Source organism: Heptranchias perlo, chromosome 4 (genome assembly GCF_035084215.1).
Source record: "Heptranchias perlo isolate sHepPer1 chromosome 4, sHepPer1.hap1, whole genome shotgun sequence".
NCBI classification, from domain to species: Eukaryota; Metazoa; Chordata; class Chondrichthyes; order Hexanchiformes; family Hexanchidae; genus Heptranchias; species Heptranchias perlo.
This window is the reverse complement of record NC_090328.1, coordinates 115,247,273-115,391,451: the sequence shown is the minus strand read 5'-3', so window position 1 is coordinate 115,391,451 and position 144,179 is coordinate 115,247,273. Positions and strand designations below refer to the sequence as shown.

Below are 144,179 nucleotides of genomic sequence, written 5' to 3'. Positions count from 1 at the left end.
ATTTATATAGCACCTTTCATGACCACAGTATTTTACAACCAATGAAGTACTTCTTCTAAAGTGTAGTTATTGTTGCAATGTAGGAAACACGGCAGCCTATTTGCACACAGCAAGCTCCCACAAACAACAATGATATAATGATCAAATAATCTGTTTTTTTTAAGTGATGTTGGTTGAGGGATAAATATTGACCAGTACATCAGGGAGAACTCCCCTGCTCTTCCTCAAAATAGTGCTATGGGATCTCTTACATCCACCCGAAAGGCTAGACAGGGCCTTAGTTTAACATCTCATCTGAAAGACAGCATCATCTGACAGTGCAGCACTCTCTTAGTATTTTAACTGAAGTCTCAGCCTGGATTAAGTGCTACGAGAGTAGGACTTGAACCCACAAACTTCTAACTCAGAGACATGAGCACTATCCACTGAACCACAGCTGATAATTAGAAGTCACATAGTATTACATGACATGAGCCAGCAGTTATCTGACAATAATCAAGGAATACATCTAAAATGTATTGTTGTACGAACATTCGAATTAAGAGCAGGATGAGGCCATTCGGCCCGTCGAGCCTGCTCTGCCATTTGATAAGATCGTGGCTGATCTGATTGTGACCTTAACCCTACTTTCCCGTCTACCGACTATAACCTTTGACTCCCTTGTTAATCAGGAATCTGTCCACAGATACACGACCCTCTGGGAGAAAACATTCTCCTCATCTCCGTCTTAAATGAGAGACCCCTTATTTTTAAAACTGTGTTCCCTAATTCTAGTCTCTCCCCCAAGGGCAAACATCCTCTCAAGTCCGCTCAGCATCTTATATGTTTCAATAAGATCACCTCTCATTCTTCTGAACTCCAATATATACAGGCCCAACTTGTCCAACCTTTCCTCATAAGATAATCCCCTCATTCCAGGAATCATTCGAGTGAACCTTCTTTGAACTGCCTCTAAAGCAATTATATCCTTTCTTAAATAAGGAGACCAAAACTACACACAATATTCTAGATGTGGTCTCACCAATGCCCTGTACAACTGTAGCAAAACATCTCTACTTTTATATTCCATTCCCCTTGCAATAAATTACAACATTCCATTTGCCTTCCTAATCACTTGCTGTACCTGCATACTAACCTTTTGTGATTCATGTACTAGGACACTCAGATCCCTCTGTACCTCAGAGTTCTGCAATCTTTCTCCATTTAAATAATATACTGCTTTTCTATTCCTCCTGCCAAAGTGGACAAGTTCATATTTTCCCACATTATACTCCATCTGTCAAATTTTTGCCCACTCACTTAAGCTATCTATATCCCTTTGCAGACTCCTTATGTCCTCTTCACAACTTACTTTCCTACCTACCTTTGTGTCATCAGCAAGTTTAGCATCCATACATTCGGTCCCTTCATCCAAGAGATCCTTTACTCTTTCTGTGTCATTCTTGCTGATGGTTTCTGTAAGACCCTTCCAAAGAGAGAACTTGCATTTCTATAGTGTCCTTCACAAATTCAGGATGTCCCAAAGCGCTTCTCAGCCAATGAAATACTTTTGAAATGCACTCCCTGGTGTATTGTTGGAAAATGTAAAGCAACGTTTCCTTGTATAGCTTACAAATTCATCAACTTTTTGCTTTCTTATAAAATATTGACCAAGATGTAGCTGAAAAAACAATACAGTTCTTATTTTTCAACAGCTGCATCTTGCGGGTCAGTCAGAAATGTCTAGAGAAAGAAAAGTTAAAATTCACCCACAAAATAAAGAAAATGCTTTCACCACCAAGCTAAACCTTTCTGCTTCTCAACAAGAAGATTTAAATAATTCATCTGGCGGGGGGTAATCATGACTTTGAGCGATAGTGTAAACCAGCCTGTTTTACATCTCTCCTGACTATTATTTAATTTATTCCATTGATTTAATTGCCTGTAATGAGCAATATTTGCCCACAAATATGGGATAATGTGGGATAGTCTACACTTACTGATGGGGTGCTGACAGCATTGTGAATGGTATAAAAAAAGCAGTTGATGTTAGCTCAATTAATCATTTTAAATCTGAGATCGATAGATTTTTGTTAGCCAAGGTTATCAAGGGATATGGAGCCAAGGCGGGTAGATGGAGTTAGGATACAGATCAGCCATGATCTCATTGAATTGGGGAACAGGCTCGAGGGGCTGAATGGCCTTCTCCTGTTCCTGTGTTCCTGTGTATGATGCTGGAAATTGCGATGTGTTTGGAATTTGCGCAAAAGAAATAAAAGCTGCCTGTGGACATGCTCGTATGAAGAAGTATGTATGAACATACGGACAATGACGGACATGAAAAATCCCTTTGCTCCATCCAGCCTGTCCCACACAATTGTGATACCTTGAGTACCACAGTATATACACTCCCCATCCCACCCAAGACCATGTGACCTCCCGGGAGAGGCAAAAAAATCCAGATAAAAACCCTTGGGCCAATTTGGGTGAAAAATTCTGGGACATTCCTCTCTGACCACCACCCCCCCCACCCCCACCCCCACCTTTGGTGATCGAAACTAGTCCAGGAGATCACTCTGCCCCTGATAATGCTCTGCAGTTTTGTACCTTTGGTAAGATGTGATCTCCGCCCCAGCCAGAAACAGGTCCAGCTCGCGCAGGTAGTCCAATGTGGCTTCTCCTTTCTTAACAGTTTTCTCTACCACCCCCCTCCTGACCATCTGACTTCCCCTAGGCTTCCTGACCACACATGTCCAAACCTGCTCCCAAGCCTCGACCAACGAAAGACTGTTGCCAGCTGTTACTCCCCCACATATCCTGCTGAACTACTCCACTTTGCTAAAATTGTGATCCATATGCAGCTCCCCTTTCTGAATCAAAATACCTCTGCCGGATTTTAAGGCACATGGAAGTGTTGACTTATAATCAGAACTACAGTACTTGTAGTGCATAAGTGTGATGAAGGCTGTAGTGCTGGATGTTCCAATATACTGAGTCACATAACAATAGGACATTATAATGATAGTGGATAGACTGGAAAAGCTGGGGTTGTTCTCCTTAGGGCAGAGAAGGTTAAGGGAAGATTTAATAGAGGCGTTCAAACTTACGAAGGGTTTTGACAGAATAAATAAGGAGAAACTGTTTCCACTGGCAGGTGGGTCGGTAACCAGGGGACACAGATTTAAGGTAATTGGCAAAAGAACCAGAGGGGAGAAACTTTTTTATGCAGCGAGTTGTTATGATCTGGAATGCGCTGCCTGAAAGGGTGTTGGAAGCAGATTCAATAATAACTTTTAAAAGGGAATTGGATAAATACTTGAAAAGGAAAAATTTGCAAGGCCATGGGGAAAGAGCAGGGGGAATGGGACTAATTGGATAGCTCTTTCAAAGAGCTGGCACAAGCACGATGGGCCGACTGGCCTCCTTCAGTGCTGTATGATTCTATGAGTAACCCAGATACTATTGTACAACTCCTGGAAGCAGCTGAAAAGCTTGGAAATGGGACCAAATTAATCACTAGCTATCTTTGTCCTCTCACCAGCGCACCAATATACAGCACTGGGCACCTTAAAAAGAAGGGTCGAAAATAAAAATGAGGGATGGAAATTGTTTTCCTTAAATGTGACACAAGACGCAAGTTCACCACTTTGAGAATGTAAACCTACTCACAGTGATCACGCAAAACAGGTCAACGCCATTTTACAAACCAAGCCTTTATCCAAGCTCAGGTGACCCTCTTACCCACAAACTACTGGTTCAAGTACATGAATGACCCAATTTAGTCAGTTATGCCTGGAAGTCCAAGTTTTGTGCCTTCTGTTACAGAAACTTGAGTTATGTATTCTAATGTCTCTAATAGACACACTATCATAGGATAATATTTGGCAGAAAACTCATCGGATGAATATAAATTATGCATTTCAAGGTACTACTTCCCCAAGTGTGATTATGAGCACAATAATTAAGTTTCACGGTAGTTATGTAAATGCCTACAGATGCCTGCAAACAGTACTTTCAGTTGGTTCCAGCAGCTCAGTGGGTAGCACTTTTTGCCTCTGAGTCAGGAGTACTGAGAGAGTGCTGCACTGTCAGAGCTGCCGTCTTTCAGATGAGACGTTAAACCAAGGCCCCGTCTGCCCTCGCAGATGAACGGTAAAGATCCCAGGGCACTATTTTGAAGAAGAGCAGGGGAGTTCTCCCCAGTGTTTTGGCCAACATTTATCCCTCAACCAACACCTAAAACAGATTATCTGGTTATTATCACATTGCTATTTGTGGGAACTTGCTGTGCACAATTTGGCCACTGCGTTTCCTACATTACAACAGTGACTACATTTCAAAAAGTACTTAATTGGCTGTAAAGCACTTTGGGAGGTCCTGAAGTTGTGAAAGTTCCAAAGAAATGCAAGTCTTTATTTCCTTCATATATGCCGTGGCCAAGATGAGCTATAATAAGAATACAATAAAAGGTATACACTAGAGATGTCTACAAATCCCAATCTAAATTTGAGATGGTAGATGACCCAATTAATAATCCTATGTCTCTATCAGGCAATGTCTCTAAGTATCCTAACTCTTCTATCTGGGAAATTGCTCTTTCACTGGCTGTAAGACACTCCATATTTGGGTGGTTTAGTTATTACAATATGATACGTTTCCTTAGAAACTATGCTTTACATCATGATACAAGCATTGAAGGTATTTGACACCCATTATGGTAAACTATTGCCCTAAGGGCTGTAGACAAGAGATAGAATGTATCATGTGGCACTATTCATTAATGCACACTAGTGATCAATTCTCAAATCCCTAGTACAATAATTTTAGCAATTACATCAAATTAAAGATTACCAACAACACTTGGTTTATTATTCCCTTGGGTTAAATTAAATAAAAACCACAGAAAGCTTTACTTAGTTTTGGTAAGTACTTAAGTATTCCACAGTATCTGCTGTATAGCGGCAAGAGGTAATCAGATTTTGTTCAATTTCCTGCTCATGTTATTGACCCATCCGTTTCCTATTCGGATCAGTTAGAAAGCAATAGTGGAAATTATTTTCCAATACTGATCTGTTTTCAGCTAATTGTATTTAATGTTTCTACCTTTAGATTGCCACTCTGCTAACTGTTGCAGCATCTGCGGGGTGACATTAGTCATGGTATTCCCTGGCCCTCTTCTCTTCATCAGTGGGCACAAAGAAAGAAAGAAAGAATTTGCTCACTAAACCTCTCTACCTCTCTCTCCTCCTTTAAGACGCACCTTAAAACCTACCTCTTTGACCATGCTTTTGGTCCCCTGTCCTAATATCTGCTTATATGGCTCACTGTCAAATTTTGTCTTATGACACTTCTGTAAATACCTTGGGACATTTTACTACAATAAAGGTGCTATATAAATGCAAGTTGTCGTTGTTCTAACTTCCCCAAACTACCTTCCCTTCCTTTGAATATCATGGCCCATCTTTTGTACTGGCCTCCGAATATATCCCGTGATTTATTCCCTATTCATCCAATTAGTGGCCTGAAATAACACCACCTAACCCACAGTACCCAATAAAATCCACCCACAAGATCCCATGAGTCAGCCCCCCTCCCTCGCCCTATAAAGACCCCCATTTTATAAAACCCTTTCCCTGTACAGATTAAGTAGGATTGTATGTATTTTTAAATCATAGATAATTAGCGGTAATCAGACAAGTAGAAAATGACGAGGGTGTCCCTTCATGAGGTATTGCGAGGACACGGATTAAAGTAAATAAAGCAGTGCAACATGGGAAAGGAGCTATCTGTTTGTGCGAAGAATGGGGTTCAAGATGGAGTCAGCCACAGATTAGAGAAACAGTGATTGTTATACTCAAGAGGACAGTCACACAGCGACTCTAAAACTGACCCATCGGACAGTGATGACCCATGACACTAACAGACCAGCTACACAATGACCTCTTCCCAACAGGCAAAATAATACGGGCCATAAAATCAAAAATAAAAACAGAAAATGCTGGAAAACACTCCGCAGGTCAGGCAGCATCTGTGGAGAGTTAACGTTTCAGGTCATTGACCTTTCATCTGAACTGGAAGATGTTTGAGATTTCATAGTTTTTAAGCAAGTACAGAGCCAGGGAAAATTGGAAGGAGGAAAGATAGAAGGGAAAGGTCTGTGATAGGGTGGAGAGCAGGAGTGATTAAATGACAAAAGGGATGATGATGCAAAAGGGGGTGGTAATGGGACAAGTAAAGAAACAAAAGATGGGTCCGGAGGAGGTGTAAATGGTTCCAGTAGAATAGCAGAGGTGGAGGGAAGTATGAAAAATCAGACAATGAGGAGAAGGCTCCTGTGGCCCGGGAATGTGGTGGAGAAAGGTGGGTAGATCCCAGGGGTGTAGTCCACTCCTATCATGTACCGATAGGGGATCCATACCCCAAGCATCAGCCCACATCTCCCCCACTCTCACCGGCCGTGTACCAAAAATCAAATACTGCAACAGACCTTTTAAGACTCCTTAAGGACAAAACCCATAAACCCCCGCCCCACATAGATTCCATCCATCTATTGTGTTTTGCCTTAGAGCAGGTCCTAACTCACATCTCACACATGAGATTCTTGAGTTACTTACTGGAGAAGAGGAGCTGAGGTTGTTTCCCATCACCTTCCTCAAGGTTTTTATCTTTGGAGGACCTCAGACCAGGAAGCCCCACCTACCCTTTACGATGGGGACCACACACCCATCGGACACAATAACCTCCGCTCTGGACCTCAGTATTCAGAGCCAGTGCTCTGATCTCCGCTCACTAGGCTGTTTGCAGTGGGGCCCAACCCCAATCCTTCTAACTCAGATAGTGGGAATACTACCACTGAGCCAGTGGTCACTCTGTGCAGACACAAGCATCCCACTGGATGTCAACCCAGTATTCAGAGACCAGATTCGAGTCTCCACTCCCTGGGATTGTCTGGAGTGGGACTATGAACCCTTCACCTTCTGACTCAGAGGCAGGAATACTACCACTGAGCCAAAGGCTCGCTCCCAGAGATTCCACTGTTGTGGAATTTTAATTAAAGTGCAATTAGTGAAGGAATGGAGATACAGATGAAAATATTGGAATCTGGATCATGTAAGGTCAGCTGGTCTTTTATAATTATACAGCTTGTACCACTACAGGAAGAAAAAATGTTAAATATCAATGTGCTGGATGCATGAAAATCATATAAGGAGAAAAAGCCATTTGGCTCATCGAGCCCATTCTTTCTCACAAACCAGATACGTTTGGCACTGCCACGAATGTTCTCTCGCTTAATTTCCTGAATCAAAAGTGAAATTCTTTTCTAAAATCCAACGGCCATCAAGCAAGAAGATCAGTCCAACAATACAATCCACATTATTCAGTCCCAGCTAGTTACTTTCCATAGAGGGCATCTCCACATTCCCAACACGATCACAGCTTTAGTCTATTGTAGAATATTTGATCACTGTGACAGAGTGAGGTCCATCCTGTTTTGAAGATTGTAGCATTATATACTTCTTACTTTATTATTTAGTTATGTAATATATATCATTCTGTAATTATGCCTTCAAGAGGAAGCTGGACCAGTTCCTGACTGGGGCAGAGATCGCATCATATAGAAGGTAAGTTTTCTTTACTGATGATATGTGGTCCATGTGATCTCCAGGACCAGTTTTGATCGCCTGAGGTGGGGGGGGGGGGGGGGGGGGCGGGGGTTGGGGGTTGGAGAGGAATTTTTCAGCGTATTTTTCCCTTTTGTCCCTGGGTTTTTTCTCTGTTTTTTTTGCCTCTCCCAAAAGTTTTCCTGGCTGGGGGGTGGGGGTGAGGAGTGGTGGGGTAATGGGGGGGTGGGGGGAGGAAGGCATGAAGTGTCTAGACTTGGTGCTCCAGCCACCATGGTTGTGGGGCAGCCTTGATGGACCAGCTGGTCTTTCCCTGTCCGTCAATTTTATATATTCAAATATATATCTATACAAAGGTATCTGTAGGTATAAAGAATTACTTTGCAGAACTGTGTGAAAATGATCGCTACTCTTTCTCCCAAGATCACCAGGGTCAGACTGCCTGCAAGAAAGCAGCCCAGGCTATCTGATCTGGTTAACTGATCAGATGAAGAGCTACCAGGAGTTTCTCGAGGCTCTGTCCCAGCAAGGAGCCACAACAGCTGAAGCACAGATTGGAGACAGGGCTATAATAGTATTCAGCTGATCCTACAACCTAGCAAAGCTCCATACGTGGCACCACTTGAGTCCCCCCGCTCCTGATTTTTGGCCGCCTGGTGCAGAGGGGATGGGCAAGTCGAAGGGTCTTCTCGTGGGTCTGCTTCTGGGCCTGGCCAAGGTGGCCATCCACAGGTCCAGGCTGGTTGTGGCCCATAGGGATGATCGCTTTGCCTGCCTCACTCCCGCGGCATTCCCCGCGCCCAGTGGGCTCTGGAGAAGGAGCACGCGGTGTCTGCTGGTAAGCTTGAGGCTTTCTGCTTCCGGTGGGCAGTGTAGGGACTGGAGTGTATACTGGACAATGATAATAATATTAGTATTTAATTTTATAAGTATGCTTTGTTTCATTATGGTTTAGGATCATAGGAACGTAGGAACAGGAGGAGGCCATTCAGCCCCGCGAGCCTGTTCCGCCATTCAATTAGACCATGGCTGATCTGTATCTTAACTCCATCTACCCACCTTGGTTCCGTAACCCTTAATACCCTTACCGAACAAAAATCTATCAATCTCAGTTTTGAAATTTTCAATTGACCCCCAGCCTCAGCAGCTTTTTGGGGGAGAGAGTTCCAGATTTCCACTCCCCTTTGTTTAGTTTTCAATTAGTTGTGCCCCTCTAAAAAGGGAGCCCTTTTGTTTGACTTTTGTTGGTTGACACGGCAATCCAGTGTCTCCTTTATTGGTTTATTTAGAAAAGGCACACCAGGAACAGAGCCAAGCAAAATGACCCTTGCTGTTTTTTGTAGGTATGGCAGGTGCACATTGTGTGAGCATTAACAGTTCCTGGTATTGCAGGCACTGGGTGTTATTGCTCATTAATATGGATGGTACCATAGAGTCTTTGTTCTGCTTTTGATTGATTCAAGGCCCAAAGTTGCTGACCCCAGAATAAATATGACAACCATTCTCTGGTTCTTCACTTCACTTGGAAACTGCACTTCTGAGTCAGTGTGGTGAGAAAGGACTCGGTGACACCTAAAAGCAATGTTTTGTTTCATCAAATCTCAGTTTAATGCATGCTGAAAAGGACTAAGAATCTTAAAACAAGCTGATAGGTTAATCTCAGCAAGCAGTTTAATGTACTGGTGTAAATTAAGTATTTAAGTGGCATTAGAGCAGGATGTCCATAATTCAACATTAACTGGTACTAAATTCGCAATCTCAGTCAGAGAGGCCCGAAGGATACTCTGACTGCAGTGGTGATACTGTGACTGCAATGGTGATACTGTGACTGCAGTGGTGATACCATTACTGCAGTGGTGACCCCTGTGTCTTTCTTTCACATTGTGAAATGTTGTGGAACATGTGATTGACTATTACAAGAATAACAAGACTTGATTTATATAGCACCTTAACGCTGTCTCTGGCATTTCACAAATGGATTACTAAGAGGTTCAGTGACATTTGTTATTAGGCAATTGTTATTAATGTTCTGAATTTTTTTCTTTCTTACACTGTAAAGTCTTTTACAGCATCTTTTGACATCAGCAACACTATATAAATGCAAATCATTGAATCTTGAATCTGAGTTCTTTATTTCATACCTGTTCAGGTTGTCTGGACCCGTCAGGCATCATATAGAAGGTAAGTGTCTTTATAGATAATACTTGGTCCATATAATCTCCTGGACTGGTATCAACCGCTTAAGGGGGTCAGAGAGGAATTTTCCAGAGTATTTTTTCCCTTATTGGCCCTGGGTTTTTTCTGGGTTTTTTGCCTCTCCCAGAAGATTACATGGCTGGAGGAAGGAGGAGGGGGGGGGGGAGGGGAGAAGGGAGGAGGGGTGAGGGGAGAAGCATTAAGTCATGATGCTCTGGCCATCATGGTTGGTGTGTGGGGCAGGCGTAATGGACCAGCTGGTCTTTTCCTGCCCCTCAATTTTGTATGTTTCTATGTTCTGACCTTATGCTCATGGAAGGGTAGAATGCAGTTTTTACTCTAGTGATGTCATAATTTGGTGATGTCCCTATAAAAGAAAATTCATGTAACGTAATCATAGTTGACTACATTAATATATTTGGAAGTAATGTACAAAAATCACTTATGCTTGCATTCCTATAACTATAAGACATTCTGCATTAATGTAAACAGCGCATGACATTTAAGATACATCAGTCAAGGTATCGGATTAACACACTGATTAGTATTAAACTCAGCTGGAATTGAACTAATGGTTCTGGTGAAGTAAGTGGCTTTAAATGTGAAAACGGAAGATTAGTTCATTTAGATGAGATTCCCTCTCTAATAATTAGTTTAATTGATATTTTAGGTTTAATAGTGGCAATCCACACAACTCTAAGTCCTCAGTAGAATCTGCAGTGTGCCAATATGACCACCAGTCAACAAAATACATATGCCTGCATATAGCATTTTTCGCATCACCAGAACAGCCCAGAGTGCTTCACAGCCAATGAATTAGTTTATGAAGTGTAGTTACTGTTGTTTTGTAGGCAAACGTGAAAGACAAATTGTGCACAGCAAGATCCCATAAACAATAAATAAGATAAATGTCTCAATGCTCTGCTTTTGTGGTGTTGGTTAAGGGATGAATGTTGGCCAAGACACTTATCGTCAAAATCCAAAGGACAAATACTCCTTTTCATTTGGTGCAAAGTTTGTTGTAACACATATTTTAGCCTGGCATCTGTCATTGCTGCATATTATGCACATCAAAGCTTCTCCTACAACAACAACACCTTGCATTTATATAACGCCTCTAATGTAGTAAAACGCCCCAAGGCACTTCACAGGAGCGTTAGCAGCCAATATTTGACACCGAGCCACATAAGGAGATATTAGGACAGGTGACCAAAAGCTTGGTCAAAGAGGTAGGTTTTAAGGAGGGTCTTAAAGAAGGAGAGAGAGGCGGAAAGGCTTAGAGAGGGAATTCCTGTCTTGGGGCCTAGGCAGCTGAAGACACGGCTGCCAATGGTGGGGCAAAGGAAACTAGGGATGCGCAAGAGGCCAGAATTGGAGGAGCGCAGATATCTCGGGGGGGTGGGGGGGTGGTTGTAGGTCTGGAGAAGGTTACAGAGACAGGGTGGGGCGAAACCATGGAGGGATTTGAACACCAGGGTGAGAATTTTAAATACAAGATTTTTTATACCAAGATATTTACCACTTGCTCATCTGAGGTTTCTGGACCATGCATTAAGCAATGAAAAATCTGTCACTTAGCTGTTAGTGCCTCAGTAGAATTCTCCAATAGGTTAAAATTCCACTGTGTAAATATGGTAATAAACGCACTTATTCATTTGTACGGAATTCTGGTATCTGTTTTTGTAAATCAAACTATTAACTTTAAATGGTTTAGCATCTTTGTCAGCTGAGGCATTCCATACAAATGTGTTTGTTACTAATATCGCACAGTGATTTTCAACCCACATGCCTTTCTATGCTCTCAAGGACCATCAGAGCCAAGTCTGTGGGACATCTGACCTTGTCTTAATTGACTTTGGTTGCATCCTGTTATATCATCTAATATTAACAAAGGGAAAACTGCCATCTGCTCATACATCTGTCACCTGGACCCATATGAAGTTGTAAAGGGTTCACTGAGAAGATTCCAAGACATTTTGTAGCTGTGTTGAAGCTGATTGCGTTTTTTTTAATGTGAATTGAACTGCTCCTCAGTGACTGAAACCGAGATGCAGGGTCTCTTCATCCTCTCAACACTGGGATTATTACCCCTTTGGTAGGAATGGAGAGACTTCAAATGTCCAAGACAGCCACCAAAGCTGTTCGAAAGAAGATTTCGATTGGTAGGTCCTAGTCACCAAGACATTTTTCTTGCTCCTCTCTTAAGGAATTGGCTTCCTCTTTAGAGTGACACTGATCTCCTCAACCCATCACAACAATCAGGAGTTCATCTAAGAGGAAAGGTTAGAGACGTGTTTCACCACAGAGAAGTTGGGATTGCTAGTAGCTTCTGCATTCATGGTGCTCTGCACCCATCTCTTCTTCTGAGACAACCAAATCTATTTAATATCTAGGTGGTCTCCCCATTGGTCAACCTGGGAGCAAAATGTCTCAGTCAAACAGGACTATTGCAGTTATTTATCATGATGGACTAACCTAACTAACATTTGGAAGAGTTCCTTCTCACTGTCAATCACCCCCAAGGTGCTCAACTAGAGAACCACAACAACAACAACAACTTGCATTTATATAGCGCCTTTAAGGTAGTAAAAAATCCAAGGTGCTTCACAGGAGCGATTATCAAACAAAATTTGACACTGAGCCACATAGGGAGATATTAGGACAGGTGACCAAAAACTTGGTCAGAGGTAGGTTTTAAGGAGCATCTTAAAATAGGTGAGAGAGATAGAGAGGAGAGAAAGATTTAGGGAGGGAATTTCAGAGCTTAGGGCCTAGACAGATGAAGGCACGGCTGCCAATGGTGGAGCGATGGAAATTAGTGATGCACAAGAGACCAGAATTGGAGGAGCACAGAGATCTCAGAGCGATGTGGGGCTGTAGGAGGCTACAGAGATAGGGAGGGGCGAGGCCATGGAGGGATTTGAAAATAAGGATGAGGATATTAAAATTGAGGTGTTCCCAGACCGGGAGCCAATGTAGGTCAGCGAGCACAGGGGTGATGGGTGAACAGGACTTGGTGTGAGTTAGGATACTGGCAGCAGAGTTTTGGTTAAGCTCATAAGAACATATTCACTATAGCAACTCATTGGAACGCCTCACTATCCTGAACCATTTGGGCCTCTCAGACATTCCTGGCACAGAAGGTTGGAAAACACTTACAGTATATTATCTCAACAGCATATTATCTCAACAAACAGAGAGGCTTGACACCATATTCCTTTTAGTAATGGATATTTCCAAGATCTCCATTCGTCTGTTACTATCTCTAGAAAGTTTGATCACCCTTTCATGGATCTCTGGAGAATGTGAAAATCCACAGATTTTGTTTTAAGTTCCCTTATCCAGACTTTTATGCAAGAGATGCTCTCCATAATGAGGGGGGGGGGAATGGTTATGCCTTATCTTCTTTCCATTCTGTTTGATAGCTCAAGTAGTTGTAAAGATTGAAAAGGAGAAAGCAAAATCAACTTCTTTACACTAAAGTGGCCTGAGCAACACTGGTTGCTTTTCAGCTGGATATCCAGCTTTCTCATCATCTTTCCTGATGACGTGGGTTGTGTCCTGAAGTGGAGACAAGACTGAGACCCTGACTCTTGAGAGGTACAGATTCTTAAACCTGTATTTTTATATGAGATCAGAGACACTCTCCTCTTCTCATTATTCTTCAACAGAACAAACATATGGAATCTTAGAATCTTACAGCACAGGAGGAGGCCATTTGGTCCATTGTGCCTGTGCTGGCTCTTTGAAAGAGCTATCCAATTAGTCCCACTCCCCTGCTCTTTCCCCAGAGCTTCACAATTTTTTCACTTTCAAGTATTTATCCAATTCCCTTTTGAAAGTTACTATTGAATCTGCTTCCATCGCCCTTTCAGGCAGAGCATTATTCGCTGCGTAAAAACATTGTCCTCATCTCCCACTTTGGTTCTTTTGCCAATTACCTTAAATCTGTGTCCTCTGGTTACCGACCCTTCTGCCAGTGGAAACACTTTCTCCCTATTTACTCTATCAAAACCCCTTATAATTTTGAACACTATTAATTTTGAATAAGTTATTAAATCTCCCCTTAACCTTCTCTGCTCTAAGGAGAACAATCCCAGCTTCTCTAGTCTCTCCACATAACTGAAGTTCCTCATCAGAATACAAAAGCAAGGAAGTTATGCTAAATCATTTTTAAATCATTGTTTAGATTTCAGCTGGAGTATTGTGTCTAATTCTGGGCACCACACTTTAGGAAGGATGTCAAGGCCTTGGAAAGGTGAGCTATGAGACTTCAGAGGAGATTTACTAGAATAGGAACATAGGAACAGAAGGAGGTCATTCAGCCCCTCGAGCCTGTTCCGCCATTCAATTAGATCATGGCTGATCTGTATCTTAACTCCATTTACTCACCTTGGTTCTGTAACCCTTAATGCTCTTACCTAATAAGATCTATCAATCTCAGTTTATTATCTAGTTTTCGTTGTGTGTTAAATCATTTTGTAGCCCCCCCCCTCACCCCAATGGCTGAATATGCTCAGGCAATGAATAGCCAAGCCACACAGACCAAGAATATGCCTTTGTCATAATCCCCACTGTGTGCTGAGTTGGCTGCCCTGGGACTAGATGGTCATATGAACACCATAATTGGTGTCCAGTTCATTAAGTAAGGGAGAAGTAAATAGGTTAGGGTTCAAGCTGTTGATTGCAATATTCTGCTGCAATGAGGATGTTCTTTAAAAATTAATTCTTGGGATGTGGGCGACGCTGGCATTTATTGCCCAACCTTAGTTGCCCCTTGAGAAGGTGGTGGTGGGCCTTCTTCTTGAACCTCTGCAGTCCGTGTGGTGAAGGTTCTCCCACAGTGCTGTTAGGTCAGGAGTTCCAGGATTTTTTTTTATTTGTTCATGGGATGTGGGCGTCGCTGGCGAGGCCGGCATTTATTGCCCATCCCTAATTGCCCTCGAGAAGGTGGTGGTGAGCCGCCTTCTTGAACCGCTGCAGTCCGTGTGGTGACGGTTCTCCCACAGTGCTGTTAGGAAGGGAGTTCCAGGATTTTGACCCAGCGACGATGAAGGAACGGCGATATATTTCCAAGTCGGGATGGTGTGTGACTTGGAGGGGAACGTGCAGATGGTGTTGTTCCGATGTGCCTGCTGCTCTTGTCCATCTAGGTGGTAGAGGTCGCGGGTTTGGGAGGTGCTGTCGAAGAAGCCTTGGCGAGTTGCTGCAGTGCATCCTGTGGATGGTACACACTGCAGCCACAGTGTGCCGGTGGTGAAGGGAGTGAATGTTTAGGGTGGTGGATGGGGTGCCAATCAAGCAGGCTGCTTTGTCCTGGATGGTATCGAGCTTCTTGAGTGTTGTTGCAGTTGCACTCATCCAGGCAAGTGGAGAGTATTCCATCACACTCCTGACTTGTGCCTTGTAGATGGTGGAAAGGCTTTGGGGAGTCAGGAGGTGAGTCACTCGCCACAGAATACCCAGCCTCTGACCTGCTCTCGTAGCCACAGTATTTATATGGCTGGTCCAGTTAAGTTTCTGGTCAATGGTGACCCCCAGGATGTTGATGGTGGGGGATTTGGCAATGGTAATGCCGTTGAATGTCAAGGGGAGGTGGTTAGACCCTCTCTTGTTGGAAATGGTCATTGCGTGGCACTTGTCTGGTGCGAATGTTACTTGCCACTTATGAGCCCAAGCCTGGATGTTGTCCAGGTCTTGCTGTATGCGGGCTCGGACTACTTCATTATCAGAGGGGTTGTGAATGGAACTGAACACTGTGCAATCATCAGCGAACATCCCCATTTCTGACCTTATGATGGAGGGAAGGTCATTGATGAAGCAGCTGAAGATGGTTGGGCCTAGGACACTGCCCTGAGGAACTCCTGCAGCAATGCCCTGGGGCTGAGATGATTGGCCTCCAACAACCACCACCATCTTCCTTAATGCTTGGTATGACTCCAATCACTGGAGAGTTTTCCCCCTGATTCCCATTGACTTCAATTTTGCTAGGGCTCCTTGGTGCCACACTCGGTCAAATGCTGCCTTGATGTCAAGGGCAGTCACTCTCACCTCACCTCTGGAATTCAGCTCTTTTGTCCATGTTTGGACCAAGGCTGTAATGAGGTCTGGAGCCGAGTGGTCCTGGCGGAACCCAAACTGGGCATCGGTGAGCAGGTTATTGGTGAGTAAGTGCTGCTTGATAGCACTGTCGACGACACCTTCCATCACTTTGCTGATGATTGAGAGTAGACAGATGGGGCGGTAATTGGCCGGATTGGATTTGTCCTGCTTTTTGACCCAACAACGATGAAGGAACAGCAATATATGTACAGGTTGGGATAGTGTGCGACTTGGAGGTGAACTTGGAGGTGATGGTGTTCCCATGCACCTGCTGCCTTTGTCCTTCTAGCTGGTAAATGTCCCGGGTTTGGGAGGTGCTGTCGAAGAGGATAGAGATTGACTCTGAGGCCTTTCCCATGGTCAATTGTTAATTGTATCCGTATGATTTATATCAATTATTGTTAATTGGGGACTCTCTTGTATCCATTATAAGAGAGCTTATCTAGGGTGTGGAGTGGATAATGTGGAGCTCTGTGAATAAAGGCTCGGAAGCAACTGAAGACCAGGCTCTGGTATTCTATCCTTCACCACCTGACTATCCAATTTATTACATCAGATACCCTGTGAAACCCATTGTCCAGCGAGGTACCACAGGGCACCTGTGGAATTGAACCCCAGCAATGCCTTCATAAGAAGAGGCAAGAAAATTGGTGGGGAAAAGGGCAGGAGGTGGTTTAATTATTATTTAATCATCAATACTGGAAATTTGATTGAAAAAACTGATGCTTACCATTTGCTGTCAATAAATCATGAAAATTTGTCGCTAAAGCAATCATCAGATTTTATTTGTGGCATATTTGTTAGATTTGTCAACACATCTGCATTCAGTTCAGGGCACCACACCTCAGGAAGGATATATTGGTCTTGGAGTAGGTGCAGCACAGATTCACCAGAATGACATCGGGGCTAAAGAGGTTAAATTATAAGGACAGGTTGCATAGACTAGGCTTGTATTCCCTTGAATATAGAAGATTAAGGGGTGATCTAATTGAGGTGTTTAAGACGATTTTAAGGATTTGACAGGGTAGATAGAGAGAAACTATTTCCTCTGGTGGGGGGAGTCCAGAACAAGGGGGCATAACCTTAAAATTAGATTTAGGTCATTCAGGGGTGATGTCAGGAAGCACTTCTTCAAAAAAAGGGTAGTGGAAATCTGGAACTTTTTCCCCCAAAATGCTGTTGAGGCCGGGGGTCAAGTGATCATTTCAAAACTGAGATTGATAGATTTTTGTTAGGTAAGGGTATTAATGGTTACAGAACCAAGGTGGGTAGATGGAGTTAAGGTACAGATCAGCCATGATTTAATTGACTGGCTCGCAGCTTGCAGGTTCTATGGGGATGAGGCCCAGTGCTGAATTTGGCACAGGCTTCCCGCCGGCACAAACCAGCGCAGGGAGCGAGCGTTTTGCCGACAGGCCACTTGTTTTGGACGTAAGTCCAATTTCTCACCTTATGTGTTTAAAGTGGACTCAAATAAGTCTTTTTGCCAACTGATCACAAGTGCCATAGACAACTTTCATGGGACATTCCATTGCTCCATGGTCTTACTGTCCCAGCTGGAGGGGGATGTGTTTTACATAGAATTACATAGAACGTACAGCCCAGAAGCAGGCCATTCAGCCCAACTGGTCCATGCTGGTGTTTATGCTCCACACGAGCGTCCTCCCACCCCTCTTCATCTAACCCTATCAGCATACCCTTCTATTCCTTTCTTCCTCATGTATTTATCTAGCTTCCCCTTAAATGCATAGAAGCACAGAATGATTCAGCACAGAAGGAGGCCATTCGGTCCATGTGCCGAAAGAGCTATCCAATTAGTCCTATTCCCCTGCCCTTTCCCCATAGCCCTGCAAATTTTGCATCTAAGCTATTCGCTTCAACTACACCTTGTGGTAGCGAGTTCCACATTCTCACCACTCTGTGGGTAAAGAAGTTTCTCCTAAATTCCCTATTGGATTTATTAGTGACTATCTTATATTTATGGCCCCTAGTTTTGGACTTCCCGACAAGTGGAGACATTTTCTCTACGTCCACCCTATCAAACCCTTTCATAAACTTAAAGACCTCTATCAGGTCACCCCTCAGCCTTCTCCTTTCTAGAGAAAAGAGCCCCAGCCTGTTCAGTCTTTCCTGATAGTTATAATCTCTCAGTTTTGGTATCATGCTTCTTTTTTAAGGGGAGAAAACTAACCAACAGAAAAATAAATCTGGAACAAAAAGAATCCTTTGTAACTGAGAACACCAATTATTCTTGATTTGAATGAATATTCTTTGAATGAGGAGAACCATTCCAATTAAAGACTTTGACAAACCAAATATTGGTTGACTATTGTCAAAACTCAAGCATCCAAATAGATATGATAATACTAGGGCAATTTGGTGGGTAAGATAAAATTGTTTTTGGTTGCATTTAAGCCCTGGTTTGAGACCAGCCCAGAGGAATGTGGTATGTTTTTCATTCACAGCTCTATATGGTAAATATTGAGTTGAATTGCATCAATCATAATGAAATGTGCCATTTACATGGGCCAGAACAACCTTAAATTTAGCACCAAACTAGGCAAACTATTCTGAAAGCCTTATCTTCATGCAACCGATGGCATTCTTGTGATTCAGGTGTATAGTTAGGATTAATTGAAGGGAGATAACTATTAGTTGAAGATAAGGATGATTAAATGTTTTAGATATAATTGGGTTTTAACACAGATACAACCAACCATTTAGCAGAAACAATCGTATCGTCAGATCCTTATTTCTGTTGGAAGACTAGAGTATAAAAGCTTCACAATTAACAGCAGTAGGAGACAACAACAACAATTTGCATTTATATAGCGCCTTTAATGTGGTAAAACATCCCAAGGTGCTTCACAGGAGTGTTATCAGACAAAAATTGACACCGAGCCACATAAGGAGATATAGGACAGGTGACCAAAAGCTGGGTCAAAGAGGTAGGTTTTCAGGAGCTTCTTAAAGGAGGTAGAGAGGTTTAGGGAGGAAATTCCAAAGCTTAGGGCCTAGGCAGCCGAAGGCACGGCCACCAATGGTGGAATGATTAAAACCGGGGATGCGCAAGAGACCAGAATTGGAGGAGCACAGAGATCTCGGAGGGTTGCAGGGCTGGAGGAGGTTACAGAGATGGGGAGGGGGGGAAGCCATGGAGGGATATGAAAACAAGGATAAGAATTTTAAAATTTTAAAATTGCCGGACCGGGAGCCAATGTAGGTAAGCGAGGGGATGATGGGTTAATGGGACTTGGTGCGAGTTAGGAATGATATATTGGCCTTGGAGGGGGTGCAGCGCAGATTCACCAGAATGATACCGGGGCTAAAAGGGTTAAATTATGAGGACAGGTTGCATAGACTAGGCTTGCATTCCCTTGAATATAGAAGATTAAGAGGTGATCTAATTGAGGTGTTTAAAATGATTAAAGGATTTGATTAGGTAGATAGAGAGGAACTATTTCCTCTGGTGGGGAAGTCCTGAACAAGGGGGCATAACCTTAAAATTAGAGCTAGGCCGTTCAGGGGTGATGTCAGGAAGCACTTCTTCACACGAAGGGTAGTGAAAATCTGGAACTCTCTCCCTCAAAAATGCTGTTGAGGCTGGGGTGCCAATTGAAAATTTTAAACTGAGATTGATAGATTTTTGTTTAGGCAAGGGTATTAAGGGATATGGAAACAAGGCGAGTAGATTGAATTAAGATACAGATCAGCCATGGTGGAATTGAACGGCGGAACAGGCTCGAGGGGCTGAATGGCCTCCTCCTGTTCCTATGTTCCTGTGTAACCTCCCCTCTCCCAACAGACCCTCTCCTGCCCATTATGGGGTGGGGTTTAATATTGACCCTAATGCTTCAGGTCAGTGACCTTTCTTCAGAACTGGAAGATGCTGGAGATGAACAGCTTTTAAGCAAATTCAGATCCAGAGAAAAGGGAAGCAGAAAAGAACAAAGGAGGCTAGTAACAGACTTCAGGAGGACATAGACAGACTGGTGAAATGGGCAGACACATGGCAGGTGAAATTTAATGCAGAGAAATATTAAGTGATGCATTTTGGTAGGAAGAATGAGGAGAGGCAATATAAACTAAATGGTATAATTTTAAAGGGGGTGCAGGAACAGAGAGACCTGGGGGTTCACATACACAAATTTTGGAAGGTGGCAGGACAAGTTGATAAAGCTGTTACAAAAGCATATGGAATCATTGGCTTTATAAATAGAGGCAGAGAGTACAAAAGCAAGGAAGTTATGCTAAATCTTTATAAATCACTGGTTGGGCCCTAGCTGGAGTATTGTGTCCAATTCTGGGAACTAGACCTTAGAAAGGATGTCAAGGTCTTGGAGAAGGTGCAAAGGAGATTTACAAGAATGATACCAGGGATGAGGGACTTCAGTTGTGTGGAGAGACTGGAGAAGCTGGGATTTTTCCCCTTACAGAAGGTTGAGGGGAGATTTAAAAGAGGTGCTCAAAATTATGAGAGGTTTCAATAGAGTAGATAGGGAGAAGCTGTTTCCGCTGGCAGGAGGGTCGGTAACCAGAGGACACAGATTTAAAACCATTGGCAAAAAAGCCAGGGGGAAATGAGGAGCATTTTTTTTACGCAGTGAGTTGTTATGATCTGGAATGCACTGCCTGAAAGGGTGGTGGAAGCGGTTTCAATAGTAACATTCAAAAGGGAATTGGATATATACTTGAAAAGGAAAATTTGCAGGGCTATGGGGAAAGAGCAAGGGAACGGGACTAATTGGATAGCTCTTTCAAAGAGCTGGTACAGGTACGATGGACCGAATGGCCTCCTTCCATGCTGTATGGTTCTATGAAAAGGGAAAAGTCTGTGATAGGGTGAAGTTTTGAGTTGGGTTTTCCCTGCCTAGCCCTGCTAGTTCTAATGAAAGGTTGCATCTGACCATTGACCCGTGGTGACTGACCCATGGTGGCTGGATGATGTGTTTTCCAATATTTTCTGCTCTTATTTCAGATTTCCAGCATCTATGGTTTTTCTTTGCTTTGGGCTTGTCCAAGGTTGATTAAAAACAAATGAGATTTTGTAAGTGGTAAAGCAAACCTGTCATTCATCTTTTTCATAACTCAATGAACGTCAAGTGCATCTCTGTAGCAGAAATGAATAGCATACATAAAGATTCTCACCACTTAATAAAAAGTTTTGAATGAAGTGAAAGATAATGGAGGAAAATATTATTAATGCAAAAAAGAAAGAAAATTAGTTATTGGTCCACAGTACATAGGAACAGGAGTAGGCCATTTAACTCCTCAAGCCTGTTCCCCCAGTCAATGAGATCATGGCTGATATGTGGCCTAACTCCATACACCCGCCTTAGCCCCATATCCATTAATCCCTTTGGTTAACATAAAAGTAGATCACTAGAGTTTTAAAATTTTCATCCTTGTTTTCAAATCCCTCCATGGCCTCGCTGCTTCCTATCTCTGAAACCATCTCCAGACCTACAACCCTCTGAGATCTCTGCGTTCCTCCAATTCTGGCCTCTTCTGCATCCCGGATTTCCATCGCCCCACCATTGGCGGCCGTATCTTCAGCTGCTTAGGCCCTAGGCTCTGGAATTCCCTCCCCAAACCTCTCCACTTCTCTACCTCTCTCTCCTCCTTTAAGATGCTCCTTAAAACCTACCTCTTTGACCAAGCTTTTGGTCACCTGTCCTAATATCTCCTTACGTGGCTCAGTGTCAAATTTTGTTTGATAATCGCTCCCGTGAAGCGCCTTGGAACGTTTTACTACGTTAAAGGCGCTATATAAATGCAAGTTGTTATTGTTGTTGTCAAGTTGATACATTCCAATGCTTGAATAAAATTAAAACAAGGACTATATTTCCATAATAACCCTGCTCTAATAGCCTTCAGAAAAGATTAGTTCAAAATGGCAAAGCATATAGGAACATAGGAACAGGAGTAGGTCATTCAGCCCCTCGAGCCTGTTCCACTATTCAATTAGATCATGGCTGATCTGTATCTTAACTCCATCTACTCGCCTTGTGTCTGTAACCATTAATACACTTATTCAACAAAAATCTATTGATCTCAATCTTGAAAATTTCAATTGACCCCCAGCATCCACAGGCTTTTAGAATCATAGAATGATACAGCACTGTAGGAGGCCATTCGGCCCATCGTGCTTGTGTCAGCTGTTTGAAAGAGCTTTCCAATTAGTCCTACCCCTTTGGGGGGCTGAGTTCCAATTTTCCACCATTTTTTGCATGGAAAAATGCTTCCTGATTTTACTCCTAAATAGCCTGGCTCTAATTTTAAGATTATGCCCTCTTCCTTTGGATTCCCCCACCAGAGGAAAAGGTTTATCTGTATCTACCCTATCGAATCCCTTTATCATTTTAAACACCTCAATCAGATCACCCCTCAAGCTTCTAAACTCAAAGGAATACAAACCAAGTATACCCCACCTGTCCTCATAATTTAACCCTTTTAGCCCCGGTATCGTTCTGGTGAATCTGCGCTGCACCCCCTCCAAGGCCAATGTATCCTTCCTGAGGTGCGGTGCCCAGAACTGAACACAGTTTCTCCAGATGGGGCCTGACCAGAGCTTTATACAACTGAAGCATCACTTTTGAATTCCAACCCCCTTGAGGTAAAGTCCAATATTCCATTAGGGTATTTGATTACTTTTTTAATCGGGTGCTGGTAACTAGTATTTTATATTTTTGTGTGTGTTTTGGGGGGAGGGAATCGTCTCGATTTTTTTCATTTTTGATGGAAAATAATTTACAGATTATTTTGTGCACATTAATGTTTCTTGCCTCAGGCACATCAAATCTAAATTTGAAAAATAAAGACTTAACACATTTCTTAGGCATGGAAGGCAAGATGAAAGAAAAAGATGAAACACAACGGAAGACAGAGTGAAATTGTCTGGCAGAAGCTCCGGCTATGAAGAATTGTCATTGTTGTCCGCTGGAGTTGTGATACACCATTTGAAGATTTATTTTTCTGTTGCCTTCTGTGTGTTTCTCCTGCAGTAATCTCAGATCTGCATAGCTTCAAAGCTTCGAAAGCTTTATGCTCCCCCCCCCCCCCCCTAGTATTTAGATCAGAGGCTGTCTTAAGATCTGTAGTCTTTGCAACTAACTACCGGCAGCAGATTGATACCAGCAACGTCAAGCCCGATTGCTGCTGCTGCTACGTACAATACAACTATTTCCCCTTGTTTATTACTAGTTATGATTAATACTCTCAAGCTTCTTCCCTGTGCATTCAGCATTTTACCGCGGGATCCAGATTGGGAGGGGGGGGGGGGGGTGCAACTAACTTGTCCAAGACACTTTTAGCTGGAAAATACCAAAGTCACACACTTGGGCAGGACCTCCTCAATTTATCTCTTTGGGCAGCGACTTACGTCACCGACTAGTTCACTTCCACCGGCAGGGAAGGGAAAAAAAAGTGTGTCTCAGCAGAAGTTTCTTTTTTTCTAAAAAAAAAGTCACATATAGACATGCAAGGAACTTCTCAAATTGCCCAGGTATTATTTTTTTTATTAATCATTTAAAAAAAAATACTGACATAGAGGATCTCCCAAACATCGCTGGAAGATTCAACAATTCCTCAGCTTGCTACTTACTGGAATGAAGCAATTATCAGTGGAGATCAAAACTTTTTTCTCTCTCCAGTGATTAGTTATATATGTCATGCTTTTTTTTTCTCTCTCCCTCCCAAATTGGGTTAAAATGATTGTCCCTGGCACCTGTTAGATTGGCACATTGCCTGAGGAAGCCTTGTCCTCCTTCTCCCCCTGTGGCTGGTGTACTCAACTCTTTAACCAAGACACCCCCCCACCTACCACCACCACCACTAGCGCTTTGTCATCAACTTTTTTTTCTCTCTCTCTCTCCTTTCTCCTTCTTCTTCTAGTGCCCGTCACAGATCAGGTCATCTGCAGTTTAGCGGCAAGCAAGGAGCGGAAAGATGGCGATCCTGTAAGATCCTGCACACACAACACACATGAGGAGAACTTTCAACTGAAAGCCGGGGAGGAAGAGAAAGAAAGAAAGAGAAGCGTTGAGCTCGCAACGGGGGAAGAAAGGGGGAGAGAGAGAGAGAGAGAGCGAGTAGGACATCCTCCTTGTGTGTAAGTGAATCCCGTCGGGGATAATATTGCTCCTCAAAGTTCTTCGTTGATTCATTAGTTTAGAGCCGGGCTCGCATTTCGTTTTTTTTTGTTCTCTCCCTTTCTTCCCTTCTTTGGTGGTGTGGGGGTGGCTTGTGTGTGTGTGTGTGTGGAGAGAGAGAGAGAGAGAGAAAGGAGGGAGGTCTGAAGGACTAGGGAGGACTAGGAGCGTTGATGGCAGGCACGTAGCCATAGCCAGATCTCTCCAACTACCTACATTGTCATGATTTCCTCTTCTTGTTGCATTGGATCACTAGGTTTCGAGGAAGGGGGAGGAACTCTCAAGACATTGTGCTTGTGGAAGAGGTGATTATTCTCTTTGTTTTTCTGTTTTTTTGAGGTGTTTCTTGTGTGGCTTTTTCTCTCCCTGAGTTGAGAAAGGAAAGTGCTTCTCTCTCTCTCTCTTTCTTTCTCTCTCTTTAAGCTGGCGGAGAAGCCATTGCAACGGGGGAGAGGCTTTGGTTTTGTTGAGGGGGGACAGGAGGAGCAGTTCCGTTTCTCTCTCCATTAAAGCTCTCGAGTTGCTCCTCAGTTGCTGTGCAGCTGGTCCAAGTCTAGACACAAAGGCAGCGGCAACAACGGCCAGGGCTGGAAACCATTGCACTTCCTCATAGGCCACCTTCCCCCCTCTCTGAGTTTCTTTCCTCTCCTAAACCTGCCCCAGACCCGCGTGGCTTCCCTCCCCCCTTGAAGGTCTATCTCTCTCTTCCCTTTGACTTGAAACGCAAGGTTTTTTGATGTGGAGGACCCCCTCCCTCCCTCCTCTCCATGAGGGTCCATAGGAATGACTCTTCCTTTAGCCTGATGTGAAGCCATTTTTTATTTAAACACCGCTCTAGGGAGTGAGTTGTGTGAAGGAAGAACGGTTGCTTGGTCTTTAGATGTTGCTACCACTGGAAGCGCCAGAGATCCCTCTTGTGAGCTCTTACATTCAGGTAGGCCCATGGCATTGTCCTTCAAAAAAAAACAGAAAATGGTGGAGAAAGAAACAGCTTCAGCACAGCATTCTGGAGGAGAATGAGATACCTTGGTAAGGGAGAGATTTTTTTAAAACTCCTTTCCAATTTGATTTAGTTGTGACCTTAGGTTCTGGTGATCTGTTTCTGTGGTCAGGGAAAATCTTTTAAGCATTGTGTTGGATGATTTGAAAAGCATTTGACATTTGTTGGAAATGTGAAATTCTTTCTTCTCTGAAGGTAGATCCTGTCAATGATATGGAAAGATGGACTAAAAGGGATAATTCAGAATGTGGTAGTTTTTTGATGTTTCTTGTGAAACCTTCAAGGACAGAGAAGCCTTTAGTTTTGAAGGATCTCTATGATCAAAAAATACAGCATTCTGAGAACCTTATTGTTGAGCTTAATTATTTTTTAGATTAGTTTCTGCTGTAGTTCAGTTACAATTAAGCCCAGGCCTGCAGTAATTTGAGAACATTGTGGTATTTCTTCCATGGGTTGCTAGAATTTATAGTGAACCTTTTTTAAAGTAATCGGTATTGACTGAGATTTTTATTCTATCTATGTATCCACCAGACATTATTGTTATACTGGCAGCAATATGTGAATGTCAGTAATTAAAATGAGCTGGATCATGACTATTAGATGACCATTAAATATAAAATCACATTGAATCAGCAAAAAAAATCAAGTGTTATGATAGTATTTCAAAATGTGCTGAGGAGAAAATGAACTTCATATATGAAGATTATTTATGACTTGAACAAAAAGGTACCAAGGAACAGTGAAGAGGATGTTTAAACAAGAATATTGCCTATGTTGAGACTACCAAGTTCTGGTGTCCTTTTTTGCATAAATGTAGAGAAGTTGCTTCTGAACTGGAAGTTTGTTTGTAAATAGCTTGTAGAGTTCCTCCTGGGGTAGAGGGGAAGAGCTGTTGGTCATAGAATTGGGAGATGTGCTCTGGTCTTGTATCTACTCAGTTCCTTTTGCTGTACAACATGGTTGCATAGATCTTGAAACTGCAGTGTTCTCACCAGAATAGTTGTAAACTTCTGGCATTTCCTACTCTGTTTGTTGGAGATCATGTGGGCAATTTCCCTGAGCAAATTGGGTTTAATTACTCATAATACCTTCCTGTTTGAAATTAAAATGCCATAGTGCCTTATGAATCAATGTTGGTTTTTCTCAATGGATTCTCCTAAAAGGTAGACATTTTGGAGAGATTTCTCCTATTTTAATGTGATGACCAGGACTTATTGAATGTCATATTAGAGAATCACCAGTTCTTCAATGGAAGTGTGAAACGTTTTTGTGTTGGTGCACATTCAAAAGGGAAGGCCTGGTTTATTTGAAGAGAACGCAAAATTTTGCAGGATCATGCAAATTATCTTAAGAATCTGGTTAGCTACTTGGTAACAGTTTTATTTATAAGAGTAACTGCCTCATGTGGATGTGCTGGTTCTGTAGGAGTTTCTCAACTTCTGATAATGGAGTGGAAACAGAAGGCTAGTTTAGAGATGAAATAAAAACTGTTGGCTTTTTATGACCTAATGGTCCTTTTGTACCCAAAAGCAGAACAGTTTTTGTAAAATAATTGGCTTCAGATACAATAGGGCAAGGTAATTATCATTTTCACCGTGGGCCTTTCCTACATTCTGGAACTCTTGTGATTCCTGGACCAATGTTGACTTTACTGGGTATAAATAAATGTGTGTTCATAGTTTTTTTAAAAAAATGTGTTAATGTAAGTTTAACCTTTATAACCTAAACAAAGTATAGAAAAACTAAGATAGTAAATTATGTACCTGATTTCTGGGGGAAAATACTGTGATAGATTTTTGAATATATGTTCTAGAGGAATAGGGATTGTTTTGGAAAATGGATAGTTCTTAGGATGTGCTGTTCTAGAATGAACCTAGATCTTTGGGAATCTCTGGTTTAGAAGCTTGAATTATTTTTCAAAACTTCAGAAGACACAAATGCAGTGTTTCATTTAAAGAGGGTGGCAATGCATGGAAACTTCCAGAACTTTGAAGAACATTACAGGGGCTTTTGATTTTTTGTGTTCTATATCCTCTCAATTTTAAAAATACGCAAGTAATATTGGTAACTGAAGATTTCTGATTTACTTTTGCAACATCTACGGAACTTTAGTGTCCGCACATGGCAGCTTGAGATCTGAAAGCACCTTGTGACTGGAAGTAAAACTAAGGTAGGTCACAGGATGGACTTAATTTTGAGAGAAGGTTAGAGCACGCAGTTCATCTGTTTGTAGCAAGAAACTAACTTGTAAAAATGTTGGACAAATTTGCAAATACTGTATGAGATAGTTGAGTCAAATATTTTGGGCTTCAATTTTGCAACTGTTGTACCATGTTCTTTTAAACCTCTTTTATCTGAAACTATGCTTTGTCTTGTGAACAAAGACAGTTGCTAGATCTTTCTGCAGTAGAATGTTGCTGGCTAGTTTATGAAGTACAGTAGTAATTTCCTCTTGAGAGCTATTAGGATTTTCCACATCTTGCGCTTTAACTGATTGTGGTCATTGCATTGTTTCCAGATTGTGAACATGGGTACATGGGTTGAAATTGCTGTTTAAAAGTAATTGCTCTTAAGTGGGCTTCTTGTAACCGTCAAGCGAGGTAACTTAGACCTTAAAAAATCCTCCCAAATAAACCAAAAGGAAAGTGATCATTGACCATGTTATCAATGATGCCAACTTGTATTGATAAACTATGTTAATTTTTTAATGCAAGTGGGAAACTGCATTATTCATAGCCTTTTTGCATTGTTTGCATTCTTCTGGGTTATTTTATTTTCTGTTCACAATGCTTGCTCTGCACCAACTTGAGATGCTCAGTGCATTGTGCAAAAATGTATAATTTTCAAGTCAGAATTAGATTAAACTTAAGACAACATTTTTTATTGTATATAATAAGCTATCTTTCTGCAATTTCTCAAGCATTTCTCAACAGACATGGATATTAGTCTTGAAGAGCTGAGCTTTCAGACTTTATTCTGTGCCCAACTTCAATGGGCTCTCACTTGATTGAGAATTCTAACAATGCAGTGGAAAGACTTAATCTCAGGAGAGCAAGAAAAATGTAAAAATTTATTTTCTGAATATGAGGTATTGCAGAAGGAGAAAGGTTGTAGCTCGAGAATCTGGTGAAACAGGGATGCAATATGTAGGTCCCCAGTGGGCACTTGAGTCATATGATTGATTGTTTTGTCCATGACTTGGACTGCTTAAAGATGAGTTTCTCTCAGTTCCATGAATTATTTTTTGGGTGCTTTCCAATGAGCTTAGCACAAGATGGTGGTTCAGACTATCCAAGACTGCAGCCTGTTGAGATCTGTAATGGTTGTAACCTAATTGTTCAGAAGGCATGTTTCCTGAGTTTCAATACATGTATAGACAGTGGTCTCATCCTGCCTGCTGGAACTGTTTCAGTTGTTATAAAGTCTCTCATTATAGACTAATGAAATCCCTAAGAATGGCAGATTAAATCAAAGTAAATAATGATGAAACATCTTCAGGTTGTGTGCAAGCTAGTTGAAAACGTTCCTCCAAGATTTTTGTTGTCAAATAATGGAAATGCGATCTTTTCATGGACAGAAAGATTTTATATTTCTTTTTTAGGTTTGTAGGGCATCACTTTTAGTTTCTAGTTGGGAGATGAGATGAAGACTGTTTGTTAGCCAACATCATAGATGCTAATGAATGGTGAATCGCCCAATGTGGTCAAAAGTTTTGGGACTGATAGTTAATGGCTGAAAGTTTGTTTGTTGTGGGAGTCACAGAATGTCATGTGTATCAAAAATATTTGTGCAGTCACAATATGGACAGATCCTTTGTGTCTTAATTTAACAGCTTCATGTAAATTGTATTTCATTGCTATTTTTTTTGGTGTTGCACTTTGAGAAGAGTTATCTTCTTGCTGTATGACTTCAAAAGTATTTACTATTTTTTGTTTTTATCCCAATCTTGAGAAAGGTTGCTTTGTTTCATTCATACTTTTTGAGGTTCTTTCCTTCCTAATTTAAACCAGAACCAAACAGAGCAATTTGTAGAGTGGAGCTAGCAGTTATTCTGTACTGGAATGGTGCGCAGAAATTTAAATTGCATCATTTTTCTACTATCATCCCTCCACTGCCCAAAATAATCCACTCAAAAAAAATTGTGAAACCATGTATTTAATCTGCCTGGGCTCTGTTAGAAAGAATTTCCAGGTGACCATATGTTTTTTTTTGCATATGCCTGGTTTTATTTAAGTTTTTAAGATTGTAATCTGAAGACCAGGAATGAATTCCTCTTGGCACTTAACCCTTTTCCCACATTTGATCTACATTTTTCATTGATAACAAGCAACACAACAGTTACACAAAGGATAGTGATGGGAAAGGGTTAAAAGGAAGGAGGTGGAAAGTGAAAAGAGTCGTGATTAGGGAAATCCATTATTGTGTATGGCTGCTTTTCCACATTATACATTGGAACTAATCTGAGAGGGTACTGTTCTTCAGATAAAGACTGTTGATTAGAGAGACTTTCAGCAGAAGACTAAATAATGTGTAGCACAAGTTTATAAAGACTTGCACAGTAGAGATGAATTCCAGGTAAACATGACATTTGCTTAAAAAAAATTGCCTCCATGTTGTCTGGATGTTCAAAGAATGTTCTAGTAAATGGAAGCTGGTAACCTTCTAAAATAAAGGATTGGAATCCTACAGTAACAACATCCATGGGTTAAATTATCTTGATCTGGGAAAGCATGTTTATCCATAGTAAACATCTCAAATATCAAAGAACGTGATTGAATCTTGCATTAGAACTTCTCTTCAGGAATCTGGTTAGAGCTGGTGCAAACGTGGAGTTAAAATTTCTGATCAATTGCATAAAGGGTGTGCAGACTAGCTTGATGCATAAAAAGGAACAAAAAAAATGAGGAGCCACCAAATCTTGTCAAACTGGATTCCAAGCATCTGGACAATTGCCAATAGAAATCTGTTTTGTTTCATACAAAACGGAAAATGGGGATTGAGATATGACTCTAAAACTGCACTCTTAATGGAAGGATTGAGTCTCCTAAATATGAAAATGATTGTATTTTAGATCTCCAATTGTCCATATTTGTTCAGCAGAAGATAGGAAGTGTTAAGCAATCTGCTGTACTTCTCATCATTTGGATTAAACTGATCCTGCAAGTCCACGCATAGTGAGCTGCCCCTTTAAAGGAAATAATGGAATTGGTGATTGATGTCACTGGCTGGGAAAGCACCCAGTGATTATTGTCACAGAAATAAGATACAGTGTTTGGGTAATCTACACTGTCCTACATTTTATCCAAGGTTGCAAAAAAAAATTTTACTTTTTGACTTTCTAAGATGGGTAGCGTACCGAGATTTTGACAAAGAGCTCGTGGGGATCTAACAAGAGAAGTGTGGTCGTGTTCTCTGCTTTTTAAAAAAAAAGATCTGCATCTGGAGAGTTGCAAAATGGGGCCTCTGATCTGCAGTGCAAGCAAGCCTGCTGCCAGGGTTGTGACGCAGGAGATAAAACTGTTGGGCAGTAGCAGCTGGGGGGTGGTTCCACATAGAACGGTGTAGTGTCTACATGAAGAACTTGACTTGGCAGAAAGCAGGCAGCCATTTCATCTCAGCAGATTATAGTTTGGTTGCAGGGGGTTTGAAACCAGCACAAAAAAAAACTGTAGGGTATTTCATTGCATTGCTGAACTTAATGTTAGGAATAATTTCTTTTAAACGCATTGCAAAACTGTTCAAATTTTATTTTCAATGAAGGAAAGAAAAATCAGTTCATGAAAGGACCACTTCATGTAGTTACCCTTTTCCCCCCTGCTCTCTAAACCATTTCCTTTTGTTTGCATTGACTTAAGATTTGCAAAACTACTGCACGGTTTTAATAAAAATTCAGTGCTGGGAGTCACAGTAGCAATCGTGTATTTTTTTTTTGAAACCTGCTTGTACATTATTGTCCAGTAACTCTCCTAGTCCATTTCCCCACCTTCCTAAACACAAATAAAAATCTAGTCAACGAAGTAGATTCCTGGTGGTATGCTTCTATAGCATTGAGCCAGATATGGGCAGCATTCCTTGGGCTAATAAAACAAAAATGAATTGGAATGAAAAAATGATGGTAAGCGGTTTGCATGAGATGGGGTTTTATTGCTAATTTGAGGAAGAATTTTCCTAAAGCAATAGGGAGTGGGACAGAATTAGCAAGCAGTTGGGGAAGAATAATTAAAGTTCTTATCTTCAGATCCCATATTTTATCTCAAGTGTGCTGGTGGAATTGTTCAAAGTTCAGAAGCTGGTGGGTAATTTACATGCAGCATAGTAATGTGCCCAGCTTCACAAACCTGTTTGAAATGTGTAGTGCATGCGGATTAGATATTGAGTCGCACTGCTCGGCGTTAGTGGATGGGGCGGACAGGATATTTTATCTGTTCTGTGAAAAGGAACGGTATGATATTGTTAAATCAACACTAATCCACCTGATAGAAGCGAAAGCCTTTGTTTACCAATATACAGCAGAAATTGCATTTGCTTTAACTGTCATTATTGGGAACTTAAATGCTCTGGGATGAGTATCTAACTTAGAGAGTATGGGTGATTTCTATCATTTAGGTTTTCATGTTATTTTACTGTCGGATCATAACCCACGTTGTCAAAGGTGTCAGTTTAGTGATCCAGAGGTACAAGATCTGACTCAACCATTAATTCAATTAGCATTTACTGGTGGAATACTAAATACTTGTGAGAAATGTTGCCAAAGTAAACACTGGACCATTTGAGAATAAGCTGGGATTGTTCTCCTTGGAGCAGAGAAGGATAAGGGGAGATTTAATAGAGGCGTTCAAAATCATTAAGGGTTTTGATAAAAGTAGATAGGGAGAAACTGTTTCCACTGGCAGGCAGGTCGGTAACCAGAGGACACAGATTTAAGGTAATTGGCAACAGAACCAGGAGGAAATGAGAATTTTTTTTTAACGCGGTGAGTTGTTATGATCTGGAATGCACTGCCTGAAAGGGCGGTGGAAGCAGATTCAATAGTAACTTTCAAAAGAGAATTGGATAAATATTTGAAAAGAAGAAATTTGCAGATCTACGGGGAAAGAGCAGGGAAATGGGACTAATTGGATAGCTCTTTGAAAGAACCGGCACATGCAAGATGGGCCGAATGGCCTCCTCCTGTGCTATATGATTCTATGTGGGTCTTTGTGCAGGGACTGGACCTGCATTGTCAGGACAAGTTGTTACCACAGCAAATCCTGTATCTTGCTCCAACTCCCACACCGTTCCCAGTTTTATTCATTAACCTCCGATAGACCAGTACAAGACCTGTACCTGTGGATGCTCATACATCAGACTGGACTAAACTGATGGACATTGGGAATAGTCGTTTCCTCCCATAGAGTTAAAACAACTGCCACAAATCACGTACAAAATCCTGCAATTGCTGCAAAGAGGAACGAATTTCCTGAGAAGTTGCAATCAACTAAACGAGAGAGGCCAAAACTTTTATATTAAAAAAAAATCTTTGATACAAGCACTCCATTTTCTGAACTGCGGATGCATTATGCTTAGTTACTGTATGTTTGGAAGATTCTGTACCTAAATAACAGGGCAGGTTTCTCTGACAACAATTGCAGGATTCAGGAGTTGAAAATTCCACATGCCTGAAATCTTGGAAACCCAACTCTTGCCTAGGGACCTTTGTTTTATGGTATGTCTGACAGGCCAAGCAGTCATTATTCTTTCTCCTCCCCTGGCCATTTTCAAATTGGCCACTGCTACCTCAGGAAATCTTCCAGAATCAAAGAATCATACAGCACAGAAGGAGGCCATTCGTCCCATCGTGCCTGTGCTGGCTCTTTGAAAGAGCTATCCAATTAGTCCCACTCACCTGCCCTTTCCCCATAGCCCTGCAAAACTTTCCCCCTCAAGTATTTGTAGTAAGAACGATTTTTAAAAATATATAGGATGAATTTGCTCAAAGTTTTAAAAAAACTTAAAAAAAAAAATTTTTTTTGGAAAACACAGCTTGAAGTTGAAAGCAATTTTCATACAATGCCATCTGCCAAAGCTTCCAGAAGAAAATACAGTTGAGAAACATGGTTGTGAAACTGCTCTCATTTGGTGATGAGGTTTGGGGTTTAGGTATGAGATTAGGTATGGGGTTTTCTGTGCAAGTTTTGGTTGTTGTAAAGATCCTTGGGAGTAAAGGCAATTCTATATTCCACACCTCCCTGTTGAATATTCTGTTGATATAGCATCTGTAGTGCACAATAGAACATTAAATGTTGAATAAATTAAACAAATCGTGGGACTGTGTTATCAAAAACTTACTCCCGTCTGTGTGTCACGCTGCATAAAATGGAATTGTGTAAAATAGTCCTGCTTGGAGTGCATTGTAAAGCTGTAGTTTAAAGTATATACTGTACATCAGCCCAAAAGTAAAAATACAATTAAAATCCTATCCAGAGCAAAAAGCACTGATTTGACCGAGTTGTTATGATCTGGAATTCACCGCCTGAAAGGTTGGTGGAAGCAGATTCAGTCATAACTTTCAAAAGGGAATTGCATAAATACTTGAAAAGGAAAGATTTACAGGGCTACGGGGAAAGGGCAGGAGAGTGGGACTAATTGGATAGCTCTTCCAAAGAGCAGGCACAGGCACGATGGGCCAAATGGCCTCCTTCTGTGCTGTATCATTCAATGATTGAATTGGCTTCTTGTCTGTGCCACTTCTAAAGAGGCATGCCTCGATAGTGAAGTCCTTTTCTCTTTTTTGTTGTATTACTCACACTTGTCTTCAACTAATTATTTTGAATTTCTCATTTATTTCAAATTTCTCTGCTCACCATATTCCATGCGCACCTTTTTATAACATGAGAGTTGTTATAGCTTCATTTAAAAACATTGAATTTGAGTGTTGATGAATGTGTTATTAATCTAAATTATTATGTTTGCTCCTACTGAGATCCATGGTAAAATGCCCAATAGCTCTTGGGCTTATTAACTTGTCGGTATGACGTATGCATGAGCAGTATTATTGTTGTTACTTGTAATGTGAAACACAGGTACAAATGCATCTCAAATGGTGGACAAAGTGAGAATATTGTGAATTGCCAATAGGTTTTTAAAAAAAATTGTCACATGGTCATGTTGAAGGGTTCAAATAGTGGGGTACATGGTTTAAAATGATGGGCAATAGTAAAAAGGGAAGTGAACTGGAAGTTTTGCACCTATAGGACAATCATTGCTGAGTGAATTACCATGGAAGATCGTTGAAAGAGACAAAATGGTTTTGCATATGTTTCTGGAGAAGGAGATTGAGGGATATAGTGAGAAGGTGGGTATGTAGGGGATTGAGGGATATGGTGAGAAGGTGGGGATTGAGGGATATGGTGAGAAGGTGGGGATTGAGGGATATGGTGAGAAGGTGGGGATGATGGGTTGAAATGGTTTCTTTCTGCTTCTATCCTCATAGGTACTTTGAAGACAAAAAGCTTGTTGCAGATTAAAGAGCCACTTTTTTTTTTGTTTAATTTATTTTTATGGAGGGGGATACGGGAGGGAGATGTATGGGACTTGCTACCCTTTCAAATGGGGCTGCTCCAAGACGAATTAAGGCTTTCTGATTGTATTTCAAATGTATATGTCTGCTTTTGTACTCAAAGTCTGGCATCATTTCTGAATTATATTGTGTCAGAACCTGCCTCGTAAGAGTTCTCATTCTAAGCCTGAAGGTAATATTGAGCTTGATAAATGGACACTTGGCCTGCCAAGTACGTTAGCTACATGTAAGTTTCAGATAGGTTTGGTTAACACAAGGTATATAAATGGTTTGAAGAGACCTTTTGTTCTATTAAATGGATCAAATCAAATTTAATTTAAAAAAAAATCTTTTTACATTTTGCCGTCAATATGCACAGACATTGGGATTATTCTCCTTAGAGCAGAGACGGTTGAGGGGAGATATAGTAGAGGTGTTCAACATTGAGTGGTTTTGATAGAGTAAATAGGGAGAAACTATTCCCACTGGCAGGAGGGTCAGTAACCAGAGGACACAGATTTAAGGTAATTGGCAAAAAATCCAGAGGGGAGATGAGGAGAAATTGTTTTTTTTACACAGTGAGTTGTTATGATCTGGAATGCACGGCCTGAAAGCACGGTGGAAGCAGATTCAATAGTAACTTTCAAAAGGGAATTGGATATATACTCGAAAATGAGAAATTTGCAGTGTTATGAGGAAAGAGCGGGGAATGGGACTAATTGGTTGGCTCTTTCAAAGAGCCGGCACAGGCACGATGGGCCAAATGACCTCATTCTGTGCTGTAAGATTCTATGGATTCGGAGAATGTGTAAAGAAGTTGTGCGACTGTAAAATGCTTGACATTTGTCAATGGATAGTGCCCCATGTATAATCCTCACTTAATGTACTGTAGGTGTTTGTGGCCCTGGTTTCTAGAGAAATCTTTGCCACTGTTTTGCGCTGCGATTAGCGTCACCGTGTGGGAACTTTTAGTTTTTTGGGCGATTATTTTTCTGGGGTTGAAGGCAATCCTCATTCCATGTTTTGCAATTTCCAAATTGCCTCATCTTCACTTCTAATATAACTTGATCAGCAAAGTTTCTAAAAAAAATAGTGCATGAGTCTCCTGCATAAACTTGGGTAGCAATCCTGCCTCTGAGCCAGTAGGTCGTGGGTTCAAGTCCCGCTCCAGGGACTTGAACACCAATTCTAAGCTGACACTCCTGGTGCCAGTTCTGAGGTAGTGCTTTAGATGAGACTAAACTGAGGCCCCGTCTGCCCTCTCAGGTGGATGTAAAAGATCCTATGATACCACTGGAAGAAGTTCTCCCTGGTGTCCTGGCCATTATTAATCCCTCAAACAACATCACTAAAACAGATTATCTGGTCATTATCACATTGTTGTTTGTGGGACCTTGCTGTGCGCAAATTGGCTGCCGCATTTCTTACATTACAACAGTGACTACATTTCAAAAGTACTTCGTTGGCTGTAAAGCTCTTTGGGATGTCCTGAGGTTGTGAAAGGCGTGACATAAATGCAAGCCTTTCTCTTAGATTTTGACCATTTGTAGTGAAACTATCTCACTAGCAATAAAGTCATCTTTCCCACTTTACTATGGTCAGAAGTTTGATTTGGTTTTGTGGCTTGGCACTAATAACTGACCCCTCCCTGAGTGAGATCTTTTTGCAAATGTTGATTTATTTGGTGCAGATAAGGACATCTCACCTCAGTGAAGAAAAATTGGCATTAAGGTTCAAATTGCCTCAAACAAAATGGCCCTTTTTCATTGTCCTACAGATTTAGAAGTCTGCACCAGTGCAGCCTGTACGCTGAGCTCTCTCAGCTATTTGAGGGAGGCACTATATATGGTAAGAATGAGAGCACTTGGGAAAGGAAATGCATCATAATACAATGTCTTTGTTTCCAGGAGCACTCCCAAGTAATGGTAGTTATTTGCATTCTACATAGTGCAGTGTCTCACTGCCACTCATCTGTATGCTGCTCCTGTCGTACAACATCTCAGGCTTGTGCACACAGACAATGCACCATCTCTTTGTGCCATTAGAAGCTCTGTAAACCCCTGAATGCATGTGAAGGTCCATTGTCATGCTGTGCCAGCTGACTCCGCACCTCGCTAACAGCATTGATGCTTTGTACCATCAGTTTCTATGGCGAGGGATCTTTGCATGATGTGCCTCTGGCAATCATCGTGTCCTCCAGAGTATGAAGTACACTGTGACAAAATAGTGGCTCTTTTCACTGCACATGCCAGGCCTGCACTGCCACTGAGGTATTTAGTGTAAAGTTGCCAGATCGGCACCAATACGATCGCTTGGCTTTCTCCATAATTTACTGCGCTGTATGTTAAGACTTTTTCCAAAGATTGTTATTTGTATTCCCCAAGCTGCGCAGTGCAGTTTTATCGCAACCTCCGGTTTGAAATGTAAAACTGCAGATATATCAGAGATGTCTTCATTGGTAACTGGGAGCAAGAAACTTAAGGAAATTACTAGTAAAATCTGACAATTGAGCAGTTGAAAATAGGATATCATCAAATTGAAAACATTTACCAGGCTAGGACAGTCTATATAGTTGTTGTCGTGCCAAAGAACAGTAAACATTTAACATATGAGCAATAATTCCTTCCTCAACTGATTAGCAGAAATGGACTTTTCAAACATTCCAGTTTCTGAGAGAATTAACAGCTTGAGAAAGTGGGAATTCAAAAACTGAAAAACTTACCATAATTTTACATGCAGCACCAGTTCAAATGTTGAGGTCTATAGAAAGTAAATTGATGCACTTACTGTGACCTCATCCCCCAAAGCACTTTTGAGTTATAAGCATACGTTTTATAATCTGCACTTTGGAGGGAATTCTGTTGTCAGGTCTGGGGAGTAAAAAAAAATCATCGTTTTTTTCAGTGGATGCTTTTCGCTTAGGAACATAGGAACAGGAGTAGGCCATTCAGCCCCTCGTGCCTGCTCCGCCATTTGATAAGATCATGGCTGATCTGTGATCTAACTCCATATACCTGCCTTTGGCCCATATCCCTTAATACCTTTGGTTGCCAAAAAGCTATCTATCTCATATTTAAATTTAGCAATTGAGCTAGTATCAATTGCCGTTTGCGGAAGAGAGTTCCAAACTCCTACCACCCTTTGTGTGTAGAAATGTTTTCTAATCTCACTCCTGAAAGGTCTGGCTCTAATTTTTAGACTGTGCCCCCTACTCCTAGAATCCCCAACCAGCGGAAATAGTTTCTCTCTATCCACCCTATCTGTTCCCCTTAATATCTTATATACTTCGATCAGATCACCCCTTAACCTTCTAAACTCTAGAGAATACAACCCCAATTTGTGTGATCTCTCCTCGTAACTTAACCCTTGAAGTCTGGGTATCATTCTAGTAAACCGATGCTGCACTCCCTCCAAGGCCAATATGTCCTTCTGAAGGTGCGGTGCCCAGAACTGCTCAGTACTCCAGGTGCGGTCTAACCAGGGTTTTGTATAGCTGCAGCATAACTTCTGCCCCCTTGTGCTCCAGTCCTCTAGATATAAAGGCCAGCATTCCATTAGCCTTATTGATTATTTTCTGCACCTGTTCATGACACTTCAATGATCTATGTATCTGTACCCCTAAGTCCCTTTGGACTTTCACTGTTTTTAACTTTTTAACATTTAGAAAGTACCCTGTTCCATCCTTTTTTGATCCAAAGTGGATGACCTCACATTGGTCTACATTGAATTCCATTTGCCACAGTTTTGCCCATTCACCTAATCTATCAATATCGCTTTGTAATTTTATGTTTTCATCTACACTGCTTACAATGCCACAAATCTTTGTGTCATCAGCAAGCCTTTCTATGCCTTCATCTAAGTCATTAATAAATATTGTGAATAATTGAGGCCCCAAGACAGATCCCTGCGGGACTCCACTATTCACATCCTGCCAATGTGAGTATCTACCCACTTTCCCTACTCTCTGTCGCCTTTCGCTCAGCCAACTTCCTAACCAAGTCTGTACTTTTCCCTCGATTCCATGGGCTTCTATCTTAGCTAACAGTCTCTTATGTGGGACCTTATCAAATGCCTTCTGGAAGTCCATATAAATAACATCCATTGACATTCCCCTGTCCACTACTTTAGTCACCTCTTCAAAAAAATTCAATCAGGTTTGTCAGGCACGACCTACCTTTCACAAATCCATGCTGGCTCTCTCTGATTAACTAAAAATTCTCGAGGTGTTCAGTCACCCTATCCTTAATTATAGACTCCAGCATTTTCCCTACAACAGATGTTAGGCCAACTGGTCTATAATTCCCCGGTTTCCCTCTCTCTCCTTTCTTAAAAAGCGGAGTGACATGTGCAATTTTCCAATCTAGAGGGACAGTTCCTGAATCTAGAGAACTTTGAAAGATTATAGTTAGGGCATCTGCAATGTGCTCACCTACTTCCTTTAAAACCCTGGGATGGAAACCATCTGGTCCTGGGAATTTGTCACTCTTTAGTGCTATTATTTTCTTCATTACTGTTGCTTTACTTATGTTAATTTTATCGAGTCCCTGTCCCCGATTCAATATTAGTTTTCTTGGGATTTCCGGCATGCTATCTTCATTTTCTACTGTAAATACTGACGCAAAGTAATTGTTCAACATGTCTGCCATTTCCCCATTGTCAATGACAATATCACCACTTTCAGTTTTTAAGGGGCCAACGCTGCTCCTGACCACCCTCTTTTTCCTAATATAACTATAAAAGTTCTTCGTATTGGTTTTGATATCCCTTGCAAATTTCTTTTCATACTTTTTTTTGTAGCTCTTTCTATCTGTTTTGTGACCCTTTGTTGATCTTTGTATCTTTCCCATTCACCAGGATGTGTGCCATTTTTTGCCTTTTTGTGTGCCCTTTCCTTATGTCTTATACTGTCCCGTACCTCTTTAGTTATCCATGGCTGTTTTTTTTGGCAAGTAGAGTTCTTGCCCCTCAGAGGTATAAACCGATTCTGTATCACGTTAAATGTTTCTTTAAACATTTCAGTCATGTTACCCATTAACAGATTTGCCCAGTTTACTGTGGACAGTCTCTGTCTCATCCCATTGAAGTCGGCCTTACACAAGTCTAGAATCTTAGCAGCTGATTCACTTTTTTCCCTTTCAAATACTACATTGAACCCGATCATGTTATGATCGCTATTGGATAGATGTTCGCGCACAGTTAAGCCGTTAACTAAATCTGGTTCATTGCTCATTACTAAATCTAGTATGGCCTGCCCCCTTGTTGCCTCCTGGACATACTGCTGTAGCAAACTATCCCAGACACACTCAAGAAATTCACTACCTTTCTGACAGTTGCTAGTCTGCTTTTCCCGATCTATGTGAAGGTTAAAGTCCCCCATTAAGACCACTATGCCTTTGTTACACGCTTGTCTAATCTCTGCATTTATACAATCTAGCACTTCAGAGCTGCTGCCAGGGGTCCAATATACAACTCCCACTATAGTCTTAGATCCTTTCCTATTTCTCAATTCAACCCATAAGGTCTCTGTTGGCTGCTTACCTCTCGTTATATCTTCCTTTATCATTGAAGTGATTACATCTCTAATCACTAAGGCTGCTCCTCCCCCTCTTCCATTTTCCCTTTCTCTCCTATAGACCTTATAACCCGGTATATTTAGTTCCCAATCCTGACCATCCTGCAGCCATGTCTCAGTAATAGCTATCATGTCATACCCTCCAATTTGAATTTGAACCTGTAGTTCATTTAATTTATTCCTTGTACTCCGTGCATTTGTATATAGAACTCTTAGTTGGGCCACACGCCCTAGCCTAACCTTCAGCTTTGATGCTGGGTTAATCGCTTTACGCCTTCTAGTTTGAAATGTGTTTTGCGATGGTGCTTTCAAAAGATTCGTAGTCTGTTCTTGAAACATCCAAGTAAATACTGTTCGAGAAAACTGGGTCAGTCCTCAAAGCAAAAGTTTGTAGAAGAATATAGCTGTTAGATGATAGGCCCAAGCTACCATCTGCAATATACAAATGGTAATTGAGGGGAAGAAAATGCTGGGAGAAAATTGGTTTACACAAAACTTGTTAATATCTAGGTTTGTAGAAGAAACCGTGATTGTCTAGATTGATTAAAAACCGACACCATATCAGATTTCCCACAGTGAGAATTGCATAATTTAGTGGTTGGCAGGGGAGGTGTCAGACCAGCATGAAACTAGTCCTTAGTTTCAGTTACCATCATGGCCTACTATATATAGAATGAAGTTAAAGATAAAAACCACTTTTTAAAAAAAAGTTTCGGCCCTTTTGCTGAGGAATTGCTGTGGGACGAAGGCTGTGTACACCAGATTCAACATTGAGACAAATCAAAATGGGAATTTTTGACTGATGGTGTTGTGGACCACTTGCATTCTTGGACAGAGGAGTTCTTATTGTGAATTTTAAAACCTAGATTCCACCTCCAGTTTTATTTGGGAATGAGGATAAGGAAAGAATTTTCCCTAACTCCTAATTCTCCCTTTTCCAGGTTAAAATTAACCTCTCTTGTAATCATTCAGTTATTCTGTAAGTGGTTCTGAATTTCCCTATCTTAACATTCTCCCAGGCTGGCATCGTGTGTGTCTTGTTGTCTGCCCTTTTAGCTCAGTATTCCTTGGTGGGTTCCTGCAGTTATTTTGCGTGTTCTGTACCTGTTTCAACGGCATCCCGATTTGCAGCTTACAGATCCAGAAGTTTAACACCGGGGAAAAAAAACAACCAGCAATGTGCATACGTTCTCCTGTTTACTTTTCGCTGCTGTTTAGAAGCAGCCTGCAGAAACTCAAACCCTTCTCCCAATTCCCAAACTGCCTGGAAAAAAAAAAGTGGGAAAAGTTACCGAATGTTGTCTCCAAGATCTTGCGTCTCCGATTCTGAGCATATCAGAGGAACTCAACGATAGCCTCTCTTGAATGGTTGTCTTGAATCTACTGACAACCTATCCCAGCACCCGTGGAGAAGACAACAACCTCCAGTTCTTTGTTCACATTGACTGAGTCTCCAGTCATGCTGCCAGTGACCGACCAGGGTCGCAGTAGAACACAACACGGCAGGACATCCTAGCTATTGGACTTTCAGCTTGAAGCTCTCCAACCCAACATGACCAAATGATGCACTCAACAGTTTCTGGGGTCTCCCAATGGGCTATGTTGTTACCAATTCAACCATGGACCATGCTGCAGGGTGTCCAACAGTGACTAAACACCACGAACAACACAATGCACTGAGGATATTTGTTACGTCCTGTTTTGTTACGACTGCCTAGGAGTATAACTAATTCTCTGTTCCAAAAGCAGGTAAGCCTGATTCTTGATTTCTCTAAATGCAGGCTTACAAAGTGAGAATGTCAGCAGTTTGATATTACACCCAGAAGATCTGAAGTAACTGGGTCATACTTGGTTGACATCTAAAGGCAACATGCAATTCTTACTGAAAAATATCCTGGTTCCTCCAGAGGTTATGGAGGGAAAACCTATAGATGGAATCCTTTTGTAAAAGTCACCATTAAGTACTGTGTAGAATGGACCAGTTCCTCCGTCGTCTGTTATGGCTCCAGTAATAACCTGGCACATGTACAAGTATAATGATTCTTGTATGACATTAGTGATTGGAATGTAGATGCCTTTTCTTGTCGCAGGGTTTTGACACACCGATCAAGCTTGCTGCTGACATGTCTCAACTTCGGGACTCTATGGCTCTAAGAGCCACTTGAATAGGATACCTCCCTAAAGTGGTTAACGTCCAACTGTACAGAAAGCCATATGGTAAGGTGCTAGCTTTTCATGTGATAAATTCATGAAATTTATTAGTTCAACGTTAAAATCCAATGATTTATCAGAGCATTGTCATTAAGACAAAAGAGAGAGTCTTTTTCAGGACGTAATTCCAAATCACATTAAGGGGAGATCATCTTTTCTATTGACTACATTCTCGCGTGCTCTATCCTTGTGTTCAGAACCAGTGAGCATGTTTCTTGCCATTTTGGCTCCTGTTCATCCAAAGCTGATTTGTATCTTATTGCAAGCGTTGTCCGCAAGTTTTTGTTTTTAGCCAATTTCCTATTGCTCAGAGCATCTGGTTGCTCATCATTACAAGCCTGGTACACTTAGTGCTTTGTTACCTCTGGACTCGACTGCTCCAATGCTCTCTCTCCTGGCCAGCCTCCCACCTTGCACCCTCCCTAAACTTGAGCTCATCCATAGCACTACTGCCCGTATCCTAACTTGCACCAAGACTCGTTCACCCATCACCCCTGTGCTCACCGACCTACATTGGCTCCTGGTCTGGCAATGCCTTGATTTTAAGATTTTCATCTTTGTTTTCAAATCCTTCCATGGCCTCGCCCCTCCCTATCTCTGTAACCTCCCCCAGCCCTACAACTCTCCGAGATCTCTGTGCTCCTTCAATTCTGGCCTCATGCACATCCTCGATTTTCATCGCTCCACCATTGGCAGCCGTACCTTCAGCTGCCTAGGCCCTAAGCTCTGGAATTCCTTCCCTAAACCTCTCCGCCTTGCTACTCTTTCTCCTCGTTTATGATGCTCCTTAAAACCTCCCTTTTTAACCAAGCTTTTGGTCACCTGTTCTAATATCTCCTTATGTGGCTTGGTGTCAAATTTTGTTTGATAACGCTCCTGTGAAGCGCCTTGGGACTATGTAATAGGTGCTGTATAAATGCAAGTTGTTGTCTCGTTGAGGATTGGTGTCTGCGTGACAGGTGGGCCTGCTAAAAGCCCTGATCGATGTGTAGGAACGCTATGGTGAGATAAAACCCTTCCCATATATGTAACCAGTTCCCTACAATTTCTTTGCATATTTATCACCCGTAAGGATGTTATTGACCTTGAGAATGTGCAGAGACTAGCAACTGAGATGATTACTGCCATCAAGTTGATTCTGAGCATCAGGAATTTAAGTAAAGGTTGAGGAAGTTGGGCTTGATTTCTTTGGAAGAGAGGAGACTTTGAAGTGATTAATTCCTGGAACAATTATTAAAAAATATGGGTGAGTTTTGTCTTGGCATAGTGATCAATTTATTAATAGGCAATTCTATTGAAAAATTTTAAAGTTATATGAGATCTACCAAAACTAAATTTTAGTACCAAAACCTACAGCACAGTAAAGTTCCCTTGTAGCTGGCTGGTGTGATGATTTGAAAGTGGCATTTCCCCTAGCTTACGAAAGGGTTTGTCTATTTCAAGTTTTTTCTCTGCAGTGTGTTAGGGTTTTGGTAGATCGCATATAATCTTAAAGTTCTTCAATCCTATGATTTATCCTCTAATCTTACAGTTTACTGCACATTTTTATTGCATTTCTTAATTGACATCCCTTTAAAAAAGCTCTGTTTTATCTGTCCCATGGGAATTGGGGGATGCATTAGTAGACTGTTTATCTATCTAACAAGAGAAAAGTAAAAGCAGAAAATGCTGGAAATACTAAGCAGATCAGGCAGCATCTGTGGAGAAAGAAACAGAGTTAACGTTTCAGGCTGATGACCCTTCGACAGAAATGTAAGAAGTTTGAGTTTTAACAGTTTATAATCAATTACAGAGCCGGGGAGGAAAGAACAAAAGGGAAGGTCTGTGATAGGGTGGAGGGCAGCACTCATTAAGTGACAAAAGGGATGATGGTGCAAGCTGAATAGAGGGTGGTAATGGGACAAGTAAAGAAACAAAAGATGTGTCTGGAGGAGCTGTAAATGGCAACATCAGAACCATTACCAGCACCTGCTGTACGAAAAAATGGGAGCAGTGGTTATGATCTGAAGTTATTGAAATCAATGTTGAGTTCAGAAGGTTGTAAAGTACCTTTATCGGAACAGCACCTCCGCTTTCTCGAACTTCCAATGAGCTCCATTGGAACAGTATAAGAGGCTGAGGTCAGAAAGAACTGAAGAATGGCTTTGCAGGCAAATTCCCCTGGTGGATAAGCTTCTTTCCTTTTGAAGTTGAGTCTGATCTGATAATTTTGTAACAACAGAAGGGGGATTCATGGTAATTGTTGTCGCTAGTTTAATGTGCCTGCAAGTCAGAATGACGCAATGCAGCTTATGCAGGCCAATAATACAACAACAACTTGCATTTATATAGTGCCTTTAACATAGTAAAACATCCCAAGGCACTTCACAGGAGCAAAATTTGACACCAAGCCACATAAGGAGATATTAGGACAGGTGACCACAAGCTTGATCAAAGAGGTAGGTTTTAAGGAGTATCATAAAGGAGGAGAGAGAGGTAGAGAGGTTTAGGGAGGGAATTCCAGAACTTAGGGCCTAGGCAACTGAAGGCATGGTGGAGCAATGAAAATCAGCGATGCACAAGAGGCAAGAATTGGAGGAATGCAGAGATCTCGGAGGATTGCAGAGCTGGAGGAGGTTAGATTTGGGAAGAATTCTATTTAAAAAAAAAAGTTGATTAACAGTTGTAGCTGTGATATTTTAGACGATTAAAGTAAATCAACTGGAAAACCAATGTGAGGATTCACTCTTTTTTTCCATTGATGGGGAAAACAGTTCTCAAGGTTTGTTTGTTCTTAATATGACTGGGCTTTTAAAATATTTATTCCAAAGGGATGTATGCTTGTATGGATTAATATTTGCTGGATTCCATTTGCTGAGCTGCTTTTCTGTTGGATATTCATGCGTTGAACCCTCTGCGTGTACACGACACAGTAGGATTTCAGCAGGCATTCCCGTGGCACAGTGCATGACTTTGGTGAAGGTCACGCACTGAGGAGATTAAAATCCTTCTGTAGGGTGTATGCTGTTGGACTTCCTCTTGCTTGGTTAATGGTTGACCTAGTTCTGTTACCATATGCTTCCTGAAGCACTTTGTGTTTCAGTAGCTGTGTTGAATTCAAGAGTAGGGAAAATATAGCAGGGCAAAGCAGCATTCCAAAAATGAGAACAGTATGGGGTTAAGAGTAATTCTGAGATGAGACATTCCTGTCGAGGAAGATACTAAATTAACTCATTCGGTGCTGCATTGGCACAGTGCCTCAATTTATTGTACCTTTACCTTGTACAAATTTTATAAAGTGTGTTATTTTTAAGGTGCAAACTATCCAGCTACAAACTTAATTTGGGTAACTTCAGAGAAACTTCATTTGATCTTGAGGTGTTTTTCAGGTCATCAAACTGTGGCATAGTATCCAACTGTTTTAACACTAGCACACTGTTAATGGGAATGTTTGTCTGGGCATTAGTCCCACTTCCCATACATTCTCATGTTTGCTTAATTGAAACAATTGGATAAATTTGCTTACCATGGGTGTGGTGGCATAGTACTGTGTATGTAGAAACGTTTCTTATGCCATTCTGGACTTAACACAATTTGAGCCAGAATGAAGAGTCCTTTTGAGGTTGGGTTATTGTTGCCTGTGTTTATAGGGTGAAACCAAAAAATCATGAAGGGCACAAGGACTGGGCTGTAAGTAATCCATATTCTTTACACCTCCAGAATGTTCTTTCCTCCCTTTTTATTGCCATGTTCTTCTCTCCTCTGCTACTGAAGGAAGACATTGGCTCCTTGCTGCAATATTACTTAGAATTACATAGAATATACTTCACGGAAACAGGCCATTCGGCCCAACAAGTGTATGCTGGTGTTTATGCTCCAGACAAACCTCCTCCCACCGCTGTTCATCTCACCCTATCAGCATATCCTTCTATTCCTTTCTCCCTCGTGTGCTTATTTAGCTTCCCCTTAAATGCATCTATGCTACTTGCCTCAACTACTCCTTGTGGTAGTGAGTTCCACATTCTCACCACTCTCTGGGTAAAGAAGTTTCTCCTGAATTGCTCATTGGATTTATTAGTGACTATCTTATATTTCTGACCTCTAGTTTTGGACTCCCCCCCCCCCCCCCCCCCCCCCCCCCACAAGTGGAAACATCTATTGGTGACAACCAGTGCTGGAATGTTCCTTGGTCGCTGTGCTGTGGTACTTTCCAGAACTTGATTCCACATTTTCCTCCAATGTTTCTACAGTATCTGCTTTATTGGATGTTTGGTACTTTTTTTTAAACATTTTTTCCTTGCTCAGTTACACACTGGATTTCAAGTAATGAAATAATATCGAAATAAACCCAGTGTTGCAAGATGGAAAAATTGGTGTGGAGGAAAAAGACTGCATTATCACTGGACTTTGGACAAGGCTGACAGTGTAATAAAACAAGTCTTTATGTGCAATAGGCGTCATGTGTGAAAGTATTAAAGACTCCATTGTGAAAGTTTGGATCTCCTGTTAAAATTCCTTGTTAGTCCAACTGACTCCATATTATCTCTGCATACTTGGGAGTGCAACTTAGAGATTATTACTCTATAGCAAAGCCAAAGCTTAGTTGGGTCACACTATATAAATAGTACAAGTGTCATGTAAAATGCCACTGGACGTCCAGTATAAGTTAATTTTTAAAAGTAACCTAGCCTATGCACTTTTTTTAAAGTGTCACTGCTACCATGGGTTAAGTCAGTACTCAGACTGCCTCCCAGTTTAGCTCTTCATACTGCCTCCCAGTTTAGCTCTTCATACTGCCTCCCAATTTAGCTCTTCGTAGTACAGTGAAAAGTTCCACAAACAGCCCTGGCAACGTTTTTGCCATGGTGTCTTACATTTTCTTGCCATTAAAATGGATAAATAGATATTTTTGAAACAATTTTTCGGAATGCTAGGTGGTACTAGTAATGTGCTGTACATTGCATTGTAAATGAAGAGCAGCATTTTGCTCTGTTGTGAAATGACCAATTTGAATTTTGATGTGTCTCCCTGGATTTGTTGCAAGAATCCAAAACTTAAAAATGATCAGATTAAGAGTTTGCCCCAATGGCTCAGGAAGTGGGTTAGCTGAGCCAGAAAAAAATCAAGAGGTTTCCAGGCTTAATCTCTGACATGTGCTGGGTTAACCCATCTTAGTAATTGTGGTAACAAGGGAGCTACAATTGTACTCAGTGCTCCTAGATTTGGGTGGGAGGGAGAAGAAATCAGCCAGAGGAACTTCCACTCCCAATTGTTCCCCAATATCCTTGTGTTGGAAAGGTTAGACATCGGGGGAGGACGGGATACGATATGGGCTTGCCTTCATTAGTCACAAATTCTGCCAGTACTTGCTGTTCAAGCTCACTCATGAAGCCATGTAGCCCTCCAATGGATTGACACCTTCAGGAGAGAAGGGGATGGGGGGAATTAGTAGAGAGAAAAATGTGTATAACATCAATGTAATACAGGCAACTAAACGACAACAGTTTGTATTTATATAGCACCTTTAATGTAGTAAAACATCCCAAGACGCTTCACAGGAGCGCTATCAGCCAAAATTTGAGACCAAGCCACATAGAGAGGTACTAGGACAGGTGACCAAAAGCTTGGTCAAAGGGGTAGGTTTTAAGAAGTGTCTTAAAGGAGGAGAGAGAGGTGGAGAGGTTTAGGGAGGGTATTCCAGAGCTTAGGGCCCAGGCGGTTGAAGGCACAGCCGCCAATGGTGGAGAGATGGAAATCGGTGAGGTGCAAGAGGCCAGAATTGGAGGAGCGCAGAGATCTCAGCGGGCTATAGATCGGGAGGAGGTTACAGAGATAGAGATGGGCAAGACCATGGAGGGATTTGAAAACAAGGATGAGAGTTTTAAAATCAAGACGTTGCCTATAAACAGGACAGTGCTGGGCGGCAGTGTAACATAACTACAATTTATGGGCCTACTTTTAGAGGCTATATGTTGAAAATGAAGTGCCAAGGCCCATGGTGCAGGAAACCACCAGGCTTAAAAAGAATAGAGGGTTAGGTTTAGGTAAATGAGGAATTTGTGATGTTAAGCTCTGGTATTAAAAACCTGAAGATTATTGAAGAAAGGAAAGAGTGAGGTAAGAAGTCCCACAGTTATATGTTGGTGAGAAAGAATGAGCTGGAGTTGGAAATAATGTACACGAGTCTTGATTTCAAGTGAGGAAGATGAATGTGTAGAATTGCATATTTGCAGTTTAAAAAGAATGAGAAAGGAAATTTTGGAGCAGCATTGATAAACTAGAGCAAGATGTGAAAGATTGAAAGTACTAAGAATTATGTACTAAACTTTTCCTAAACTAGTAACTCCACTGCATTATCTAGGCAACTGTGCCCTATTTGTGTGGTTGAAAGTTAAAGCCTACCCGGTCTATGGTGTGCCCAAGGAGTGGTGAGAAAGGCTACAGTCTGTAGCCAGAAAAGACCTTTGTGAAATTATACCAGTGGATAGAGGAAATAAAAACCCTAACACTGGTTGGGACTGTTGTGCACTGTACAAAAATTGAGTCTGTGAAAACTTGGGCTGCAGATCTGAAGAACATTTTGGAGGCTTTTCAATCAAATCCTGGCATGGGGCGAGTTTTGGCTCCATGTTTTATAGAGGCCCTGAGTTCAGTGGCATGGGATGCAGACAAGGAGGGGCCTTTGGGCCAGAACTGAAAATATCCTGACTGAATGCACTGTGTCACTAGACTGCTACCTGAATGTTGAGGTTTTCACAGTTTGTTAACCGTGGTTTTACTGTACAACTGTTTGAGACGTACATCATTTGTTAAGTGTCTGTATGTACACATTAATACAGTGTTTGTATATAATATTTAAAGACAATAAAGATCAAGTATCATACTGAGTTTCCAAAGTGCATTGATGATGTGACTGAATGAGGTCCTATTTGCCCTCTAGCCTGAAAACTGAAGGACATACTGGTACCGTTGCTTCAACAACAAAAAAAGGGAAGTTTTTCTATCTTGCACGGGCTATAAAACTTTGTGATATTGGTCTTTTCTGATGCCTGGTGATTTCACATTGAAGACCGGTTCATGTTGGACATCAGGGGCAATAACAAAAATCTTACTTTCTGACACATGATGGATCTTCTGCCAATTGTACGAAACGTTTCAGTCGGTGATATATTAAAAACAGCATAGAGACTTGTTTTTTTACCACAGCATTTTGTGCAGGCTCTCTTTAAAATTTTTGTGTTTAGAGGTTTTATTTGTGCAATTAAATATACTGCTGGTACAGAACAGTGTATTTAAACATTTAATGCTCTTGTCAAAAGACCCTTTAAAGACCAATTGCCTTTGGTATAAATTGCTGCTAGATTGCATGAGCCCATTCGGCACATCATAAGTAGTTATGCATTAATTTTTATTGTGTAATAGCCACAATGTGCTGTACAGAAAGTTGTATTGGAACCAAAGTAAAGACCTTGACTTGAACCAGTTGGGTATTCCTGTAATTGGGTACCGTCATTTTTTGAATTCCATCCTTGCTGTGGAGGGGGGGGGGGGTGAAGAAGCTTGCTGGGTTCTTGTGACTTTGCATTGCTCCATGCTGTGCTACAGTATTCCGATCTTGTTTTTACACAGTATTATTCAGTAATCCCACATCCAGTTTTTTTTTTTCGGTTAATACTCTTGATCCCCCATCATATTTTTTTTTAAAAAAGCACACCTAGAACTATTGTTTAGAGGCTCTGCACCATGAAATGTTTTAAAATATAATAGTGAGGGGTCCTGATAATATATACACATTCAAAAATCTTGTCAAAGAAAGGCTGAGCTAGTACAAGATCTTTGTCAGTTATTAGTAAACATGCTATGGTTGGTGACGTCCCTTTTTAGAAGAAATATTGCTTATCATGTCTACTATACCCTTTTTATTTATTTCACTCTACCTAATTCACTAGAAATTGTGTTGATGGTGTTGGAGATGGTTGATGTCCTGTAGGGTTTATTTTAATGGTAGCATATTATTGAATGTGGTGCATCAACATACATTGTATTGTTGGCTCGTCTGCCCGGTAAACATCAAGGCAGTTCATCTGTGGATGAAAAATGCATCCCAAGGAAGGAAAAAAAAATAGGCAAGTATTTGATAAGAAACAGCTGGATAATGTGACAAAAGGTTGGAATTGGATCTACTGACTTGTGTTTTCATCCTCGCTGATTAGCAATCCTCCTTGAACAGTGAGCTTGTCATCTACAATGCTGTGTGATCTCTTGAAGGCATGTCCTAGGTGCTGGGGTTTAACCCATTGTGCACAGCAGTGCTGCGTTTGGGGGAGATCTGACGATCAGAATTAGCAGCAAGTTTTAGTGCTTCAGTTCTGGAGCGATGAAGATCTAAAAGCACTTTAAATGGACTCGGGAGGAGCTCCTTGCAGCTTTAAACAAAGCCTATCAGATGGTGACCAGCAGTAGAGAGAAACTCATGTCTTTTTATATGTGCCTGCTGGAGTCTTTTCCAGAGGACCTCATTTAACCAGAGCAGCTGTGTGTGTGCATGTGTGCGCGCGCACGTGTCTCTGAGCTTGTGTCTCTGCACCTGTGTGTGTCTCTGTGTCTGTGTAAGCGTGTGTGTGTCTGTGTGTGTCTCTGAGCTTGTGTATCTGTCTGTGTGTGTGGAGGGTGTGAGCACTGGGAGAGTTTGCTGATTGCAGACGGGCTGGCTGGTGATTAACGAAGGTCAGCAAACTTTGGAATCTAGCTAGCAAAGTCAGATGGCCTTTTTTTCTCCATGTGAGAGCCACTGAAGGTCTGCAGAGTGGAGCAGGCAATGTGGAATGCTTGTTTCTACTTGCTGTTAGCAGCACAGTTGAGCCACGGTGCACATTAACAGCCTGGTTTTGGGGTGGGGTGGGGGGGTTGGTGCAAAGCGAAAGATGGGTTCAGGCATGTATGGTTAAAATCAAACCTTTCTGGCAGTTTCTCAACCTTGTCTCAATGCAAGCAATGTTACTTAATTGTCCCTGTTTCTGTAAATTGCTCATTTTGGGAGGACGTGGGCACAAAATCTAATAACTAGAGAGTGGGGGATAAATAAAAGACGAGGACAGTTCTTCAGGTCTCCTTCAGCAAGGTATTGGCAAGAGGAGCCAGTGTGGAATTCAACAGCATTTTTGCAGTGCCCCAGCTGCTGGAGATGAGTGTTAGATAAGTGGGGCCATGTTGTGTGCTGGCTGGAGGCTCTGAGCTGCTGAGCTGATGAGGCGTCTAGAGGTAAAATGGCTGCTTCTGGAGCTCGAAGGACCTAGGCAGCTCAGTGTGTGTCTTAAAGCTGCACTGACGAGGCAGCAGATACCGTGTCTGTCTCTCTCTCTCTCTCTCAGAAACATCTGATGGTGCTGCAAGCTGGGGTCATTTGAGCAGAGAGCACAAGGGGGGGTAGGTGGGTAGGGAGGGAAGTGAAGACTTGAATGATCTGCTAATTCTCTGTAAGTGCAGGAGCTACAGAGAGAGAGAGAGAGAGAGACACAGCCTTGAGGTTTGCTCACTGATCTGCTGGCCCGTTCTGAAGAAGAATGGGGTGGGGCCTCTTTTGTGCTGTAATTTGATCCAGATCTCAGTTGGAAACAGCCTTTTTTTCTCTCTCAGCTTCTATTTATTTTGTAGATACAGGACTAGAAGTAAACCATAACTCTGTAGGTGTGTGTGTGTGTGGCTTTTTTAAAAAAAGAACTCTGCAATGCCTGGTCTTCATATATAAAATGGTACATTGTACATTTTGTGTAGAGGAGCTACAGTAGAAAATACCCTCTTGGTTTAAGCAGCATCCAGAAGATGGAGGGTGAATGAAGATGGAGGGTGAATGAAGCTGAATTTCTCTAGTAAGTAAAGATAATGTGGTTGCAAATTCACAGGAATTGCTTTCCTTTTCACAAAGTCCTGCTGTGCTGTTGGATTTTAATGTGCAGGATAACAGAAGTGGAATTTTTACAGATGATCTGAAACAGGAAAGTATCTTGCCTTTTATCCTTTCTAGTTCTGCTTTGCAGAGCAGCATGCTCATGACATGTAGAATTACACTGTGTGGCTGGCTGTGCCTTCATGCATTATATTGTAGCCAAGCTATATGTGCGTTCCACTCTCGTCCCTCTCCACACAATGACCCCTATGGATTATTTTTGTAGGTGGGGGTGAATCTGACTTGGCTGCATGGGATTGTGGTAGATAACTGCAACTTTTATAGTCACTGTTACTTCTCTCAAAATGCAGGTAATAAAAAAGATTTTCTTCTGCTGAAAGAAATATGCTGGACTAAAGGGAGAACTTTCTCTCTCCCAGCTTTCCCTCCCTGCAATGATTTAAAAAAAAACAAATTGCACCTCAACAGTTGACGTTTTTTATTTATGAAGCTGGTATTTTTATTGTAATTGTGTGAGGTCCATCAGAAGCTTGAACACAACTGTTCAAACACAGTTATTTTAAGATTTATGCATGTTGATGTTTCGTACATCACGCCATTTTCTTCTAAAATGGGTGGCTTTTTTCTGAGGGGGTGTGGGGGTGGGGTGTTGTGTGGATGAGCACAAAAGGTGAGGAGCACGTGAATGGATGATCAATGTATAGGTATTTAATTTACAACTTTGGTGGGATGAATTTTCTGCTTTGGTCCATGAAGGACATCTGTGCTGAGGGAATTGAAGTTGTTTCCATTTTTGGGTGGGGGGGGGGGGCGCTCAAGTGTCAGCAGCAAACACTAGGTTTTGCCCTAAAAATTAAAAAAAAAGACCTCCCCCCACCCCCCACCTCTCTTCCCAAACATCTATTGTATAATTTTTACCATCTCTTACTCCTATAATGCTTCCGTTTCCCCACACCAGACAACCTTGTGGCCTCTCCGTGTGAGACTGCCAGATTTGTTAGTTCTTGTGGGAGTTTTATGTTTTTTGGATGCTCACTACTTGAAGCTCTCCAACCTCATTTCATAGACCCTTGCACCCTGGGCAGAGAGTAGTTTATCTAAACCCTAGATCCAGAGGGGAAAGAACAGTGCAAAACCCTTAGTTCTAAGTGTTCCCTCATTTGTAACAAAGTTCAAAAATTGTCGGTGTGGGTGGGGGCATATCTCCATGCTTGGTTTAGAAGGACTGCAAAACTGTTGTTTTGATGGTGTAGGGTTTGTAATGCAAAAATAGATTCACAGAGAATTGATCCATGAAAGATCGGCCTACTGTCTTGCTCATTTGCAGAGGCCATCAGGGATGAATGCCTTGCAGAGAAGAATATTGGTTTGTTGCTTAGCTGCTGATTATGTTCTGGAATAGTAGGTTAATGCCACAGTTTGGAACCACGCAAATGAATGTATAATAGTACATTTTCATACATTGGCTTACAAGGCATTACAGAGAAATGTATCAGTATTGGGGCCCAATATAGATGTGCTCATGTTAGAGTGCTAGTATTTATTGCATACTACTGTGAAATTTGAAACCTCAAATATTCTACACAAAAAATACTGTCTGAAAAAAAACTTAGCAAATCTATGGCCATTTCTGAAGAGAAATACGCATTCAGTGAATGGGAAAAAACATTTTAAATGAAGTGTTGAATTATGCTTAACACAGCCTATCAAATGTTATATCTACAGAATTAAGTATGATAACCATTGGGCACTTAACAATAGCCTTGCTAGCCTATATCGCAGTCAATGTAAGGACCAATGGTTTTGGTTTTTGGAGAGTGGGCGGAGGAGAGGTAGAGTTCACAGGAGTTGCTGATTGCCCAATAGATCATATGACTGAAAAGCTCAGTGGTATTTATAAACCTGGCAATGGCAGTGTAGCTCATAAAAGTAGTGTTGCCACCTTTCTGATGGGCACCCTGGAAATTTCTCACCAAACAGTTTTTCAATTTTTGTGTTTTATGACCTAATGTGCAGGCATTTTGGTTATTTATCAACAGTAGAACTCCGGCCCTGATCCAGGCTTATCCTGCCCAAATCCAATTGTGGGTTTGTGTAAAGTTGGTACACTCATCAATTTCAATTTTACCAGAACTGAAAGGTTAGAACTATCGGGAAAGACTGAGCAGGCTTTGGTTTATTTCTCTAGAAAAGAGAAGGCTGAGGGGTGACCTGATAGAGGTCTTTAAAATTATGAAGGAGTTCGATAGGGTAGACGTAGAGAAGATGTTTCCACTTGTGGGGAGACCAAAACTAGGGGCCATAAATATAAGATAGTCACTAATAAATCCAATAGGGAATTCGGGAGAAACTTCTTTACTCAGAGAGTGGTGAGAATGTGGAACTCGCTACCACAAGGAGCAGTTGAGGCTAATAGCATAGATGCATTTAAGGGGAAGCTCGATCAGTACTTGATGGAGAAAGGAATAGAAGGATATGCTGATAGGATTTGATGAAGTAGGGTGGGAGAAGGCTCACGTGGAGCATAAACACGGCATAGACCAGTTGGGCCGAATGGCCTGTTTCTGAGCTGTAAAATTCTATGTAATTTTATCATTTGGGGGGAAAGAAAAGCTGAGTTTAAAAACTACTAGTGGAAGATTTCACAAAATAAAGGCAGAGAGAGAAACTGCAGAACTGGGAAATAGTAGAGTTCATGGAAAGTAGCTGCTGGCTGGAATGGAGCTTTAAAGCTAACAACAACTTGCATTTATATAGCGGGGATGCGCAAGAGGCCAGAATCGGAGGAGCGCAGAGATCTCGGAGGGTTGTAGAGCTGGAGGAGGTTACAGAGACAGGGAGGGGAGGGGTGAGGGCCATGGAGGGATTTGAACACAAGGATGAGAATTTTAAAATCAAGGCATTCCCGGATGAGGAGCCAATGTAGGTCAGCGAGCACAAGGGGTGATGGGAGAATGGGACTCGATGCGAGTTAGGATACGGGCAACAGAGTTTTGGATTAGCTGAGGTTTTTGGAGGGTGGAAGGTGGGAAAGAGTTTGTAACCAAAATATATATTTGTACGTTATTGTCATCCATTGCTTTTCTGGCTTGATCATGTACTCAAACCAGGGCTCCTAATCACTTCATAGCAGTTTAGATCAAAGCTACGAAGCTCATGGCCTTCATAACGGCATGTTGCTTGGACACGATGTATATCCAAAGAAGGAGAAATGAGGAGAAATATTTTTATGCAGCGAGTTGTTATGATCTGGACTGCACTGCCTGAAACGATGATGGAAGCAGATTCAATAGTAACTTTCAAAAGGGAATTGGATAAATTCCCTTTATCCAAAGGGAAAATAATTGCAGGGCTATGGGGAAAGAGTAGGGGAGTAGGACTCATCGGATAGCTCTTTCAAAGAGCTGGCACAGGCATGATGGGCTGAATGGCTTCCTTCTGTGCTGTATCATTCTTGTAACTAAATCTGTTTGCTAGAAGCAGAAATATCACTATAGTCTTTTAAGGGAATCACTGGTTAAGAAAATCATCATAGTTAGAATCATAGAATGGTTATAGCACAGGAGGAGGCCATTCGGCCCATCTCGTCCGTGCCGGCTCTTTGTAAGAGCAATCCGATTAGTCCTACTCCCCCTACTCTTTCCCCATAGCCCTGCAATTATTTTCCCTTTGGATAAAGGGAATTTATCCAATTCCCTTTTGAAAGTTACTATTGAATCTGCTTCCATTAGTCCCATTCCCCTGTTCTTTCCCTGTAGCCCTGCAAATTTTTTCCCTTCAAGTATTCAGTTTCTTTTTGAAAGCCACGATTGAACCTGCTTCCACCACCCTTTCAGGCAGTGCATTCCAGATCATAACAACTCGCTGTGTAAAAAAAAGTTTTTCCTCATCACCTTAAATCTGTGTTCTCTGGTTTTCGACCCTTCTGCCAATGGGAACAGTTTCTCTTTATTTACTTTATTTAAACTCTTCATGATTTTGAACACTTCTATCAATTTTCTGCTGTAAGGAGAACAACCTCAGCTTCTTCAGTCTATCCATGCAACTGAAGTCCCTCATCTGTGGCACCATTCTAGTAAATCATTTCTGCACCCTCTCTAAGGCCTTCACATCCTTCCTAAAGTGCGGTGCCCAGAATTGGACATAATACTCCAGCTGTGGCCAAACCAGTGTTTTATAAAGGTTCAACATAACTTCCCAGCTTTTGTACTCTATGCCTCTATTTATAAAACCCAGGATCCCGTATATTTTTTAACTGCTTTCTCAACCTGTCCTGCCACGATCAAAGATTTGTGCACATACACCCCCAGGTTTCTCTGTTCCTGTACCCGTTTAGAATTGTACCATTTAGTTTATATTGCCTCTCCTCGTTCTTCCTGCCAAAATGTATCACTTCACTGCTTTGCGTTAAATTTCATCTGCCACGTGTCCGCTCATGCCACCAGCCTGTCTATGTCCTCTTGAAGTCTATCACTATCCTCCTCACTGTTTACTACAGTTCCAAGTTTTGTCATCTGCAAATTTTGAAATTGTGTCCTGTACACCCAAGTCCAAGTCATTAATATAAATCAAAAAAAGCAGTGGTCCCAGCACCGACCCCTGGGGAACCCCGTTGTACACCTCCCTCCAGTCCGAAAACCAACCGCTCACCCACCATTACTCCCTGTTTCCTATCACTTAGCCAATTTCATATCCATGCTGCCACTGCCCCTTTTATTCTATGGGCTTCAATTTTGCTGACAAACCTATTACGTGGCACTTTATCAAACGCCTTTTGAAAGTCCATATACACATCAACTGCATTGCCCCCATCGACCCTCATTACCTCATCAAAAAATTCCTATCAAGTTAGTTAAGCCCGATTTGCCTTTAACAAATCCGCGCTGGCTTTCCTTTATTAATCCACACTTGTCCAGCTGAGTCTGCTATGTAAATGCAAGCTGAGTTATCTGAATCTGTTCCAAAAGGCTGTCATTTTTTGGTTGTGTTAGAGACTTGAGATGCTTCTGGAAGAGTCCCCATTTGGAATGACTAGCACTTAGTTTGTGGCTATTGATGATCTGCAATGTATTGCCGATGAGATGTTTAAGGTAAACTGTAATTAAGGTACCAGCTCAGGAAACTCAGCTGGTAATAAGATGGGTGACCCCTAGAGCTGCCCCCACAGAGTCTGTTCTTCACACTGATATCAAGGTAAACTTGAGCTCATCAAAACACTCTTCTGCCTGTATCCTAACTCTCCCAAGTCCCGTTCACCCATCACCCCTGTGCTTGCTGACCTACATTGACTCCTGGTCCAGCAACGCCTCGATTTAAAAAAAAAAAAAAAATTTTCATCCTTGTTTTCAAATCCCTCCGTGGCTTCGCCCCCTCCCTAGCTCTGTAACCTCCTCCAGCCCTACGACCCTCCGAGATCTCTGCGCTCCTCCAATTCTGGCCTCTTGCGCATCCCCGATTTCCTTCGCTCCACCATTGGCGGCCCTAAGCTCTGGAATTCCCTCCCCACATCTCTGCCTCTCTCTCCTACTTTAAGATGCTCCTTAAAACCTACCTCTTTGACCAAGCTTTTGGTCACCTGTCCTAATATCTCCTTATGCGGCTCGGTGTCAAACTTTGTCTGATAATCGCTCCTGTGAGGTGCTGTAGGACTAAGTTAAAGGCGCTATAGAAATGGCAAGTTTTTGTTGCATGCACCAGTTTTCCTTGTCCAGCGGACTTTAGTGAGACACTGTGACAGAGGGCAAAAAAAATACTGACTTGAATTATTCACAATGCAGGTGGCATAGAATGTTTAACACATTTATACACCTGCACTGTGTAAAGTATTCTGCCAATAAATGAATGATATCTCGAGTGTCACAAAAATAAAATGCACCATTAAATATTTAATTCATAAGTGTATTTTTCATTTGATTTACATGTGTTTGTACCTTGTCAGCAACAATACATGCTGCACTTCGCAACTCCTGAACTGCTTTGAAGTTCTGTTTTTGACATTTAATTTTGTTTTCTTTTATCACTTCGATGGAATTAATATATTTTCAGGTAGATTACTCCTGATTAACTGGGGTTTTCTTTTCACTTAAATTTCTAATTTTTAAAATCGTAAATAAAAGTGGAATTATGGCATAATCTGAAATAGGTTTAACACTACAGTGAACTAAATCTGTACGTGTTGCAGTGTTGATTTTCCTCCAGTCATTGCAGTTGCCTCTTGAGTAAGATCAGTACAACGGACAAAAAAAGTGTGGTAATATGTTGCTCAAACCTATCTCAAAGTTTCAAATATCTTTCAGCTACAGAATCTTTTGAGGATGCAAAGTCCTTCACTTTCCGCCGCTGTATTCGTTTGGCAGTCTTGTATTTGGATGTCTTCAGGTACTAAAGTAGGAAAGAAAGACTTGCATTTACATAGCACCTTTCACGACCTCAGGACGTCCCAATTAAGTACTTTTTTGAAGTGAGCACGTTGTAATGTAGGAAATGCGGCAGCTAATTTTTGCACAGCAAGGTCCCACAAACAGCAGTGTGATAAATGACCAGATAATCAAATGTTTTAATGATGTTGGTTGAGGGATAAATATTGGCCAGGACACCAGGATGAACTCCCCTGCTCTTCTTTGAAATAGTGCCATGGGATCTTTTACATCCACCTGAAAGGGCAGATGGGGCTGGGTTTAACGTCTCATCCGAAAGCCGGCACCTCCGAAAGTGCAGTACTCCCTCAGTAATGGCACTGGGAATGTTAGCCTAGATTTTGTGTCCAAGTCTCTGGAGTGGGTCGTGAACCCATGACCTTCTGACTCAGAGGTGAGAGTGCTACCCACTGGGCCATGGCTGACACTAAAAGACCCGTGGCTTGTGTTTTTTCTCCCAATTAATTATTGGGAAGACCAAAGCCATTGTCTTCAGTCCTAGTCACAAACTCTGTTCCCTAGCCACCAACTCCATCCCTCTCCCTGGCCGCTGTCTGAGGCTGAACCAGACTGTTCGCAACCTTGGCGTCCTACGCAATTTGTTGGTTGTTTTATATGGGAAGGAGTACAATACCATATTGCTTATCAATGTATTATTCTACTGCCAAAGTGCAGCTGTGTGTAACATAAGTGTGTCCCTTTAAGTCTACAAGGTGTAATTACTGTGCCTTCCTGGTGCAATTAGAAGTTAATTGTTCTTGGCAAATCCTCAGGTCAATTAGAGGTCAGGCTGGTTTTCTTGCTTTCTTTTTTTAATATATATTTATGACTCTCGAAGCCAATTAGAAAGTATTTTCTGTTGCCAAGGGACTTTTCTCTGTACATTGGAAATGATTTAACTTTTTTTTATTTTAAAAAAAAAGTGTGACAGAAATTTGCGTTTGTGACTAGCTGTGTCCAGCCTCCCGTGGCATTGCTCACGATAAGTCAGAAGAGGCACTTGTGTAAAACACAGTGGCCCAGATGTTGCTGCAGTGGGACATCTCGCGACGTGCCCCAATAGTTAGACTTTTTCCCTCACCCTTCAGCTTGAATATTTTTTGCCCTGTAACTTGCTGGAAGCGTGAGCTGATGAAGGGGCATCTGGAACCTTGGTGAACGACGGAACCAACAATCTCTCTCCTTAACCAATGAGATTTAAGGATTGAGAAAGAAACAGGGGAACGATGGAGAAGGAAATAGGGTGAATTAGAGTCAAATCAGGAACAGAAAGAGAAATAGAGGGAAAGAAAGATTGGATTAAGAGAGAGAATAAAGAGACAGGAAAAGTAAGAAAAATCATTAAAAAATTAAATTTTAAATTGTAAAAAATCTCTAAGAACAATTTACTGCCTGCAGGAATGAGACTCCACAGTTTAAATTGTTCCCTTTCTGGGATGGAGAGGTTGATTGGCCTTAACAATTATAACATCATTAAAAAGGTACTTATGCTGTTAAGTACCAGCCCTAACTTTCTGCTGCGAGTTTAACGGGTAATTAATGCGTAAATGCAGCAACTTCATGAAACTCACCGGGAGGTTGAGGGCGAGATGCCGTTTTCGCGAGGCTAATGGCGGAGCGGCACAAATCGTCCAGTAACTTGTGGCGATTTGCAATTGATGGGATATCTCTTCCTCACCACAAGTTGCTGGCCGATTTACACATTAACGACGGCAAGCGCCATTAAACTCATTGGCCCAGATTTTGCTGCCAAAATAACAATGTATTATTGTGTTGCTAAAGTGTAAGTGTGTGCGGCTACAAAATCTAAATAAGTAAATGCTGGATGAATTCACGCTGGTGATCGTCTTTGTTTATACTTCTCCCCCTCCCCATCTGACAGATTTACATTAGACATGTGTCACATGATGTGTGATGGACGGGAAGTACAGACACAAGTAAAGTTTTTATAATTTTTATTGATCTATTTCGATCATTGGAACAAGAAAAGGGTTGTAATTGTCATTTCATGTTGTGTACCTTAACTTTGGGAACAAGGTGTTCTTTTGCAAGTTCATAGTGTGGGGCGTACGCTAGTGTAACAGTTATGTTACTGCATTAATAATCCTGGGGCTCAGACTTATAATCCAGAGAGTGTGAGTTCAGATCCCACCATGGCAGTTTAAGAATTTGAATTCAGTTTAAGAAATCTGGAAATAAAACGCTGGTATCAGTAAAAGTCACCATGAAGCTGTCTGATTGTGGTAAAAACCCAACTGGTTCATTAATATTATTCAGGGAAGGAAACCTGTTGTCCTCACTCGGTCTGAGCCTATATGTGACTCCAGTCCTACACCACCCTGGTTGACTCTTAACTGCCCGCTGAAGTGGCCCAGCAAAACACTTGACATGATTTTGTCCCCGAGCCAGGAAGGGGGCGACGGGGTCAAATTGCGGACGGGAAACCCGGAAGTCCTTACAATTTTGACGTAAGGACGTCTTTTTTTTCGGTTTGCCGTCTAGTTGACCGGCCTGATTAACAGACTGGTGTCAATCGGATGGGAGAGCAGCCAGGGAGAGGATGTCCTAAGTAAGTCTTTGTTTGTGTGGATTCGGGGGGGGACGGTGGGTTAGCATGGGGGCATGGGTTGGCATGGAGAGCACCAGTGGGCATGGGGGGAGGGATCGGGGGTCAGACACGGGGTTGGGGTGTCGGGATCGGGGGTTATCTCGGGGGTCCACGATCATTGAAGGGGGCAATCGGGGGTCATCATGGGGATCCGCGATCGCTGTGGGGGGGCCCCCAGCCGTTTGGGGGGGGTCCGCGATCGTTGAGGGGGTCTCTGTAGGTAGGCTTGTTGGGCCTGGGGGAAGCACTCCTGCTCCTCCGGGCCCACAAGCCAACAGACAAAGTCCCGTCTTCACGCTGAGGACACCATCCATTGTGTTGTGTGGCATTACCAGTGTGCTAAATGGGACAGATTCAGAACAGATCTATCAGCTCAAAACTGGGCATCCATGAGGCGCTGTGGGCCATCAGCAGCAGCAGAATTGTATTCCAGCGCAATCTGTAACCTCATGGCCTGGCATATTCCTCACTCTACCATTACCAACAAGCCATGGGGTCAACCCTGGTTCAATGCGGAATGTAGAAGAGCATGCCAGGAGTAGCACCAGGCATACCTAAAAATGAGGTGCCAACCTGGTGAAGCTACAACACAAGACTAGATGCACGCTAAACAGTGGAAGCAATATGCTATAGACAGAGCTACGTGATTCCACAACCAACGGATCAGATCAAAGCTCTGCAGTCCTGCCACATCCAGTCGTGAATGGTGGTGGACAATTAAACAACTAACGGGAGGAGGGGGCTCCGTAAACATCACCATCCTCAATGATGGCAGAGTCCAGCACGTGTGTGCAAAAGACAAGGCTGAAGCGTTTGCAACCATCTTCAGCCAGAGGTGCTGAGTGGATGATCCATCTCTGCCTCCTCCCGATATCCCCACCAGCAAAGAAGTCAGCCCCAGGACGTTGCTGCAGGAGTTCCTCAGGGCAGTGCCTTTGGCCCAACCATCTTCAGCTGCTTCATCAATGACCTTCCCTCCATCATAAGGTCAGAAATGGGGATATTCGCTGTTGATTGCACAGTGTTCAGTTCCATTCGCAACCCCTCACACAATGAAGCAGTCCGAACCCGCATGCAGCAAGACCTGGACAACATCCAGGGCTTGGGCTGAAAAGCGGCAAGTAACATTCGTGTCACATAAATGCCAGGCAATGACCATCTCCAACAAGAGAGTGTCTGACCACCTCCTCTTGACATTCAACGGCATTACCATCGCCGAATCCCCCACCATCAACATCCTGGGGGTCAGCATTGACCAGAAACTTAACTGGACCAGCCACGTAAATAATGTGGCTACAAGAGCAGGTCAGAGGCTGGGATTCCCGGGTCGCCATCTTCACACCACGTGAAAGGAGGTGAGAAGGCCCGAAACCAACAGTTAAGTGCCTTTCTGCACAGGTTTTTTTTTTATTCGTTCATGGGATGTGGGCGTTGCTGGCAAGGCCAGCATTTATTGCCCATCCCAAATTGCCCTTGAGAAGGTGGTGGTGAGCCGCCTTCTTGAACCGCTGCAGTCCGTGTGGTGAAGGTTCTCCCACAGTGTTAGGTAGCGAGTTCCAGGATTTTGACCCAGCGACGATGAAGGAGCGGCAATATATTTCCAAGTCGGGATGGTGTGTGACTTGGAGGGAAACGTGCAGGTGGTGGTATTCCCATGTGCCTGCTGCCTTTGTCCTTCTAGGTGGTAGAGGTCGAGGGTTTGGGAGGTGCTGTTGAAGAAGCCTTGGCGAGTTGCTGCAGTGCATGGTACACACTGCAGCCATGGTGCGCCGGTGGTGAAGGGAGTGAATGTTTAGGTGGTGGATGGGGTGCCAGTCAAGTGGGCTGCTTTGTCCTGGTTGGTGTCGAGCTTCTTGAGTATTGCTGGAGCTGCACTCATCCAGGCAAGTGGAGAATATTCCATCACATTCCTGACTTGTGCCTTGTAGATGGTGGAAAGGCTTTGGATGTCACGAGGTGAGTCACTCGCCATAGAATACCCAGCCTCTGACCTGCTCTTGTAGCCAAATTATTTATGTGGCTGGTCCAGTTAAGTTTCTGGTCAATGGTGACCCCCAGGATGTTGATGGGGGATTTGGTAATGGTAATGCCGTTGAATGTCAAGGGGAGGTGGTTAGACTCTCTCTTGTTGGAGATGGTCATTGCCTGGCACTTGTCTGGCACAAATGTTACTTGCCACTTTTCAGCCCAAGCCCTGGATGTTGTCCAGGTCTTGCTGCATGCGGGCATGGACTGCTTCATTATCTGAGGGGTTGCGAATGGAACTGAACACTGTGCAATCATCAGCGAACGTCCCCATTTCTGACCTCATGATGGCGGGAAGGTCATTGATGAAGCAGCTGAAGATGGTTTAATGGATTGATTAGTCCACGTGGATTTTTAGCAAGGCTTTTGACGAAGTCTCATATGGCAGACTGGTCAGAAAAGTAAAAGCCCATGGGATCCAAGGGAAAGTGGAATGTTGGATCAAAAATTGGCTTAGTGGCAGGAAGCAAAGGGTAATGATTGACTGCTGTTTCCAGTGGGGTTCTGCAGGGCTCGGTACTGGGTCCCTTGCTTTTTGTGATGTATGTGTATCATATCATATCATAGAAGTTACAACATGGAAACAGGCCCTTCGGCCCAACATGTCCATGTCGCCCAGTTTATACCACGAAGCTAGTCCCAATTTCCTGCACTTGGCCCATATCCCTCTATACCCATCTTACCCATGTAACTGTCCAAATGCTTTTTAAAAGACAAAATTGTACTCGCCTCTACTACTGCCTCTGGCAGCTCGTTCCAGACACTCACCACCCTTTGAGTGAAAAAATTGCCCCTCTGGACCCTTTTGTATCTCTCCCCTCTCACCTTAAATCTATGCCCCCTCGTTATAGACTCCCCTACCTTTGGGAAAAGATTTTGACTATCTACCTTATCTATGCCCCTCATTATTTTATAGACTTCTATAAGATCACCCCTTAACCTCCTACTCTCCAGGGAAAAAAGTCCCAGTCTGTCTAACCTCTCCCTATAAGTCAAACCATCAAGTCCCGGTAGCATCCTAGTAAATCTTTTCTGCACTCTTTCTAGTTTAATAATATCCTTTCTATAATAGGGTGACCAGAACTGTACACAGTATTCCAAGTGTGGCCTCACCAATGCCCTGTACAACTTCAAATGTAAACAATTTTACAACACCAAGTTATAGTCCAGCAATTTTATTTTAAATTCACAAGCTCTCTTGTGAATTTAAAATAAAATTGCTGGACTATAACTTGGTGTTGTAAAATTGTTTACAATTGTCAACCCCAGTCCATCACCGGCATCTCCACATCTGTACAACTTCAACAAGACATCCCAACTCCTGTATTCAATGTTCTGACCAATGAAACCAAGCATGCCGAATGCCTTCTTCACCACCCTATCCACCTGTGACTCCACTTTCAAGGAGCTATGAACCTGTACTCCTAGATCTCTTTGTTCTATAACTCTCCCCAATGCCCTACCATTAACGGAGTAGGTCCTGGCCCGATTCGATCTACCAAAATGCATCACCTCACATTCATGTAAATTAAACTCCATCTGCCATTCATCGGCCCACTGGCCCAATTTATCAAGATCCCGTTGCAATCCTAGATAACCACCTTCACTGTCCACAATGCCACCAATCTTGGTGTCATCTGCAAACTTACTAACCATGCCTCCTAAATTCTCATCCAAATCATTAATATAAATAACAAATAACAGCGGACCCAGCACCGATCCCTGAGGCACACCGCTGGACACAGGCATCCAGTTTGAAAAACAACCCTCTACAACCACCCTCTGTCTTCTGTCGTCAAGCCAATTTTGTATCCAATTGGCTACCTCACCTTGGATCCCATGAGATTTAACCTTATGTAACAACCTACCATGCGGTACCTTGTCAAAGGCTTTGCTGAAGTCCATGTAGACCACGTCTACTGCACAGCCCTCATCTATCTTCTTGGTTACCCCTTCAAAAAACTCAATCAAATTCGTGAGACATGATTTTCCTCTCACAAAACCATGCTGACTGTTCCTACTCAGTCCCTGCCTCTCCAAATGCCTGTAGATCCTGTCCCTCAGAATACCCTCTAACAACTTACCCACTACAGATGTGAGACTCACCGGTCTGTAGTTCCCAGGCTTTTCCCTGCCGCCCTTCTTAAACAAAGGCACAACATTTGCTACCCTCCAATCTTCAGGCACCTCACCTGTAGCGGTGGATGATTCAAATATCTCTGCTAGGGGACCCGCAATTTCCTCCCTAACCTCCCATAACGTCCTGAGATACATTTCATCAGGTCCCGGAGATTTATCTACCTTGATGCGCGTTAAGACTTCCAGCACCTCCCTCTCTGTAATATGTACACTCCTCAAGACATCACTATTTATTTCCCCAAGTTCCCTAACATCCATGCCTTTCTCAACCGTAAATACCGATGTGAAATATTCATTCAGGATCTCACCCATCTCTTGTGGTTCCGCACATAGATGACCTTGTTGATCCTTAAGAGGCCCTACTCTCTCCCTAGTTACTCTTTTGCCCTTTATGTATTTGTAGAAGCTCTTTGGATTCTCCTTTGCCGTATCTGCCAAAGCAATCTCATGTCCCCTTTTTGCCCTCCTGATTTCTCTCTTCACTCTACTCCGGCAATCTCTATACTCTTCAAGGGATCCACTTGATCCCAGCTGTCTATGCATGTCATATGTCTCCTTCTTCTTTTTGACTAGGGCCTCCATCTCCTGAGTCATCCAAGGTTCCCTACTTCTACCAGCCTTGCCCTTCACTTTATAAGGAATGTGCTTACCCTGAACCCTGGTTAACACACTTTTGAAAGCCTCCCACTTACCAGACGTCCCTTTGCCTGCCAACAGACTCTCCCAATCAACTTCTGAAAGTTCCTGTCTAATACCATCAAAATTGGCCTTTCCCCAATTTAGAATTTTAACTTTTGGGCCAGACCTATTCTTCTCCATAGATATCTTAAAACGAATGGAATTATGATCACTGGTCCCAAAGTGATCCCTCACTAACACTTCTGTCACCTGCCCTTCCTTATTTCCCAATTGGCTGTGTGGTTGATAGTCAGGAGGAAAGCTGTAGACTGCAGGAAGGTATCCATGGACTGGTCAGGTGGGCAGAAAAGTGCCAAATGGAATTCACTCCGGAGAAGTGTGAGGTAATGCATTTAGGGAGGGCAAACAAGGCAAGGGAATACACAATAAATGGGAGGATACTTCGAGGAAGAGAGGGACCTTGGCGCACATGTCCATAGATCCCTGAAGGTAGCAGGATAATTAGATAAGGTGGTTAAAAAGACACACTGGATACTTTGCTTTATTAGCCGAGGCGTTGAATATAAGAGCAGGGAGGCTATGCTAGAACTGTATAAAACACTAGTTAGGCCACAGCTTGAGTACTGCTTCCAGTTCTGGTCACCACATTATAGGAAAGATGTGATTGCACTGGAGAGGGTACAGAGGAGATTTACGAGGATGTTGCCAGGACTGGAGAATTTTAGCTATGAGGAAAGATTGGATAGGCTGGGGTTGCTTTCATTGGAACAGAGGAGGCTGAGGGGAGATTTAATTGAGGTGTACAAAATTATGAGGGGCCTAGATAGAGTGGATAGGGAGGACCTGTTTTCCTTAGCAGAGAGGCCAGTGACCAAGGGGCATATACTTAAAGTAATTGGTAGAAAGATTGGAGGGGAGCTGAGGAGAAATTTTCTCGTCCAGAGTATCGTGGGGGTCTGGAACTCACTGCCTGAAATGGTGGTAGAGGCAGAAACCCTCAACTCATTTAAGATGTGCTTAGATGTGCACTTGAAGTGCTGTAACCTACAGGGCTACGGACCAAGTGCTGGAAATTGGGATTAAGATGGATAGCTCTTTTTCGGCCGGCATGGATACAATGGGCCAAAGGGCCTCCTTCTGTGCCGTAACTTTCTATGATTCATTGGCCGCAGGCTGTAAATACAGGTGACGCACCACTTCATGATGTCCCTCAGATTGGAAAATGCTATTCGGAAGCATCCCAGCCAAAGGAATCATCACAGCCAAAGGGCTATATTGGACTTTGCAATGGAAAGATGACGGGACATACTGATTTTAATATATTATAGATAAATTGAAACAAAAACACTTAGTCTGTATTGTGATGTAAAATTGTTTACAATGTATTATAACACCAAGTTATAGTCCAACGATTTTTATTTGAAATCTACAAGCTTTCGGAGGCTCCCTCCTTCCTCAGGTAAAAAATCGTTGGACTATAACTTGGTGTTGTAAAATTGTTTACAATTGTCAACCCCAGTCCATCACCGGCATCTCCACATCATAATACATTGTAGACATGGATAAAGCAGAGCTCTGATTGGATGACTGATAACCATTTATGGGCACACTCAATTTCTTAGGGTCCTGGAACTTTCATTGATCAAATGGTTAAATATCATGGTTAAATTATGAGGACAGGTTGCATGGACTAGGCTTATATTCCCTTGAGTATAGAAGATTAAGGGGTGATCTAATTGAGGTGTTCAAGATGATTAAAGGATTTGATAGGATCGATAGAGAGAAACTATTTCCTCTGATGGGGGAGTCCAGATCAAGGGGGCATAACCTTAAAATTAGAGCTGGGCCGTACAAGGGTGATGTCAGGAAGCACTTCTTCACACAAAGGGTAGTGGAAATCTGGAACTCTCTCCCTCAAAATGCTGTTGAGCCTGGGGGTCAATTGAAAATTTCAAAACTGAGATTGATAGATTTTTGTTAGGCAAGGATATTGAGGGATATGGAACCAAGGCTGCTACGAAATTGAGATGAGAATTGTTGATGAGAATTGTAGATAGCAACATAATTTTTTATTTGATATAATAAAAGCCCATGCACTCACCTGCTGGCATGTAAAGCTCCATTTTAGTATTCCGCCTCGGATTGTGATAGAACCAGTTTGCTGAAACCCATAATAAATGATAAACAAGGTTGCATTTGCAAAAACGGAGAGATTCTGGTGTAGAATACAAGATTTGTTGTATAGTCACTGTAGTAATGTAAGAAACGCGGTAGCCAATTTGCGCACAGCAAGCTCCCACAAACAGCAATGTGGTGATGACCAGATAATCTGTTTTACTGATGTTGGTTGAGGGATAAATATTGGTCCAGGACACCGGGGAGAACTCCCCTGCTCATCTTTGAAATAGTTGTAAACAATTTTACAACACCAAGTTATAGTCCAGCAATTTTATTTTAAATTCACAAGCTTTCGGAGGCTACCTCCTTCCTCAGGTGAACGATGTGGACATCGTTCACCTGAGGAAGGAGGTAGCCTCCGAAAGCTTGTGAATTTAAAATAAAATTGCTGGACTATAACTTGGTGTTGTAAAATTGTTTACAATTGTCAACCCCAGTCCATCACCGGCATCTCCACACTTTGAAATAGTGCCATGGGATCTTTTACATCCACCTGAGAGGGCAGACAGGGTCTCAGTTTAACATCTAATCTGAAAGTGGCACGCTCCGGCAATGCAGCAGTCCCTCAGTACTGCACTGGGAGTGTCAGCCTAGAATTTGTGCTCAAGTCTCTGAATTAGACGCGAGAGTGCTACCCATTGAGCCACAGCTGAGCAGTAACAATCCCGTCATGGGGTGGGAGCAATTTGTGGTGATAAAATTAAGAGTAGAGATAAAAGGAGGATATACTTGCATTTATATAGTGCCTTTCATGACCTCAAGGCGTCCTAAAGCGCTTTGCAGCCAATGAATTACTTTTGAAGTGTAATCACTGTTGGAATGTAGGAGATGGTATGCTAAATAAGGCTAATAGACAACATTGATCCATTTTTATTTTTGATTATGCATCTGTGAATCCCTTTTGGGACATTTTCCTACATTCAAGGTGCTATATAAATGCAAGTTTGTTTGTTTTATTGTTTATTCTGACCAACGGTATCATCTTGTCCTTTTTGCACTGGTTTCAATCTATAACCAAGTTGCTAATTTGATTGTTTACTCCAGATTCCTTGAATTGAAAGACATTCAAAGTAATGGAGGCCCTGCAGTGCGATGGATGTGATTACCGAGCAGAAACTTACGATGATCTTAAGGCTCACATCCAAGATGTTCATACTGTCTTTTTGCCCCATGTGGAAGCTGCTGAGGAGGATACTGCTCAACTTCGCTCTGTTACACCAAGCCTTGAACCAGAAACTGACATGAGTCTTCCTACTGTAAAGACTGAACTGGGTTCTCCAGTAGAAACAGCAGGTGAGTTTGATTTCTTTCTAATTTAAAAAAAACACAAGAAAACAAACAGTAACTCTGTTCATTGTAATATCATTGGTGCATTGTTTCAAGTCACAGCCATGATGACACACTCAACAGGTGCCTTGTATTGTGTACATTTAGTGTACTTTAGACTTGCAAAGTTGGCAGACAAAATGGTTTGGCTTTTGCCAGTTAGCATTGAGATTTCTCTTTGTTCCAATTGCATTTTTCAGTTTTAAATTTGGACAGTGACCTTTTTGAAGAACGAATTGGAAACTCAGCATGGCTGCTTGGGATCATCATATCCTTATGAAAGATTGCTGACTTGAATTTCTTTTAATTAAACTACTAAAAACCCGACAGTAGACCATTGCTGTAAACAACATAACCTCCTACTTTAAAAAAAATGATTTTTGTATCTACGCATTTGCAATGCCATGTTATGAATCAGACTTATCTGATGACCCAAGTCCTATAGCAGATTATAATTCGAGATTTTGCTTAATGGGCCTTCATTAATTTTTCCATGAATTTTAATTAAAATCTATCGTTTTGAAGAACTAAATGTTAGATTTGCTCTTTTGTAGACACTCCGAGCTGACACCGTAAAAGAGACAGTGTCTTCTTTGACGATGTACTAAAATGTACGTCATCCCAGATACTTGGTGGTTGCCTACATCTAATGAAATGTGGTCAAAGCAAGAGACGGTATTATAGTGAAGGCCACCCATATCCTGGACAGTATCTAATTACTTCACAAAACTTTCATAAAAAGGAATACTAAACTCTTTTTTTGGCACAGGGCTTTGCACAGATAAATTATTATAGTCTGTTTACCAAAATGACTTGTGTAGCTGGACAAACGAGATACTGTCCCTTGTATTGCATTCTGAAATAGCTTGCTGTTTGCCACGTGATCTACCTAACTGCACACATTACATGACAGCAGTGTAGTGCATCAGATGTGGTTGCATAGTTGAATTCTTGTGTTCAATCAGAATAAATTTTTATGGTTAATCAATTATGACAATGTTGTTTTTCCCTAATTTGAAAAAATACTTCCATCTAAATGTTTCATTAAAATTCATATTTTGTTCCTGATAAAACCCATTTATAATTGGGGGGCGGGGAAGCCCAAGAGAAATTGGCCTGGATTCTCTTCCTGAATTGCTGCCTGTTTTGGGGTGGGGTTTGGGACAGCAAACAGAGTAAAACATGTTCTAAAAAGGCACCTCACATCCGCCATACAAAACCGCACCTGAATTCTCCTAACAAAAACCACCAGTTCCCTTCAAGACCATCCAAAAATCTGTTCTGCCACATCTAAATGACGGGGGGGGTGCGTCAAGGGGTGTGGCTAATCTCTCCACCCCCATTTTACCCCTATGTTTTGACCACCAAATCCCGTCCCAAATAATTACCATCACTGCTATGAATTCTCCCTGTGGAGCCTCTGTGAGGAGGACCCAGTGTGAACCTCCTCACACTGAGGAGGACCTTGTGTGCAGTGGATAATGATAAAGTATAATGTTTCTTTGCATAGCAATCTTCTTACTACTTTGGAGACTTGAGTCAGTAACTTTTGCTGCTACTTTTACTCGGCTCTGCTCAAAATACTTCTTTATACGCTAAACATTGATTTCTCAATGAAAATGCCTTTTATTTTGATGATATGAAGAGGAGGAGGATGAAGATATGGAAGAGGCTCTTGGAGTTGGGCATCAGCCATGGTGTCTCTTCCCTGTATGTGTACTCTCTCTCTCACCAGGATCTACACACCTAGAAAGTCTTACTTAGGCATCCCCACAGCTTGGGGAAGGTGCACAAGAAGGAGAGGAATTGGAACGGGAGAGCCAGCTGCCAGAGCAAGGAGAACAAAATTAATAGGTCAGGATTTTCAGTAGATAAGTCCCTTCACACCTGCCTGTTGTCTTTCTTCCCCCATACCCTCATTGCGCCCCTTACTTTCTAAAACTTGTGTGCCAAGATCCTTCATAAGACAGAAGTTTACTTCACTTGTCATCATCCAACTCCCAAAAATTGAAAGCAGACATAGAAATGAACTTGTAATTCTATGTGTGATGAAGCTATCTTTACTTCAAACAACAACATTCATCAGGAAGTCCAAACAAAATATATTCTCTCTTCCTTCTTAACTACCCTTTGCTAGCTAACTCATTTACTCTAGCTCCTAATCTGCTACTCCCTTCGAAGTGCTCCCTGAGTGAGACGAGGTTGAGCGTTGGATAGCTGGAGCCTCAGGGACCTGAGCTGACTCTCATCTCCAGGTAGCTTATGTCTCGGAGGGACCAGCTTCCAACAGCCCGACCCTTGCAGTAGTGAAGGGTATCGGGCCATGTCTGTAGCTCCATCATATTACATAGAATGTACAGCACAGAAACAGGCCATTCGGCCCAACTGGCCTATGCTGGTGTTATGCTCCACATGAGCCTCCTCCCACCTTATTTCATCTCACCCGATCAGCATATCCTTCTATTCCTTTCTCCCTCGTGTACTCACCTAGCTTCCCCTTAAATGCATCTATGCTATTCGCCTCCTCGTGGTGGTAGCAAGTTCCATATTCTCACCACTCTCTGGGTAAAGAAGTTTCTCCTGAATTCCTTATTGGATTTATTAGCAACTATCTTATATTTCCGGCTCCTAGTTTGGACTCCCCCAGAAGTGGAAACATTTTCTCTATGCCTATCCTATCAAACCCCTGCATCATTTTAAAGATCTCTATCAGGTCACCGCTCAGCCTTCCCTTTTCTAAGAAAACAGTCCCAGCCTATTCAGTCTTTCCTGATGGTTATAACCTCTCAGTTCTGGTATCATCCTTGTGAATTTTTTTTGCACCTTCTCTAGTGCCTCCATATCCGTTTTGTGATGTGGAGACCAGAACTGTTCACAGTACTCCAAGTGTGGTCTAACCAAGGTTCTATACAAGTCAAACATAACCTCTCTGCTTTTCATTTCATTTTAATTCCTCTAGAAATGAACCCCAGTGCTTGGTTTGCTTTTCTTATGGCCTTATTAACCTTTGCCGCTACTTTTAGTGATTTGTGAATCTGTACCCCGAGATCCCTCTGCTCCTCTACCCCATTTAGACTCTTATCCAAGCAGTATGTGGCCTCCTTATTCCGCCTACCAAAATGCACCAGCTCACACTTATCTATATTGAAATTCATTTGCCGATTACACGCCCATCTTGCAAGTTTATTAACATCTTCTTGTATTAAGACATTGGAGGGGGCATTAGGGAGAGACAGCGACATCTGCTCCAACTCTCTGCGACCTACTGATGCAAGACACAGGCCCAAAGGTGTTGCTGGTCAGTGTCATCACAGATTGAATCGTCCTAATCCGCTCTTGGAAGCCTGTGACAGTGTCTTGTTCAAAAACATCAATTTTAGCATTGCGAGCTGCCTCTGCAAAAAGCCACCAATGCCTTTAGAAGCACTTCCTGGTGTCTCGATGCTGCACCAATCATCCGGGCTCCAAGGTGATCCGCAGGTCGCGAGAACCTTACTGCTAACGTGTTGGTGTTTCCGGTCGTGGACTCTTCCCACTTAATCCATCAGCTCAATCATTGGAGTGGAAATCATCTTCACCTCCCTGCACATGAGATTGATGCTCCCGAATCATTGTTCTTTCTGTAAAGCACTTTTGGGCCGCCCTGAGGTCGTGAAAGGCGCTATATGAATGCAAGTTCTTTCTTTCGAAGACTGGGCCTTGGACATCGCCTCAGCCAAGGGTGGTTGTTTCTCCTGCCTCCGAGGTGGAGTTGGCGAGGACATGAGAGCAGGTGTGGGTCTGGAAGTGTCCAGCCGTTCAGCGGAGTGGCTGGCCTCTTCCTTCAAGGTGCCCCCTTGTGATGTGGCAGAAGAGGAACTTGTTCAGCTGTGCTCACAGTGACATTTGCCCTGGAAGAAATGGCACCTGAGTTTAAGGGCGTTGCTGCATATGATGAGCCTTGCCCAGCCTTTACCAACCTTCTCTTGCCAGCTTGCCTCCAACCTTGCCCTCTGCTACAGGCCCTCTTGTCCAGGTGGCAGCCATGGCTCAGTGGGCAGCACTCTTGCCTCTGAGTCAGAAGGTTGTGGGTTCAAGTTCCACTCCAGAGACTTAAACACAAAATCTAGTCTGACACTTCCAGTGCAGCATTGAGGGAGTGTTGCACTGTCGGAGGTGCCGTCTTATGGATGAGACATTAAAACTGAGGCCTTTTCTGCCCTCTTAGGTGGATGCAAAAGATCCCATGGCACTATTCGAAGAGGAGCAGGGAAGTTCTTCCTGGCCAATATTTATCCCTCAACGAACATCACTAAAAAAACAGATGATCTGGTCATTATCACATTGCTGTTTGTGGGATCTTGCTGTGTATAAATTGGCTGCCATTATTCCTACATTACAACAGTGACTACACTTTACACTTTAAAATGTACTTCATTGGCTGTAAAGTGCTTTGGAATGTCCTGAGGTCATGAAAGGTGCTATATAAATGCAAATCGTTATCTGCCTCTTCCTGTGGTCTCGGGGTGTCAGCGATGATGGTTCTCCCCTGGTTGCCCTTCGCTGGTACTGGTTGTATGCATTGATTTTTTTTGTTTCTTTGGAGAGAGAGAAGATAATGTTACAGGTCTGTGAATGTCAAGAGACTTGTCCCATATGAGGCTGTGCATGGGGAGAGGTGAAGATGCCTTGTCCCTTTTAAAAGAAGTGCTGTTGAAGACTGGCAGAGGCCCTGGTGGCAGGAAAAGTCAGCTGAGAGGGAGGCTTTGAGTAAAGCAGGTGCATGAATGTTTGCAGAGTTTGCCCTTTGCAGAAGTGAGCATCCTAACCCCCAACACCCATGTGTTGAGAGATGAATGGGGCAATTTTAACAACCCGCCCGTCGGGAAACCGATGAGATCGGCTGCAAGGCTGGTTTTACATCCTGCTCGATTTTACTCTCCATTGAAGTCACCGAAGAGCAATATTGGGTGGGTGTAAAACTAGCGTTCCACATGATCCCATGGGTTTCTTGCCCGGCGAGTTCGGTTAAAATTACCCCTAAAGAGTTTGAAATGTTAGGAGGCGAGTGAAACTTTTGAGTGTTAGAAGATTGGCAGCGGAGCCTAGACTGACTGTTGCCAGCCTTGAGGTGGTAGGATCTCTTCCTGCATTGTATGGCAGAGAGGGTGATGCAGTTTGCACTAAGTGTCTCTGCCACCTCCCTCCCGATAACCTGCTTCACCTTCTTATGGGGCCACCTGCCCTCACTGCCCACCAGACGTTCCCTTCTGGCCGTCGGTTCTGCCTTCATGAGTCACTGGATATTCCTGGGGCCCTCCCAGCTATTGGCTCCTTCTACCATCTCGCTGAAAAGTGACTTTAACTGGCTACAACCTGTCAAAATGCAGCACCAGAGCTGCATTTTCCTCCCTCTCAGCAGCACTAAGCCAATAAAGGCCTCCAAAAGTAAAGAAATATAGCACCTTTCACGACCTCAGGATGTCCCAAAGCGCTTCACGACCAATGAAGTACTTTTGAAGTGCAGTCACTGTTGTAATGTAGGAAACATGGCAGCCAATTTGCGCACAGCAAGATCCCAGAAACAGGAATGTGATTTTTTTTTTTAGTGATGTTGGTTGAGGGATAAATATTGATGACACTGTGGCGAACTCCCCTGCTCTTCAGAATAGTACCATGGGATCTTTTTTGTCCACCTGAGAGGGCAGACGGGACCTCGGTTTAACATCTCATCCAAAGCATTCCCTCGGTACTGCACTGGGAATGTCAACCCGGATTTTGTGCTCAAGTCCCTGGAGTGGGACTTGAACCCACGACCTTCTGACTTAGAGTCGAGAGTGCTCCCCACTGAACCACGACTGACAGACAAAACCACCCTGCCTGGCTAACAAGGGTTATGGGAAGAAATTGCAGAGGTTTCGTGGTAGTTTCATATTGGTAGATGTTTGGATCAGCCTATCGCTAAAAGGAGGAGAATCCGGGCAGAACGTGTCCCTGGGAATTATGTGTCCACAATTTGTGGTCTCTCGTGGCTAACTGCAAAACTAATGGTTAAAGCAGGAGGAGGCTCGTATGGAGCATAAACACCGGGAAAGACCAGTTGGGCCGAATGGCCTGTTCTATGCTGTAGTCCTGATGTAATTCTGCGAAATATTTGATGTCTCACCTGATATTTTAGTGTCGCCCACATAAGGTTTTCAATGGTTACATAGAATTACATCAGGCCTACAGCATAGAAACAGGCCATTCGGCCCAACTGGTCTATGCTGGCGTTTACGCTCCACACGAGCCTCCTCCCCCACCCCTCTTCATCTCACCCTATCAGCATGCCAAATAGTCTTTTGTAAAGAAAATATAAAGTCAGGACAGGAGACCTTATTTCAGTTTTATTTTCCACATTTTTACAATTATGAGATTTGGCTCTTTGAAGATCGCTAGTGGATTATGTAAATTGCAGTGAGTTGTTCTGATCTGGAATGCGCTGCCTGAAAGGGTGGTGAAAGCAGATTCAATAGTAACTTTCAAAAGGGAATTGGATAAATACTTGAAAGGGAAAAATCTGCAGGGCTATGGAGAAAGAGCAGGGGAGTGGGACTAATTGGATAGCTCTTTCAAAGAGCCAGCACAGGCACGATGGGCTGAATGGCAGCCTCCTGTGCTGTATGATTGCTTTGTTTGAAAATTTGGTGCAAGTAAAGATTTAAATCCTCTCATTCCAACTAAATTAAGACCCGATGACTTCAGGTGCTGATACCACCACCATTATGTCGTGATTTAATGCTGGATAATAAAACACTGAAATTTAAAGTAGCGTTTATTGATTATCTTTAGTTTTTTATGTAATATAGTGTGAGAGAAATCTGATAACGCGTCTTTTTCTTTTAAAGCACAAAATTCCTTTCAACCTGGCTCCTCCAATTTCATCGCTAACACCCCGGCCCTTTACAGTCACCATGTTAACCAGCATCCAAAAGCTGCCAATAAGTTTTTCCAGTGTAAGTACTGTGTCCGGTACTTTCGATCCAGGAACCTTCTCAGCGAACACACCAGAAAGATCCACGGTCACGTTGAAGGATCTTTATTTGGTGGAGAGGGAGAGAGCTCAGCGATGGCCCCACCTCCTGTACCCTCCAGCTACCATATCCTCTTGCACGAAGGATTCGGCAAAGTCTTTGCCTGCCGTTTCTGCACCTACAAAAGTCCCCGAAGGGCAAGGATCATCAAGCATCAGAAGCTGTGCCACAGGTCTGCTGCCAAGGTGCAGGAAACGCACCGGGAAGTCCCGGCGGACGCAGTAGAACGGAGCATCTTAGAAGCGCAGGTGAAACCCTTGACAAAGTCGAGGGGCAGTTTTTGCTGCGAGTGGTGTGGGTACCACACCTCCAGAAGAGAACGCTGGTGCGATCACCTGATGAAGAAACATCGCAACCTTCTAGCTCAGGGCCTGGTCAAGATCATTTCATCCCTGAGGCAGCAGCAGTCTGGCTCAAATGTTAGCCCTTCGAAGCCCCAACAAAAGGACGTACGGAAGACTTCTCCTAATTCTAATTATTTGCCGATGAAGGCGACCGGGAGGGAAATGCCGTCTGCTCAGTATTCAGCCTTAAAAGGTTCTTTGGGAGGCCCTACATTGAAGCAGGGTCCTGCTGCTGTTTCCAGGTTTGCTCCCATTAAAATCAAGTTTCCCTTTCAAAAGGTGAAGCCCAAACCCATTCCTGATCCGGGTGAGGCTGGAGTAACTGGAAGATCATCCTTTGGAATGGCTGACTTAAATGTGCCCAATTCTGGTTTGGAAACCAGCAGTTTGGTGAGTGACGACAGAAGCAGCTCAGATGAGGAAGAGCATCAGGACCTTGACGAAATGGACTCGTTGGCATCTCAGAGCTCGGAGGGGTCTGGGAAAAAGCTGTTGACAATTGGGAACACAAAGCTTCTTGAAACTAAGGGAATTCCCTTCCGGAAGTACATGAACAGGTTCCAGTGTCCCTTCTGCTCATTCCTTACAATGCATCGCCGCAGCATCTCGCGCCATATCGAAAATATCCATTTGTCGGGCCGGACCATCGTTCACAAGTGTAATCTTTGCCCTTTCACCTGCACCACTGCTCAAAAATTGGTCGCTCACAAGCAGTCCCATTCTTCGGAATGGGATACGGTGAGCTCGCAGAATAGCAGCATTGCTTCTTTGAACGACAACTTAGTGACTGTAGACACCAATCAGAATCAGGCAGTCAATGGAGAGAAGCCTGCAGTAGTCGTAGGGGATTCTAAACAACAATATCCTTATAAATGTACCATGTGCAGCTACTCGACAGTTACCCTAAAGGGTCTCCGCGTTCACCAGCAGCACAAGCATTCGTTCTGCGATAATGCATTGCTGGCAGCTGGCGAGGAGGCGGCAGATGCATCACAGGACACAGCATCGCAATTCGAAGCTCTTCCATCCCCAGGCATCGTGAAAACTCAGACCTCAATCCTCGGGTCGACGTCAAAGAATTCTTTTTTATTTAAGAAAGGCAAAAGGATTGTGACAGACAGCCCGTTGGACTTGTCCCCAGCAAAGAAGCGCACAAGAATAGACGAGATAGCAAACAACTTGCAGAGTAAAATCAGCCAGGCAAATCAGCAAGTCAGTGAGGTGGAATCGGTGATTGCAGTAGAGGAAGAGGAAGAAGAGGAGGAGGAGGAGGAAGAGGAAGAAGAGGAGGAGGAGGAAGAGGAAGAAGAGGAGGAGGAGGAGGAGGAGGACGTGGAAGTGGAATTGGACATAGATGGGGATCTAGATGAAGAGGAAGGGAAGGTTGATCGTCTAATGGATATGCAGAATTACACCTACGGTGGCCACCAGATGTGGGTTGAAGGAACTGATGGATTGCATGAAGAGACTGGTTATGGAACAATGGAGCAAGATTATTCTGTCAGCAACAGTGCAGAAATTGAATTGACTCTTTCTGACGACGAGGATTTTTATGGCAGTTCCAATTCGATGGGACATTGCGATGGTGTATCACATAAGCAGAGTGGAAATGCTGTTTACAAAAAAGGTAACTCCGAAAATAGGGATGCCTTTCAGGGAAACTCTGAGACAGCTGAAGACTCTGGGAAGATTTACTATTGCAAGCACTGCAATTTCAGCAACAAGGTAGCCCGCAGCGTTAGCACCCACTATCAGCGAATGCATCCTTACATTAAATACAGCTTCAGGTACATCGAGGATGCAGCTGATCATAGTGCAGTGTACCGCTGCCTCGAATGTTTTGTAGAATATGCGGAATTTGAAGACTTGCGCCAGCATTATGCTCAGTTCCACCCCGAAGCTCAGAATATCCTTAACTTCCATCAAGCTGACCTGATCTACAGGTGTCGTTTCTGCTCCTACACCAGCCCAAATGTCCGCAGCCTCATGCCTCATTACCAAAGGATGCATCCGACCGTGAAGATCAACAATTCGATGATATTCTCTAGTTATGTGATCCAGCCGACCAATGAGATAAGCGCAGAGTCCCAGACATTGAGAGAAATTCTCAATTCTGGTGTGAAAAATATCGGGACCTCCACGCCCCTATCTCAGCACGCTGCTCCGTCGAGCCCTTCAAATATGAATTCTCCCCAGAGCATGAGCCCTCACGGGGGGGAAGCTTCGATGATCAGCGCTGTGGTGTACAGTTGCGATGTCTGTGCGTTTTCAAGCCCGAACATGCACTCGGTCCTGGTCCATTATCAAAGGAAACACCCGGAGGAAAAGGCATCCTATTTTAGAATTCAGAAGACAATGCGCGTGGTATCGGTCCAGAATCCTGCAATTACAGCTCAAAATGTTGTTGAGATGAGTGCTGTATCATCAACTAACGATCCTCCAGTGACTCCTCAGCCAGTTGAATTTGAACAACTGTATTACTGCAAGCACTGTGTTTACAGCAATCGTTCAGTTGTCGGCGTGCTTGTCCATTATCAGAAAAGACACCCAGAGGTTAAAGTGACGGCAAAATATATCAAACAGGCACCTCCAACTCCAGCTCTGAAAAAGACTATGGAGGAGCTGCAGATTACACCAGCGAGGCCCCTCATAACACAGCAACTGACCCAAATTAAAAAGAATGCTTTTGATATTGGCGATCTAAGTACTCAGCAAAGACTGGCCGATAAGGGAGAGGGAGAGATGATGTTTTTCTGCCAGCATTGTAACTATGGCAATCGAACTGTTAAGGGGGTGGTCATTCACTACCGGAAGAAGCATCGTGATATCAAAGCAACCGCTGAGCTAGTGCGTCAGCACACGGCGGCAGTGAGAAGTCAGCGAGAGAGGGCAACGAACAACCAGGCAGGGGGTAGCGCGCCGATCACCAGTGCGCAGCAGGAAACCGATGCCGAGCAGTTACGGTTCTTCAAGTGCAGACATTGCTCCTACACAGCGCATTACCTGTACGCTGTAAGAAAGCACCTTAGGAAACAGCATCCTAGTGTGAAGGCTACAGTCACCACTATTTTACGGTGGGCATTTCAAGACGGAGTGGTGACTGCTGGGTATCACTGTGAATGGTGTATTTACTCTCACCAGGAACCAAGTGGGTTATTAATACATTACCAAAAGAGACATCCAGAGCACCCTGTAGATTACACCTACATCTCCAGTAAACTATGGGCAGGTCCTGATCCCTCAGCAAACCCCTCACAGATAGCCTTGGTGGACCTCAAACACTACAAATGTAGAGATTGTGTATTTGAAGCTGCCTCGATCTGGGATATTACAAACCACTATCAAGCCTTGCATCCTTGGGCTGTTAGTGGCGATGAGTCAGTGTTGCTTGACATCATCTTGGGGAAAGATGCTTCAGAGCAAAACAACCCAACAGCTCACGATTACACGACTCTGGATTCCTTGAGCGTTGCAGAATCCAATCAGGTCGAGGATGAGATGCCTCTAAAGGTCTCGATTCCCTCTCCGATAAAAGCCTCCCCGCCTGTCTCTACCAATTCTGTACCCAGTGGATCACCGTACCAGTGTAAGATTTGTAAATCTGAGTACAATAATTTGCATGGTCTGTTAACCCACTATGGGAAAAAGCACCCTGGTATAAAAGTAAAAGCTGCTGAGTTTGCCCTGGAAAAAGATGAAAAGCCCAGTACCCTGTATAAATGTAGACATTGTCCGTACGTTAACACCCGTATCCATGGTGTTCTCACACACTACCAGAAACGACACCCTTCTATAAAAGTCACAGCTGATGATTTCATGAACGAGGCTGAGAAACTCCCGGACGGGCAGCACAATGATTTGGAAGAAATGACTAAAGTCCCAAAACAAGGGTTTGGTGCCTACAGGTGTAAGTTGTGCCCGTACGCGCACGGCTCTCTCGAGAAGCTGAAGGTCCATTATGAGAAGTACCACCGGCAGCCAGCAATTGACATGTTCACCGAATCCATGACCGAGACGGTGGAACCCGAGGAACCAAATACCTCTGAAGAATATAAAGATAATGTAAAAACAATAAATGAAACTGCGTTGAATGAACCTTCTCCAGCAGCTCCTCCCTTTGTGAGTATCTGTTCGGAGCTCAATACCTTATTTAAATGTCAATTGTGCAAATACTTCTGCTCCTCGAGAAAGGGCATAGCAAGACACTACCGTAATAAACACAACAATGTTCGAGCCCAACCAGAGGGCAAGAACAATATCTTCAGATGTGCCTTGTGTTCGTACACTCACCCACTCCGCAAAGGGCTTGCTGCTCACTACCAAAAACGCCATGATATCGATTCATACTATACTCATTGCTTGGCCGCCTCCAAAATGTTGGTCGGTAAGAAACCCGAGAAACTAATCCTTCCCGTTGAGTCCAAACCAGAGTCTCCGCCCTTGAGCGAGGAGCTCAGGAGAGCGGTGGAGAAGAAAAAATGTTCACTGTGCTCATTCCAAACCTACACGAAAAAGGGTCTTGTGTCCCATTACATGAAGAGGCACCCTGGGGTCTATCCCAGAAAGCAGTACGTCAGTAAATATAACGGATACTTCACTGTCGTATACTCTGATGAGAAGGAAGAGCCTGATGTAGGGAATGTGGTCAGTAATATAGAAACTAGTGGAGTGATTGAAGGGAAAGAGAGTGGATGGCTACCTTTCAAATGTGTGAAGTGCTTCAAGCTATCGTTCAACACAGCCGAGCTCCTTTGCATGCATTACACAGACCATCACAGTCGGGACCTAAAGCTAGATTTCACCTTACTGCCCGGCAGCACCCGCTCGCACAGTCCGACCTACGAGTGCAACCATTGCTCCAACAAGATCCTCAGCACAATGGAACTGAGTGTTCACCTCACCCAGCACAACCAGCGCTTCAGCAGACGGGCACGACTGCATCACGAGAAGAAGAAGCTGCTTGAGGAGGACCAGCCGATAGTGGAGGAGAAACCGGCAGCGGAGGAGAAGGAGGAGAAACCGGCGGAGGAGGAGGAGAAACCGGCGGAGGAGGAGGAGAAACCGGCGGAGGAGGAGGAGAAACCGGCAGAGGAGGAGGAGAAACCGGCAGAAGAGGAGGAGGAGAAACCGGCGGCGGCAGGGGAGGAGAAAGCGGCGGCGGTGGGGGAGGAGAAACCGGCGGTGGGAGAGGAGAAACCAACGGGGGAGGAGAAACCGGAGTCTAGAGAAGCAGTAGAAGACAGCAATAAAAAACAGGTATGTTGCCGCACAACTGTTGCATGCTGCACTTGTATAATGCTGCACACCAGGACACTAATGCCATCTTTCATATCAGTGGTTTCAGAAGATGACAGGTTTTTTTTTTAAATGCATAGATTCGTAACAGGAAATCATACGGCTTCAAGACAGCAACATAAATGATCTTGGTATTTGAGCGCATCCAAAAAATGACGACGTTAGAAAGAGAAATGTATCGTATCGAGCTATGGTACTCTAACCCGTAATGGGGGTAGGACCGAGAGAGAGATCTTTAACGTACATTTAATGTACTCAGGCTCTAGAATTTTTTGGCAACCAGCTGCAAAATTACTTTGTGATTACATTGTAATTCTGTGTGTATGTTGAACCTTAATAATGGAGTGTACTTCTGTCATTTCCACTAATGGCCACTGTTGGTATAAAATCACTGCTTATAAATGTATGTGTTTCACACCCATCCTATACACTATAGAGCTTTATTCCCACGGCTATTTAGATAACTTATAAATCACTATAGCTTCACTCTCTCAGTTCTGCTATCTGCGTCACAAGTCTGTTCCCAATTCTTGTTTTAAAAAGTATTTCTTCCTGCCCCTTCCCTCATTTCTTTCATATAATCACATTCTTGAACTTTATGTTGCCCTTCTGGCCTCAGCACCGCCTCCTGTTTAGTGTCTCTGCTCTTTTGTCCAGTTTCCTCCCTTGTCTCCATCACTGCTCGAGATGTTAAGTGGGTCGCTGTTATCAGATGGCACCTTGATTAAACGTAGTTACGTAGAATTACACCGAGTCTACAGCACAGAAACAGGCCATTCGGCCCAACTGGTCTATGCTGGCATTTATGCTCCACACAAGGCTCCTCCTACCCCTCTTCATCTCATCCTATCAGCATATCCCTCTATTCCTTTCTTCCTCATGTGTTTATCGAGCTTCCTCTTAAATGCATCTATGCTATTCGCCTCAGCCACTCCATGTGGTAGTGAGTTCCACATTCTAACCATAGAAGTTTCTCCTGAATTCCCTATTGGATTTATTGGTGATTATCTTATATTTATGGCCCATAGTTCTGGTCTCCCCCACAAGTGGAAACATCTTCTCTACGTCTACCCTATCAAACCCCTTCATAATCTTAAAGACCTTTCATAACCTTAGTTCTGTGACATGACCATCTGGTTGAGCATGATTCCATTGGTAGTGCTTTGAGGAAGCTGTCCAATCATGGTTGAAAATCGCAGCATAATTGTAGTTGCCAGTTTGTGACTGGCTGGACGTCCTCATGGTGCAGCTGTGGTTCGAAGATGCCGCGAATAGCTGCATGGGTGTTCTCTCACTCACCATCTCTCACGAACAATATGCAAGTGCAACCTAAAGATTCACAAAAAACCCGGCCTGGAGACTCTCAGAGCTATTCGCTTTATATAAAGTACTTACATTTATATAGCACCTTTCACGACCACAGGACATCCCAAAGTGCTTCGCAACCAATGAAGTACTTTTGAAGTGTAGTCACTGTTGTAATGTAAGAATATTATATCTTCCTCTTCTAGATTTAACTTGTGGCCTACGGCATTTGTGGCATCTCCTCAAATCTTTACATTTTTGTTAGGTAAGAGTATTAAGGGTTACGGAACCAAGGCAGGTGGACGGAGTTAAGATACAGATCAGCAATGATCTAATTGAATGGCGGAACAGGCTCGAGGGGCTGAATGGCCTCCCCCTGTTCCTTGAATCTTTCCATTTCTATCACCCATTTCGGACTCTCTTCCCTTTTCAGTTTCCCCCTCAGGTTTTCTACTGTACCTTCCAATCCAAGCGAATGCCACGATTTTGTGTCTGTCGTGACAGCCCACCTGCTCATCACAATTCCTGTAAATCACCTGGCTTTAGTCTCCTGTGGAAAAAGATACCTTTTCCCTCACCTTTTTATTAATTCACCTGTTACATAGAATGTACAGCCCAGAAGCAGACCATTCAGCACAACAGGTCTATGCCGGTGTTCATGCTCCACACGAGCCTCCTCCCTCCCTACTTCATCTCACCCTATCAGCATATCCTCCTCTCCCTTTCTGCCTCGTGTTTATCCAGCTTCCCTTTAAATGCATCTGTACTCCTTGTGGTAGCGAGTTCCACATTCTCACCACTCTCTGGGTAAAGAAGTTGCTCCTGAATTCCCTATTAGATTTATTAATGACTATCTTATATTTATGGCCCTTAGTTTTGGATTCCCCGACAAGTGGAGACATTTTCTGTATGTCGACCCTATCAATCCCCTTCATAATTCTAAACACCCCTATCAGGTCACCGAGAGTAAAGAGCCCCAGCCTGTTCAGTCTTTCCTGATAGTTGTAACCTCTCAGTTCTGGTATTGTCCTTGTGAATCTTTTTTGCACTTTCTCCAGTGCTCCTATATCCTTTTTGTAATATGACCAGAACTGTTGGTTCTATCACTTTCCTGAACTCTGACCGACTTTCCAGAACTTTTTAACTTTTTGTCAAGCAAAATTAGATCCAAGAACTATTAAATTTCCCTCAGCTGAAATCACCTACAGGATTAGCTTTACTTCTCTTCTACTACAATATTACAAAGTGCTTTGTTACACTGAATAACCTTCAGTCTGTCTATCCATATTCCCTGATCATCCAGACTAACTCCTAGGACTTGCTTACAAATTCTAGCTCCTGTATTGTATTTGTCTCCTCACTGCTAGACTCTTTTGTCCACCATTTTATATCTGCCACTTCTAGACCACCTCACAGCATTCAGTAAACCAGTCCTGTCTTGTTTGCCACAATAAATCTGCTAACTGGAATGGCCTTCGAGAATCTTTTGCTGCTTTCTTTAGTCCAGTTGCTGCTTTCACTCTTCCGACACTGCTAATATTCTAGCTGATGTGTGAGGTGTCCTACATTGCTCGTCCCCTTCCTGTTGGATCTGATATCACTCCTTGCTGTTTGTCGTAATTATCGGCCTTCTGTTTCGCAAAGGCTCTGCTTTTTTTGCACCTGACGACCTGATTGGCTTGAAGTACACTGAGCCAAATTTATTTCTGCACCTAACCCCCTCTAAATGTACTTATTAAAGCTCGTAAATGTAACTTTTTTGAAAAGAAGTTTCGGTTGCTGTCTTTCTGGGCCTCCCAGCAGCTGCTCCTTCTGGTCCTTTGCCAGACTTGTCATTCTGAAGCTAACGTTCCTCAATCTTCCTTTTCATCTTACAGTTGCTAGCTTTCCTAAAGAGAAACTTGACCTTTTTTTGGCTCAATTTTTCTTCAATTCTACTGTTGCTGAACTTGCCAAAGAGCCTCCCTGTGTCACTTCATTTTTTTTTTTGACTAACGTCAAGTAGTGGTGAATGGTTGTTTCTCTGACTGGAGGGAGGTGTACAGTGGTGTTCCCCAAGGGTCAGTGCTGGGACCACAGCTCTTTGATATATATTAATGACTTGGACTTGGGTGTACAGGGCACAATTTACAAATTTGCAGATGACACAAAACTTGGAAGGGTAGTGAACAGTGAGGAGGATAGTGATTGACTTGAAAAGGACATAAACAGGCTGGTGGAATGGGCGGATACGTGGTAGATGAAATTCAACGCAGAAAAATGTGAAGTGATTCATTACGGCAGGAAGAACGAGGGGAGGCAATATAAACTAGAGGGCACAATTCTAAAAGGGGTGCAGGAACAGAGATCTGGGGGAATATGTCCACAAATCATGGAAGGTGGCAGGGGAGGTTGAGAAAGCAGTTAAGAAAGCATATGGGATCCTGGGCTTTATAAATAGAGGCATAGAGTACAAAAGCAAGGAAGCCATAATGAACCTTTATAAAACACAGGTTTGGCCACGACTGGAGTATTGTGTCCAATTCTGGGCACCACACTTTAGAAAAGATGTGAAGGCCTTAGAGAGGGTGCAGAAGAGATGTACTAGACTGATTCCAGGGATGAGAGACTTTAGTTACATGCATAGACTGGAGAAGCTGGGGTTGTTCTCCTTAGAACAGAGTAGTTAGAGAGAAACTGTTCCCATTGGCGGAAGGGTCAAGAACCAGAGGACGTAGATTTAAGGTGATTGGCAAAAGAACCAAAGGCGACATGAGGAAAAACTTTTTTACATAGCGAGTGGTTAGGATCTGGAATGCACTGCCTGAGGGGGTGGTGGAGGTAGATTCAATCTTGGCTTTCAAAAGGGAATTGGATAAGTACTTGAAGGGAAAAAAATGTGCAGGGCTACGGGGATAGGGCGGGGGAGTGGGACTGGCTGGATTGCTCTTGCAGAGAACCGGCACAGACTCGACAGGCTGAATGGCCTCCTTCTGTGCTGTAACCATTCTATGATATTCCTGCCCTGTAGGTTGGATATTCCACTGCCTGTATCCCAGTAAAAGCTTTAGTTAATTTGCTGTCCTTTCTGTCAGCCTGAAGATATATGCCTCCAAGCTTATCTCTGAACTATATAATTCTTTCAATCTTATGCTCAATCCACCTTCCCTACTTGGGAATTTACTTATCTTTACCCTATCCATAAAGAAAGAAAGAAAGACTTGCATTTATATAGCACCTTCAATGATCTCAGGACATCCCAAAGTGCTTTACAGCCAGTGAAGTACTTTATTGAAGTGTAGTCGCTGTTGTAATGTGAAACGCGGCACCCAATTTGCGCACAGCAAGCTCCCACAATATTGGCCAGGACACTGGAGAGAACTCCCCTGCTCTTCTTTGAAATAGTGCCATGGGATCTTTTACTTCCACCTAAGAGGGCAGACGGGGCCTCGGTTTAAAATCTCATCCATAAGATGGCACCTCCGCCAGTGCAGCATTCCCTCAGCACTGCACTGGGAGTGTCAGCTTAGATTTTGTGCTCAAGTCTCTGGAGTGGGGCTTGAACCTTTTGACCTTCTGACTCAGACAAGAGTGCTACCCACTAAGCCACGGCTGACCATAAGGTGATTCGGGTATGAAAGGGTTGTCATATGAGGAAAGATTGAACAGGTTCGGTCTATACTCGTTGGAATTTAGAAGAATGAGAGGAGATCGTATTGAAATGTATAAGATTCTGAGGGGACTCGATAGGGTAGTTGCTGAGAGGATGTTACCCCTCATGGGGGAATCTAAAACTAGAGGGCATAGTCTCAGAATAAGGGGTCGCCCGTTTAAGGAGGAATTTCTTCTCCCAGAGGGTCGGAAATGTTTGGAATTCTTTACCCCAAAAAGCTGTGGAGGCTGAGTCATTGAACACATTCAAGGCTGAGGTGGACAAATTTTTGATCAGCAAGGGAGTCAAAGGATATGGGGAAAAGGCGGGAAAGTGGAGTTGAGGTAAAAATTAGATCAGCCATGATCTCATTAAATGGCGGAACAGGCTCGAAGGGCCGAATGGCCTACTCCTGCTCCTATCTCTTATAGGGTCTTATGGTCTATCCTCCTTACTATTCAAACTAACACCCAATTGCCTTTGCATTGAGACTTTTTAGATTTATGGAAGCCATTGTTGACTTAAATTATCCATCATGAAAGTTCTGACCTATTCCAACAACAACTTTCATTTATATAGCGCCTTTAACATAGTAAAATATCCCAGGGTGCTTCAGGAGCTTTATCAGAGATAATTTGACACCGATCCACATGAGGAGAGATTAGGACAGGTGACCAAATGTTTGGTCAAAGAGGTAGTTTTTAAGGAGTGTCTTAGAGGAGGAGAGCGGGGTGGAGAGGTTTAGGGAGGGAATTCCAGAGCTTGGGGCCTAGGCAGCGGAAGGCAATCAGTGGTTTTTGATTTGGCTCTTCCACAGGTGATGACCTTCCTAGGTTATGCACCTCTGGAACTCTGCGCACTAATCTTGCCTGTTATTTTCTTGCAGATCTCTAAAGCTTTTGTAAACAAATTCCCAAAATTTGATTGCCCATCAAAACTATGTTCATGGCCGTCTAGTTTCCTTTCAAATCACTTACCCTGGTTTCTGAATATTAAAAAAAGACTTCTTTGAATTTTAGTAGCCCTTTTTTGAGTCCTTGGCTTGATCCAAAATAATGTGTGAGCAGTTAATTTGTCACAACTGGTATAGAAGTGAATTGATTTATCTGTGTTGCAAAACAGGAGTAACTTGGATAGCCTTGATTCTTGAATGACTCCTTCCTAGGAACAGGAGTAGGCCATTCAGCCCCTCGAGCCTGTTTCGCCATTCAATTAGATCATGGCCAATATGTATCTTAACTCCATCTACCCGCCTTGCTTCTGTAACCCTTAATACCCTTGCCTAACAAAAATCGATCAATCTCAGTTTTTATTAATTCCTTTAATCATTTTAAACACCTCAATTAGATCACCCCTTAATCTTCTATACTCAAGGGAATACAAGCCTAGTCTATGCAACCTGTCCTCATAATTTAACCCTTTTAGCCCCGGTATCATTTTGGTGAATCTGCGCTGTGCCCCCTCCAAGGCCAATATATCCTTCCTGAGGTGCGGTGCCCAGATCTATTTTAGAACATATGCCATTCCTCCTCTTCTGTACTTTCTTCGAGTGCTGTCTATTTGTCCTTAGTTTCTTATTTTCCTTTTTTTTTACACAGCTTGCATTTTGTCTGTTTGTTTCTAATAAGTCCACTAATGATGCATCTTAAAATAAAATGATCTGGTTGATTAGGGAACCGATCTAAGCAATAGGAGGAGGATTGGTTGGCATCAGCAGAAAAGAAGGCTGTAGGTTAAAATGAAAACTGAGCAGGGAGAAGCAAAATTTGGAAAATTACTTATCAGCAGTAAAGAAAATGCAAATGAGTTTATGATCCTATTAGATGCACAACTAAAGAACAAATGGGTTAATTGGAGGACATAGTGGAGAGCCCACTGGTAAGAAGATCAGGGTAGAACTTTTGAATTCTCTTCTTTCTCCATTATTCACACAAAAAATATGTGGCAATATGCCAGACCTCGTAACCTAATTCTCCGAGGCAACGACATACAGTAGCATCTATTGAAAGTCAAGGTAACTGAGAAAGTAGTTATTTGGAGACAAGGGGGGAGAAATGGATAGTGCCTATTATTGGGCGGGGGTATCACGATCTGCTATTACCCCGCCCCCAACAGCACGTGCCGCAGGCAGGACGAGACTTTTGTGAGGTCTGCGGACTTACTTTCCAGCAGCGTTCCGAATCAGCGTTGAACGAGGATTCAATGCAATTCACACTTTCCACCAGCAGAGGGAGCTCCAATCTCTTAAAGGCAGGCTGTCTCTTAAAAATCTCTTAAAGGTAGCTGGTACCTGTTATTCCCTGAAAATAACAGTCTGCTGTCTGCACGGAGTCTGACCGGAGATCAGACCTTGCATATGCAAAATACGGATTCAGCTCCTGTCCCTATGTTTACAACCTGCTGAGTTATGTTAAAACACTGAATAAAGGTTGCGCACTACTAAATCCCACATCCTCCAATCTGCACAACAGACCTCACCAATCTGCCGATCTGAGTTTGTACCAGGCGTGCGAGAGTGCGTGCACCAAGGTTCTCTGCTGATGTATTCAGGCCTTGGTGCAAGAGATGGACAGAAGGAGGGACATCCTATATCTGCGGTTGGGGGAGGGGTGGTGGGCGGGCAAGAGACCCTCCAAACATATACCCAAAGGGCAGTGGGAGGCAGCAGGGGACGAAGTCAATGCCAGGTGCACAGCATCATGAACATGGATGCAGTGCAGTAAGAAGTTCGACCGAGTGTGGGACCAAGGAGCCCTAGTAAAATTTAAGTCAATGGGAATCGGGGAAAACTCTCCAGTGGCTGGAGTCATACCAAGCACAAAGGAAGATGGTAGTGGTTGTTGGAGGCCAATCATCTCAGTCCCAGGGCATTGCTCGAGGAGTTCCTCAGGGCAGTGTCCTCGGCCCAACCATCTTCAGCTGCTTCATCAATGACCTTCCCTCCATCATAAGGTCAGAAATGGGGATGTTCGCTGATGATTGCACAGTGTTCAGTTCCATTCGCAACCTCTCAAATAATGAAGCAGTCCGAGCCCGCATGCAGCAAGACCTGGACAACATCCAGGCTTGGGCTCATAAGTGGCAAGTAACATTCGCGCGAGACAAGTGCCAGGCAATGACCATCTCCAACAAGAGAGAATCTAACCACCTCCCCTTGACATTCAACGGCATTACCATCGCCAAATCCCCCACCATCAACATCCTGGGGGTCACCATTGACCAGAAACTTAACTGGATCAGCCATATAAATACCATGGTTACAAGAGCAGGTCAGAGGCTGGGTATTCTGCGGCGAGTAACTAACCTCCTGACTCCCCAAAGCCTTTCCACCATCTACAAGGCACAAATCAGGAGTGTGATGGAATATTCTCCACTTGCCTGGATGAGTGCAGCTCCAAGAACACTCAAGAAGCTCGACACCATCCAAGATAAAGCAGCCCACTTGATTGGCACCCCATCCACCACCCTAAACATTCACTCCCTTCACCACCGGCGCACAGTGGCTGCAGTGTGTACCATCCACAGGATGCACTGCAGCAACTCGCCAAGGCTTCTTCGACAGCACCTCCCAAACCTGCAACCTCTACCACTTAGAAGGACAAGAGCAGCAGGTACATGGGAACAACACCACCTGCATGTTCCCCTCCAAGTCACACACCATCCTGACTTGGAAATATATCGCCGTTCCTTCATCATCGCTGGGTTAAAATCCTGGAACTCCCTTCCTAACAGCACTGTGGGAGAACCTTCACACGGACTGCAGCGGTTCAAGGAGGCGGCTCACCACCACCTTCTCCAGAGCAATTAGGGATGGGCAATAAATGCCGGCCTCGCTAGCGACGCCCACATCCCATGAATGAATTTTTTTTTAAAAGTTCAATTCTTTGACATGAGTGGTCAAGGTGAGTGAGGTCAACTGTCAAGTGGCATCTCCTACCAACTACACCACTAGCTGCATCCACTGCTCCATGCACTACATCCCCCCATCATCAACATACCAATAAACTCTTCCCATCGGTACTCAACTCTTCCAGTCAGATGCTTCCTCTCACCCTTACAAATTACCACTTTTGCAAGCCACCCACCCACAACTCACAGGCCACATATGCTGGCAGCTATTTAACCATGACAGGCACATTACCCAGACACACGACCCGCTTTCTCGCAGGAGAAGGTGGCGCATATCAGGAGGCAGCAAGTGGCAGTGGCATTTAGCCCTTTGAACCTCTTCCGCCATTCAATGAGATCATGGTGGACCTGTGACCTATCTCCATATGCCCGCCTTAGCCCCATAACCCTTAATACCCTTGGTTCAATCTCAGATTTAGAATTCACAATTGCGCTAGCATCAACTGCCATTTGCAGAAGAGCATTCCAAACTTCTCCCACCTTTTGCGTGTAGAAGTATTTCCTAACTTCACTTCTGCACGTCCTGGCTTTAAATGTTAGTCTATATCCCCTACTCCTAGTATTCAAGTATAGGAGACCTCCAAAAACAGTTACAAATGTCTCAGCAGCCAGAAGCAATAATCCAGCCACTAACCTGTAAATCCTGCATGGTCCCTTTAAATAGCATTTGTGGGGGACCTCCAGGGACTCTAAGGCACATGTGTTGAGTTGAACATTGTGCGAAAATGGTGTCTATCACTTTAAATCAGCGTTGCACACTGATTGTATCCATTTTCTCCTTACTTTACATGCTTCCGGTGTTGGGTATTTTCATATGCGCTAGCTCCTATACCAAGATGGCATCAGGCGCACGTCACACTGGAAACGTGCGTGCGCAGCCAAGATGCTATCTTGGATGTTGGGAGAGGCCAAGTAGTGCCGAAACAACGGTCGCTACACAGCTCAATTTGGTGCCCAAGTGGTTTGAAATAAATGAAACACTGGGAACCTATGGCGTGTATGCCATCCTGTTAAAGGAAGTACAGGATGAAATGAGAACATTGGAAATTGGAGAGGGAAAGATACAGAGATCCCAGAGGACCAGAAACTAGCAACTGTTTGTCAACACAGGACTAGGCAACAATACAGGAAAGTAACTCATGGTAATCATTTTGTTGCAGGTTATAAAGTTAATACAAATATTCAAAATTGACCAGCAGAAAAAGACCAGCTAGTCCATCAAGCCTGTCCTACACTCATGACGGCGAGAGCATCCTGACTAAACACTCCCTCCCTTCCTCCCACCTCCTTCCCCACAGCCATGTGAACTGGGAGAGGCAAAAGAAAGAGAAAAAACCCAGGGCCAATAAGGGAAAAATACTTTTGGAAAATTTCTCTCTGACCCTCTTTCAGGTGATTGAAACCAGTGCAGCCGATCATATGGACCAAGTGTTATCTATAAAGACACTTACCTCCTGTATTATATGATCTGTGCCCCAGTCATGAACCGGTCCAGCTCCCTCTTGAAGGCAGAGAGTCAGCACCCACCACACATCCGGCAACGTATTCCAGAGACTCGCTACTCTCTGGGGAAAGAAGAACCGCCCAACATCCAGTTTATTCCCACTCTTCCATAGTTTAAACTCATGTCCCCATATCCTCCCCAACCTGTTATACTGGAATAATCTATTAATAGGCACCCTATTCAGCCCTTTAATTATTTTATAGACCTCTATCAGGTCACCTCTAAGTCTACGCTGCTCTAAAGTAAATAGACCAAGGTCCTTGAGTCTATCTGAGTAGCTGAGGTTCTTTAAGTGAGGAATCATTCTTGTACCTATCCTCTGGACCTTTTCCAAGGCCACTGTATCACCCGCCATGTGGGGGGGACCAAAACTGGGCACAGTACTCTAGAAGTGGTCTGACCAGTGATGTGAGATGCATTGTAAGAGAACTTAAGTTTGATAAACTCACATGGCTTGGTAAAGGGAAATGCATTTTCCACACTATTATGAAAGAAGTGTGAGATAATGCATTTGGGGAGGGCAAACAAGACAAGGGAATATACAATAAATGGGAAGACACTGAGAGGTATAGAGGAACATGGGGACCTTGGAGTGCATGTCCACAGGTCCCTGAAGGTAGCAGGTCAGGTAGATAAGGTGGTTAAAAAAGCATACGGGATATTTTCCTTTATTAGCCGAGGCATAGAATATAAAAGCAGGGAGGTTATGCTAGAACTGTATAAAACATTGGTTAGGGCCACAGCTTGAGTACTGTGTACAGTTCTGGTCACCACATTACAGGAAAGATGTGATTGCACTCGTGAGGGTACAGAGGAGATTTACGAGGATATTGCCAGGGCTGGAGAATTTTAGCTATGAGAAAAGATTGGATAGGCTGGGGTTGTTTTCTTTGGAACAAGGGAGGCTGAGAGGTGATTTAATTGAGGTGTATAAAATTATGAGGGGCCTAGATAGGGTGGATAGGGAGGACCTATTTCCCTTAGCAGAAGGGTCAGTGACCAGGGGGCATAGATTTAAAGTAATTGGTAGAAGGATTAGAGGGGAGCTGAGGAGTAAGTATTTCACCCAGAGGGTGGTGGGGATCTGGAACTCACTGCCTGAAAGGGTGGTAGAGGCAGAAACCCTCAACTCATTTAAAAAGTGCTTAGATATGCGCTTGAAGTGCCGTAACCTACAGGACTACGGACCAAGTGCTGGAAAGTGGGATTAAGCTGGATAGCTCCTTCTCAGCCGGCACGGACACGATGGGCCAAATGGCATCCTTCTGTGCCGTAACTTTCTATGATTCTAAGAGTAATCCTCAATGGATGTTGTTTAGACACCTTGAGTTTGAGGTCGAGTACCAATGGCTTGTAGTGGATCATTACAAATCGAGTGACATGACAGTGGTGGGATATTGGTCCGATTCCTGCAATCACTGGATTCTTATAATCTCTGGAATACAGTTATGGTTTGGTGCTGTGTGGGCCCAGGGGTTAGAGAGGAAGGAATAGCGGAAAAAGAAGCCTCTAACCAGCTGGCACAGAACTCGTACAATCTGGTCCGCTCTCCCTGCAACAGACCTCCAACCTGCGGTTGATGTATCGCTTAGGGAAAATGGGAAGAAATAATAGAAGGGTTTGCAAAAAGAAATTCAGCCAATTTTGAAGGAAATTCAGCCAACTTGCTGAGCAAATTTGGGTTTAAAAAACCTATTTTAGCCAATAGTAGGCAAAGGATAGTTATCAAGCAATGGTTTCACAGATTGTTGAGTAGTGACTTGTAATGTTATCTATGATTGGCTTCAGTGACCTGGATGAATTAAGTGTCCCCTGTGGCTAAGTGGGTAGCACTCTCCCCTCTGAGGTCAGAAGGTTGTGGGTTCAAGTCCCACTGCAGAGACATGAGCACAAAATCTGGGCTGACACTCCCAGTGCAGTACTGAGGGAGTGCTGCACTGTTGGAGGTGCTGCCTTTTCGGATAAGGCATTCAACTGAGACCCTGTCTGCCCTCTCGGGCGGATGTAAAAGATTCCAAGGCCACTATTCAAAGAAGATCAGGGGAGTTTTCCCCAATGTCCTGGTTAATATTGGTCCCTAAATATCTAAAATAGATTATCTGGTAATTATCACATTGCTGTTTGTGGGATCTTGCTGTGCACAAATTGACTGCCGCATTTCCTACATTTCAACAGTGACTACACTTCAAAAGTATTTCAATGGCTGTAAAACGCTTTGGGACGTCCTGAGGCCATGAATAAGCGCTATATAAATGCAAGTTCTTTCTTTTAATAATAGAGTTGTGTGGGATGGCAGATTGTGTTGAGGCAAAGCTTACCCAAAGGAATTTACACTAATGTAGATTTAAATGTAATGTAATGTAAATTGGTGACCAAAAAAACCCATAGCTACATAACTGGGTGTAACCTTGAATGAGTTAATAGCAGCTCAAGGATTTTTTTTTGAGTGCTGAACCTATTTGCCCCAGTGTAACCAGCTAATGAATATAACACATTGGTGTTGTATTTAGGTGCATGGACTATCATTCTAGAGATGCAATAATTACACTTAAAAAGGCATTTGTTAAACCATACGTACAACATTGAATCCCGTTGTGATCCTAGTGCCTCAACATAGACTCTAAAATGATTAGATATGAAAACAGGCAGTGACATTAGGGAGGATTCCGAAACTTGGGTTAGTATCTTATGAGAATGGACTGAGGGAACTGTGATTAAATATTTGGAGATGTGAGAGTTTTAACAGCACCGTTTGTAGCATTATTACTAATGCTGTAATTCTGTCACAAACTAAAAGTGCCTATTTTTGAAAGTTGTAAATCAATTTACAAGTTTATTTTTGGATGTAATTGCCTGCTGAGCATATTGCAGCTCCAAGCAGGACTGCGGAACAGAAATAGAAAGTCCACGTTAATTAGAAGTCAGAAATAACTGCCAACAACACTTGCTCGAGATACGAATCCTAAAGGAATGAGCAGGATATGTGAAATGGATTTTTCTTATTTTTCAACTAATTGTGTTCCTATGATGTTACTGTTTTTAAAAGAAAAAGTAAATCCGATTCCCTTCCCTGAATAAATGAGACTCCTTGGAGCTTCACTTTTTTTTTCAACTCTCCGTTCCAGTTTTGCGTAACTTGGTTAACCTCCTCCGAGATCTCAGCGCTCCTCCAATTCTGGCCTCTTGCGGATTCCTGATTTTAATTGCTCCACCATTGATGGGCCGTGCCTTCAGCTGCCTAGGCCTTAAGCTCTGGAATTCCCTCTCCGCCTCTCCACTTCTCTCTCCTCCTTTTAAGACGCTCCTTAAGACCTACCTTTTTGACCGAGCTTTTGGTCACCTGTCCTAATATCTCCTTATGTGGCTTGGTGTCAAATTTTTGTCTAATAATCGCTCCCGTGAAGCACCGTGGGACGTTTTACTATGTTAAAGGCGCTATATAAATTGTTGTTGCTGATAACATGGAAATTCAAACACTAGCTCTTCAAATGAGCAGTCTGATGTAGTACTTTTAAAAACAGTGTGTGAAAGATGAAGTCTCCTAAAAACAAAATAGTAGTCACTGTGTGAATTGATACTTTGATAGGTTTAAGCAGGGTGACCAAAACTAAATGTGTAATTAAAGAAACTAGGCATGTATTCGTCACTGGTTAATTGGAACTGATACACATCAACAGGGCTCCACTTGTTTGGGTTTTGTGATATATGTATAAGTCGCTGAGCTGCAAAAAGAAAGAACTTCCATTCATACAGTACCTTTCACGATCTCAGGACGTCCCAAAGCGCTTTGCAGTCAGTGAAGTACTTTTGAAATGCAGTCACTGTTGTAATGTAGGAAACGTGGCAGCCAATTTGCACACAGCAAGATCCCACAAACAGCAATGTGATAATGACCAGATAATCTGTTTTTTAAGTGATGTTGGTCAAGAGATAAATATTGGCCTGGACACCGGGGAGAACTCCCCTGCTCTTCTTTGAAATAGTGCCCTGGGATCTTTAACGTCCACCTAAGAGGGCAGACGGAACCTCGGTTTAACTTCTCATTCGAAAGACGGCACCTCCGACAGTGCAGCACTCTCTCAGTACTGGCACTGGGAGTATCAAAGTCTAGATCTTGTGCTCTAGTCTCTGGAGTGGGACTTAAACCCACAACCATTTGACTCAGAGGCGAGAGTGCTACCAACTGAGCTGATTCAAAATGCAAGAAAATAAGTCAGTCAGTACAGTTTTTTTAATTGATCTGCTGCTTCTGCGAATATAAATCTGTAACTATTGAATATTCATGCATATTATTATTGAAGCAGGTGGCCGTTCAGGCAACAAGCTCCGTTTCATTGTTTAAGGAGAGGAATGTCGTAGGGTACAAGTGCAGCTTCTGTTTCGAAGTCCATCCGACGCCCAGAGCTATATCGAACCATCTTCGCAAACATGTTGCATTTGGCGAGAGCTTGGATACGGTTCGCACTGGTGAAGAGGTGAGCTTTAATGTGGTACACTTGTTACCAACTTTTTGAACGGATCCATGTGTGTGTTTTACAAAGGCCCTACCACTCACTTTTTAGTGTGGAGTGACGTTGCAACAAATATACAAATGTAGTGTATTTTATAGACTTTTATGACTTTTTTTCTTTGTTTCGATCCCTTGCCTAAATTTATGTTTCTGTGACTGGGGAGAACACTAAGCGATGAAAGTTATCAACACTGGTCTGTTCAGCTGTCTTCTGGTAGGACTGACCATCTGTGCTGTAATGTAGGGTCCCATCTAGCCCCCTTGGCTATGACCTGCTGAAACGCTCTTCAAACAAAGGCCAGTGTGCCTGACTGATGGTCCTGGGAAATTAACCCATAAATCAGTTGATGGGTGGGCAGATGGTGTACTGCCTGCCCCACTCTTTGAGAGGCAGGGTGGTACTAGATTGACTTTTTGAAACTATAAGCCTAGTTCCAACTAAGTGATACTGTTGCCTGTGAATTCTCTTCCTTATTTGGGGAAAGAAGGCATGTATATTGCAAGGGTCTGAGTTTCTATACAACTTTCTCAAGTCTCATTCCCAACTTAGTGTGCACTTCTCTATTTCTTCATAATTTTGAGAGGAACTTCTATGAATTTAACCACTGTATAAGATGTCAGATGTGTGAGCATCACTTGTAACTTTACCTGGGCTTGATTTAATTTGGGCAATTAGAGGTGAAGGGAACTTAATCTGAATGTCTGTCCAAACATTGTTCGTTAATAAAACGCAGGCTAAGTTGTGTCAACTAGTAGCAGTTTTAGACTGTCACTGACTCACCAAGACAGGGGAGGAATTGAAATTGGTTTTGTTTAAGCTGCTGATTTAATAATACCATGGTAATGCATGTACTAAATTGTCCATTGTATATGTTACGAAGTTCAGCGCAACCTCTTTCTACAAAGTTGTGATAAGACACTATCTAGTACTTAATCAGACCAGCATCAAGTGGCCACGGAATGAATTGAATCCACATAAACCATAAATTATACAATCCGAAGGATTTTTTTTTTGCTTTGCACTGGTTCTATTTAGATGAACGTGCCAGAGGAGGGTTGACTTGTTTATTGCTTAACTGTACTGTCTAGCTCTTAAATTGCACCATTTTTGCAGTGTATTAACGAGCGTAAGGTTAATCGTTCAAATACATGATTAATCTCCGGAGGATTAGGTGATCCTGCATAAAACCCAGTGTTGTAATGGGCTACAGGAATAAGTGACCCTTTACATCAGGAGGTGGAATACATATGGAATGCATTTGATATGAGCAGCTGTGAAAGGTCTCTATGTTATACGCTGTATTCTTTAAAGTACCCAACAGTCAGGAAAATGGTGAATAAGAGGTTATTGATTTATTATGGAATTCTGTAACACCTCTGAATAAAGAGCTGCTGAAAACATGTATTTAAATTCTGCGTGTACCCTGGAATGACTTGCTGGTGCAGTTTGAAACTACTAGTCAGATTGTATAATTAGCACTAATATTTCTGACTTGAGGTATGCACTGGATGCTGCAATGTATTTTGAGATTTGAGCCATCATTTTGCAACCTGCAAATAATCAGTGTCCCTCAAATAGATTTAGTAAATCATTTGTATTGGGTGACATCAGCTGCACCCTTCTAACTGGTCGTCAGGTACTCAGTTGCAAGTAAAAACAGAAAATGCTAGAAACACTCAGCAGGTCAGACAGCATCTGTGGAGAGAGAAACTGAGTTAACGTTTCAGGTCGATGACCTTTCATCAGAACTTGGTTGTAAGTGTTCATGTCCATTATAAGTTCACCTGGCTTATGATACTCTAGTTTAAAATGTATTCTTCATTCATAGAATCATACAGCACAGGAGGAGGCTATTCGGCCCATCGTGCCTGTACCGGCTCTTTGAAAGAGCTATCCTATTAGTCCCATTCCCCTGCACTTTCCTCATAGCCCTGCAAATTTTTCCTTTAAGTATTTATCCAATTCCCTTTTGAAAGTTATTATTGGATCTGCTTCCACCGCCCTTTCAGGCAGTGCATTCCAGATCATAACAACTCACTGCGTAAAAAAAATTTCTCCCTGGCTTTTTTGCCAATCATCTTAAATCTGTGTCCTCTGGTTACCGACCCTCCTGCCAGTGAAAACAGTTTCTTCCTATTTACAATATCGAAACCCTTCATAATTTTGAAACCCTCTTAAATCTCCCCTTGTCCTCCTTAGAGCAGAGAAGGTTAATCCCAGCTTCTCTAGTCTCTCCACATAACTGAATCCCCTCATCCTTTGTACCACTCATATAATAAAATGTATGCTTGCATTCATGCAAAATCTTAATGGATTATATATTTTTGTCTATATGCCTTCCCCCAATAGAACAAAAACAGCGAAACCACTTCCACATGTTCAGCTGAAAGATCTGCGGAGCCTTTATCAGAGGGATTGCACGAGCATCCGAGTTTAGAGGTGGAGGAGGATTCGACTAGTGTGGATGCTACCATAGGGGGCTACCCATGCAGTCAGTGCGATCGGATTCTAATGTCCTTACAAGGCTTACGTTCCCATGAAAGGAGTCACACCGCTTCTGCACTGTTTAGCCGTGAAGGCAAACATCACTGCCAGTACTGTTTGTTCGTTACTGCTTTCCGGCAGAAGTAAGTAAACTGTAGGACTCTTATTTTTACTAAGACTGTGTATAGTAAGGCTGGGGAACCTCCCTTCCCTTCCCCAACCATGGTGTTAATGATCCCACTGAGGGTCACCATAACTGGAACTGACTGGAACGGGGACAGAACTCAGTCGGACGATCTCTGGTAGAGCAAGTCAGAAATACTTGCTACACAGTTGGAATGAAGTAGCTGCGATGTATTTACTTTTAGCTCTTGCACTATGAATTGATTAGTTGAGTGAGAATTGTTAACTTCATCTTGTAACTCATGGCATTGAGCCAGCCCAATCATGTTATGCAACTAATTTTTTGTCCATAATATAGTTTTTAAACGTTCCACTTGACCAGTCATGCAGTGCAGACTATGTTCTTTACTCACATGCTCCACCTGTACTCTAAGACAACAACTTGCATTTATGTAGCACCTTCAACGTAGTAAAACTTCCCAAGGAGCTTAACAGGAGCGATTATGAAACAAAATTTGACACTGAGCCACGTAAGGAGATATTAGGACGGGTGACCAAAAGCTTGGTCAAAGAGGTAGGTTTTAAGGAGCGTCTTATAGGAGGAGAGAGAGGTGGAGTGGTTTAGGGAGGGAATTCCAGAGCTTAGGGCCTAGGCAGCTGAAGGCATGGCCGCCAATGCCAAGACCAGTGCCAGTTTCAGAGAATCACATGAAACAACCCTTAAAGTATTTTTTTTTTGGGTCCGGGTCAATGCAAGTATGGCTTCAACACCTGGGCAGTGTACAGGACTCAACAGTTCTTGTTCCCTGTTGTCTCATTCAATTATCCCTGCTAAGGAATCTTGCACCGTGTTTTTTTTTTGCATTAATAGCTGAAAATGGATGAGGCTGGGCTTACAGTCTTTGCAATCGTAATGAGGGCCCTATATCTTGGCCTTATCTTAAGACATAATGTGCAACCAGCCAGTCTGCCTTTGCCAGCACAGTTAAATGGTCCATTATATCAAGGGAATATCTACCTCAGACTCATTGTTGGTGCTGAAGCAGTTTGATGCTTCTCTCAGCTCCCCTTCTAACAGGAGTGGAGAATACATTGGCAAGACTCTGTGATGTGGAATCTCCTTTCCTCATCAGTGGCCCATGCGCTCCCAAAGTCACACATCACTTATTCCATAGTAGACCCGACCTTTACTCAGTAGCTTGCCATGACCGTGTGGATGAGATCATGGACTGAAGACGAGTGGGCTGATTGATTTAGTGCCCTTCCATTCCATGGTAGCTAGAGTTGGAGCAGAGTTGCAACTTCATTCCACCTTGATGCTTTACAGTTCTTTCCAGATTGAGCAAAAGAAAAATCATAGCTTCATCTGATAAACAGTTAAATGACCACGATGTACAAGATGAGCTAACTGGAACCAAAACAAGAGAGACCAAGACGGAGCCTGATTATTGTGGGTGATATTTTGCTTAAATTTCTGAACCCTAGCCATCGACTCCACACCCCTCCGAGATCTCTGTGTTCCTCCAATTCTGGTCTCTTGTGCATCCCCAATTTTAATCGCTCAACCTGTGGTGGCCTTGCCTTCAGCTGCCTAGGCCCTAAACTCTGGAATTCCCTCCCTAAACCTCTCCGCCTCTCTACCTTGCTCTTCTCCTTTAAGCTGCTCCATAAAACCTGTCTCTTTGACCAAGCCTTTGGTCACCTGTCCTAATATCTCCTTATGAGGCTCGGTATAAAATTTTGTTTGCTAACACTGCTGTGAAGCGCCTTGGGATATTTTACTATGTTAAAGGCGCTATATAAATGAAAGTTGTTGTGGTTTGATTAATCCCAGCATGCTATCAAGAAATAACTGCCCTCTGTTTTAGAACAGTTCTCTATAATTCTATTTTATAACCTTAATTAGTAGAAATTTAGGTAATCATTTATTTTTTACATGCAAGAGTGACAGAGGTAGTCTGTAGTTGCTAGCTTAATTTATTTTAATTAAAATATTTAATTGTTTATCCACTTTTTTTGTTTACCTCTTCGATTTATTCTTTTCCTTCCTTATAGTTCCAGCTGTCGGCACTTGTTTTGCCTTGAGGCTCACGTTCCATCCTTTGTACTTACTTCTGGACAGAAGCTTTTATGATTTAAAGGCCCTGTTTAATAGGCATATTCATTATTCTAGCTAGTTATGAGTGGGGGAGTTTTAGGGACGAGGGTTAATGATATTGCACTGCTGCACCTGTCGACTAATTAATGATATTTTGGCAGTGAATTTCCTTCTGGATTTTTATCGTTAGCGATGTGACAAGACGGTTATTTGTGTCACTGGACACTACAGTTATACATAAAATTAAAATAACTACCGATTTCTTCTCATCATTTCCGGTCATCTTTTTGTTGGGTTTTATTACTTTATCCAAGCAAGGTGAAGTTGGTTTGTGTCCCACCCCAGAGACTTGAACCCATAATCCAGGCTGACATTCCCAGTACAGTACTGAGGGAGTGCTGCACTGTCGGAGGTGCCGTCTTTCAGATTAGATGTTAAACCAAGTCTGCCCTCTCGGGTGGATGTAAAAGATCCCACACCCACTGATTTTGAAGAAGAATGGGAGAGTTCTTCCCAGTGTCCTGGCCAATAATGATCCCTCATCCAACATCACTAAAACATTATCTGGTCATTAACACATTGCTGTGTGTGAGAACTTGCTTAAAATATATACTCGAAAAGGAAAAAATTGCGGGGCTATGGGGAAAGAGCAGGGGAGTGGGACTAATTGGATAGCTCTTTCAAAGAGCCGGCACAGACACGATGGACCAAATGGCGGCCTCCTGTGCTGTATGATTCTGTGTGTTTATTTTTTTTTACAAAAGGAAGTTCACTACAATTGGGTTCTTGAACTTTTGCACAAATCCAGATTTTTGCCACTTCCACTTGTGGTTGGCTGCTTGGAGATCTGAGAGAGGAAAAGAACTCAGACAAATTTTGAAAAAAGAGCTGCAAAAATAAAAACCTTTGCAACCATCTGATGTTAGATGCGTGCGATCGGTCTGATCATCAAAGTTCCTTTCTCATTCCACCACTCTCCCAGTCTGGAGGGAACTGAACAGCCTAGCTGAGAACTCGTTTAAACTTCTCCACTTTCCTCTCTGCCCCCATAAGCCAAGCGAGTTTGTTAAAATGATTGGATGTTAATCCTCATCCTCATGATTTACGCTGAGGCTTGCCTCCTTGCTCCCTTTTAGTATTTTAAAACTAAATTAGTACTCTACATAGCGGGTGATTGCTTATGTAAGCCAGAATTCTCAATTTGTAGCCTTTTGGCATTTATTGTTTCTTTAAGATTGTATTAAGTTTTTTTTATATCCCAGCTTGGAACGACACATGCAGAATCAACATGGACACCAAAAACCATTCAGATGCAAACTTTGCTCATTTAGGACTGCCTTTATAAGTGGGCTCAAGAGCCACATTCAGAGAGCTCACGCTGGTAGGATTGCTTTTTTATATATGTGTGTGTGTATGTATATATATACATATATGTATATGTTGCTGGGATGTGTTCAGTGTGAAATTAGTAACTGATTCAAATAAGCAGATAATTTGCAATCATTTAAAAATGATTAGCTAAAACTGAGAATACCGCAAGGGTAGGTGTGTGTGTGCGCCATGTCGTGTGCGCAGTGTGTGTGCATGTGTGTGCCGTGACTGTGTATGTAATTGTGTTTTTTACTGTGTGTTTATATAGACATTTTTTTCATTTGAAGTTTCATCCTTAAATAGTGGCAGTAGAATTTCCATCTGTGTCCTATTTTAGTGTAATTACTTGAACGCCATAGTTTACTGCAGATTCATTCTATGGCAGCTTAGTCTTTTAAGCTTATAATAATAATAATAATAGAAGGCAAATTTTTGTTTCTAGCCTTGAATTATGCGCACAGTGCAAATTTTAAGGCAATAAAACCCAGCAGTGATGCTGCCAGCCAGTGTTCCAAAAGGATTCAGTGAGGCCTATCCATAACGGTGTGATGGCCAGACAATAATACATTTTCAGGCATCAGGAGCATGATTTTATCAAGGGGAATGCGCCGCGGAAATCCTGACTGGAAACCTGGAAGTACGGGTTTCCCGGACGTCCTTACGATTTTGACATAAGGACGTCTTTTTTTGTCAATTTCCCACCCGATAGGCCGGTCTGATTGACAGGCTGGTCTCAGTCGGACGGGAGAGCAGCCAGCGAGAGGACGTGAAAAGGTAAGTGTTAGATGGGGGTGGTGGGGTGGGTGGGGGCGGGGGAGGGTCAGTCATCGGGTCGGAGATCGTGTGGGGGGGAGGTGGGAGTCGCTGCAGGTAGGCTTGTTCGGCCCAGGGGAATCACTTCTGCTCCTTCAGGCCCACAAGCTGTGCTATAAAGGCACTTACCTGCTGTGTTGGACCTTCTCGCCTCCTCTCACGTAGTGTGAAGCAGAAGGCCCGGGAATCCCGGCCCCCAGGCGTTAAAAACAAAAAAAAAATCTAAAAATGGAGGCCCAGAGCCTCCTTTAAAACTTTTCACTGACCGATTTGCCTCCTGAGAGCGGATTGGTCGCTGGCCCTCATCCCGCCTGCATTAAAACTGGAAGTGGGCGGGTTTTAGATTTTTAAAATTTTTACTGCCTCCCCGCCCCCAACCCACCCGTTTTTCCCATTTAAAATCATGCCCCAAGAACTTGTGTCCTGTTGCTCTGTCATGGGAACTCCCAATTTCCATATACCTGGGGACTGCATTTTCAAATGAACACATAATACACATTTATATATGCTTGAAACAACACTTGTACAACTTCAGTCATTACACTTTTTTGGAATTTTAACAAAAATTAATTTTATGTTGAAAGTCACTTTTTCTTGTTCCACAACTAAAAACTGGTAGTTTGGTGATGATTTTCTATTTCATAGAATGATACGTCACAGAAAGAGGCCATTCAGCCCATTGCGCCTGAGCTGGCTCTTTGAAAGATTCTATCCCATTAGTCCCACTCCCCCTGCTCTTTCCCCATGGCCCTGCAAATTTCTCCTTTTTCAACTATTTATCCAATTCCCTTTTGAAAATTACTATTGAAACTGCTTCCATCGCCCTTTCAGGCAGCACATTCCGGATCATAACAACTCGCTGTGTTTTAGAAAAAAATTCTCCTCATCTCCCCTCTGGTTGTTTTGCCAATTATCTTAAATTTTCTATTTGTTCAGAATATTTTCTTAATGTCAGCTTCTGACTGCTGGGATCCCCTTCAGATTGACCACAATGAATCCGCTAGTGACTAATCCGCTAGTGACTAATCCGCTAGTGACTAATCCGCTAGTGACTAATCCGCTAGTGACTAATCCGCTAGTGACTAATCCGCTAGTGACTAATCCGCTAGTGACTAGCCTGCTTGGACTAACACCAAAGTTGTTAAGTTTAGTGATGTGGTAACAGTGAGGACTATTTTTTCTGTCACATAGTCCTCACCATTTACACCGTCCCTGCTTATCCCGGACAACCACCTATATCAGGCGAAAGGTGCCACCCATTGGCCATTGACATAAGCCCATTGGCGGCCGCGCCTTCAGCTGCCTAGGCCCTAAGCTCTGGAATTCTCCCCCTAAACCTCTCTGCCTCTCTCTCCTCCTATAAGACACTCCTTAAAACCTACCTCTTTGACCAAGCTATTGGTCATCTGTCCTGATATCTCCCTTTGTGAGTCGGTGTCAAATTTTGCCTGATTTATGCTCCTGAGAAGTGTCTGGGGATGTTGTAATATGTTAAAGGCGTTATATAAAGGCAAGTTGTTGTCAATTACAAATGCATAACAATCTTCGGGCAGTTCAAGCAGCTGTTAAAAGTGCAATTACCTGTCATTAAGTCCGAACCACCCTCCACCCCTACCCCCCTCTCCGTGTGCTCTACAACTCCTGCCTCTGCTCCGAGCCCTTCTCGCTGAGCTAGACACATTTTAAAATTAACACACAATACTCTGAAGAAAATTCAGATGTAGCTGACTTATGGTGCCATGCGCTGTTTCAAATTGTGACGCAGAGTAATTACTCATTACACTGTAACCAGGGATTAAGTACGGGTCGCTTATTCTGGTTCACCCTTACAAAGCACACTGAGGAACCCGTAGCTTTACTGTGTCTGAGCAGTGTGTCCAGTAAAGTCTCACAACAAGGTTGTTGGTTAATAATCACGTACTCCTACGGCCATCAGAACGTAGCTGAGGAAGAGATAATTAGAAAACCTAGGAGCAACTGAATCTACATACAGCAAATTAAATTATACTGCTTCACTTAAGTCCCGCTATAGTAACCTGGGACTGCTCTGGCTGAGTTATACTGGCCATCACCAATAGCGGGCAAATCACGTTCGCACAAACCCACCCGCTATAAACAGCGGGGACTGTATATCTCAAATTAGGAGGTGTGATTATGTTGGGAGTGGGGAGGCGGGAGAAGGAAAATAATATTTCCATAACTGGGCAATTGGATCAGTAGCTATAAAACAAGGTTTTAAAAAGCTGGAGATTTATGCTGACTGGCTCGTTTAAAGTAAAATTAGGCACTAATATTTCATGGATGAGCAGAAATTTCCTCCGACTAAATATTGGGAAGACTGAAGCCATTGTCTTTGGTCCCCACCGCAAACTCCGTTCCCTAGCCACCGACTCCATCCCTCTCCCTGGCCACTGTCTGAGGCTGAACCAGACCATTCGCAACCTTGGCATCCTGTTTGACCCCGAGATGAGCTTCCGACCCCATAGCCTCTCCGTCACCAAGACTGCCTACTTCCACCTCCATAACATCGCCCGTCTCCACCCCTACCTCAGCTCATCTGCTGCTGAAACCCTCATTCATGCCTTTGTTACCTCCAGTCTCAACTAGTCTAATGCTCTCCTGCCTGGCCTCCTAACTTCCAACCTCCATAAATCTGAGCTCACCCAAAACTCTGCTGCCCATTTCCAAACTCGCACCAAGTCCCGTTCACCCATCACCCCTGTGCTCGCTGACCTACATTGGCTCCCAGTCTGGGAGCGCTTCGATTTTAAAATTCTTATCCTTGTTTTCAGTTCTCTCCATGGCCTCACCCCTCCCTATCTCTGTAATCTCCTCCAGCCCTACAACCCTCCGAGATCTCTGTGCTCCTCCAATTCTTGCTTCTTGCTCATCCCTGATTTTAATCGTTCCACCATTGGTGACCGTGCCTTCAGCTTCCTAGGCCCTAAGCTCTGAAAATCCCTCCCTAAACCTCTCCGCCTCTCTGTCCTTTAAGACGTGCCTTAAAACCTACCTCTTTGACCAAGCTTTTGGTCACCTGTCCTAATGTCTCCTTATGTGGCTCGGTGTCAAATTTTGTTTGATAACGCTCCTGAAGCGCCTTGGGACGTTTTACTACATTAAAGGTGCTATTCCTGAGGCGTCAGTGCTGGGACCACTACTTTTCTTGATATATATTAATGACTTGTACTTGGGTGTACAGGGTACAATTTCAAAATTTGCAGATGACACAAAACTTGGAAGTGTATTGAACAGTGAGGAGGATTGTGGTAGACTTCAAGATTATACAGACAGGCTGGTGGCATGGGCGGACATATGGCAGATGAAATTTAATGCAGAAAAATGCGAAGTGATACATTTCGGTAGGAAGAACGAGGAGAGGCAATATAAACTAGAGGGCACAACTCTAAAAGGGGTACATGGAACAGAGAGATCTGGGGGTATATGTGCACAAATCGTTGAAGGTGGCACGGCAGGTTGAGAAAGCGGTTAAAAAAGCACACTGGATCCTGGGCTTTATAAATAAAGGCATAGAGTACAAAAGTATGGAAGTCATGATGAACCTTTATAAAACATTGGTTCGACCGCAACTGGAGTATTGTGTCCAGTTCTGGGCACCGCACTTTAAAAAGATGTGAAGGCCTTAGAGAGGGTGCAGATGAGATTTACTAAAATGATTCCAGGGATGAGGGACTTTAATTACGTGGATAGACTGGAGAAGCTGGGGTTGTTCACCTTGGAACAGAGACGCTTGCGAGGAGATTTGATAGAGGTATTCAAAACCATGAAGGGTCAGAGTAGATAGAGAGAAACTGTTCCCATTGGCGGAAGGGACAAGAACCAGAGGATGTAGATTTAAGGTGATTGGAAAAAGAACTAAAGGTGACATGAGGAAAAACTTATTTACACAGCGAGTGGTTAGGATCTGGAATGCAGTGCCTGAGGGGGTGGTGGAGGCAGATTCAATCATGGCCTTCAAAAGAGAACTGAATAAGTACTTGAAGGAAAAAAAAATTGCAGGGCTATGGGGATAGGGCAGGGGAGTGGGACTGGCTGGATTGCTCTTGCATGGAGCCAGTGCAGACTCGATGGGCAGAATGGCCTCCTTCCGTGCTGTAACCTTTCTATGATTCTATATAAATGCAAGTTATTGATGTTGTTGAATTGTGGAACTGGGTGATTTATTTTGAGATTGGACGCCATTTAGCAAAAGAAACCAGAGTCTCTAATTTGTTATGGTGGAGGATCATTGTCTCAGTCTTGTAAAAATGTTAGCATGTTTACAGGTTTGAATCATATGTAGTAATTTCATGCAACATTTCCCATTTGCTTAGAGATTACATCACATTTTAAATGCTGAAGCTTTTTTTTTCCAACATTCTCCTTAAACATTTTTTTGAGACAATAAACATTTCAGATATGCATCACACAAACATGCGACAAATGAACTCACTCAGTCTCCAGCTGTAATGGAGCAACATTGCCATGGAATATATTTGATTTAAAAAAAAATTATATGCCGCTCCCCTACCTGTGCTCTGCATAGTTGTATGCCCTGAACCTTAAATATTCCTTGGTATTTATTCTACACTTGCTTGACATACACTTGCATGAATCAATTAACCATTGGTTTTAAATTTCTGTGTCAGGAAGGGACAGAGCGTACAAACATAAGAGTGCACTAGCAAATGGGGCCGGGGTAGGAAAAAATGGTAAAAAGACAAAATCAAAGGTTCTTTACCTGAATTTTGAGCAGCATTCGTAATAAGATAGATGAATTGACGGCACAAATAGAAACAAATGGGTATGATCTCGTGGCCATTACCGAGACGTGGTTGCAAGGTGACCAAGGTTGGGAGCTAATTATTCAGGGTTATTTAACATTTCGGAAGGATAAGAAAAAAGATGAAGGTGATGGGGTAGCTCTGTTAATCAAGGATGAAATTGGTATAATGGTGAGAAATGATCTTGGCTCAGAAGATCAAGATGTCGAATCAATTTGGGTGGAGGTAAGAAATAGCAAGGGAAAGAAATCACTGGTGGGAGTAGTATATAGGCCCCCTAACAATAGCTACATTGTAGGGCAAAATATAAATCAGGAAATAAGGGGGGCTTGTAAAAAAATGTAATGCAATAATCATGGGCGATTTTAACTTTCACATAGATTGGACAAATCAAATTGGCAAAAGTAGCTCTGAGGAGGAGTTCATAGAGTGTATTTGGGACTTTTTCTTAGACCAATACGTCAGGGAACCAACCAGGAAACAGGCCATTTTGGATCTGTAATGGGTAACAAAACAGGATTAATTAATGATCTGAAAGTAAAGGATCCCTTGGGAAGCAGTGATCATAACATGATAGAATTTCACGTCCAGTTTGAGAGTGAGGATCTTGGGTCTGAAACTATCGTATTAAACTTAAATGGGGTATGGTAGCATAGTGGTTATGTTACTGTAATCCAGAGGCCTGGACTAATAATCTGGAGTCATGAGTTCAAATCCTGCCACGGCAGCTGGGGAATTTAAATTTAATTAAATAAAATCTGGAATTAAAAAAAACAAGTTATGAGTAATGGTGGCCATGAAACTACCGGATTGTCGTAAAAACCCATCTGGTTCACTAATGCCCTTCAGGAAAGGAAACCTGCCGTCCTTACCCGGTCTGCTCTATATGTGACTCCAGACCCACAGCAATGTGGTTGATTCTTAATTGCCCCCTGAAATGGCCTAGCAAGCCACTCAGTTGTACAATCTCGCTAAAGAAAGTCATAAGAATAAAACCGGACGGACCACCCGGCATCGGACCTCTAGGCACCAGACACGACAAAGGCAAACCAAGCCCAGTCGACCCTGCAAAGTCCTCCTCACGAACATCTGGGGACTTGTGCCAAAATTGGGAGAGCTGTCCCACAGACGAGTCAAGCAACAGCCTGACATAGCCATACTCACAGAATCATACCTTTCAGCCAATGTCCCAGACTCTTCCATCACCATCCCTGGGTATGTCCTGTCCCACCGGCAACCAGAGGTGGCGGTACAGTGATATACAGTCAGGAGGGAATGGCCCTGGGAGTCCTCAACATTGACTGCGGACCCCATGAAATCTCATGACATCAGGTCAAACAGGAAACATCCTGCTGATTACCACCTACCGCCCTCCCTCAGCTGATGAACCAGTCTTCCTCCATGGTGAGCACCACTTGGAGGAAGCACTGAGGGTAGCAAGAGTACTGAATGTACTCTGGGTGGGGGACTTCAATGTCCATCACCAAGATTAGCACGGTAACACCACTATGACTGAGCTGGCCAAGTCCTGAAGGACATAGCTGCCAGACTGGGCCTGCGGCAGGTGGTGAGCAAACCAACACGAGGGAAAAACCTACCTTGACCTCGTCCTCACCAATCTACCTGTCGCAGATGCATCTGTCCATGACAGTATTGGTAGGAGTGACCTCCGCACAGTCTTCGTGGAGATCAAGTCCCGTCTTCGCACTGAGGACACCATCCAATGTGTTGTGTGGCACTGTCACGGTGCTAAATGGGATAGATTCAGAACAGATCCAGCAGCTCAAAACTGGGCATCCATGAGGCACTGTGGGCCATCAGCAGCAGCAGAATTGTATTCCAGCACAATCTGTAACCTCATGGCCCAGCATATTCCTCACTCTATCATTACCAGCAAGCCAGGGGATCAACCCTGGTTCATTGAGGAGTGTAGAAGAGCATGCCAGGAGCAGCACCAGGCATACCTAAAAATGAGGTGCCAACCTGGTGAAGCTACAACTCAGGACTGCATGCATGCTAAACAGCGGAAGCAACATGCTATAGACAGAGCTAAGCGATTCCACAACCAACGGATCAGATCAAAGTTCTGCAGTCCTGCCACATCCAGTTGTGAATGGTGGTGGAAAATTAACAACTAATGGGAGGAGGAGGCTCTGTCAACAACCCCATCCTCAATGATGGCGGAGTCCATCACGTGAGTGCAAAAGACAAGGCTGAAGCGTTTGCAACCATCGTCAGCCAGAAGTGCCGAGTGGATGATCCATCTCGGCCTCCTCCCGATATCCCCACCATCACAGAAGCCAGTCTTCAGCCAATTCGATTCACTCCACGTGATATCAAGAAACGGCTGAGTGCATTGGATACAGCAAAGGCTATGGGCCCCGACAACATTCCGGCTGTAGTGCTGAAGACTTGTGCTCCAGAACTAGCTGCACCTCTAGCCAAGCTGTTCCAGTACAGCTACAACACTGGCATCTACCCGACAATGTGGAAAATTGCCCAGGTATGTCCTGTCCACAAAAAGCAGGACATATCCAAACTGGCCAATTACTGCCCCATCAGTCGACTCTCAATTGTCAGCAAAGTGATGGAAGGTGTAGTCGACAGTGCTATCAAGCGGCACTTACTCACCAATAACCTGCTCACCGATGCTCAGTTTGGGTTCTGCCAGGATCACTCGGCTCCAGACCTCATTACAGCCTTGGTCCAAACATGGACAAAGGAGCTGAATTCCAGAGGTGAGGTGAGAGTGACTGCCCTTGACATCAAGGCAGCATTTGACAGAGTGTGGCACCAAGGAATCAGGGAAAACTCTCCAGTGGCTGGAGTCATACCTAGCACAAAGGAGGATGTTAGTGGTTGTTGGAGGCCAATCATCTCAGCCCCAGGACATTGCTGCAGGAGTTCCTCAGGGCAGTGTCCTAGGCCCAATCATCTTCAGCTGCTTCATCAATGACCTTCCCTCCATTATAAGGTCAGAAATGGGGATGTTTGCTGATGATTGCACAGTGTTCAGCTCCATTCGCAACCCCTCAGATAATGAAGCAGTCCGTGCTCGCATGCAACATCCAGGCTTGGGCTGATAAGTGGCAAGTAACATTCGCGTCAGTCAAGTGCCAGGCAATGACCATCTCCAACAAGAGAGAGTCTAACCACCTCCCCATGACATTCAACGGCATTACCATCGTCGAATCCCCCACAATCAACGTCCTGGGGGTCACCATTGACCAGAAACTTAACTGGACCAGCCACATAAATACCATGGCTACAAAAGCAGGTCAGAGGCTGGGTATTCTGCGACGAGTGACTCACCTCCTGACTCCCCAAAGCCTTTCCACCATCTACAAGGCACAAGTCAGGAGTGTGATGGAATACTGTCCACTTGCCTGGATGAGTGAAGCTCCAACAACACTCAAGAAGCTCGACACCATCCAGGACAAAGCAGCCCGCTTGATTGGCACCCCATCCACCACCCTAAACATTCGCTCCCTTCACCACCAGCGCACTGTGGCTGCAGTGTGTACCATCCACAGGATGCACTGCAGTAACTCGTGAAGGCTTCTTTGACAGCACCACCCAAACCCATGACCTCTACCACCTGGAAGGACAAGGGCAGCAGGCACATGGGAACAACACCACCTGCACGTTCCCCTCCAAGTCACACACCATCCCGACTTGGAAGTATATCACCGTTCCTTCATCGTCGCTGGGTCAAAATCCGGGATCTCCCTTCCTAACAGCACAGTGGGAGAACCTTCACCACACGGACTACAGCGGTTCAAGAAGGCGGCTCACCACCACCTTCTCTAGGACAATTAGGAATGGGCAATAAATGCTGGCCTCACCAGCGACGCCCACATCCCATGACAAAGGAATGAGGGCAGAATTGGCTGAAGTGGTAAACAGATTAGATGGTATGATGGTGGATAAGCAGTGGCAAACATTTAACAAGATATTTTATGACGTGCAACAAAAATATATCCCTGTGAGGTGGATAGACTCCATAAAAAGAGTGAACCAACCATGGCTAACTAAGGAAATCAAGGATGGGATCAGGTTGAAAGAAAAAGCATACAACATGGCAAAGATTACGGGTAACCCCGAAGATTGGGAAAACTTTAAAAACCAGCAAAGAACGACTAAAATAATACTACAGAGGAAGAAAATAAATTTTGAGAGTAAACTAGCAAGAAATATAAAAACTGACAGTAAAAGCTTCCACAAGTATATAAAAAGGAAGAGTGTAGCTAAAGTAAACATTGGTCCCTTAGAGGATGAGACTGGGGAAATAATAATGGAAAACAAGAAAACAGCAGAGGAATTGAACTGATATTTTGTATCTGTCTTCACAGTAGAAGACACTAATAACATACCAATAATAGTGGAAAATCAAGGGGCAAAGGGGAGGGAGGAACTAAGAACTATCACTATCACTAGAGAAAAAGCACTAGGTAAACTAATGGGTCTAAAGGCTGACAAGTCCCCTGGACCTGATGGCTTGCATCCGAGGGTCTTAAAGGAAGTGGCTACAGAGATAGTGGATACATTGGTTGTAATCTTCCAGAATTCACTGGATTCTGGAAAGGTCCCAGCGGATTGGAAAACCGCAAACGTAACACCCTATTCAAGAAGGGAGTGAGACAGAAAGCAGGTAACTAGACTAGTTAGCCTAACATCTGTCATTGGGAAAATGCTAGAAACCATTTTTAAGGAAGTAGTAGCAGGACATTTGGAGACTCATAATACAATCAAGGAGAGTCAACATTGGTTTATGAAGGGGAAATCGTGTCTGACAAATTTAGTAGAGTTCTTTGAGGAAGTAACGGGTAGGGTGGATAAAGGGGAACCAATGGACGCAGTCTATTTGGATTTCCAAAAGGCATTTGATAAGGTGCTACATAAAAGGTTACTGCACAAGATAAGAGCTCATGATTGTTGTGGGTAATATACTGGCATCGATAGAGGATTGGCTAACTAAAAGAAAACAGAATTGTGATAAAAGGGCCATTTTCAAAATGGCAATCTGTAACTAGTGGGGTGACGCAGGGCTCAGTGCTGGGGCCTCATCTATTTACAATACATATCAATGACTTGGATGAAGCAACAGAGTGTATTATGGCCAAATTTGCTGATGATACAAAGATAGGTGGAAAAGCAAGTTGCGATGAGGACATAAAGTGTCTGCAAAGGGATATTGACAGGTTAAGCGAATGGGCAAAAATTTGGCAGATGGAATATAATGTGGGAAAATGTGACGTTATCCACTTTGGGAGGAAAAATAAAAAAGCAAAATATTATTTGAATGGAGAAATACTACAAAATGCTGCGGTACAGAGGGATCTGGGTGTCCTCATACGTGAAACACAAAAAGTCACGTGAAACACAAAAAGTCAACATATAGGTGCAGCAGGTAATCTGGAAGCAAATGAAATATTGGCCTTTATTTCTAGGGGGATGGAGTATAAATGCTGGGAAATCATGCTACAACTGTACAGGGTGCTGGTGAGACCACACCTGGAGTACTGCGTACAGTTCTGGTGTCCTTATTTAAGGAAGGATATACTTGCATTGGAGGCAGTTCAGAGAAGGTTCACTAGGTTGATTCCGGGTATGGAAGGGTTGTCTTATAAGGAAAGATTGAACCAGTTGGGTCTATACTCATTGGAATTGAGAAGAATGAGAGGAGATCTTATTGAAACATATAAGATTCTGAGGGGACATGATAGGGTAGATGCTGAGAGGATGTTACCCCTCATGGGGGAATCTAAAACTAGGGGGCATAGTCTCAGAATAAGGGGTTGCCCGTTTAAGACGGAAATGTGAAGGAATTTCTTCTCCCAGAGGGTCGTGAATCTTTAGAATTCTTTACCCCAAAAAGCTGTGGAGGCTGAGTCATTGAATACATTCAAGACTGAGTTAGACAAATTTTTGATCAGCAAGGGTGTCAAAGGATATGGGGAAAAGGCGGGAAAGTGGAGTTGAGGTAAAAATCAGATCAGCCATGATCTCATTAAATGGCGGAGCAGGCTCGAATGGCCTACTCCTGCTCCTATCTCTTATGGTTTTAAATTATACAAATTTTCACAAGTAGTGATCGTAATGTACTAAAACTGAAATGCGTACCCTGAAACTTAGCTTAACTTTAAAACTTCTTTTTAAAAAAAATTATTAATACATAGTCTGTTGCATATAAATTTTTCTTGAAGTTCTAAGCGGAACCATTACTTTACATCTCTAGTTTTTTTTTAAATGGGTATTTGTGATGTACCCTTGATAATTGTGGAAGTTCTGCCCCCAAAGATTGTGTTGTACAGACACCTGTTTATTATATATAAAAAAAACTAGTGGCTTTTTTAATTGGGTTTGAGTTACTGAGAAATGCCTCATTTGCTGTATTTTGTTTGAATTTGCATCTGAATCTGATTTCAGTTTTCCTGCTTCTTTGTGAGATTGACATCTCTCCATGCTCTGGGCTATTTCTCGAACTGGCTTTCTCTATACTTGGCTTATCTGAGATACGGGCACTATCTGGAGAAATATAAATCTAAAGGAATATATTGCCTTTCAAACAATAGGGCAGAATCAGAAAAAATTAAAGAAAAAAATCTTAATCCCTATAACACAAAAGGTAAGGACAGGGAAAGAGAGAAACACTGCACAGAAAGATGGGTAGGGAGACAACAACAACAACTCGCATTTATATAACACCTTTAATGTAGTAAAACGTCCCAAGATGCTTCACAGGAGTGATTATCAGACAAATTTTGACACCGAGCCACATAGAGATATTAGGACAGGTGGCCAAAAGCTTGGTCAAAGAGGCAGTTTTTAAGGAACATCTTGAGAGGAGAGAGAGGTAGAGAAGATTAGGGAGGGGATTCCAGAGCTTAGGGCTGTAGCCATGTTATTTTGGATGCACAATATTCAAGAGCAAAGTCCATAACTGCCATTTACTGTATTTATCTTCCAACTGGTCGGGGTTTGTGACTAACGGTTATGGTAGATCAAGTCAGTTTGGTGTTCTGACTGCTCACTGCACAAAGTGAATGCGTGATTTGTCCAAGTTTAGCGTGAATCTGCCCTGTTTTGTACAGTAAGCGTGGTATAAGAGCAGAGAATCAAAGGCCCATTTCACCAGAATCTTGAAGCTGAATTCACGTTTAACAATCAGTTTCACCAAAATCAATTCAAAGTAAAGCAGAGATGCACTTCCTTCTGTTGATTTTGCTGTGAATTTCATACTCACATTGTGTGTATCTGTACATAGAGCAGCAGCATTTTAAACTGTTTCAGTCAGTGGAAAATTGGATATGGCGGGGTTGGGGGGGGGGGAATTGTGTATAAAGACTTGACAAAACTATGACAAATGACATCTTTTCTATTTCACTTAAAATTTGGATGCTAATTTGAACTCGATTTTTCTTCCCTCTTTCCACGGTATCAGCTGTGGCTCAGTGGTAGCACTCTCAGCTCTGAGTCAGAAGGTTATGGGTTCAAGCCCCAATCCAGAAACTTGAGCACAAATCTAGTCTGACACTTCCAGTGCAGTATTGAGGGAGTGCTGCACTGTTGGAGGTGCCGTCTTTCGGATGAGACAATAAACCGAGGTCTCGTCAGCCCTCTCGGGTGGACATAAAAGAACTAAGGGCACTCGAAGAAGAGCAGGGGAGTTTTCCCCGGTGTCCTGGCCAATGTTTATCCTTCAACCAACATCACTTAAAAAAAAAAACAGATTATCTGGTCATTATCACATTACTGTTTGTGGGAGCTTGCTGTGCACAAATTGGCTTTCGTGTTTCCTACATTACAACAGTGACTGCACTTCAAAAGTACTTAATTTGCTTTGGGACGCCCTGAGGTCGTGAAATGCGCTATAGATATGCAAATTCTTTCTTTCCTTTGGACCTATTTATATTCATATTGCTAGTTTTTGTTGCTGGAGTAGGATTGTTAAAGATCAGATTCTTTCATTTGCACTTTGTACAAAAGGTGAAACTCTTCCACTTCATTGGAACATTTGGAACAGGAGGAGGCCATTCAGTTAGATCATGGCTGACCTGCAATTCAACTCCTTTTACTTTGCTCCATGTCCCTTGATACCCTTACCCAGCAAAAATCAGTTTTGAACGCTCCAATTGTCCCCCAGCATCCACAGCCTTTTGGGGGAGAGAGAGATTTCTACTATTTCATAATTTAATTTCCAGCCTAAGTCTGTAGATCCAGGAGAAAGTGAGAGCTCCCATTTTGTAAATGCGGCATTGTTCTTCGCAAAAACGTTATGCCCAGTGCCCTGTATTGAATCAAGAGACCGATTTTACAATATCACATTATCAGTTTGGAGCCTCACCTGCCAGAAGCAGATTGGTGCGGAGCACTCCCGTGATTTCCTGGTTAGCACTCCTGGCAGATGAGGCTTAGTGAGGGGAACGCACATTTATAAAATTGGGCCTTGGGTGTAATTAATGTTGCGTGTAAATACTGTTTAGATGTGATTACTAGAGACCACAAACTGAATTACTGATGCTTTCCTGTACACTCCATGGCTGTGAAAAACTGGAAATCAAATATAAACTTGGTTTATTTGAGGAATGTAAATTTTGTCAGAGCTTGTATAGTTTAGCTGTGCAATACCCTCTCTAATGGTATGTGCATGAATCACTCAGCACAGGAGGTCATTTGGCCCATCGGGCCTGTGCCGGCTCTTTGAAAGAGCTATCCAATTAGTCCCACTCCCCCCTCTCTTTTCCCCATAGCCCTGAAAATTTTTCCTTTCAAGTATATATTCAATTTCCTTTTGAAAGTTACTATTGAATCTGCTTCCACCTCCCTTTCAGGCAGCGCATTCCAGATCATTACAACTCACTGCATAAAAGAATTTCTCCTCATCTCCCCTCTGGATCTTACGCCAATTACCTTAAATCTGTGTCCTCTGGTTACCGACCCCCTGCCCCCCCCACCAGTGGAAACAATTTCTCCTTATTTACTCTATCAAAACCTTTCATCATTTTGAACACCTCTATCAAATTTCCCCTTAACCTTCTTTGCTCTAAGGAGAGCAATCCCAGCTTCTCCAGTCTCCAGCACAACATTTCTGCACTACCTGGATTTTTTTAAAAGGTGGAAGAATTCACAGTGGAGTGGGTTAATTCAGGTCATAAGCTTCTGATTGAATTTGAGGTTACGGGTGTGGTTGTTATTGATTAAGATGAACTTCTGATGTGTTACAATGAAAATTGATTCCTCGGACTAAAAATATTAATGGTTTGAGAACTAGGTAGAACCATTAAATATGATGCAGTAGCTGAACAAAATTACTATTACTGTACAATAGTGTAGACAGACCTATTTATTACTTTGTCACTGGTTTGTATACTTTCAGTCAAAAGAGAATCGTATCTGGCTAACCAATCCATTTACACTGATCGAGGCACCGGAGAAGGTGCAAAAAAGATTCACAAGGATGATACCAGAACTGTGAGGCTATAACGATCAGGAAAGATTGAACAGGCTTGGGCTCTTTTCTCCAGAAAAGAGAAGGCTGAGGGGTGACCTAATAGAAGTTTTTTAATTTATGAAGGGGTTCGATAGGGTAGACGTAGAGAAGATGTTTTCACTTGTGGGGGAGACCAGAACTAGGGGCCATAAATATAAGATAGTCACTAATGAATCCAATAGGGAATTCAGGAGAAACCTCTTCACCCAGAGAGTGGTGAGAATGTGGAACTCGCTACCACAAGGAGTGGTTGAGCCAAATAGTATAGATGCATTTAAGGGGAAGCTGGATAAACACATGAGGGAGAATGGAATAGAAGGATATGTTGATAGGGTGAGTTGAAGTAGGGAGGGAGGAGGCTCGTGTGGAGCATTAACACCAGCATAGATCATTTGGGCCAAGTAATGGCCGGAATTTCCCCTCTAGCCAATGCTTAGTCATGGGCAGGTGGGGGTGGGGAGGGGGGGAAATTCTTCCCATTTTGATTTGGAATGCTATCTTGCTCTCTCTTGCTTTTCCTGCAATTTCCAATGGGTTTCAGATGCTGTACTTGCTTTCCCAAGGCTTTCTGTGCTATAAATTCTATGTACTTGAAGGAATGCTATTTCTGTGACTTCTGCAAGAAATAATATAAAGAACTAACCTCTACTCATCACTTTGGATAAAGATGCAAATTGGAGCAACGTTTCACTATTTTTGTGACTTTGAAGGGAGCAATGAATGAAGATACTGTAGTTACATCTTGGAAATATTTTTGCAGTTACTCATTCTTCTGTAGTTTTGTAGCATTTAGTATTTCTTACTTTCACCTATAGCCTCTATGTGAGACTCTGTTGCTATATGCTGTTAGTCAACAACAACAACTTGCATTTATATAGCGCCTTTAATGTCGTAAAACGTCCCAAGGCATTTCACAGGAGTGTTATCAGACAAAATTTAACACCGAGCCACTTAAGGAGATATTAGGACAGGTGACGAAAAGCTTGGTCAAAGAGGTCGGTTTTAAGGAGCGTCTTAAAGGAGGAGAGAGAGGCGGAGAGGTTTAGGGAGGGAATTCCAAATCTTAGGCCCTAGACGGCTGAAGGCACGGCCGCCAATGGTGGAACGATGAACATCGGGGATGCTCAAGAGGCAAAAATTGGAGGAGAGCACGGATCTTGGAGGGACGTGGGGCTGAAGGAGGTTAGAGAGATAGGGAGGAGCGAGGCCATGAAGGAATTTGAACAAAGGGATGAGAGTTTTAAATTCAAAGCATTGCTGGACTGGGAGCCAGTGTAGGCTGGTGAGCACGGGGTGATGAGGAAACGGGACTTGGTGCAAGTTAGGGGCAGCAGAGTTTTGGATGAGCTCTAGTCAAGCAATTATATAATGCATGGCAACCGGCATATTACACACTGTATATGGAGGCAGATCTCCCATAATAGTTAAACTATTGATTCACAATGCAAAGGAGAAGGTGAAGGAAAGTATTTAATAACTGTGCTTTAACTCTGTTTGCTCTTGGCATGTGCGATGGGAATTTCTGCTTCTGAGTGAATTGTTTAACTGAAAATGTGTCGCCAGTGTTAGATAAAAATACGTTCTACATCTTTTTGTGTGTGTGTTCATATGTATCACCATTATATTTTGTGCATCTAAAATCACTCTTTCAGTCTGTAATTAGGCGATGAATTTACTATGACATGAAGGCATTTAAAGTGACCTGGGCTGTATTATACCGACCGTGAGCCAAGCCCTTCTGGCCATTAGCGATTTTACACACAATTTGTCCACAATTCTTTAAACAAAATTAAAAATTTGAACAGTTGTGGAAACCCTACGCCAATATTTTTTTTTCAAAAGAAGCATTGTGTTGTTTCTTATCAGTGGAGAGCACCTACAACTGTCCCTACTGTTCCTTTTCCACACTGATGGTAAGCCAGCTGAAACAACATGCTCTGAAAGTGCACGGCCATGTTCTGACAGTGTCCAAACTCCACACTGACCGTCCAGCACCCTTCACTTCTGCCGACAGTCCGCTACAGACAGAGCCCCAGGCTGAGGGAGTAGCAGAATCAGATGGTAAGCTTCTCATGGCTATCTCTGACGTATGCAAATCTTACTTGAAGTTATTTTAAATGCCTTCAAAATGTTAATTAGCAGAGGCGAGATGCATTTAGTTTTTTTTAAAAGAATACTTATTATATATACTAGCGCATAAGAATTCTGTTCAAATTCTGCGATCACCAAAAAAACCCATAGCTATCTTAGTTTAAAATATTAAATATTAAAAAGTAGGACATGTGCTAATGAAAACTATATGACTTGAGACTGAGAGGGAAAGCAATTACTGCGGTCAATACATTGAACCTAATTGTTTTTTTTAGCTTATTTCTTTTTTAAAAAATAATTGTTAATAGCTCATTTTGTAAGAGCAGACTTGAAATTTTATAAGACCAGTTGTTACTCTGTGTCCTTATTCCAGACCCCATCTTCTTAAAATTTCCCTTCGCCAGAAACAAAGGTAGGAGATGGTTAACTTTCTCTTTCACCCACTGCTTATCTGTGAACAATGTAATGATTGGTCATAGACAGAAATGTCACAATCACACAAAAAGTTTATTGTTATTATTAAAATAATGAAAGCATAGATTGCTCTTCCAAATTCCTTTTGCAACCTAAACTTGAATGCTGCAGTGTCATGTAAGCAATTTCAGGTTTAAATTAGTAACCCTCCCCCAAGAAGAGGCTACCTATCTGACAATCCAAAAAGAATAATTCCGTCCTGATCATTGTTCACCCAAGTAATGGCCGGAATTTCCCCTACAGCCAATGCTTAGACATGGGCAGGCGGGGGTGGGGGGGGAAATTCTTCCCATTTTGATTTAGAACGCTATCTTGCTCTCCCTTGCTTTTCCTGCAATTTCCAATGGGTTTCAGATGCTGTACTTGCTTTCCCAAGGCTTTCTGTTGCATGGGTTTCCAGCTGTCGATCGTTTTATAATGGGGAAAATTTGTGGACATATTTATCGAATCTTAAGCTCTTTGAAAAGTTGTTTACAATCTGATACTGGAGGTGGGGGGAAGGTAACTGGTGAAAAGCTTTTGGATTTTATACAGTTCATGTTCAATAACTCCTCTTGTACAGATTCTTCATACTTGGAGCCACCAGATGTTCAACAGCAGCTTAACCATTACCAGACAGCCGCAATGGCACGGAACCGATCCAGCCCAGTCCCAGTACCATCACCAACTGCTTCCGCAGAACAGATAATCAATGGATACTTCAGCTGTGAGTTCTGCCAGTTTAATTCTGAATACATTCAAAGCATGAGACGTCACTATCGAGACAGGCACTGCGGGAAGAAACTCTACAAGTGTAAGGATTGCCCATTCTTCACGGGGTTCAGGTAAGGAATAAAAATGGCACGGAGCGAAAGGTCGATACAAATTTTGAACTTTGAGTGGTGATATAGGAATAGGAAGAGGCCATTCAGCCCCTCGAGCTTGTTCTGCCATTCAATTAGACCATGGCTGATCTGTAACTAAACTCCATTTCCCCGCCTTGGTTCCATATTCCTTAATACCCTTACCCAACACACATCAAAACCTGACAAAAAGATTTGATGTGCCAGATCTGTATTTCCAGTGCAATGGTGCAGCTCTCTTAAGCTTCTGAAGATCTTGCTGATAGCGTCCAGACTCTAGTTCCTGGAGATTTTCATAAGAGCTCAGATAAGCTTTGTCTGCTATGTAGCAACATAATCCAAAATCCCATCATCATATTGTGGAGAAGTTAAAGGACATAGAAAATGGGTGCCATTTACAGTTACAAACATTTTATTTTGATGGGATGTCGGGATTCAATTAGTCCAAGATATCAATGATACTGGGCCCAGTTGTAACTACACTTGCATTTATTTATACCAAAGCCAGATGTCTCATCCAGCATTCAAATTTGTCCTTTCTGTTCCAACTCGTTAGGAGGACACTTTTTTTATATTTGTAGACTCTTATTGGGTAAGTTCGCTGCTGATCTCTTTTTTTAAAAAATGAATCCCTGTGCCAGTTTTCTAAATGTGTTGCTTTATCAATCAGTGTGACACACAAGAAAGTTGTTGTTCAGCTATGAGGAGGTACTGGAGGACAAAAAATGCCTGTGAGACTGTACCCCAGCAAAGATGCAATGCCTTCAAAAGCAGAGAAGGGAAGGGGAGAAAATCGATGAAACGGGATGGGGGGTGGGAATGACATTGAATTGTCAGAAAAGATTGGTTAAGAAGAATTTGATACATGATCACAATACACAAACGGGTTTTTAGTGGGAGAAGAAAGACTTACATTTATACAGCAACCTTCATGACCTCAGGATGTCCCAAAGAGCTTTACAGCCAATGAAGTATGTTTTGAAGTGGTGTCACTGTTGTAATGCAGGAAACACGGCAGCCAAATTTCCCACAAACAGCAATGTGATAATAACCAGATAATCTGTCTTTTTAGTGATGTTGGTTGATGTTGGCCCAGGACACCAAGGAGAACTCCCCTGCTCTTCTTCGAAATAGTGCCATGGGATCTTATGTTGACCTGAGAGGGCAGACAGGGCCTCGGTTTAATGTCTCATCCGAAAGTGGGATAAGAGGATTAATTCTTCCTCAGAACAGTAATCTGCTAACTTTTAACACATTTATTTAAATAGGACCTTTTTGGCCTTCAATAATTTCCACATTCTTTTGCTTTTTTATCTTAAAAATTATAGTCAGAGAAATATTTTATTTGTGCCAATATGGGCAAAACCTTTGGTCACGTCATGTACATAAGAACATAAGAAATAGGAGCAGGGGTAGATCATATGGCCTCTCGAGCCTGCTGCACCATTCATTCAGATCATGGCTGATCTTCTACCTCAAATCCACTTTCCCACCCAATCCCTATATCCCTTGATTCCCTTAGTGTCCAAAAATCTCAGTCTTGAATATACTCAATGACTGAGCATCCACAGCCTTCCGGGGTAGAGAATTCCAAAGATTCACATTGGATAAATAATGTCCATCCTGCCCAGGAGGGTAAAAGTGATCATTAGCTGAGCTTTTTGTTATGTTGTGAATACTCCAATTAATTGCAATTTGGCCAGAAACTTTAGTCAGTAAAATAGTCTAAAACATGTAACTGAGTGTTCTATAGCACACTCTACAAATTGGAATGTTTCTAATCCCTTTCTGGAGCCACAGTATAACCTGTCACATATCTTGTTATGTGGAGAGTTTAGAGAAGCTGGGATTGTTCTCCTTAGAGCAGATAAGGTTAATGGGAGATTTAATAGAGGTGTTTAAAATTATGAAGGGTTTTGATAGAGAAAATAAGGAGAAACTATTATCAGTGGCAGGAGGGTCAGTAACCAGAGGACATGGATTTAAGGTAATTGGCAAAAGAACCAGAGGGGAGATGAAGAAAAAAAAATTTATGCAGCGAGTTGTTATGATCTGGAATGCACTGCCTGATGGGGCATGGAAGCAGATTCAATAGTAACTTTCAAAAGGGGAATTGGATAAATACTTGAAAAGGAAAAATTTACAGGACTATGAGGAAAGAGCAGGGGAATGGGACTAATTGGATAGCTCTATCAAAGAGCTGGCACAGGCATGATGAGCCGAATGACCTACTCCTGTGCTGTATGATTCTATGATAAGATTACAAATGTGAAATGGAGGTGCCCATCTCATACTGGAGGTTTTGTACGTCAGTCGTGATATTTTGTATGTTTGTGTTGCAGGTCTACATTTTCTATGCATGTTGAAGGCAGCCATGCAGCTCCTCCCATCGAGGGTCCCAAGGACCTGCGTTGTCCCCTCTGCCTGTACCACACGAAATACAAAAGCAGCATGATTGACCATATAGTCCTTCACAGAGGTGAGGCTCATTAATGCAAGGGCATGTGAGACTTGAAATAAGTCAATCAAAGAAGTATAATGACTGGGAAAGGGCAGATAGTTGTGTGCTGGTGTTCCCAAGCAATTAGTAACACTTTCTGTATTTTGCTAGAGCTATTAAGTATTTTCAGACTCGTACTTTATGTATCATTGTCGGCATAACTTTGTGCTTGTGAAGTCTGATAACGTAACTCTTCCGGTAAAATGTAGGTCTGCATCAGCCACAGGCACTTTGCAGATGGTAACACCAGAGCCTACACCTTGTGACTGTAAAATCTGGGGGTAGAATTTTGTCTTTGGTATTCTAGTGGATTGTCCGCCCAATTTTCATTCCATCGATTTCAACAAGTGTGTCCAATCGCTGGCCACAAATTAATTACAGATCTCAATCTTAATGTAATGCTTGGCATCAGAGCATAATGACCTTAATCTCACTGAAATATTAATGCATTGCTTCTGTATCCATCTATGAGCAACATTTCACGCGTATGTTAAAAGGTGGCTGTTCGTGGGCTCTGTAACGACAAATGTTCTTCAATCTTTTCTTCTTCCACAGAAGAGAGAGTTGTCCCCATTGAAGTCCGTCGTTCAAAGCTCTCCAGACACTTGCAAGGAATCGTGTTTCGTTGCGATAAGTGCACCTTCACCTGCTCCAGCGATGAGACTCTACAACAACACATGGAGAAGCACAAGGAGCTGAAACCATACAAGTGCCAACTATGCTATTATGAGAGCCGAATAAAAGATGATTTAGAGAACCATCTTCAGGAAGAACACAAAGTAATTTTGATTATTGTTATGGATTGTATCTTCCTCGCCCTGTAATTTAGTGATTAAACCATTCCATTAATGCTCTATCCTTAAGTGTATTTCTACCATTAAGCATATTATTGGACTCTTCATTCTGCCTCCACGTACAAATTCAGGTTAATTGTTGACACAGTTATGTGGACTGGAGGGGAGGTATAACTTTAGCGAGGTGATGTGATGACATCCAACTTTACAAAGAATTACACAATGCACAGCGCAGAAACTGGCAATTCGGTTCAACTGGTCTATGCTGGTGTTTATGCTCCACACAAGCCTCCTCCCACCCTACTTCATCTCAACCTATCAGCATTTCCTTCTATTCCTTTCTCCCTCATGTGTTTATCTAGCTTCCCCTTAAATGCATCTATGCTATTTGCCTCAACTACTCCATGTGGTAGCGAGGTCCACATTCTCACCACTTTTTTTGATGAGGTAACAGAGAGCATTGATGAGGACAATGCTGTTAACATGGTGTATATGGACTTCCAAAAGACATTTGATAAAGTGCCGCATAATAGGCTTGTAATCAAGGTTGAAGCCCATTGAATAAAAGGGGCAGTGGCAGCATGGATACGAAATTGGCTAAGTGACCGGGAACAGAGAGTAGTGGTGAATGGTGGTTTTTCGGATTGGAGGAAGACATACAGTGGTGTTCCCCAGGGGCCAATGCTTTTCATGATATATATTAATGACTTGGACTTGGGTGTACAGGGCACAATTTCAAAATTTGCAGATGACACAAAACTTGGAAGTGTAGTGAACAGTGAGGAGGATAGTGATAGACTTCAAGAGGACATAGACAGGCTGGTAGAATGGGCGGACATGTGGCAGATGAAATTTAACACAGAAAAGTGTGAAGTGATACATTTTGGTAGGAAGAATGAGGAGAGGCACTATAAACTAAATGGTACAATTCTAAAGGGGGTGCAGGAACAGAGAGACCTGGGGGTATATGTGCACAAATCATTGAAGGTGGCAGGGCAGGTTGAGAAAGTGGTTACAAAAGCATTTGGGATCCTGGACTTTATAAATAGAGGCATAGAGTACAAAAGCAAAGAAGTCAAGATGAACCTTTATAAAACACTGGTTCGACCACAACTAGAGTATTGTGTCCAGTTCTAGGCACCGCACTTTAGGAAAGATGTGAAGGCCTTAGAGAGAGTGCAGAAAAGATTTACTAGAATGGTTCCAGGAATGAAGGACTTCAGTTATGTGGATAGACTGGAGAAGCTGGGGTTGTTCTCCTTAGAGCAGAGAAGGTTGAGAGAAGATTTGATAGAGATATTTAAAATCATGAAGGGTCTAGACAGAGTAGATAGAGAGAAACTATTCCCTTTGACGGAAGGGTCAAGAACCAGAGGACATAGATTTAAGGTGATTAGCAAAAGAACCAAAGGAGACATGAGGACTTTTTTACGCAGCGAGTGATTATGATCTGGAACGCACTGCCTGGGGGGGGGGGGGGGGTGGAGGCAGATTCAATCGTGACTTTCAAAAGGGGAATTGGATAAATACTTGAAGAGGACGGACCGAATGGCCTCCTTCTGTGCTGTAACCATTCTATAATTTTGTGATTCTGGGTAAAGAAGTTTCTTCCGAATTCCCTATTGAATTTATTAGTGACTATCTTATATTTATGGCCCTTAAACTTGTGAGCCTTTTATTGAAGCATCACATGTATTTTCAACAACTTTTTCATTCAAACTGTGCCACGATGACATAGTTATTGTGTGCAAGTTATACCTTTTTATCTTTCGATTAGACACTTTACAACCTTCGACATTGATTTCAATAACTTCAGATCGTAACCACCTCTCCCATTTTTTCGGACAGCAGGTGCTGGTAATGGTTCTGATGTTGCCATTTACAGCTCCTCTTGTCTTGCACCACCCTCCCTATTGTCATTTAGTTACTCTTGCCCTCTAACCCTATCGCAGACCTTCCCCTTTGTACTTTCCTCCCTTCCCCTTCCTCCCGCCTCTTTTTCTGGCTCTGTACTTGCTTAAAAATGGTTAAATCTTTACTTCTTCCAGTTCTGATGAAAGGTCATCGACCTGAAATGTTAACTTTCTCTCTCCACAGATGCTGCCTGACCTGCTGAGTATTTCTAGCATTTTCTGTTTTTATATACCCTGTCTATTCTTTACATGCTCCAAGCAGAGGGATTTGGGGCTTTTTATCAAAATGACAACTGGACAGATAAAGAAGTAACTTGCACATAAAAGTGATCCAAACTATGGTTTTTGAAATTTGTAGGTTAAACACCAGGTATAGATGTATCTAAATGTGTCTAGTGTCCGTCCACCATACTCCAGTCAGACAGGCTACGGTACAGATGCAAAATAATCTTTTTGGGGGAAAAAATAAAGATGCCAATCATCGACCTGGAGCCTGAAATTTACAAGCAGTTACTGTTACCTTGTGAATGGCCACAATAGTTTACAAGCAGCTCACAGGTTTAGTGAGTTCTATGCTCTAATGTTCAGTTAGTGCAGTCAGAAGACTTCAGCTAAAAGATACATCTCAAATTGTCATTATTAGTTCTGCTCATTCAGGAAAATAGTGGCAAAATTCACCATTTTCAGCACCTGTTTGATTTTGTCTGGATTTTGCAAGATTTAGTTATAGTTGTTAAACAGCCTTTAGCAGAAGTGGGTAGCGGAATGTGTGTCATGCTCCTTGGGTCAAAACCCAGCAGGACAAGTTTAAGCTAATTCTGTTCGTTATTGACACATGAGTTAATATGCACAATCACATGGTCTTATTTGCCTACATTTACAAAACAGGGTTGTCTTGCTTTAATAGCTCAGGATGACCAGCATGTTGGCACTGCTAGGCTCAATATAGCACAGAAGGGGGCCATTCGACCCATCGTGCCTGTGCCAGCTCTTTGAAAGAGCTTTCCAATTAGTCCCACTCGCCTGTTCTTTCCCCATAGCCCTGCAAATCTTTCTTTTCAAGAATATATCTAATTCCCTTTTGAAAGTTACTATTGAATCTGCTTCCACTGCCCTTTCAGGCAGCACAATCCAGATCATAACAACTCACTACATAAAAAAAAATTCTCCTCATCTCCCCTGTGGTTCTTCTGCCAATTGCCTTAAATCTGTGTCCTCTGGTTACCGACCCTCCTCCCAGTGGGAACAGTTTCTCCCTATTTACTCTTATCAAAACCCCATATAATTTTCAACACCTCTATTGAATCTCCCCTTAACCACCTTTGCTCTAAGGCAAACAACCCCAGCTTCTCCAGTCTCTCCACATAACTGAGTCCCTCATCCCTGGTTTTATTCTCGTAAATCTCCTCTGCACCCTCTCCAAGGCCTTGACATCCTTTGTAAAGTGTGGTGCCCAGAATTAGACACAATACCCCAGTTGAGGCCTAACCAGTAATTTATAAAAGTTTAGCACAACTTCCTTGCATAGATGTTTTTATTTTGTTATATTTATTTTGACAAATGAATATAGAGACCGTATTTTTGTATTTATTTAGTGTTGCCGACCTTTCGATTTGAAACTAAATATTAAGGGTTCCTCCTAAATTCAAACTTTTTGAATAAACAAGAAAACAAAGGATTACAGCACGGACTTGGAAAGTTATCTACACTAATGCTGTATTATAGCGCAGTTTGCTGCCAATGGCAATTGAATAGTACCCAGTGTACATTGCTATATAATCAGGTGCGGTCTAGGAGCTGGTGAGCACATAACATGTGGTCTGCACACTTAATATTGGTGCGGTATAAAAGACTGTGCTGATGCCAAATGCATGCGGCAGGGATTGTTCTTGTAATTCCGTACACTTTGGAGATATACTTGGAAGCTTATCCGTAATGCGATTGTTGAAGAAAGTATTTGATTTTAAAAAGCTTAAATTGTATGCCAGATAGGGTGGGAGGAGGCTCGTGTGGAGCATAAATACCGGCATAGACCAGTTGGGCCAAATGGCCTGTCTCTGTGCTGCAAATTCTGTGTAATTAATTAATTGATCAACATTCTCTTTTTCACGCACCCCCACCCCCCCCCCTCCAATTTCAGGTGGTTCGCAACTTTGAATTGGTTGGTCGTGTCAACTTAGACCAGTTGGATTCTAAAGAGAAAGAGTGTTTCAGCAGTGAAGAGGAGGCCAGAGAGGAAGAAAAAAGCAACATTGTTGAACAAAGAGGTTCGTATTTTGAAAAATGTGTTTTTAAAAAAATTATTATCCCTTTGTTCTCATCTTGTGTTGTTCATTTTTAACACATGGCCTTAAGGTGCATCGTAAATGCATTGAAGGTGTGGGGGAGGAGACAGATTTGGACATTTCTTGGAACAGCATAAGCTGCCTAGCAGCCAATAGAAGTGCATAATTTTGGGCGGAGTGCCTATTGACACCACAGTGTCTGCCAGTGGGTTAGAGGTGGGGGCAGGACTCGCAGCAAACTGTCTGTTTTACAGCAAACAAAGTCTATTTAAAGAGAGTCTCTACGAACTGCAGCAAACCGAACTCGCGTGTGTAAAATCAATCCCAGTCACTTACAGCAGTGCTGTCTCCAGGCGTGATTGGCGGGGGAATTACCCAATCCTCTCAATGTTGGCTGGGTATAGTGCTGTCGCTATATGCAGCCACTTTTGGATCACTGGTATCACCGATTGCAGTAACTGAGCTTCTGGTTGATTTGAGTTCTCGAAATTCAGCACTGTTGACAAGGCCATGCACCACCAGATTGGATATGGAAGCTGACCTATTTTGGTTACAATTTTGAATTTTTCCTCAACTTAACAGAAATTCTTGACTAAACTGTACATTAATCCATGTAGCTAATTGTATTTTTAACTCCCACGGTGTAACATCATCAAAATGTAAATAGATCTTGCGACAAGCTTTTAATTTTTTTTTATTCGTTCACTGGATGTGGACGTCACTGGCAAGGCCAGCATTTATTGCCCATCCCTAATTGCCCTTAAGAAGGTGGTGGTGAGCTGCCTTCTTGAACCGCTGCAGTCCATATGGTGAAGGTTCTCCCACAGTGCTGTTAGGTAGGGAGTTCCAGGATTTTGACCCAGCAACAATGAAGGAATGGCGATATATTTCCAAGTCGGGATGGTGTGTGACTTGGAGAGGAACATGCAGGTGATGTTGTTCCCATGTGCCTGCTGCCCTTGTCCTTCTAGGTGGTAGAGGTCGCGGTTTTGGGAGCTGCTGTCGAAGAAGCCTTGGCGAGTTGCTGCAGTGCATCTTGTAGATGGTACACACTGCAGCCACGGTGCCCGGTGGTGAAGGGAGTGAATGTTTAGGGTGGTGGATTGGGTGCCAATCAAGCGGGCTGCTTTGTCCTGGATGGTGTCGAGCTTCTTGAGTGTTGTTGGAGCTAATTACTAATTTTGAAATATTGGGACATGGTTTCATTTCAGATTGAGTATTCAGTGACCAGCTTTAATTTTTTTTTGCTGAGAGTATTGGAGGGTGCAGGTCTGATCCCAGATCACTGTTCATGCCAGTCTTCTTACCAAGCAGCTAGGGAGCATTTAACAGCAGTCCCTTCCTTACCAGGGGAGGTCTTAAGTTCTTAAGCTCAGTGGGCAGTATAGAATCATAGAATCATAGAAGTTACAACATGGAAACAGGCCCTTCGGCCCAACATGTCCATGTCGCCAAGTTTATACCACTAAGCTAGTCCCAATTGCCTGCACTTGGCCCATATCCCTCGATACCCATCTTCCCCATGTAACTGTCCAAATGCTTTTTAAAAGACAAAATTGTACCCGCCTCTACTACTGCCTCTGGCAGCTCGTTCCAGACACTCACCACCCTTTGAGTGAAAAAATTGCCCCTCTGGACCCTTTTGTATCTCTCCCCTCTCACCTTAAATCTATGCCCCCTCGTTATAGACTCCCCTACCTTTGGGAAAAGATTTTGACTATCGACCTTATCTATGCCTCTCATTATTTTATAGACTTCTATAAGATCACCCCTTAACCTCCTACTCTCCAGGGAAAAAAGTCCCAGTCTGTCTAACCTCTCCCTGTAAGTCAAACCATCAAGTCCCGGTAGCATCCTAGTAAATCTTTTCTGCACTCTTTCTAGTTTAATAATATCCTTTCTATAATAGGGTGACCAGAACTGTACACAGTACTCCAAGTGTGGCCTCACCAATGCCCTGTACAACTTCAACAAGACATCCCAACTCCTGCATTCAATGTTGTGACCAATGAAACCAAGCATGCTGAATGCCTTCTTCACCACCCTATCCACCTGTGACTCCACTTTTAAGGAGCTATGAACCTGTACTCCTAGATCTCTTTGTTCTATAACTCTCCCCAACGCCCTACCATTAACGGAGTAGGTCCTGGCCCGATTCGATCTACCAAAATGCATCACCTCACATTTATCTAAATTAAACTCCATCTGCCATTCATCGGCCCACTGGCCCAATTTATCAAGATCCCGTTGCAATCCTAGATAACCTTCTTCACTGTCCACAATGCCACCAATCTTGGTGTCATCTGCAAACTTACTAACCATGCCTCCTAAATTCTCATCCAAATCATTAATATAAATAACAAATAACAGCGGACCCAGCACCGATCCCTGAGGCACACCGCTGGACACAGGCATCCAGTTTGAAAAACAACCCTCCACAACCACCCTCTGTCTTCTGTCGTCAAGCCAATTTTGTATCCAATTGGCTACCTCACCTTGGATCCCATGAGATTTAACCTTATGTAACAACCTACCATGCGGTACCTTGTCAAATGCTTTGCTGAAGTCCATGTAGACCACGTCTACTGCACAGCCCTCATCTATCTTCTTGGTTACCCCTTCAAAAAACTCAATCAAATTCGTGAGACATGATTTTCCTCTCACAAAACCATGCTGACTGTTCCGAATTAGTCCCTGCCTCTCCAAATGCCTGTAGATCCTGTCCCTCAGAATACCCTCTAACAACTTACCCACTACAGATGTCAGGCTCACTGGTCTGTAGTTCCCAGGCTTTTCCCTGCCGCCCTTCTTAAACAAAGGCACAACATTTGCTACCCTCCAATCTTCAGGCACCTCACCTGTAGCGGTGGATGATTCAAATATCTCTGCTAGGGGACCCGCAATTTCCTCCCTAACCTCCCATAACGTCGTGGGATACATTTCATCAGGTCCCGGAGATTTATCTACCTTGATGCGCGTTAAGACTTCCAGCACCTCCCTCTCTGTAATATGTACACTCCTCAAGACATCACTATTTATTTCCCCAAGTTCCCTAACATCCATGCCTTTCTCAACCGTAAATACCGATGTGAAATATTCATTCAGGATCTCACCCATCTCTTGTGGTTCCGCACATAGATGACCTTGTTGATCCTTAAGAGGCCCTACTCTCTCCCTAGTTACCCTTTTGCCTTTTATGTATTTGTAGAAGCTCTTTGGATTCACCTTTGCCTGATCTGCCAAAGCAATCTCATATCCCCTTTTTGCCCTCCTGATTTCTCTCTTCACTCTACTCCGGCAATCTCTATACTCTTCAAGGGATCCACTTGATCCCAGCTGCCTATGCATGTCATATGCCTCCTTCTTCTTTTTGACTAGTGCCTCAATCTCCCGAGTCATCCAAGGTTCCCTACTTCTACCAGCCTTGCCCTTCACTTTATAAGGAATGTGCTTACCCTGAACCCTGGTTAACACCCTTTTGAAAGCCTCCCACTTACCAGACGTCCCTTTGCCTGCCAACAGACTCTCCCAATCAACTTCTGAACGTTCCTGTCTAATACCATCAAAATTGGCCTTTCCCCAATTTAGAATTTTAACTTTTGGGCCAGACCTATCCTTCTCCATAGCTATCTTAAAACTAATGGAATTATGATCACTGGTCCCAAAGTGATCCCTCACTAACACTTCTGTCACCTGCCCTTCCTTATTTCCCAAGAGGAGGTCAAGTTTTGCCCCCTCTCTAGTCGGGCCATCCACATACTGAATGAGAAATTCCTCCTGAATACACTCAACAAATTTCTCTCCATCCAAGCCCCTAATGCTATGGCTGTCCCAGTCAATGTTGGGAAAGTTAAAGTCCCCTACTATTACCACCCTATTTTTCTTGCAGCTGTCTGTAATCTCCTTACATATTTGCTCCTCAATTTCCCGTTGACTATTTGGGGGTCTGTAGTACAATCCTATCAAAGTGATCTCTCCCTTCTTATTTTTCAGTTCTACCCATATAGACTCAGTGGGCGAACCCTCGGATATATCCCCTCTCACTACTGCCGTGATGTTCTCCCTAATCAAGAACGCAACTCCCCCTCCTCTCTTACCTCCTGCTCTATCTTTCCTATAGCATCTGTACCCTGGAACATTGAGCTGCCAGTCCTGCCCCTCCCTTAGCCATGTTTCAGTAATAGCTATAACATCCCAGTCCCATGTACCCATCCATGCCCTGAGTTCATCTGCCTTGCCCATCAGACTTCTTGCATTGAAATAAATGCAGTTTAATCTAGACTTCCCTTGGTCTTTGCCCTGCTTTCTCAGACCATCTGTCCGGTCATGTTCTGTACACTCTCCCTTACTGCCTTTTGTTTCTGTCACCACTTTATTTCCCACTGACTTCCTGCATCGGTTCCCATCCCCCTGCCACATTAGTTTAAACCCTCCCCAACAGCACTGGCAAACACTCCCCCTAGGACATTGGTTCCAGTCCTGCCCAGATGCAGACCGTCCAATTTGTACTGGTCCCACCTCCCCCAGAACCGGTTCCAATGGCCCAGGAATTTGAATCCCTCCATCTTGCACCATCTCTCAAGCCACGTATTCATCTTAGCTATCCTGTCATTCCTACTCTGACTAACCCGTGGCACTGGTAGCAATCCTGAGATTACTTCCTTTGAGGTCCTACTCTTTAGTTTAACTCCTAACTCCCTAAATTCAGCTTGTAGGACCTCATCCTGTTTTTTACCTATATCGTTGGTGCCTATATGCACCACGACAACTGGCTGTTCACCCTCCCCCTCCAGAATGTCCTGCAGCCGCTCCGAGACATCCTTGACCCTTGCACCAGGGAGGCAACATACCATCCTGGAGTCTCGGTTGCGTCCGCAGAAACGCCTGTCTATTCCCCTTACAATCGAGTCCCCTTTCACTATAGCTCTGCCACTCTTTTTCCTGCCCTCCTGTGCAGCAGAGCCAGCCACGGTGCCATGAACCTGGCCACTGCCACCTTCCCCTGGTGAGCCATCTCCCCCAACAGTATCCAAAACGGTATACCTGTTTTGGAGGGAGATGACCGCAGGGGACCCCTGCACTGCCTTCCTACTCTTCCTCTGTCTGTTGGTCACCCATTCACTATCTCCCTCAGTAATTTTTATCTGCGGTGTGACCAACTCACTGAACGTGCTATCCACGACTTTCTCAGCATCGCGGATGCTCCAAAGTGAATCCATCCGCAGCTCCAGAGCCGTCAAGCGGTCAAACAATAGCTGCAGCTGGACACACTTCCCGCAGGTGAAGGAATCAGGGATACAGGAAGGAGCCCTGAATTCCCACATCCCACAAGAGGAACATGACACGGCGCTGGGATCTCCTGCCATGACTTAACCCTTAAATTAGCTTAAGAACAACTACAATGTCAAGAGAAAAAAAAAGGAAAGAAAAACTACTTACCACTCCCTTTAAGGAGTTTACTCCTTTAAATTGTTCTCAATTTAGAGAATGTTAACTACACTAGGGACCTTGATTCACTAAAAAATAAACGCTACTTCCGATAAGACCTGCAGACCTTCCCTTTCCTTTTACTTTAGTTACTGTCGATAAGTAGAAATACTCACCTGAACCTACTCACCAATCAGGTGCCTCCCCTGTGTCGCGTCCCGATCTGATTCCTGACGTCACTTCGAACTCGGTCGCAGCTCCGCTCGGCTCGGCTCAGCGCTCTGAAATCCCGCCTTTTATCGGACGCTCCCTCCGCTCCGCTCGGCTCTTCTCAGCGCTCTGAAATCCCGCCTTTTATCGGACGCTCCCTCTGCTCGGCTCCTCTCAGCGCTCTGAAATCCCACCTTTTATCGGACGCTCCCTCCGCTCCGCTCGGCTCTTCTCAGCGCTCTGAAATCCCGCCTTTTATCGGACGCTCCCTCCGCTCCGCTCGGCTCTTCTCAGCGCTCTGAAATCCCGCCTTTTATCGGACGCTCCCTCCGCTCGGCTCGGCTCCTCTCAGCTGTTCTCAGCGCTCTGAAATCCCGCCTTTTATCGGACGCTCCCTCCGCTCCGCTCGGCTCTTCTCAGCGCTCTGAAATCCCGCCTTTTATCGGACGCTCCCTCCGCTCGGCTCGGCTCCTCTCGCCTCTGAGTCAGAAGGTCGTGGGTTCAAGTCCCGCTCCACGGACTTAAGCATAAAGTCTAGGTTGATATTCGCAGTGCAGTACTGAGGGAGTGCCGCACTGTTGGAGGTGCCGTCTTTAGGATGAGATGTTAAACCGAGGCTCTGTCTGCCCTCTCAGGTGGACGTAAAAGATCCCGTGGCACTATTATGAAGAAGAGCAGGGGAGTTCTCCCCGGTCTCCGGGCCAATATTTATCCCTCAACCAACATCACTAAAAAAAAACAGATTATCCAGTCATTATCACATTGCTGTTTGTGGGATCTTGCTGTGTGCAAATTGACTCCTGCGTTTCCTACATTACAACAGTGACTGCACTTCAAAAGTACATCATTGTTTGTAAAGTGCTTTGGGACGTCCTGAGGTCTTTTTCTTTCTTTCTTTCTTTCTACCTTTCTTTCGTTAGCATTTCCTTGTTCAGCATGACTTAGATCAAGAACTGAGCAGTTCAAACCTACATCCTATTCTGCAGCAACAAGGTATATTTTAATGTTTGAAAAAGATATGTTGACCTGTCTTCGGCTTTTTAAAAAAAACACAGATGGGGCAAGTGCAAAGAATACTTCCTTATTAATGTTGTTCTGTCTCAATGAAATAATTATAAATACCTCGCTTTAGTTGTGTTCCTATCTTTGCACAGTATGTGTAAAGTTCCGATTCTTTTAAACTCCATGAATTATTAGTTTGAAATGAATTATATTGCAGGTATTGAAACATGTCCAGGAAGTGGGACTCGTATTTACAACGAGAAAAGATTCCCATGCGAGTTTTGTGGTCGTACATTTGCTCGCGGTTCTGATTGGGAGCGTCACATTCAGAGACATGGCATGTAAGAACTTTTAGAAACTATTAGCAAAATGCTCAAGGAATATTTGGTTTAAGTGAACACAAGCATTGAAGAGTTATCTACCTTTCCTGCAATATTTCACTTTTTTGCTTTTTTAAATTTATTTTTTTTTGGAACAGGGCTCTGAGCGAGAGCAGCCATCAAAAGAATGAAAACAGTCCAGCAACAGAAAATGCCAGTGAAGAGGGCAACACTACACATTTAACAATGCTAGAGCAACCAGATGCTGCTGACCAGTTGGAGACAGAAATCTCTTATCAGGACATGGCACCCTGTCCAGTCCCTGTAGCATTAATAAAGGAAACCCCCCAGGATCTAGATACTGAGACCAAAAATAGAGAGTCTGAGCTATGTTAGTATACTTGAAACATTGTGAAAGTTCCTTTTCCCCTTCTAACCCCCCTCCCCATATTCTCCACTCCTCTCCTAAGATGACGATTCATGTTGGGGTATGGTTCCATGGGTGCAAACAGCCCTTCAGTACCTCATCCAAGGGTCTGTTTTTCACGTGTGACGCTAAGCGGTACATATTGGCCGGCTTTTAGATGAAAGGGGGAGACACAACAGCTGAGCCCAGTCCTGCCTTCAATATCTCCACACGCATGGTTTCCAGCAAGGGCACTGGATTGTGATCAAGAGCTGGAACCCTTGCCAAATTTTTACCTGAGGCTAATTGTAGAACCTCCTACTGCCACCATGGTGAGATCAGCTAACCCAGAAGGGATTAAACCTTTGGACTTTTCTGGGCTGTGTAGCTCCTGGTCATATACCATGTGGTGTGTTTACCTACTGAGCCATTTGGGGAGCCCCCCCTCTCCTCTCTTCCCCCCCGCCCCCCTATTGTTTCCTGTGTTCAAGTGAATTGTGTAAAATACTGGGGACTGTCTCATTAATCTAGTGAGTTGTGTTTTTTTTTAAACTTAGTATGGTCTTGTGGGAATGTCATTACTTCACTGTAGCGATTGTGACATTCATTGAAGTAATGTTTCATATTGCTCTTTTCTTAAAAAAAATTATTGAACGTGTGCATTGAAAAACCAAAAACCCCCCAAAAGTTTACTTTGATACAGCTATCAATCCATTGATGCATATCAAATGGGTCCTGGGAATTGATCAATCAAGAACCTCTGATTCAGTGAGTTTTATGTTATGACGGGACATTTTGCAAGCTGCTATATTGTATCCTACAACTTGTTGAGTTCAAGGCCCTTGGTTGGTTAGGTCCAAAGCACCATTTTAACCAGTTAGTTTAATTCTTGATTGGTTGTATGTTGTAGCCTGTAACTGCTCAAGACCCCACCCACCCCACCCAGTTATAGTTTATAACACGTACCTCGCCAGGAGTTAAAGAACACTTGAGAAGTGGAAACATCATCTGTATTAGTTTACTCTTCAGTTCACTTAAAAAGGATAGGAACAGATCTTTAGGTGTCTGTTAGAACTGGTGTTACAGTGGATTGATGGACACATTTCTGATTTTTGAATGAAGGACCAGGTTGGGCCCAGTTGGTGTAATTGGAAGACATTGGGTCCAGGTCACTTGTAGCACCATCATTGTTTGTTTTTTTTTTGAGTGTAATACAGTACTGAACAAAGCTTACCATACTAAAGAGAGTACTTTGTTTTCTTGCACTAATGCATCTAGTAAAATGTTTTTTTTTATACATTATTTAAAAAAAAACTTGTTTGTATAGCAGAAATGGTCCTAACGATTACTGTTAATGTAGGATAATTTGGTGCAAAAGCGATCATAATTTGCAGTACCTCAGCATTAATCTTTACTGAATGTTCATTCTGTACCAGTAATACCTGTTCATAAACTGTGTAGATTTCTTTTTTTTTTCTTGCACATCAGTATTGAGATGTGCGTACAATGTTGTAGTGAGACTACTTTACATGAATAAAATTCCATAGGTTAGGTTTTGTTTGCCAAGTTTACAGTTTATTGTACTCTTGTTTTATATAAACACTTTAATTAAATCACTATATGGGTTGTCAAAACCTCTTGCTCGTTAAATGACCTTTTTTATTTTTAGCACACTTGTTTCGGTCTTGGTTTGGATCCAGATGTTTGCATTATCAAAATGAAATATTATTGTGATCAAGGTATTTTTGAAATGATGCTTTTCAAAGAACAGCAATGAATACCTGTTCCTGGAAGCAATTCATTAACATCACCTATTTTCATGTTGAAAACAGGGGGCAAAATGGGAGCAGTTTCTGTGAAAAAGACAGGGATATTGCAGATTACATGTATATTGTGTTCTTTCTTTATGTCTACATTGTAGTTTAGGAAGCTCCTTTTAAATATTTTTGTTATCTAAAATACTTTTGAAGTTGACTGTTTAGGACATACGTTGGAAGTCTGTTGTAATTTTAAACCAACTGTAAGGGTTGAGGAAATGAACTCTGTAAACATTACCAAAATTGATTGGCCTTCCTCTGTATTTTGATAGTGCAGCTTCTAAATGATGCTGCTTTAGTTTCTAGGACGAACTGTAAATACTGTACTTCCTGGTATTTTGTTTTGCTGACTTGATAAATAAAAAGTGATGACTCCTTTTTAATTTTGTAACTTTCTTGGGAGATTGTTTTTTCCAAAAAAAAGAATTCTACACTAAGAAGCCAACAAACTAATTGTAATAACTTAACTGATAGTAATGTAGACATCACAAATGCAATGTTAGGCCATCTAAATCTTACCAGAATCTGGCCTCTGGTACTGAGAAGCAGGGTCCTTATTGTAGCTGTTGAAGGTAGTTTAGTAGCAGAGGTGCACTTTCAGATGTGGCTATAGGCCTAAGACCTGAGGTAACAGTCCCAACGTAGTAACAGTGTATGATGAATTCTCTAGAAAAGAGAACGCCGAGGGGTGACCTGATGGAGGTCTTTAAGATTCCGAAAGAGGTTCAATAGGGTAGACGTAGAGAAGATGTTTCCAGTTGTGGGGGAGACTAAAACTAGGGGCCATAAATATAAATTAGTGACTAATAAATCCAATAGGGAATTCAGGAGAAACTTCTTTACTCAGAGGGTGGTGAGAATGTGGAACTCACTACCACAAGTAGTTGTGGCGAATAGCTTAGACGCATTTAAGGGGAAGCTAGATAAGTACATGAGGGAGAAAGGAATAGAAGGATATGCTGATAGGGTTAGATGAAGAGGGGTGGGAGGAGGCTTGTGTGGAGCATAAATGCTGGCATAGACCAGTTGGGCCGAATGGCCTGTTTCTGTGCTGTAAAATTCTATGTAATTCTCATCGCTTCTGCTGAGCTGCCTCTCTGCTTCCACCTTCTCTTCAGTCTCAAAAATATTTGTTAAAAGTGATCTATACAGATGTATTTTAAATACCAAAATGAGTAATTGAATCAGTGGCCACAGTAACGCAACAAGTAAATTGGAAACTGCTTCAAAATATCCGTGACGTATAGGGATGATGGGAACTTTTTAGAATCTTAATCCTTAAGGCAATACAAGTGCCATAGGCGTTGAGTTGATGTTGATGAGGTCTTGCTTGCCTGGGGTTGCTTGGAGATTACAAGATGACCACGGTTGAGATTTAGTGAGGAGGGGCAATGGGCATATCATGTCAGTGCGATTTAGTTAGTAGCACACAAGCCTCTGGGTCAGAAGGTTACGGACACCAGGACTTGAGCGTATAATCTAAACTGACACGTAAGAGTGCAGCCCAGAGGGAGTGCTGCATTGTCAGGGATACCGTCCTTCAGGTTATTAAACTGACATCCTGTTGATTTCTTCAAATAGTTCAGGTACTTTTCAAAGAGCAGGGAGTTCCCTAAGTGTCCTGTTCAGTGTTGATATGACATAATGGCTGTTGTGAATGCCCATGTAAAACAGTCACTGCTTGTGTGAGGCTTCAATAGAAGATGCTATAAAACAACAACTTGAATTTATATTGCGACTTTAATATAGTAAAACATCCCGTGCTTCACAGGAGTGTTATCAGACAAAATTTGACACAAAAGGAGGTGCGGTGGAGAGATTTAGGGAGGGAATTCCAGAGCTTAGGGCCTAGGCAGCAGAAGGCACGGCCGCCAATGGTGGGGCGAAGGAAATCGGGGATGTGCGAGAGGCCAGAATTGGAGGAGCACAGAAATACTAGCAGTATAGTATTTCCACTTTGAAATCTTGTTTACACATTCTAGAAAGAGTGGCTACATGAGCGTTTACATTTAGAACTTCAAGGTTTAAATACATTTGAAAGGGTTCTTTTTTTACTTTGGGATTTTAGCATATACTTCCCATCTAATATCCTTCTCGTGTTCAGTTCCTTAATCTTGGGAGCCTTTATATGTGTCACTTTAATAATGGGCAGCAGCTGCTTTAGTGAGTATGGTTAGCGAGAAGCAGCAAGAAACCTGTTTGCTGGTGAAACATGATATGTAAAACAGTGATGTATGCACAAACATATTTAATGAAAAAAAGCTGGATGTTCAGTTTTGATGAACTCAACCCACTAACACGAAAGAATTTGCTTATGAAATAGTTAATAACTGAATAGATTTATTTAAATATAAAACCTGCTATTTGGGTGCAATTCTTTTTGGCTGACGAAGGCTTCAATTAACATATTGACTTACCAACAACAACTTGCATTTATATAGAGCCTTTAGCATAGCAAAACGGCCCAAGGTGCTTCACAGGAGCGATTATCAAACAAAATTTGACACTGAGCCACATAAGGAGATATTAGGACAGGTGACCAAAAGCTTGGTCAAAGAGGTAGGTTTTAAGAAGCATCTTAAAGGAGGAGAGAGAGGTGAAGAGGTTTATGGAGAGAATTCCAGAGCTTAGGGTCTAGGCAGCTGAAGGCACGGCCGCCAATAGTGGAGCGATTAAAAGTGGGGGTGTGCAAGAGGCCAGAATTGGAGGAACACAGAGATCTTGGAGGGTTGTAGGGCTGGAGGAGGTTAGAGATAGGGAGGGGCGAGGCCATGGAGGGATTTAAACACGTTTGAGAATTTTAAAATCGAGGTGTTGCCAGACTGGGAGCCAGTGTAGGACAGTGAGTGATGGGTGAATGGGACTTGGTGCAAGTTAGGATACGGGCAGCGGAGTTTTGGGTGAGCTCAAGTTTACGGAGAGTGGAAGATGGGAGGCCGGCCAGGAGAGCATTGGAATAGTCGAGTCTGGAGGTGACAAAGTCTAGTTGATAATGGCTTCACTTTGGCTGCAATGTCAATATTCTTCCCACCACTCCTGAAGGTGTCGATTCATGCAAGGGTATACAGTCTACTCCTGATAATTCAAATCCATTTTTCTGCTTACAAACCTTGAACTATCCAATAATTTGAATCAAGAGGAATAGATTAGTTGCACAAGCACCTTCCAGAATCTCACTCAAGTGACTATTTTCAAGTGTAAGCTTGGGTAGTGAGTATTGGCAGGTTATTTGTCTGTGGGGGCAGGAAACGGGGGTTTGGGTTGGAAATCACAGCAGAGCCTAATCTTGCCCTCGTGCCAATCTCATCTTTTGATAATATAAAGCTTGTTTTGTAGATAGATTTACTTTTATCCCCATATTTTCTGTCCTGAAGGTGCTGAGACTCCACAGGAACCCTCCAGTAATTCACTCAGGTGACTTCCATATGTCAGTCTTTCAGCCAGAGGAAGCATCATAGAAAGGTTACAGCACGGAAGGAGGCCATTCGGCCCATCAAGTGTGTGCCAGCTCTATGCACGAGTAATCCAGCTAGTCCCACTCCCCGCCCTATCCATGTAGCCCTGCACATTTTTTCGTTTCAAGTATTTATCCAATTCCCTTTTGAAGGCCATGATTGAATCTGCCTCCACCACCCCTTCGGGCAGTGCATTCCAGATCCTAAGCACTCACTGTAAAAAATAAGTTTTTCCTCATGTCACCTTTGGTTCTTTTGCCAATCACCTCAAATCTGTGCCCTCTGGTTCTTGACCCTTCCGCCAATGGGAACAGTTTCTCTCTATCTACTCTGTCCAGACCCTTCGTGATTTTGAATACCTCTCAAATCTCCTCTCAACCTTTTCTGTTCCAAGGAGAACACTCCCAGCTTCTCCAGTCTATCCATGTAATTTAAGTCCCTCATCCCTGGAATCATTCTAGTAAATCTCCTCTGTAAATCATAGATAAAACCAACCTGCCCTTTCCTACCATCCATACACATGCATTTTCCAGCAGGGGTCATTGGATAGTGCTCAGGGGTGGCTGATTTTCCCTGGCTCAATTAGAGGCGCTGAGACTAATTCTGCTGCCCCTACTCCAACGTTAGTTGAGATTAGCTACTTCAGCTCTGACCAGGAATCAGAACTTTAAATCTGAATGGCAAAGTTAAATACTGACCTAGCCAGGGTTGGAAACTTTAATTGAATCATCAATAATTGCCCTAACTCTCCTTCCCTGTGCATCTTGATTAACCAATATTACTTCATTGCCTACATATGTTTCATTTTGTCTACATGACAATCACCGCACTTAGAAAGTAGACTGTCAGCTGTGGCTCAGGTCAGAATGCTGTGGGTTTAAGCCCCAGTCCAGAGACTTGAGCACAAAATCTAGGCCGACACTCCCAGTGCAGTACTGAGGGAGTGCTGCTCTGTTGGAGGTGCCGTTGTTTGGATGAGACGTTAAAGTCTGCCCTCAGGTGGAAGTAAATGATCCCATGGCACTATTTTGAAGAAGAGCAGGCGAGATCCCCCCGGTGTCCTGGACATACTTAGCCCTCAACCAACATCACTAAAATAGATTTACCTCATTGCTGTTTGTGGGATCTTGCTGTGTGCAAATTGGCTGCCGTGTTTCCTACAACAGTGACTACACTTCAAAAGTAATTCATTGGCTGTAAAGTGCTTTGGGACGTCCTGAGATTGTGAAATGCGCGATAGAATTACAAGGTAAGACTTTCTTTAATTCATTGCATGAAACATTTTAGCCTGAAAAGGAATATAAATTCATGTATTAATTTACAATACACAAGAAAATGTAGGTTGTGACAAAATAGAACTTGTGTCCTGTGGTGTGTCCGTTTTGTTGTAAATGTATAATTTCATACTTGTGGTAACCCTAAGATGGACTTCAAGCCTCATTAAAAAGTGTAACGGCCAGTCAGAGACAGGTTATGAGTATCAGAATCCCAGAAGTTTTGATCATGAGTTAACCATGTTCCAGATTACTTTTAAAAGAGAACAGTGTTTTTAAAAAGTTTTATCGTGATCAACCTCTCCGATAAGAATGGTGTTTGCAACCGATGTGCCCATAATGTTAACAGGGGTGGGAGCTTCAACACCTTAACTTAACTGCTGGATGTATTTGGCTCTTTGTGCAGAACTTCTTCACACAAATTGTGATCAACACATGGAATGGACCCCCAGTGAGGTGAAATTATTTAAGAAACAATTTAATGCCGTGAGGGAAGGAGGGACTGATGAACTAAGATGGGCTGAATGGCTTCCTCATTTATATTTATTTTATGATCTTCTGAAAAGGGGTACTTCAAACTGTGCAATCAGAATTTATTTCCTGCAACACCTTTTGTTTCTTTGCCATCTGGTGCAAGTTGTTCTTAAGGAAGTTATCCCCAGGATGTGGCATTTCTGTTTTATATCAGTGTCGTCATACCATGGGTGGAGGAAGTTTTATAACAAATCTTAACCAGTATCTACAAGATTTGACAACTGCCGGCAGCATATTTGCAGAAGAATTAACTCTGTAGTGGCAGTTTTGCTGTCGCTCACCATTGCTGTCATTGATAGGACACCCCCTCTTGTTAACGAGCCAGTGTTCCACATTTACAGGCAGCATCAGTAGCAACAAGATAAGGACTCCACCGCTTCTCATCTTACCAAGGAGGTGATGCATGTGCCCTTGGATAGATTCAATTTGGTTTTATATCTCAGAATAATCTGCATTTAATGAGCTTGTCATTAATGTAAGAAAAGCAGGGGAATTCTCCCAGGTGCCCTGGGGCCAATATTTATCCCTCAA

General features: G+C 42.9%; 1 protein-coding gene across 7 annotated transcripts; it reads left to right on the top strand.

The window, feature by feature from the left end:
* Positions 1–23,795: 23,795 nt before the first annotated feature.
* znf462 (zinc finger protein 462) lies at positions 23,796–138,768 on the top strand. 7 transcript variants are annotated; one of them, XM_067983487.1, is made up of 15 exons: positions 23,796–24,009; positions 24,306–24,354; positions 69,306–69,554; positions 76,454–82,239; positions 96,929–97,102; positions 99,488–99,765; positions 103,106–103,224; positions 120,171–120,365; positions 120,769–120,807; positions 121,432–121,693; positions 124,054–124,190; positions 124,767–124,990; positions 129,059–129,185; positions 136,060–136,183; positions 136,321–138,768. In XM_067983487.1, exons 3-15 carry the CDS (start codon positions 69,335–69,337, stop codon positions 136,556–136,558), a joined length of 7,923 nt encoding a protein of 2,640 aa, XP_067839588.1. In that variant the 5' UTR covers positions 23,796–24,009; positions 24,306–24,354; positions 69,306–69,334; the 3' UTR covers positions 136,559–138,768. The 7 variants fall into 7 exon arrangements, with proteins under 7 accessions (XP_067839588.1, XP_067839590.1, XP_067839587.1 ...); XM_067983489.1 differs by lacking the exon at positions 24,306–24,354 and having other exon boundaries at positions 96,932–97,102; XM_067983486.1 differs by lacking the exon at positions 24,306–24,354.
* Positions 138,769–144,179: the final 5,411 nt, after the last annotated feature.

Excerpts from the sequence above, each read along its gene's own strand:
- znf462 (XM_067983486.1), top strand. The coding sequence starts at position 69,335 with ATGGAGGCCCTGCAGTGCGATGGATGTGATTACCGAGCAGAAACTTAC. Across the intron at positions 97,103-99,487 it reads CGGTTCGCACTGGTGAAGAG|AACAAAAACAGCGAAACCAC; the intron begins GTGAGCTTTAAT and ends TTCCCCCAATAG. Across the intron at positions 99,766-103,105 it reads GTTACTGCTTTCCGGCAGAA|CTTGGAACGACACATGCAGA; the intron begins GTAAGTAAACTG and ends TTTATATCCCAG.